Here is a 144,179-nt window from a genome sequence, read left to right as displayed (position 1 = left end):
TAGCCATGGTTCTCGGGTAGGAAGTAGTAGGCAGGGCAGGAATTCTCCAGGAGATTGCGCTTCCACATCAGATTTCAGTGAGGGATGGTTTGATGGATTTTATTTAACAGTTGTCTTTGACACATGGTTTGTATATTTGTTTTTTCTTAAATGTAAAAGTTTTTTCCACAATAAATAAAACTAAAAGAAAATAAGCTTTCTGAATATAACAGTTATTAGAATTTCAAATGCCCTCTAGAACAAAATCCTGTCTATTTCTGGTCACCATCACTTTCTGGTTACTCAAACTCCAGGGATATATTCCCACCCTGTCTGAATCATTGCTTTGATTTAACTGCTTTACAGTTCTCATTCTGGGAGCTGCGAAGTGTTCTTTTTTTCGATATTTCTCCTAACCAGAAGGGTTATCTCACACAGCTGAGCAACCGGTGGCACAGTGGTTAGCACTGCTGCCTCACAGCACCAGGGACCTGGGTTCAATTCCCACCTCAGGCGACTGACTGTGTGGAGTTTGCAAGTTCTCCCCGTGTCTGCGTGGGTTTCCTCCGGGTGCTCCGGTTTCCTCCCACAGTCCAAGGATGTGCGGGTCAGGTGAATTGGCCATGCTAAATTGCCCATAGTGTTAGGTAAGGGGTATATGTAGGGGTATGGGTGGGTTGCGCTTCGGCGGGTCGGTGTGGACTGGTTGGGCCGAAGGGCCTGTTTCCACACTGTAAGTAATCTAATCTAATCTAAAACCTTCCTACCATGAGAATGGATTATTCCTTTATTTTGCTTTTTGTTAATGTATAATCCCCAGCAGTAACATACCTGTGTAACCAATTGAATATTTTTAAACAAAGCCCATTATGGGCAAAGCAAACCATTACAAGTGACAAAGTGAGAAGGGACTAATTCAAAGTAGAGTTAGGGGTGAGGGGGCAGCGCTGGAGATAAAGCACCCTATCCCCTGCGGAGGCCACCTCTATCTAAAGGCATCGAGAGCATTGATAAACACCACATGTTCCTTCTCCAAGTACACCCTGAAGTGTCGCCTTTATCCTCAATCATAGAATAGAATCCCTACAGTATGGAAGGAGAGCATTGGCCCATCAAATCCCACTAACCATCTGAAATGCATCACTCCCAGAGTATTCCGTCCCTGTAACACTGCATTTCCCATGGCTGATCCACCTCGTCTGCACATTCCTGGAAACTGTGGACAATTTAGTACGATTGATCTACCTAACCTGCACATATTTGGACTGTGGGAGGAAACCATAGCACCAGGAGGGGACCCACACTATCATGGGAAGAATGTGGGATCTCCACATTGACCAAGGCTGGACTCCAACCTTGTATGTGCTGCTGTGAAGCAGCAGCGCTACAATCACAATTTAAATTAAAACAGATGATCATTGCTTATTGTCTCATTGTTTATTGTCACATTGCTGTTTGTGGAGACTTACTGCCCAGAGAGACATCTTGAGGTTCAGAAAATGGCAATGTAAATTCTGTCAACTCCAGCCCAGTTAATGTGGTTAACAACCACAACATCAATAATCCAACAGTGTCATCATGTACAAGGTCCAATCCTGACTCTGATGGACAGTTATTGCAGAATCAGAGTCCTGCAGTGATGTGTGAACTCTACCCCACACGGAGCAGGTGGATGACCACTTCCCTGTGTGCACTCACTGTCTCTCAGTCGTTTTGAAGACTCAAAAAATCCCTTGTCACACAGAGGGGTAAACAATTCCTACCCGGTGTGAACCCGCTGGAGTCTCAGCAGGTGGGATGAATAACTGAATCCCTCCTCTCTCACTGAGCATCTAAATGGCCTCTCACCTGTGTGGGCTCACTGGCGTCTCAGTGGGTGGGATGAATCACTGAATCCCTTCTCACACATAGCATCTGAATGGCCTCACCCCTGCGTGGGCTCCCTTCCCTGCCATCCAGGTTTAATTGTCATCATGAAATGCTGTCTAGTATTACTGCGGGAATGCCCACAAGGACACATGCTGGAGTCTGTATCCCCTGGGATCCAAAAACCCTATTTATATTCTTCATTTTGTTTCGCTCTGGCTATTGAATTCACGGTTTCAATCCAATCTCCTGTCATGCTCTTCAACATACCCATGTAGGTGGACTAGAGGCAGCTGGGATTTAATGAAGAGAAGTGGGGATTAGGCAGAAGCACGAGGAGTGGTGACAGCAAATAAAGCCCGCATTGTAACGGCAGAGTTTCTCCATGACTCAGTGAGTGGTGAGGCACCTGAGATTGTGGGGAGAGGCAGATTCAATCAGGTATTTGGGAAAACACTCAGGCACTGACCTGTCCATCTGATTGTTCACTCAGATAAAAAAGACAGAAATAAAGAGGGACATTTAGATAGCACTTTTGATGACCTGGGGCAATGAAACATGCTTCAAACCCAATGATTTCAACCTCAACTCTCTGAAAACAGAGACACAAAGCTTCTGACTTGTACCAGGTTGTCTCTCAGCCTCCTTTTTTCTTGAGAAAAGAGTTTTAAGCTGTTTCGCCATTCCTGGTGATTTTAACCTATGTGTTCTTGTAAGATGCATGACTAAACATTTATTTTCCTGTTCCCTGTGAGTGATGTCAGCAGCAGAAACAGGTCCTGAGCTGTGAGGGGTTTCAGTTGGAGTATTTGTGTTTAAAAATTCATTCTCACCCTCACGCACAGTGTGAAATTGCTGTAAAACAGAAGGAAAATAGTGAGTGAGCACCCACAGAAACACCAAGGCAACCTGTGTACCTCAGCTGAATGAACCTGGCATGAGGAAAATGTGACAGCAATCGCAACTAGTTAGTATCACAGAATCCCTTAGGCTCACAAAGAGACTATTCGGTCCATTGAGTCTGCAATGGCCTGCTGTTCCACCCTACCTCCATAACCCCACATTTACCATGGTTAACCCAACCCACCTATACTACACACTAAAGGCCATGTTAGCACGGCCAATCCAGCAAACCTGCACATCTGTGGATGGATCATAGATTATGTCTAAGTGCTTTGAACTGTGGATGAAGGCTCACAAATACTTGACTCTGACGCAAATGATCTGTTTTTTTTTAAATACAATCTGGGGGAAACTGCAGCCAGAAAGATCTCCGATTCTCTCATAAGGAAGAGAATTCAAATCTCGTGCCACTGACCCAGGAGGCGCAGTGAAGTCACAGAGGTCTGGGAACCGTCAGACATGTAACAACTTCTGAGCAAGGTGGGGCGAGACAAGGACAAAAAGACAGTCTGTCACACGGGTGAAGGCAAGAGAGATTAAAACAGCAGAAATGGTAGTCCCTCAAGGCCATGGGGAATGGAGTTAGGGCTGAGAAAGAAACCAGGAAACAAGGTGTGCAGCTGTCAAAGAAATGCATTGAAAAAAACAGGTTATAACAACATAGAGGACAGAGTTCATAGTCTGGAACTGTTGCTGTCATTGGTGAGAACAGAACGCTGTAAAGCGTGGGTCGTTCTATTACAGCCAACACCAAGTAGCCTCGATCTGTGCTGTAACTTACTGACAAATTTATTCTGACATTTGGAATTCAGGTCGCATGATATTCATAAATTCTCAAATTGGACTTGAGTTTAATATTCTGGACAAATGTCAAATAAAGTGCAATTATCCCATTCTGCAGATTTTAGTCCATAGCCCTGCATGTTCCAGCATTTCAGTTACATCCATGTCCTTTTATTCAAATATGATGCTGGCTACTGCCTCTATCACCCCATCAGTGAGTTCCTGCTCCCCACCATCATTGCGTGAAATGAATTCGCCCCTTCTTTTTAAGAATTAGTTTCAATATAAAACCTCCATTTTATGACGTCTCTGTTATGATTAGCTCCTTCCTATCCACTCGATCTGGATTCCTCAGCATCTTATCACTTCAATTAAATCGCAAAACATCCTCGGAAAACATCCCAAACCTATCCAACCTGTCCTCAGAGCAGACATTCTCCAATCATGGAAACATTCTGATCAATCTCCTCTGTACCCTCTCTGGTGAGAACACATAAATGTGGCCATGAGGAATGAGTGCAGTACTTTAACCTTGGATTAACTAATGTTCCTGACATTTCCAGTGTCACCTCCATGTTCTTGTGATTGTCGCTCACACAAGAAGTGTCCTGGTTTTCCCACAAGGAACTGGATGTGCACTCCATGGGGCTGGGATACCCTACAATGTGTTTATTTGTTAAATAATGCCAAATTAACTTCAGATTAAAACAAGATTATCAGCTACCCACCAATTAACCTCTTCCATTATTCTCAAGTCGCCTTACTTGTTAAAACCTGTTTAAAATTATTATTATCTAAACACAACAGTTTTTAATTTGCTTAACAAGTATTCAGATGTCTTCTCTGTTACAATTACATGAAGATTAACATTACCTTCAGCTACATCTGGTGAATTGAACACTGATTGTAAATACATTAATATCAAATTGATTTGAGTTTGATGATAATTAATCTAGTCTGACATTCGTGTTGATGAAAATCAAAATAAACAGCAATGGGGTTTATTCATACCTGCTTTCTGGGCAATTAGAGATGAGCAGTAAATGCTGACGGGCCAGCGATACCCTTATCCTGTGAATGAAAAAAGGAAAATAAAAGTCTCTACAAATTGTGAATCTGTAAATGCTCAACGATGTTGTGAACATTTCCAAAACGAAGTTCTCTATATGCAACACTGTAACAACTGCCAATACCATTGTTTATTACTTGGCGTGAAGAAGAGAGAGAAAAAATAATCACTCAATTGTGGTTATGAATAAAATCACTGGTGTCTAAGCAGGATGGATGCCTAAGTGAATGCCTTCCCCCCTATACAGTAGGTGAACAGCTTCTCCCCAGTCTGAGCTGGTTCGGCCCGTTTCCAACTGGGAATGGGTAAAGAATTCCCTTCTGGCATTCCCCACATTTCCAGCATATGTCCATTGTGTGACTGCACTAGTCTTTAGCCATTTCAGATAAATGCTGGCAGACTGTTAAACACACTGTTACCCCCCCCCCCCCCCTCCCCCATAGCCCAGTATAAAGCAGTAAATATTATCTCCTGCTGTGGAAGGACAGCCTGTATTGGTCAGTGTAGGAACAAAGAGCAGATTGATCTCAAAGACAATTTAATCGGTGACCAGAGCAAGTTAAGCAAGTCCAAATAAAATGCATTAAAGCACAGAAAGATGCCCATCAAATCCAAGCTGGCACTCTGTAGCAGAATCCCTTATTCTCATTCCCCATACGTCCCCCAAACTCTACACTTTTATTTCCCTCAGATCTGATATAATTTTTTTTATCAATCATTTATCTTCTCTGCTTGCACCACCATAATAGGCAGCATGTTCTGCATATTTCCAGCCATTAGTCAGCAGAAGCACTTGCTCATCTTTTGCTTTCTCTAAACCTTACATCTGATCTTAATTCTTGTGCCATCACCTATCGAATACAGATATTTTTGTCTGTTACATCTAGGTCTGTTATAATCTTATACAGCTCTATCAAAAATATATTCAACTTGTTTACTTCAAAAAAAATACAAATTTCTTCAAATCAATTCAGTGACTACATTTTCTTCATCAGTGAACCACTCCAGTAAGTCTGTACTCCACATTCTGAAGATCACTCATATCCTTCATTGTGAATGTCCATTTTGTTCCACAAATCCAGACGACGCAAGTTTTCTGCACAACAGCAGTAGCTTCATTATTGGACAGCCAGCGAGAGTTTCAAAGCGTCTCTAATATAGCAGAGTGTCTACTTGCAGACACTCTTCTTCACGAACTCTGCCTTACCCACAGAGATAGTATATTTAATAGGAATTAGACAAAGGCATATTAGGCACATGGGCGATTGTCATTACATAGTTTAAAATAGGTAATTATGACCTTACAAAGCTTGATGAATGGCGATGTCCTGTGATAATGTGTGAATGGGAGCGCGAGGCAGTTTAACAGGGTTGTGCCCAGGACTCTCAGTTTTGTCTGGACAGGGCAAATTGCTTTGTCTGGGGTTACCCACATGTGTGGCTCCAAGAGGTATTATTTCTAAGCTCCAATCAGCCTCTCTCCTACTGTGGTGTTCTGTTTGTACTGTAAGAGTACAGGCCTTTAGTTGATACTGCATTTTGGCAGGGGAATGATTAGATTACTTATAGTGAGGAAACTGGCCTTTCGGCCCAACAAGTCCACACCAACACTCCGAAGAGCAACCCACCCAAACCCATTCCCCTACATTTACTCCTTCACCTAACATACGGGCAACTTAGCATGGCCAAATTCACCAACGCTGCACATTTTTGGACTGTGGGAGGAAACCGGAGCACCCGAAGGAAACCCACGCAGATATGGGGAGAATGCGCAAACTCCACACAGACAGTTGCCTGAGGCGGGTCTCTGGCTCTGTGAGGCAGCCGTGCTAACCACTGTGCTACCATGCCGCCCATAAACCTTGAGTCCCCGATGTGTTGTGAAAGAGAAGCAAAGCATGGAACTGGCCCATCTGTGGTATTTTAACTCCCTCATCCTGATCAGGAATCTGTTGACCAGAATTGGATGAATGATTGAATGTGACCTAACTAGAGCTTTGTCAAGGGTCAGCATCTTTTTCATGAATTTGTTATCATTCCCCCTATTAATGAAGTCCAGCATCCCATGTTTTCCTCAAAGCACTTTATGTTCTCTCTCCTTTAATGATTTGTACACATTTACCCCCATTCCCGCTGTCCTGTTCTTTGTGTCTGTGCCATTCAAATGTATATTGCCTTTCTACATTTCTTCTCTCAAAATGCATCGACTTATTGTGTGTTATAAAGAAGAGACACATTTCACTCAAAATATTATCTCTCGACCCACACATTCTACTCCCTGGAAAACAGAACAGGACAGCACCGGAATAATCGGCCCACCATGTCCATGTGGATCATGATGCTATTCCAAAGTAATTCCATCTGCCTGTACATGATCCATATCCCTGCCACCCTATGCCTGCTTATGTGTCTGCTCAAATGCCTCAAGAACATCGTGATTGTTTCTGCTTTTACATCTCCCAGGACAATACCTTCTAGTCACTGACCACCTTCATCATAGGAAACTTGCCTGATACAACGTCCTTTAAACTTGCACAGATGTTGTTGGAAATGCTCAGCAGATCATGCAGCATCTGTCAAAAAAAATCAGTTAATATTTCGGGTGTGGTCACCCTTCCTCAGAAGCGTTAACTCTGATTTCTCTTCACAGATGCTGCTAGACCAGCTGAGGTTTTCCAAAAACATCTGTTTTTCTTCCTAGTTTACAGTATCGGCAGTTGTTTTGGTTTTCATTTCCTCTAAATTTGCCTCATCTCCCCTCAAATCTGGAATTTGTCATTTCCACCTTGAAACAAGATTCAGATTATTCACTCTGTCTGGCCTCTCGGGTCACCCCGCAGCCACTGACCTTCCAGTGACAACAATCCAAGTCTTTCCAACCTCTCACAATCCGGGAAACATCCTGGTAAACCTGTTTTCACCCTCTCAAAAGCCAACACATCCTCCTTTTTATTTGCTGATAAAATACTCCAAAAGAGGCCTAATTACTGTTTTATAATCAGTCCCCTGACAGAAGAGGGCTAGCCTGCCATTCACCTCCTTCACAACTTTCAGGGAGCTGCGAACTTGCATCTGAAGATCCCTCTGTATATCAATGCTGCTAAGGGCCCTTACATTTAGTGGATACGTTACTCTTGCAATGTGCCTCCCAAAATGCATCACCACACATTTATCCAAATCATGTTTATCTGTAATTTCTCCGCATATCCTTCTGACTGATCTTTCTTGCTGTGTCCTTTGACAACATTCTTCACAATTCACAATTTCATCAATTGTATCATTGACAAACTTGCTAATTAAATCTTTGCATTTTCATGCAATCCTTGTGGAACAGCACTGGCCACAGACCTCCAGCCAGCAACATGCCCCTGCACAACTGTTGCTGGGAGGAATATTAAAGAGGAGCCTGTGTTTAGCAGCACGCGTGACCTTTATTCAACGCTCCTTGCTTAATCATGATCGAAGGGTTCCATCTCGAAAACTCTGTGGCTCCCCCAGCCAAGTACAGCTGGGTTTCCTTCATGCGTTCCGGAAATATTTTCTCTAGACCCGATCTCCTGAGTATGGAATGTCAGCTCGGATGTTTATGTGCTCCCTTTCCCAGTTTCTGATTCTCTGTCCCTCTGCAATTTCCCCTCTCAGCACATGCAGTTGCTTTGCCAGTTCTTTCAAGAATTATTTAACCATATCCTTGCCATTGCACATCTCGAACATTCCCAAAACCACATCCTGTGGTATCTGCATAATCCGTCCGGTCACTAATTCGAAGAGGGACGGCCCTGTTCCCTTTGCTAGGGTTGACGTCAGTTTCATTAGGATGGTGGAGAATAATCTAACCCATCCATGCCTGTCTCCGTCAGGGGCTTAGTCAGACTAGCTTTCAGTGTCTGCTTCATTTCTTCTGCTTAACCTGAGATCTGGGGATGGTATGGGAGATGGGATTTCTGTTCAGTACCAAACAGGCCACAGAGCTGTTTAAACAACGTTCCCTGTAACATCTGTCCTTTGGTCAGAATCTGCAGGGGAATGCTTTTACCCACTGCGAAAAACTTTTTATTAAGACCAGCAGGATTGGGATGGGGGTGTATGTAAAATCTGTAATTGTTCCCATGCGCCTCAGGGTCCCTGCTGCACCCTCCATTTTGTCCTGATTGCTTTCCCTGGCTCACACTGTGTACAGACTACACCACTTCGGCAAAAATTGCTGTATCTCTCCCTGTTCCAGGCCACACCGGTAGTGGATCTTCTGATATTGCAATGTATCCTGCCCCATATGGGCCGGTCCATGGTATGACTTTAATAATATTTGCCTCATACAGTGTGGCAGCACTGCTGAGTCATCCAGACTCTGTTTTGTCCTATTACTGTCCCACCCTTTTCCCATTCCTGTTTCTCCTGTTGTGGGACTGTTTTTGGGAATATCTTTAAACCTTCCTCTCTCATTTCTGTAGCTACGGCCACTACCATCTCCTCAAATGTCTGCACTGTTTCAGTCAGTATTTCACGTATAAGATTATTAAAGGATTTGACACTCGAGGCAGGAAACATGTTTGCACTGATGGGTGAGTCCCGAAGCAGAGGACACAGTTTTAAAATATAGAGTAGGCCACTTAGAACAGAGTTAAGGAGAAACTACTTCACTCAGAGAGTGGGTGGAATGCTCTGGCCCAGAAAGCTGTGGAGGCCAAGTCTCTGGATACTTTCAAGAAAGAGTTGGATAGAGCTATTAAGGATAGTGGGATCAAGGATTACGGGGATAAGGCAGGAACAGGATACTGATTGAGGATGATCAGCCATGATCATAATGAATGGTGGGGCTGGCTCGAAGGGCAGAATGGCCTATTCCTGCACCTATTGTCTATTGTCTATTCACCTGCCTTACACACATATTACTGCCCTATTTGTGTGGGGCTTCTACTTTCCTGTGAGCCCTAATCTTCATTATTGCTGCTTCCCTGGGAAAGTTAGCTGCTTCCAAAACTCTCTGAAATGTCCTTCATGCTCTATGTATCCTCACCGATCCCAGGCCATCACATGGTCATGAACTATACCAAAGGCATGCTGTCTGTCTGTGTACATGTTGACTCCCTGACTACTGCCTAAGGTCAGTTCTTCTGTTAGGGCCTGTGATGGTTCTGCCATTTCTGGATAATTCTCCATAAAATTCCCACAGTAATTAAACAATCCTCAAGTTTGCCTTACCCCCTTTATGGTGTGCGGGTGGATAGTTTTAAATCATGGTTTTTCGTTCCACTGGGACTGTCCCCTCTCCCTTCCTGATTTGATCTCCCTGATGTGATGTCTCAGGTACGTCACTCCCTACCTTCCCACTCTCTGTGGGTTAATTTTAAGTCCAGCCTGCCTGACCTGACCCAATACTCTGTGTAATATCCAGATATGGTCTTTCTCACCAACTGAGGTAATGAGTTGTTGCTAAGATTAAATCGACGAATTCCATTAGCCATGTATCAGTGAGATATACTGGAATATTATGGGATCGCTGAGATACCTGGATCCAGGTCTATTGCTTTCCACAAACAGTAAATACTTGCTTATTCTGCTGTCCCAGGTCCACAGGTATGGACCAGAATCCATTCATAATATCAAGGGCAGAGTTTGTATCCAGTTGCAATTTTAATCCATTAAATATAATGGCGGGGTTCGCTACTGTAGGATACTCTTTAGTGGCAGATTTACTGTGGGAGGTATACTCAATAGTGAGGTGGGATGAGCCACCTGGCTTCCGGGATACTGTCGGTCTGACTATTCCCTGCTTCTATCAATTTTCCACTGTCACAATTACTGCCTCCTCAGCCCCAGCTTTAATGGGGTCCGGTTTGTGTGGGGCGTCGGAAGGCCCTGATCTTTACAGGATCTACAGATAATAACCCACATCTGTGGTTTGAGTTACCCACACTACTGTTTAGGCCCTAGCTATAACTCCCTGGATTCTGTGACTGTTCCAGTCTCCCTGCAAGGTAACTATCCTGGAGATGTCGCTTCTCCTTTGCTTCCTGTCCTGGGCCTGTCCAGGTTGTTCCCATATAAGAGTTTGTGTCTCGACATCAATAGTTGCTCAGAACTGTTCTAAAATGGCAACTCCCAGAATGGTCCCTTTCTCAGTTTCACACTCCCATATCTGAATATATTTTACCATATCCATGATCTGCATTGGGACAGATTTATTTCATTCTGCTTCATCGATTCCCTCTCCAACTGCTCTCATTTTAGTAATTCAGAGTTGAGGGGCAAATCTGTATCGGTAACTGATATAGAAGCTCCTGTATTATTATTATATTCTGCTGGTTCCCAAACACAGCATCAATGAATATTCATGTGCCTACGTGAACACAGACACACACACAATGTGAACTTCTATCTCTCTCTCTCTGCCTACGTTCCTTGGCTATGTGCCCTTTCCTGCTTCACTTGTAATAATGTGGATCTGGTTCCCCTCCCTGTACTACAGATATTACCCTGTGTTTCTGAGTTTGCCTCAGCTCTCATGACCCAATTCAGAGTGTAGTTAGAAGTATCTCCCACTGGGAATCCCATGTTTATAATTACAGTTAAGTAGGGTCCCATGTCACCTTTAAAATGCATCAAACCTATTTCATCATCACAGATTATAGTTTGGTAATCCGACTTGGTCCTTACACACCTCAGGCTTCCTCTTTGTATGATCCTCGATATTACCCTTGTGTCCCTGAGTCACCAAGGTTATTTTAGCCCATACGGCTGTCTCGTCCCCAGTGTGTCCGTGTGATATCTGTAAATGCCTGGAGACACTTATCGGCTGTGCACTGGGGGGAACTGGCTTACACTCTCACTCTCTCATTGCAGGGACAGGTTCTGCTTTACACGTCGGGGCATCTTGGCCTGAAAGATCTTAGCTTGACACCATCTTCGGTGAGACTGTGTACCTCAACTAATTCATCCATATTCTCCCAATAAGGCCCATTATTATCATTTTCCTATCAGGCTGGGTATTCATACACCTACATTTGTCGTTCAGCCGGGTAAACAGTTCATGTTTGGTTTCTGTCAGTTCCCTTTGTTGCTCCAGACTGTCTGTCCAAGTTGAGATTTAATGCCCAGTGGTGCCATGGACACTGCCTTCTGGGTCTTACAGTGTGATCCCTCTGTCCATACGTGGGCGCTTTGTCATCTAACCCGTTCCAGTCAGTGTTACCATCCTCACTGCATTCTGAGGAGAGCGGGCCACTAGGTACCTCCACCACTGTAACTACCATCCGGCCCTTTGGCTTTAAGACCTAACGTCTGAGAGCCACCACCTTCACTTGTTCCTGTTTCCCATAATAATGTAACACATTCCGTCATTCCTGGAATAAAACAGAACAAAATGTGAATTTGTTACCTGTTGGACAGGATTTCAGGAGCCAGGAGTTGAATTACTCTTGAAACATTAATAAATTGGCATTTACTTTACATATATATAGAGGTGAGAATTTTACTGTGATTATTTAAGTGAATTTAACGTGATCATACAGTGAAAATAACTGATAAGCAACCACAATGAATGAACTAAATAATTTGTGATTATTTGTACCAGTTCTTGCATTGAAAATTCAATTTTATTTAATGCTTCTCACCCATTACACCATGCATTGTTATTAGGGAATAAAGTAATGGAAGGATGTCAGAGAAAATAAATAGACTTTAATTTTAGCTTCACTGCAATAATGAACCAAAACAATATTTGGACATATGGTAAAACTACATAACACAGTTTCCAGTGTCATTATTGACATGAAAACTATTTTAGTTTGCAAGTTGTTTTGCACTAAGAATAGTTGGAAATGAATTGTGAGCTGCCGTCTTGAACCGCTGCAGTCTACCTGCTGTGGGTTGACCCACGATACCATTGGGATGAGGATTCAGGATTTTGACCCAGCAACAGTGAAAGAACGGCAATATATTTCCAAGTCAGAATGGTTAGTACCTTGGAGGGGACCTTACAGTTAGTTGTATTTCCAGAAAGCTGCTGCCCTAGTCCTTATAGATGGAAGTGGTCATGGGTTTGGAAGGTGCTGGTTGGTGAATTCCTGCAGTTCATCTTGCAGATATTACATACTGCTGCTACTGAGCATCAGTGCTGATGGAGATGGATGCTTGTGGATGCAGTGTCAATCAAGCGGGCTGCTTTATTCCGGATGGTATCAATTCCTTGAGTGTTGTTAGGGCTGCACTCATCCAGGCAAGTGGGGAATATTCCATCATACTCCTGAATTGTGTCTGGTACCTGTTGGACAGGATTTCAGGAGCCAGGAGTTGAATTACTCTTGTAGACATTGTGTTTATGTGGTGAGACCAATTCAGTTTCTGATCAATGATAATCCACAGGATAATGTTGATAGTGGGTGTTCAGTGATGGTAAAACCACCGAATGTCAAAAGATGGTGGTTAGGTTTTTTTCTTATACGTGATGGTCATAGCCTGCATTTGTGTGGCATGTATGTTACTTGCCTCTTGTAAGCCCAAATGTGGATATTGTCCATGTCATGTTGTACTTGGACTTGGACAGCTTCAGTACCTGGGGAGTTAATTATTTATTAACATTAAATAATCATGAAATTTGCAAATTCCTTTCTCTCTCAAATGTCATGGACTGTATCTTGTGGTCACTCTGACGTTCGCTTTCATTACCTTCTTATTTTCTTCCTAATTCAGACACAAATGTTTGAACGTCGATCAGAATAAAATTACATAAATTAAAAACGCATGTTTCTACAAGTAAACTAATTGAATGAAATACATTACTTCTGTATTGTCCGCATTTTGAGGAAAAAAAAATTTTCAATAACTACTGAATGGCACATTTATTGTCCTCAACCCATCAATCTAGGTATTATATTTCAGTCTTCAGTTTACCGATCTTAATGTACGTCTAATCAACATCAGAGTGAAGTGCTTTTAAAATATTGAGACAATGTTCAGAATGCAGCATTTATTAAGAATTCATTATCCTTCTAATAGTTGCAGAATAATTTGTTTGTCTTTCTAACGTGTATAGTCAGATCCATATTTTAATTTAATCCATATTTTAATTTAATCCATTGCAACAATGCTATTGTTTTCAGGTGAACGATCCTACAGTGGAACCAATCACTTTGCATCCAACACGCTTTGAAAACTGACTTTTCCTCATTTGAATAATCACAGAAATCTCAGCCTTATAAATTCAGAGAACTGTAATTACTTTTCACTGCAATAGTTCCTGTTCATGTCTGCACATTGCACAGTCACATAGCAAAATTAAATTTCTCCTTCTAAGTAGATTTTCGCAAATCTAAGTGTTGCTAATATCTAATTATTGTTCAGTTCAGGAGGGCGTATGAATGTGTAATAATGGCTCAGTACATGAAGTAATGTGAAGGTATTGCAATGTACAAACTCACAATCATTGTGAATATCAATTTTTGTTTTAACCTTGGAAACACAGTTAAATTGATTTAATAACATTTCACTTCAATGCTCACATTCATTGTATTTCTAATCACAATAAAAGCGAATTATTTAACGTGAAAAAAGTATTTAACATTCATGTCACATTTTTAAGGACACAAAATAGAACTAACACCAGTTTGTTCTTTCCTTTATCATTCAGTCAAGTTTAATTATGGAATGCTAGATCAACACAACATGGAAACAGGCCATTCTGCCTAACTTGGGATTCCGGCCAGGTTTCCGAAACTAAACTCGTCCCATTTCCCTGTGTTAGTCCCATATTCCTCTGGACATTTTCTACCCAATAAACTGTCCAAACGTCTTTTAGATGTTGTAATTGTACGAGCCACTGCCCTTCCTCTCACAGCTCATCCCAATATGTGAAACACACTGTGTGGAAAAGTTGCACCTCAGATCCCTTTTAAATCTTGCCCCCTCATCTTAAATATTATTTGCACTGTAGAATCTTTAAGCCTGCAAAGTTATTAAAAGTTGAGAAGTATTTAGAAGTAGCGTAATAACATTCATACCTTAATCAGTGACGTGATGCAAATAAATTCAAGATGTTGCGATCATTATAATGAACAACAGGTACAGGTTGAGACATTGTTGGTTGAAAAGCAATTGAATGGACACTTAGATATTTCTAATCAACTCTTAGGTGCTTTGACACATCTATGTTGAAGGTGAGAATTGAAGCCATTGCTCCTGGTCTACTAGTACAGACATTACCAGACCCCTCCATAATATTCCGATGCAAGAAGGGCAGGACTATAATCACATACTTATTGTGTTTATTCACAGGGAAAACTGCTCAGATATTTATTACAGTAATTGGACTAGAACTGTATTGGACAGTTCCAGTTTGTAATAGACAGATAAAAAGAATTAGTAATTTCTAATAATGATTGAACGAAGCAATAATGAGACATATAAGATTATGAAAGGATTGGACACTCTGGCAGCAGGAAACATGTTTCCACTGATGGGTGAGTGGGAAACAGAGGACACAGCTTCAAAATACGGGGTAGACCATTTAGGACAGCGATGAGGAGAAACTTCTTCACCCAGAGAGTGGTGGCTGTGTGGATTGCTCTGCCCCAGAGGAGAGTGGAGGCCCAGTCTCTGGATTCATTTAAGAAAGAGTTGGATAGAGCTCTCAAAGATAGTGGAATCAAGAGTTATGGAGATAAGGCAGGGAGCGGATACTGATAAGGAATGATCAGCCATGATCATATTGAATGGCGGTGCAGGCTCGAAGGGCTGAATGGCCTACTCCTGCACCTATTGTCTATTGTCTATTAAAGAAATATAAATCTCATGATAATCAAGTAAGTCAATATGTTTGAAGCAGTTATTCATCTGCATAAATTAAAATTAACCTGCGTTGTAATGCATATGAATTGGAAATAAAGCATTAGTCATTCTATGTGACTACTCAGCAAAAGACAACTTCCCTCATTTTCAGAAAATTGGGATTTCTAAGAATTCAAGATTTATTGAAAAAGCATAGAACAAGCATTTGTTAATTCTGGTTTATTTTCACAAGAAACACGAGAAATTTAAATTTAAAATTAAAAGTAAATTAAATTAAATTAAAAAATAAATGATAATAAATAAGGGATCTGAGGGGCAACTTTTCCACACAGTGTGTTTCACATATTGGGATGAGATGTGAGAGGAAGGGCAGTGGCTCGTACAATTATTGTAATAATCAGAAATATAGAAGTGTTAGAACTGAAGTGAAATACAATCAATACAAGAATGTAAAAAAAAACTATGGATGCTGGAAATCACAAACAAAATCAGTAATTGCTGGAAAATAACTCAGCAGATATGGCAGCATCTGTGGAGAGAAAACAGTATAAATATTTGTGCCCAATGACCTTTCTTCAGACTGCATTTTTGCTCCCAACCAATTTAATCCAGCTAAGCTTCCACACTTAAAATTATTTTTGCTAAGATTAAGAGATTGTAGAGTGCAATATTGTTTGCATCAGTTGATGTACTGAGCCATAGTTCCACACCTACAGCTGGACATATTGGATTTCAACAATGATTTTCGGTTAGATTTTGGCAATAATTAGTTTTAAAATGGCTGATAAATTTAAGAATGATGAGAAAACCCTTATTGCATGTAGATTAGATTACTTAAAGTGTGGAAACAGGCCCTTCGCCCCAACGAGTCCACACGGACCCGCCAAAGCGCAACCCACCCATATCCCTACATTTACCACTTACCTAACACTACAGGCAACTTAGCATGGCCAATTCAACTTAAACGCACATCTTTGGACTGTGGGAGGAAACCGGAGCACCTTGGAGGAAACCCACGCAGACATGGGGAGAACGTGCGAACTCCACACAGTCAGTCGCCTGAAGAGGGGAATTGAACCCGGGTCTCTGGTGCTGTGAGGCAGCTGTACTAGCCATGTGCTATAAATTGCTAATTTATAGTTGATATAACTTTTACTGTGTCCAGCATTTCGAGATTTGTATCAGATTTAAGAAGAAAACGAGGAACAATTAACATGAGAAATTCAGTGAATAGAAAGCACAGTAAATTTAATATTTTATTAAATTTATTTTATTGAGCCCAGAATTTTGAGATTTTTATCATAGTTACGAAGAAAACGAGGAGCAAATAATATGAGGACTTGAGTGAATAGAAAGCACAGTAAATTTAAATTACAGAGGAACTTTCAGTATTTGCTCGGAATAAGCAGACAGATATTTTTAATGTCGAGAGTGAGGTTCTGGAAAAGCACAGCAGGTCAGGCAGCATCCATAAAGCCGGACATCGACATTTTGGGAACAAGCCCTTCATCAGGAAAGATTCCCAATGAAGGCTTATGCCCGAAACGTTGATTCTCAGATGCTTCCTGGCCTGCTGTGCTATTCCAGCGCCACTCTCCCGACTCTGATCTACAGCTTCTGCTTTCTTCACTTTCTCAAAATATTTTTCATGGACATGAACCGAACATGTTAACATTGGCAATTGAACGAGACCAAATTTACACGTTTTTTTTTGCAATATTTGGAATGAAAACCTGTTTCTGACCATGCAATACATCAGGACATATGAACATCTCTTCCGTTAGAATCCTTGGCTGTTCATAATAAAGAATAACCACAGCTTTGACCAACCAGTATCGTGTGCAATTACTGAACTGAAATGCCAGAGGACAACTATTGCATTTATTGGAGGGAATGATAAACATATCCTAACTGTGTAGTGGGGATTGATCTCAAGAACAATCAGATAGTTACTCTGATTATTCCACTGATCGTAATTAGATGGGCATGAAGACCTTTGTGTGGCCTCATATGTAGTGTTTTATATGAGCATTAATATCAATATCATATTTTACAAGATTTAGGAACACATTGATAATCGAATGTTAAAGATCTTAATTAAAGTCAACAGTTAAAAATTTGACAATTGCTTAGAGAAACGCAATTAAACGATTGTAGAATCCCTGTTACATCTATGTGGTAACAAGGCATTTGGTTGAAAAAAATGACCCTCTCAAGAGTAAACCACCCAAACACTTTTCCCGATCATATTTCTTCACATTTACTGCTGACTAATACACACATCCCTGAACACAATGTGCAATTTAGCATGGCCAGCTCACCGAACCTGCACATCTTTGGATTGTGGGAGGACACCACAGCAAATTCACATAGACTTGGGGAGAATGTGCAAAGTCCACACAGACAGTCATCCGAAGAGGGAATCAAACCGAGGTCCCTGGCGCTGTGAGGCAGCATTGCTAACCATTGAGGTACCATGTACTCTTATGGAATAAGTAAAATCAGTGAAGATACGAAAAGACAAATTTCAAATGAACACTCCAATATTGTCAAAGCATGTCAATCTTACATTCAATACGAATAGATATATAGAAAACAAAACATAACAAAAAAAATTCCCAGCAATTCATGAATGAACAATAATTAGAAATTTAATTTGATCAATAGTCATAACAATAGTTAGACGAATTGCAATTTTTATAACAAATGTAGACAATTAGCTGACTAATGAATAGTTGGAATATATTTATTTTAAACCAAAAAAGCGACTTGTTTTTTCCCCTTGTAATACAAAAGAATAACAATGTGTGTGTGTGTGTGTGTGTGTTTGTGCGTGTGTATGTGTGTGTGTGTTTGTGTGTTCCAAATGTTTGAATCAAGCTCTTCTAACAAAATAACTGATGACTTACGATCACTTAGCCTTTTCGCCTTTAAAACCACAACATTCTCGAATATTTTCCAGGAATTTGCAAACGCAGACCTAGTTAATTTCTTTTCATAGGAACCCAAAACGAATAAGTAGCAGATACTGTGAGTCAATGCAAGCATTCAACTGAAGACAACATCCGTTCTTTGCAATAATGTTCAAAATTTAAAAAAATCAAAATTTATTGCCATTGTTGAATGAAAGAACAAAGAGATGCGAATTCATTTTCATTTGATTTTGTTGCATGAAACATTTGTAAGTAGTATTACGATTACAAACACAATAAATGTGAGCATTGAAGTCAAATAAAATTAAATTAATTCAACTATGTTTCAACAGGTAAAATAAAAATTGATATTTGCAATGATTGAGAGATTGTGCACTGCTATATCTTTACTGTAATTCATGTACTGTGCTGTAATTCCACATTTTCACAACCTCCTGGATTTAATAATTATTATATATTATTATAAATCAGCAACAATTGGATTATCAAAGTCTGTCAATGCATTAAGGAATAATGAAAAATCTCTTTTTGCAAGTGATTGAGCAATGTCTGGAAATGAACTGGAATTAATTCAGTGAAAAGTAATTACATTTTCCTGAATTTTAAGGCTGAGATTACCGTAATCATTCAAATGAGCAAACATCAGATATTTGCAATGACGTTGGATGGGAAGTCATTGGTTCCTTTGTGGGTTAGGTAACCTGAAAAAATAAATGCATTTTCATACTGTACTATTAGTACTCAGAAATAATGGTTAAATCTAAATGTGAATCTCACTATACTTGTTCAAAAGGCTTTCTTAAATAATTGGGCCATTATTATATTGATAATGACTTGATAACGGATGCTGTCAGATGAAGAATTAAAATGATTCACTATTTCAAAAGAACTTTTCTGTGATGTTGATTGGATATTTATTAAGATCAGTAAACTGAGGAATAAAACATAGTACCTAGCTTTATGGATTGAAGAAAAATGAGCCATTCAGTGATTATTGAGCAAAATTCTTCTTTTTATTAAAATCAAACATATATGTAATACAAGAATTGTGAGTTTCCATCCACTGGATTTCTTGTACAGATATGTTACATCGATTTATCTGATTAATATTATGATCAATGTTTAAATATTTGCATCAGAATTAGGAAGAGAATTAGTAGATCATGAAAATGTGCTTGAAACTGAACAAACAATGTCGTGACGGCTGTGTGGTATATAAAGTGCTTGTAATAATTGTGACATTATTGTACAATGATGTATAATGTTGGAATAGAAATGACAAAAAAAATCAACATGGTCAAAGCAGTTCTTTTCTTACAATGAAATGAAAACAATAATCATTTTGTAGCATGCATGATTTGAAATAGCAGTTTTTTAATGTGACATATGCAGTGAAGACTAACCTTTTTTGCAAAAATGTAGGAATTTCACGAATTAAAATGCAGCGTTTGTTCAATTTGTAGTAAAAATGGTTATAATTTGAATTGTCTCTTGTACACACACAACACAAAAGGAGCTTAAAGATTGTTAGAATGACAAAAAAATACTTCCCAATGTTATTGTAGTACAGTCAATATCCGTGATAAAGTAGAATTATTGGTTTAAACAATATAAATCAACATTAACGACTGAACTGAAGCATAACACATCAATTGCATTAACTGCATAGAATCATAAATAAATGCTTACTGCTGTTATTTGTCCTAGGAACAATAAGATACTTATTCGGGTTATTCCACTGAATAGTAATCAGCTGATGATGAATATGTTTGTGTAGCTTTATGTGCACTGTTTTGTGTGAACATTGAATAAATTTAGATATTTACACGAATTAGGAACAGGCTGATAACTGGGTGTGAAAGATCTTATTTAAGATTAGCCAATTTTTAGTATTCACTAGATTTGCTGAACAAAACACACTTAAGACATCATGCAATAAGTGAGATTAGAGAGAAATATGCAAATTTAATTTTCAAATGAATGCTCTCGGATATTTTCACGGCATTTCAATCTTACATTCAATATAAATAGGTGGGTGGAAAACTAACAACAAATTTCACACAGTTCATAAACAGATCAATAACTAAAATTGATATATAGTAGGAAGTGGCATTTGTTTATTTTACTGAAAGAGAAATTCATTTTTTTTCTCACATTCATACCTTTGAAACATCACGTTCTACGTGCAGTCTGAACTCAGCTCTTCAGAACAAAAGAAAATCAAGGAATATCTTTACTTTGCAAATTTCATCTTTGTGAGTGCAACATTCTCAAATATTTTGCAAATAATATTGATTGAGTGGAATTCGATACATTCTGTTATTAGCGAACTGAAGAAATTATATAGCAGATACTGTGATTATTGGAATGAACAACAAATGGAAGCATATCTAATGTTGAATTGAAAGGCAGTTCATTCGATTCTTAGATGTTTTCTAATCAACATTCAGAGCTGCCTGGCACAGCTATGTGCAAGGCGGGAATTAAAATTGTACCCTCTGGTCTGGTAACAGAGACACCACCAGAGTTGCACAAGATTCCTTCATAACATTCCCAACCAGGCTGGGCAGGGCTGAAAACTTATCAGATGTCTATTGTGATAATTGGATTGGAATTAAATGGTTGGATACTGTGTGTAATCTACTGAAAATTCAGTGGTAATTTACAACAATGATGGGAGTTAACAAACGTCTTAATTAAGCATGATTTCTATGATCACTTGTGGAATGACAACTTGACAGAATTGTGTGATTACTGTGCATTATAAATAAAAATGAATACAATTATTCTATATGTTCATCAGTTTCTCATTTTCTGAAATGCAAATTAAAATGTTTTTGATCTACACGTAAATTGGAACAAGATAATGAATTGGTCAGTCAATGTGCCTATTCAGCTGAGACAACTTTCATTCTTTCTGAAAATGTACGATTTCTAAGAAGTCACAATTTCCTGTGATTGTTTAAGGAAATAAAAGGGATGTCAACCCTTTTTTTGTGTACTTCAAAAAATTCATGGGAATTTAAATGATCTTGTACATGAAAAATATTCAACTATTATTGTAATTAGAAACTCAATAAATGTTAACATTGAAGTGATTGCCAATCAAATCAATTCAAAAGTGTTTCCAAGTTTAAAATGAAAAGCAATATTCAGAATGATTGAGAGATTGTACATTCAATGTCCTTGCATTAGTTATTATATGAAAACATAGTTCCACATGTACACCCCTGACCGAATTGGACAATTATTAGGTATTGGCAACAAATCAATTTGAAATCTTTTATTAATGAATTTAAGAATAATGAGGTATCTCCTCTTACTATTCGACTGAGTAATGTTCAGAAATGAAGAGAAGTATTGCAATGTAAAGTAACTGTTGTTCTCTGAATTTGAATGGCTAAGAAGATCTTTCAAATGAGCAAAAGTCAGATATTAACAAATGATGTTGTAATGGCAATGATTGGTTCTTTCTGGGTGTATTGGCCTTAGCAAACAGGTTTTAATATTGTAGCACTCACATTAAGAAATATAGAAGATATTAAAAGCACATTATGCTTGTTATAAAGCCTCAGTTAAAGTATTGCATAATTATTGTAATTGACAATTGTTTCTAAAATCTTGATAGATAAATTGACTTAATATTTTGAATGCACTTTGCTCTGATGTCGATTGCATATTCATTAAGATTAATAAACTGAAAATTAAAATATAAAACGTGGCTTTAATAATTTAAAAAATCGCAGCAACAATTGAACATATTTCAACTTTTTTTTTGGTCGGTTCATGTTATTAATGTAACTTTTATCATGATAAATGTTCAGACAAATGTCAGAACTGGGAAGTAAATAATTAGGCCTGGAAAGTGAGTATTATTATGAACAAAACATCGAGTTAATGACATTTAGTACAGGAAGTCATTTTTGTAGCAAAAGACTTATAATTGTGTCAATATTGTTCATTGAAAAGTAATGTTGGAAGAAAATGAAACTATCTCAAAATGAAATTAAAAAAATATCATTTTGGAGGTCACATGATTTGAAAAACGGAAACTGTCACTTAATGTGACATTTGAGCTGAAGGATCGTTCTTTCCCATCCACCCCCCAGTGTAGTCTTTTCAATGATTTAAAATTCAGTATTAGTTGAACGAAATAACAAATGGACGCACCTACATTGTTTTGCAGCACAAAAAAGTAAAAAAAAATTAACATGAAAATGATATCGCTCTGCAAGTAATAATTTCACAGGTAAAAGTGTTTGTATTGAATTTAAGTGTCACCATAGCTGTAGGAGTGATTTTCCTGACAGGGAATGAAGACTCAGGAGATAGGCAGAACTTGGGCAAGTGGAAGATGTTTACTCATGCTGCAATCAGTTAATGCAGGGATCATCCCCCATGGCCAATCTCGGAAGGGAGGTCCATGACACACTGTAACGTGTACAGTAAAAAGCATTATTTTTACACACTCTCTATATTACAATGGTCACATGCAACGCGGTTTCAGTCCTTCCCTCCTTATACAGACACCTGATCCTGTAGAACACCTAAGCTCTGATGGACATCGCTATGGGTAGCCCCAGCTTCCTATTGCTTCATGGTGTTTTACAGGTGCTATAAACGAGTTTGCAGTGATATTGATTACATAATAATTAGTATCAGTGAACTCAGCATTAGAATGCTAGTATGATGTTTTGGAAAATACATTCGATATGCAGTCATTCAACTTTCTCAGATACTCCTCCAATCTGTACTTCCTGTCTCAGCTTTTCTTCTGTCGAAATACAATATATAATCCATGCAACTTTTCATGTCATCAGTACTCAAACATTTGTGTCAGCATTACAAAGAAAATAAATCGAGAAGGAACATGTGTATCATCGCAAAAAAAACACAGTCAACAGCATTTATAGAGGAAATTTTTAAACATTATCTCTGAATAAATACATGAAAAAGTTTAATGGAGATCTGTTACAATGTACTGAGCGGCAGTTACATTTTTACCATGTTGACTGGGGGCGAACCTATCAGAAAGCTCGCCTAAATTGAGGAATTCCTTTATCTCAATGCTTGTTATTATCAGCATCTTTAGTTGTAAATAATGAAGTGTGATTATTGGTGTGGGAAAGATGTAGTGTGTGAATTATAAGAAGGTATTTCTTGCATATTTTTGGGATGATGTGAAAGCGTGATGTTTCCTGTGATTTTTCATCTTGACAACAATACAACATTGCCAAAAGGGTTTGCACTGAATCGTAATTAGGTAGCCTTGAATACCATCGTGTGGCTTTATGTGCAGTGATTACTTTTATTTCAAGAGCTTTGAAATATTTTCCTTGATTTTTAAAATGATTGTTTTGTGACAAACGTCCACATGTGGTCATGAGCTGGATTTAAAGAATCCAATGTGTTGGTGTGAAAACCCTTCATTGTTGACATTTGCAAGCGAGGTGTATAATGCTCAGGCACTGGCTGGAAGTCAAGGTGTAAGAAAATCTGATTTGTCCTGGAGCTGATTGATTCCAGCTGCTGTTTGGCTTAGTTTGATTAATTTTGTGTTTGTCCCGATTTCTATGTCTATCAGTGAATTTAGAACGTCCAATTTCTGTCCAAGGGTCAATTCACATCACTGGAGAGTACAAATATAATTCACATATTGTGATAACAATGAACTTTCAAATATATTTTGTTTTTTTAACAAACAAAACGATCTTCTGTTTTTCAGAAATTTACACTGACATTGATTAGATATTTATTAAGCTAGATAAACTGAGAATCATAATCTAGTTGCAGGATTGTTGAATTGTTAAACCACAGACTTAAGAGTTTTTTTAAAAAATGATTTGGAGGCGCCAGTGTTGGACTGGGCTGTACAAAGTTGAAAATCAAACACCACCAGGTTATTAATCAACATGTTTATTTTGAAGAACTAGCTTTCAGAGCGCTGCTCCGTCATCAGGTGATTGAAGGAGCAGCACTCCAAAACCCAATGCTTCCGAATAAACGTGTTGGACCATAGACTGGTGTTGTGTGATTTTTAACTTTGTTTTTTGGAAGGCATACTTTCTTTTATTCAAATATACAGGCTGTTTAAGAATTCTATCTTGCCTTCTGTGATTTTCTTTTAGAGACCACTCATGTATAATTAATGCAATTTTCACTGTAAACACTATTTCCAATTTTCAGCAGTTTTAAGATGAAAATGAGGAACAATTAATGAGTACTTCCATGAATGGAAAACACAATAAATTCAATTTTCAGAGGCAAGATTCAAGTTTGATCTGAATAATCAAATTAACACTTTGAATGGAAAATATCTGAAAATGTTTACGTTTAAATTTGCAACAAGTGAAATTACATTTTCTTTAAATACATGGCCTGAAAACCTGTTTGATAAAATGAACAAATCAGGACTATCAATACGTCTTGCTGTCAGTGTCGTCGGCCAATTGCCATAAAGAATAAATACCACTTTCAGCAGCAAGTGTCATGTGTAATTACTGAATTGAAAAGTAAGAGGATAGCTCTTGTATTTATTGGCAAGAATGATAACCAGATGTTTACTCTGGTTTATTGCACTCAGTAACAGTAAGGTCAAGATCAATAGCTGTTAGAATCATTGGCCATTCGTAATGAAGAATAAACACTGCTTTGAGCAACAAGTATCATGGATAATTACTGAACAGAAATTTCAGACGACACCCGTTGTATTTATTGGAGGGAATGATGACCAGATGCTTACTGTGGTGATTAATCTCAGGAACAATAAGACAATTACTCAGATTATTTCCTGAACAGGAATTAGATGGTCATGAAGGCCATTGTGTGGCTTTATGTATTGTGCTTTGTGTGAGCATTTATTTCAATAACATTGTGATAGTATACAAGTGTACAGCTGAGGTGAGTTGGCCATGCTAAATTGCCCATAATATTCATGGACGTTTAGGTTAGGTGCATTAGGTTTTGTTATAGTGGTGCTAGAAAAGCACAGCAATTAATGCAGCATCCGAGGAGCAGTAAAATCGACGTTTTGGGCAAAAGCCCTTCATTAGGAATATAGCCTGTATTCCTGATGAAGGGCTGTTGTCCAAAACATCGATTTTACTGCTCCTCGGATGTTGCCTGAATTGCTCTGCTTTACCAACACCACTCTAATCTGAACTCTGGTTTCCAGTAACTGCAGTCATTATTTTTACTTAGGTTAGGTGCGTTAGTCAGGGGAAATGTCGAGTAATAGAGCAAGGGAGTGTCTGGGTGGGTTACTCTTTGGAGGTTCAGTGTGGACTATTGTGCCAAATGGCCTGTTTCAACACTGTAGGGATTCTATGACTCTATGATTCTAAGATTTTGGAATAAATTGATAAGTGAGTGCTAAAGATACTACTTAAAGTCAACAAAATCTTTAAGCTTAGCAAAGTGCATTGAAGCCATCATACATGAAGTGAGATAAGTGAGAGAGAGATACAAATTAAATGCTCAAATGAAAACAAGCCAATACTTTCACAGTATATCAATCTTATATCCAATATGAATAGGTGAATGGAAAATAAAAACAAATTCCTGACAATTCATGAATGACCAAAAATTAGAAATTTAATTTGATCAAAGCACATACAAGTATTTAGATGATTTGCAATTTTTAGTTACAAATGTAGGTGATCAGCTGACCAATGAATAACATGAAGTTGCATTTGGTTATTTTGCTGAAGAGGTATTTCAACTATTAATATTTTCATCTTTATAATACCAGAGAAAAAGGATTTATGTGCATGAAATGTTTGAACTGCACAAGGATACTTCATAATGTTGCGATCCGGGAAGGGCAGGACCATAACATGCTTACGGTGGCAACTCAAATGAAAATTAATCAAATGTTACTTGTAATTATTTGAATGGGAATTAATTACGTATTTTCTGCCTGTAATGAACTGACAAAACGAATTAGTAATTTACAGTAATGATGTAACAAAACAATAATGAATTTAATTAAATATGACTCTCGTGATTATTCATGATATGAAAAGCCTAATCATTTGACCAGTGTACATTGATGAACGAAATTCTGGAGCAGTGGTGCTGGAAGGGCACAGCAGTTCAGGCAGCATCCAACGATCAGTGAAGTCGACGTTTCGGGCAAAAGCCCTTCATCAGGAATAAAGGCAGTAAGCTGGAAGCATGGAGAGATAAGCTAAGGGAAACGTGGGGGTGGGGAGAGAGTAGCATCGAGTACAATGGTTGAATGGGGGAGGAGATGAAGGTGATAGGTCAGGGAGGAGAGGGTGGAGTGGATAGGTGGAAAAGGAGCTAGGCAGGTCGGACAAGTCCGGACAAGTCATGGGGACAGTGCTGAGCTGGCAGTTTGAAACTAGGATGGGGTGGGAGAAGGGGAAATGAGGAAGCTGTTGAAGTCCACATTAATGCCCTGGGGTAGAAGTGTTCCGAGGTGGAAGATGAGGCGTTCTTCCTCCAGGCATCTGTTGATGAGGGAGCGGCGGTGAAGGAGGCCCAGGACCTCCATGTCCTCAGCAGAGTGGGAGGGGGAGTTGAAATGTTAGGCCATGGGGCAGAGTGGTTGATTGGCGCGGGTGTCTCAGAGATGTTACCTAAAGCGCTCTGCTAGGAGGCGCCCAGTCCCCCAATGTAGAGGAGACCGCATCGGGAACAACGGATACAATAAATGATAGTAGATGTGCAGGTAAAACATTGATGGATGTGGAAGGCTCCTTTAGGGCCTTGGATAGAGGTGAGGGAGGAGGTGTGGGCACAGATTTTACAGTTTTTGCGGTGGCAGGGGAAAGTGCCAGGAGTGGAGGGTGGGTCCTAGAGGGGCATGGACCTGACCAGGTAGTCATGGAGGGAACGGTCTTTGCAGAAGGCGGAAAGGAGTGGGGAGGGAAATATATCCCTGGTGGTGGGGTCTTTTTGGAGGTGGTGGAAATGTCAGCGGATGATTTAGTTCATGTCAAGGTTTGTAGAGTGGAAGGTGAGCACCAGGGGCGTTCTGTCCTTGTTACGGTTGGAGGGGTGTGGTCTGGGGGCGTAGGTGCGGGATGTGGACGAGATGCATTGGAGGGCATCTTTAACCACGTGGGAAGGGAAATTGCGGTCTCTAAAGAAGGAGGCCATCTGGTGTGTTCTCTGGTGGAACTGGTCCTCCTGGGAGCAGATATGGTGGAGGCGGAGGAATTGGGAATACGGGATGGCATTTTTGCAAGAGATAGGGTGGGAAGAGGTGTAATCCAGGTAGATGTGGGAGTTGGTGGGTTGTAAAAAATGCCAGTGTCATGTCGGTCGTCATTAATGGAGATGGAGAGGGCCAGGAAGGGGAGGGAAGTGTCAGAGATGGTCCAGGTAAATTTAAGGTCAGGGTGGAATGTGTTAGTGAAGTTGATGAATTGCTCAACCTCCTCGCAGGAGCACGAGGTGGCGCCAATGCAGTCATCAATGTAGCGGACGAAGAGGTGGGGAGTGGTGCCGGTGTAATTATGGAAGATCATCTGTTCTACGTAGCCAACGAAGAGATAGGCATAGCTGGGGCCCATACGTGTGCCCATGGCTACCCCTTTGGTCTGGAGGAAGTGGGAGAATTCAAAGGAGAAATTGTTAAGGGTGAGGACCAGTTGGGCCAGACGAATGAGTGTGTCGGTGGAAGAGTACTTTTGGGGACGTCTGGAGAGGAAAAAAACGGAGGTCTTGGAGGCCCTGGTCATGGCGTATGGAGGTGTAGACGGATTAGATATCCATGATGAAGATGAGGCGTTGGGGGGCGGGGAATACCAGCAAACATCACGCTTTCCCCAAATCCAAAGAAATTCAAGAGACACCTTCTTATAAATTATGAATTATATTTTCCCAGACCAATAATCATAATAAGCTACTTATGACTGAGGATGCTAATAGCAGCATGTATCGAGATGAAGAAAGTCCTGAATATTGGCAAGTTTCTTCCAGGTTTCCAGTCTAATAAGCATGCCAAAAGTGTAATCACAGCTCAGTACATCAGTAGCTGCAAACATTTCAATCAGATCCCTGTTAAATTTATTCATCTGCTTTTTGAGAGATAATATTGAAAACAACATGCTCTGAACATTCTGTTGACTGCATTTTTCGATTAGTTCTATGTTCTTTGTCAATTTATTTTCTTCATAATTCTGACTGAAATGTGTAAATATGGATAACATGAAAATGACATGATTTATAAATTGTATTTCTCCACAGGATAAGCAGGTGCAGGAAGTACAGAAATCTTGAATATCCGAGAATTTCGAATGATAATACAATTCTAATCAATAATCAGTGATGTTTCATATTTTTCCAACTTATCATGCTAGCATTTTAATTCTCAATTCACTGATGTTAATAAATATCTTATCAAAAACAGAGTAAGCTTGTTCGGAAATATTGAATCATTTACTTTGCCAGAGTTCTAAACTTAATTATCAATTCATTGCCATTCCAACACTTGTACACTCAGTCAGTTTATGTTTTGTAACCAAAACAGTGAGATTCACAATGTAATTTAATCCATTATTTCTTCGTGCCAATATAACAATTAAAACTCATCTTTTATTCAAGATCAACGTATCCACAAACCAACCAATGATTTTCCATCCTACGTTCTATAAAACTTTGGTTAGACCGCATTTGGAATACTGCATCCAGTTCTGGTCGCCCTATTTTATGAAAGATGTGGATGCTTTGGAGAGGGTTCAGACGAGGTTTACCAGGATGCTGCCTGGACTGGAGGGCTTATCTTATGAGGAGAGTTTGACTGAGCTCGGACATTTTTCATTGGAGAAAAGGAGGAGAAGAGGGAACCTAATTGAGGTATAGAAGACAATGAGAGGCATAGATTGAGTCGACAGCCAGAGTCTATTTCCCAGGGAAGAAATGACTAACACGAGGGGTCATAGTTTGAAGCTGGTTGGAGGAAAGTATAGCGGGGATGTCAGAGGCAGGTTCTTTACACAGAGAGTTGTGAGAGCATGGAATGCGTTACCAGTAGCAGTTCTGGAGGCAGGGTCACTGGGGACACTTAAGAGACTCCTGAACATGCATATGGTCAGAAATATTTCAAATACAGAAATTTGAGGGTGCATACATGAGGATCAGCGGGCTGAAGGGCCTGTTCTGTGCTGTACTGTTCTATGTTCTATGTTCATTTCACAGTATAAATCTATTCCTTTCTCATTTGATTGTTCACAGAAATCATTGGATTAATATTCGGCCTGATAAACTAAGACACTTTGGATTGCTTTGCATTCCAATAATTACTGTTCATTTCTGTAAATTACGTGCAGGAATATGATCCATCTAATCACTTTTTAAGATTGCTATGAACTGTTTTAGAGACTAATAGCTACTTATATCTAATATTTGCTCATTGTCTAAATCCGATATATCCATCTAATGCGTGGTATTATGGCTCAGTGATGTAACCATTTTGCACTGTATCATTTGCCAAAGCGAGCAATTACTGATTTATATCCTACTTGATATGTTTTGATTAAATTTCACTTCAAGACAAATACTTATCGTGATTCAAATTATCACATTAAAAGCGAAGTGTTTTCCATGTGAAAACTGTTTGAAATTTGCTTTTTGTCATTTGCAATGAAAACTGGAGGTATATCAATTTGATGTTGAGTTAAACTAACACAAATTTTTGAATGTTTCGTGATGCTACAAAGTGGGAAAAAGTTATATTCAATGTTGCTTTGACTTTCCATATGATGTGCTGTCTAAAATGATTTTTATTTTCATTTCATTACATGAAAAATTGTTTTGAATATTAGAATTTTTTTCATTTTTATTCCAACATTAGTTGACAATGAACAATAATCACACAATTATCCAAATTCCCTTTTCTATCAAATGCCATTGACCTCATCTTTTATTAACTGTAATCCTCATTTTCACTTTCTTATTTTCTTCCCAATGCTGACAGAAATGTCTAAACATTGATAATAATAAAAAATACATAAATTAAGTATATATATCTCTCTCAGCGGAGCAGGTAAGGGTATTTGGCGGTAGTCATGGTTAAGTTTTTTTTAATAGTTTAAACTTAAAAGATTTTTTTAAAATGCGGAGCGGACCCAGAAGCTAGTGTAGCGCAAGCTTACCTGGGTAGGTTACCCCAATAAAGGCGCGCAGGAGAGGAACCCGAGGCACGACAGGGGTAGTGCCTCTCACCTGTCCTCCTCCTCTAACCTAACAATAAGACCTGTTGTGGTAAGCAGGTAAGTGCTGCATTTTGCTTGTTTTATTCTTTTGACCTAGTTTTTTTTAAAGGTTACTTTTAGAGGGATGGCAGTGAAGGCAGTGCAATGTTCCTCTTGCAACATGATTGAGGTGAGGGATGTCATATTCATCCCTGCTGATTCCACTTGCAGGAAATGCACCCATCTGCAGCTCCTCCAAGACCGTGTTAGGGAACTGGAGCTGGAGTTGAATGAACTTAGGATCATTTGGGAGGCAGAGGGGGGTCATAGATCGGAGTTTTAGGGAAGGAGTAACTCCCAAGATTGCAGTCAGATGGGTGACAGTGAGGGGGATTGGGAGGAAGCAGCCAGTGCAGGGACCCCCTGTGGTCGTTTTCCTCAAGAACGAGTATACCGTTTTGTATACTTATGGGGGGAGGGGACGACTTACCAGGGGTAAGCAATGGGGTTCAGGCTTCTGGCACGGAGCCTGTCCCTGTTGCTCATAAGGGAAGGGTGGAGAAGAGCAGAGCAATAGTTATTGGGAACTCAATAGTTCGGGGCACAGATAGGCGGTTTTTCGGAGGCGAGAGAGACTTCCGATTGGCATGTTGCCTCCCAGGTGCAAGCGTATGTGACGTCTCTGATCGTGTTTTCCGGGTCCTTAAGGGGGAGGGGGAGCAGCCCGAAGTCGTGGCCCACATTGGCACCAACGAGATAGGTAGGAAGAGGGATGAGGATGTTAGGCAGGCTTTCATGGAGCTAGGTTGAAAGCTCAGAGCCAGAACAAACAGAGTTGTTGTCTCTGGTTTGTTATGCATGCTACATAATGGAGAGTTGGGGAAGAGGGAGAGAGAACAGTTAAATGCGTGGCAACAGGGATGGTGTAGGAGGGAGGGATACTGGTATCTGGATAACTGGAGTTCTTTCTTGGGAAGGTGGGACCTCTATAAACAGAATTGTCTACACCTGAACCTGAGGGGCACCAGTATCCTTGGGGGGAGGTTTGCTGGTGCTCTTTGGGGGGTTTAATCAAACTCTGCAGGGGCATGGGAACCTGGACTGTAGCTTTAAGGTGCAGGACTTGAGTGTAGGGAGGTTAGGAACATGGCATCAATCTGGAAGGAGGGTGCCTGTAAACAGGAATGTGGCTTGAAGTGTGTATCCTTCAATGCGAGAAGTATGCGAAATAAGGTAGGTGAACTTGCAGCGTGGGTTGGTACCTGGGATTTCGATGTTGTGGCTATTAGGAGACATGGGTAGAACAGGGAATGGAATGGCTGTTGCAGTTTCCAGGGTTTAAATGTTTTACTAGGGTCAGAGGTGGAGCTAAAAGAAGGGGAGGTGTGGCATTAATTGTCAAGGATAGTATTACGGTGGTGAAAAGGACGATGGATGAAGACTCGCCATCTAAGGTAGTTTGGGCTGAGCTTAGAAATAGGAAAGGTGAGGTCACCCTGTTAGGAGTTTTCTACAGGCCTCCTAATAGTCCTAGAGACGTCGAAGAAAGGATTGCGACGATGATTCAGGAGAGGAGTGAAAGTAATAGGGTGGTTGTTATGTGGGACTTTAACTTTCCAGATATTGACTGGGAAAGCTATAGCTCGAGTACATTAGATGGGTCGGTGTTTGTCCAATGTGTGCAGGAAGGTTTCCTGACACAATATGTAGACAGCCCAACAAGAGGTGAGGCCATACTGTATTTGGTTCTGAGTAACGAACCAGGCCAGGTGTTTGAATTGGAGGTAGGTGAGCAGTTTGGGGACAGTGACCACAATTCGGTGACTTTTACTCTCGTGATGGAGAGGGATAAGTGTGCACTGCAGGGCAAGAGTTATAGCTGGGGGCAGGGAAATTACGATGCGGTGAGGCATGACTTAGGATGCGTGGCTTGGAAAAGTGGGCTTCAAGGGAAGGGCACAATCGAATAGTGGAGCTTGTTCAAAGAGCAGCTGTTGAGTGTTCTTGACAAGTATGTACCTGTCAGGCAGGGAGAAAAGGGTAGTGTGAGGGAACCGTGGTTTAACAAGGAATTGGAATCCCTTGTTAAAGGGAAGAGGGCGGCCTATGTAAAGATGACGCGTGAAGGTTCAGTTGGGGCGATTCAAAGTTATAAGGTAGCGAGGAAAGATCTAAAGAGAGAGCTAAGAGCAGCAAGGAAGGGACATGAAAAGTCCTTGGTTGGTAGGCTTAGGGAAAACCCACAGGCTTTCTATAGTTCTGTCAGGAATAAAAGAATGACTAGGGTATGAAAGGTCCAGTCAAGGATAGTAGTGGGAAGTTGTGCGTGGAGGCTGAAGAGATTGGAGAGACATTGAATGAATACTTTTCGTCAGTATTCACTCAGGAACAGGACATTGTTGCTGATGGGAATATTGAGTCACAATTAATTAGAATGTTTGGCTTTGAGGTATGTAGAGAAGAGGTGTTGGAAATTCCAGAAAGGGTGAAAATAGATAAGTCATCTGGGCCTGATGGCATTGTTCCTAGGATTCTCTGGGAAGCGAAGGAGGAGATTGCAGAGCCATTGGCCTTGATTTTTTTGTCCTCGTTGTCTCCAGGAATAGTGCCAGAAGATTGAAGGATAGCAAATGTGGTTCCCTTGTTCAAGAAAGGGAGTAGGGATAACCCTAGCAACTATAGGCCAGTGAGTCTCACTTCTGTTGTGGGCAAAGTCTTAGAGAGAACAGTAAGGAATAAGACTTATGAACATCTGGATAGGAAGAATGCAATCAAGGATAGTCAGCATGGTTTTGTGAAGGGCAGTTCGTGCCTCACAAATCTTATAGAATTCTTTGAGAAGGTGACTAAGGAGGTGGGCGAGGGCAAAGCGGTGTATATGGTGGTGTATATGGATTTTAGTAAGGCGTTTGATAAGGTTCCTCATGGTAGGCTACTGCAAAAAAAAAAGAGAGGTATGGCATTGAGGGTGCGTTAGAGGTTTGGATTAGGAATTGGCTGGCTGGAAGAGGACAGAGGGTAGGAATTGATGGTAAAAGTTCATCTTGGAGTGCAGTTACGAGCGCAAGGATCTGTTTTGGGATCATTGCTGTTTGTCATTTTTATAAAAGATCTGGAGGAGGGGCTAGAAGGTTGGGTGAGCAAGTTTGCGGATGATACGAGAGTCAGTGGAGTTGTTGACAGTGAGGAAGGATGTGCCAGGTTACAGCGAGGTATAGATCAGCTGCAGAGCTGGACAGAAAGGTGGCAAATGGAGTTCAATGTAGGTAAGTGTGAAATGATTCGCTTTGTTAAGAGTAACAAGAAGATGGAGTACTGAGCTAATGGTCGGATACTTGGTATTGTGGATGAGCAGAGGGATCTTGCTGTCCATGTACACAGATCTCTGAAAGTTGTTAACCAGGTAAATAGTGCTGTGAAGAAGGCAGATGGCGTACTGGCTTTTATTGGTCGAGGAACTGAGTTCCAGAGTCCTGAGGTCATGTTGCAGTTGTATAAGACGCTGGTGCGGCCGCATCTTGAGTATTGTGTGCAGTTTGGTCGCCATACTATAGGCAGTATGTGGACACACTGGAATGGGTGCAGAGGAGGTTAACTAGATTGTTGCCTGGTATGGAAGGAAGATTGTATGAGGAAAGGCAGAGGCATTTGGGGCTGTTTTCATTGGAGAAAAGAAGGTTTAGGGGTGACTGGATAGAGGTGTACAAGATGATTAGGGGTTTAGATAGGGTTGACAAAGAGAACCTTTTTCCACGTATGCAGTCAGTTATTACGAGGGGGCATAGCTTTAAATTAAGGGGAGGTAGGTATAGGATAGATGTTAGGGGTAGATTCTTTACTCAACAGTCGTGAGTTCATGGAATGCCCTGCCAGTAGCAGTGGTGGACTTTCCCTCTTTATGGGCATTTAAACGGGCATTGGATAGGCATATGGAAGATAGTGGGCTAGTGTAGGTTACGGGGCTTCAGTCAGCGCAACATCGACGGCCAAAGGGCCTGTACTGTGCTGGATTTTTCTATGTTCTACGTTCTATGTTCTATGTCTCTACATGAAATCCAGAGCAAGGAAATATATGACTGCTCTGCTGCCTGCCTTTTTGAGCAGAAACAATTTTGTTCAATTATCACTGAATGGATTTTTTTCAATTCATCAAGCTACCTTTTTTTTATCAGCTTCTCAATCTGAATGAATGTCCTATCAACATCAGAGCAAAGTGCATTCAATATGTTGAATCGATTTATCCATCAGGATTCCAGCCTCAATTACAAATTTATCAGCATTACCGTAATTACAAAACTTTAACTTATTCTTTGTAATAAGTGAACATTTTTTTCCTTATTCCATTAATTCTTGGAGTCAATGCCGCAATATAAATATTCATTTTTTTCATGCCAGCATAACAACAAAAGAGCCAATGAATTTTGTTCCAAACCTCAATACAAATATATTATTTTTATTCATTTGAAAGGTCACCGTAATCTCAGCCTAATGCATTCAGAGAAAGATATTCTTCATTTCTACATGTTGCTCAATCAGGAAGCTCCCTCATGCGTCTTGTTTTCACGAATATATTTGTTGCTAATATCTAATTTATAATAATTGTTCAATCCAGTGAGGTGCATAAATGTGGAATTATGGCTCCGTACAATAATTAATATAAAGAATATGCAGTGTACAATCTATCAATCATTGTGAATATCGATTTTTATTTTAACCGTGGAATTATTGTTGAATTGAATTGTTTATATTTTACTTCAAAGCGAACTTCTATTGCATATTTAGTCACAATAGGATATAAATTTATCTCGTGATATACTATTTAAATTAATGCCATTTTTTAAATATGCAAAAATAATGTACATCTCAATTGTTTCAAGTAACAATGACAGTAAATTTTGAATTATTGGAAATCTTGGAATTTTTGGAAAGAACCAAATTTGTCTTCAGCTGAAGAGTCACAGTGAATGGCTACTTCATTATTTGTTTCCAGTTCACATGCATTTCAAAGCGTTTAATTTTCATGTCACCAAATGACAAACTGCTTGGAACATATAGAAGTATTTCATTGATTATTATTTATCAGTGTACAGTAATAACAGAACTATGTCAAATTGTCTTTCTACAAATTATCTTGGCTTTCATAAGTAATCATTACCTTCATTGATTCATTCTAACATTGTGGTAAATTACTGATTCATTTTCAGTCTAATCCATACAGAAGTTATTTAATTAATTCCCAACGCAATTATCATGCCAAACATCAGATTATCTATTACATGAGCAATCACAGTAAACATTTGATCATTGTCCTGCTCTTTCTGGGTGAGAACATTATAAAGGATTCATGTGGAGCTCTGGCAGTGTTTCTACTACTCGGCCAGGAGGCATGTTTTCAATTCACATCTTCAACACAGGTTTTTCAGAGCAGCTCTGAATGTAGACTGGAAAATATCTAAGAATTGCGTGAACTGCTTTCCAATTCAACACGGGATATGCTCCCATCTATTGTTCATTCCAATAATCACAATATGTACTGTATATTGTCGTCAGGTCTCTAATTAATGTATGCATTCATTTCCACTCATTCTGAATTGCTTGGGAAATATTTGAGAAGGTTGCTTTCTTGAAGATGAAAGAGTCGAAGTAATGCTATTGTTGGGGAGAATCTGCTATCGGGGTACCTACATTGGGGCTAGGGAGGGGAGCACCATTATTAAAGCAGACACTGTCAAGTACCAGCTAAAACACAGCCATGTAAAGTAAACCCAGCCACTGCAGGACTGACTGCCTGAGGCCACATTCCTGGGGGATTGGAACATGTCCGTCAGTTTCAGACCATCCTGTTACACTCTCATTGTTAATAAAGGAAACTGGTAACTATCGGATAGTGTAAATCGCACCGATACTACACTTGATTGATAAAGTACTTGCTAATGCCTCCACTGACGTCAAACTCATTCGGGTCCTGTGTTAAATGATAATACCTGTATATTCAACTATGGAGAACTATTGTGAACGCCCAGACAGCCAGACGCATGGCAATGAGGAAACCCTTCCAAACAATAAACTTTTAATTTACAAGATCGGAAACTGCCGAACCCAGGATGTCTACCCATTGTTCAGCACAGCAGGAGTTGGACAGGTATCTCGGGGCAGCCAATAGAGACACTAATCCATTCACAGACAGGTGAACCGACCAATGAAAGAGCCGAACAAGGGGAACCTGACCGGGAACTCGAGGAAGCGCGAAGTATAACTGCACCAGATCCGAAGGGAGAGACAGAACACCTTCTCCAACGAATTTGCATGCTTTTGAATTCGTTGTATAGTTTGCCAGTCTTGATTCTGTAATAAACGGTGTTTTTGCTCCAAACTCTAGCCGGTTTGATCTCTCCTTCCAACGAACACGTAGAGGCGAGACCATTCGGTTTCCGTCTCAACAGATGGTGAGCCTGACCGTGGGAAGGGGAAGAGACGACCGCAAGCTGGCCACGTTGGCGGACCGGAGGGCAGACAAACTTTCGGCCGAACTTTTAAAAGGTGAGGAAGCGCCTGTTAAAGCAAAGACTTCAGTTAGTCAGTCTTTGTCTGCTCCCTGATCCTCACCAACACAAACAGTACTTTTAAATCAGTTTGGCAGCAACGTTGCAGAGTCCATACTGGTAAGCTATTTTCTCACTTCTTCACTAATACCTGCCTGTTTTCGCGGTACTGAAGTGACTAATTGATCCATGGCTAGCCTTAAGTTAATGCGCAGTTTTTGAGTTGAGTTTACGCGTGGATTTCGGATCCTGGACACGGTTTTTGAGTTAAGTTTATGCGTGGATTTCGGATCCTGGACGCAGCTTTTTGAGTTTGAGTTTTACGCGTGGATTTCGGATCCTGGACGCGGTTTTTGAGTTAAGTTAATGCGTGGATTTCGGATCCTGGACGCAGCTTTTTGAGTTTGAGTTTTACGCGTGGATTTCGGATCCTGGACGCGGTTTTTGAGTTAAGTTAATGCGTGGATTTCGGATCCTGGACGCAGCTTTTTGAGTTTGAGTTTTACGCGTGGATTTCGGATCCTGGACGCGATTTTTGAGTTATGTTAATGAATGGATTTCCGATCCTGGACGCAGCTTTTTGAGTTTGAGTTTTACGCGTGGATTTCGGATCCTGGACGCGGTTTTTGAGTTACGTTAATGCGTGGATTTCGGATCCTGGACGCAGCTTTTTGAGTTTGAGTTTTACGCGTGGATTTCGGATCCTGGACGCGGTTTTTGAGTTAAGTTAATGCGTGGATTTCGGATCCTGGACGCAGCTTTTTGAGTTTGAGTTTTACGCGTGGATTTCGGATCCTGGACGCGGTTTTTGAGTTAAGCTAATGCGTGGATTTTGGATCCTGGACGCAGCTTTCTGAGTTAAGGTAAAAGCGTGGCTTACGGAGCCTGGACGCTTTCTGAAATTAATTAATATAGCGCTGACCGCACTTGACTGATTGGATCCTTTCTTTTTTAATAAGCACTTTAGCTCTGACAACTATCGATAGACACACTTGCTGCTAGCATCCTAAGGGGACAGAGGGCGGATCTCATCTCCTGGATAGGGTTTACCTGCACAGGCGTTTGCCTTAGACCGGTTGTTAAGAGCAGAAATCTGCCACGCGAAGGTCAGGCTTTTGAAAAACGCACTGGTTTTAAAGCGGTACCCACCAGGTGAGATCCGTCATGGGGGACTTGAACTTTGGACCACCAAAAATGACCCAATTTCGACCATTACGCCCCGGAGTGCCCTGGTGGCACCTCACGGTTGGCACAGACGTAACTTGGCATGCCCAATTATTACTGGACAGTGTAGCAGTGCACAAGACAGCACTGGATCAAGTGTTTAACCAAGCGCCCGCCCAAAAAGACCTGATATTGATGAGACTAAAAGAGACCTTCACAGATACGGCGCTAATGACCAAAATTTTAAACGGTCTCCTACTCTCGCCGCAATGTTCAGTGCGGCAAACAATAGCCCTAGGGCAACCCCCTACTGATTGGGCACCACCGACCGCCGATAAATCCCTGGGGTGGAAGACAAAACTGTTAGTAACATTCAACCTGCAGTGGCAAGGGGGCCACTGCACCTCCACCACAGCCCCAGCCATTTCGGACGCCCCCGATCGACATTTGCTACGATTTCACACAGATTGTCGCTTTCTGCGGGGATATAATGCCTCGAAACATGTCACTAAAAGTAGGGACAAGGGACGGCGACAGGCTGAGACAAGAGTACGGACACACCGACAGTATGCGTGGATTGGCATGTATGTGGATGAAAACCAGTGTGGGGCCGGCCCAGTGAGAGAGGGAGTGAGTGAGTGAGTGCAGTGATTTTTAACAGACGTGGCGAACGGAGGTGTCGCAGCAAATGTTTCATCCCAGGTCTCGGTGTACAGTGGACCAGCGCCGACAGCCTGAGTGACGGAGAGGGACCGTGGGAAGCCGCCCAGCAGCCGAAAGCAGTTTTACTGCTGTCGGAGTACGTGAGTGTTGTTCCCTACACTTAGCGGTTTGGGATTGATCACTTAATGGTCTGGGATTTTTCTCCATAGTCTCGTCTTGATTTTTAGGATTAAATACCGCTTGTTCCCCCACTATCACTTTTAATTACTCTTATACTTGGAAAGGAATACCTGGATGTAGGGAAGGGGCGCAGGAAGGGATGGTGGAGTTTTTATTTTAATAACACTACGGTTGTGGAATCCTAAGACGGAAAATCCCGGGGTGTCCCGTGCTCACCCTAGTTTTGGCGGGTCACCCTTCTCTGGGCGGGTCACCTCAGTTCTTGGCGGGCTTTCTTGCTTTTGGCGCGAAGGCTCAGGTTGGGCGTGGCCAGCTGACTTGTGGCGCGAACGCTCAGTTGGCGCGGTGCCCGTTCGCTTTTGCCGCGTATGCTCACTCTTGGCAGGATTGCACAGTCTAGAAGGGGCTGCTCGCCGGCGGACGTTCCGCCACCCTATTAGCTCAACTACCGCGCCACCACTACACCGATGGGTCTCTCAAGCGTCATTGCCCTACTCCTTGGCATTACTCGATGAACAGGTCCTCTTCAGTTACTGGGATGTCGATATGAATCATGCCTCTAACCACATCTTGTTTGACAGGTTGTACCTTTTACTTTTAACTATAACGTCCCGACCAACAACATGCGCATTGCCGTATCGCCATACTGTGCGTTTTCATTTACAATGTTTTGTATGCCCAGTGTTTGGCCGTCCCACTGCCCAAATATCCCCAACCCACTTATTTTTGTCTCTCTCTCTTTTTCCCCCGCTGGTCACAGGCCTCAGGCCTCCAACTAGGACGTGCTACTCAGCACACAGCAGGGTGCTTGGTCCATCTCTTTTCCTCGCGGCCGCTCACTCATCTTTTTGTCCGCCGACATGGGTGTTTAGGCCATCCCTTTCCCCTTCTGTTCACAAAGTGCCAACAACGAGGGCACTCCACCCACTCCTTCTTCCGTCTATGCCCTCCAAATTTTAATGCCCCTTCTCACGCACCCATTTTTATCTTTTCTCCCAAGTCCACAGATTTTTTCTTTCGCTAAAGCATTATGGACGCTCATTTTAAAGCAATTTCCTCCTGCTACTTGTCCCCCCCTCCCTCAAGTTTGCGGCTAGGGAGGGTTGAGCTACTGCTGCCACAGACACTGCCATTTCCAGTCCCTAAAGCGGGTATTGGCAACCATGCGGGGTGAAGATGCCAGCCAGTCTACCTGTCTGAGGCTACACTCTCCAATGCTTTGAACATGCAACCTGTAACTGCCAGTCAGTACCAAACCTTCCCATTGAAATCTCGTACAGACTCTTCTTGCCGATTGTACTGCCCTATCCTACAACCCCGCTCCCCATTCCCCACGCCATAGTCACGCCCCTTTATCGTTTTCTCCCAAACCCACACACTTTATGTTCACCGCCGGATCTGAGGTCGTCTTAGTTCTGTCTTTCATTCAGCTTGCATGAATTCAACTGGGTCTTGCTGAATAGAAGATCCGCGGATCCTTACGCTCCATCTCTTTTAAGGTTTTCAGCTCCCTGAGGTTTTCTACCAGGACACAGTAACTCATCTTCTGGCCTCATCTCTCCATTAGGGCATTTCACTCACTATGCCTCCACTGCCGTGCTCTGCGCCCCATCTTCTTTCCAAAGTCTTATGCTCCCTGAGGTTTGCTACCAGGATTCGTCACGTCATCTCCAAATAATAAATGGGGCCACCGCCACTGCAAACTTAACGGTTCCCGACCCCTCTGTTGCACTGTGGGCGCTCACGCCTGCCTTTCATTTTTCTCTGTTACACTCCTGACCAACGCTCTCTTTTGTCCTCCACCGCACCTACAGTATCGGCAGCACTTTGCCGTCGCCTTTTGCTTGAAGGCATTATGCATACAATCGCCTCCCACAGGGATCAATACTCAGCTCCTGCCCAAATCCTTCAGTCTCTTCAACTGCGAGTAGTCCTCTCCAACTCATCTGTTCGTATCTTTTGCAAGGCGTTGGTTCGCACTGAGAACAGCAGGGTCACCAGGTTCCTTTATGATTCTTTTCCCGGGGTATCTTTTAAAGGCTGTTACTTCCCTCAAACTGATCAAATCCTCAAGTCTCAAACGGAGGAAAGTGCTACACAGACAATTTCTGTCCTGACCTGTCTGACCATCCTTTTATGATTCTCTCTCTCTCCATCTCCTTTACACAGGGATGAAGTCCGATATGCCCGCAACACCTGCGCATTCTCTTTTGTCTATGCCACACGGCCCTTCATACACACAGATTCTTGCATACACAAGGATTATACTTGCACCTCTCGTTCTGTATCTCGTTTGGGGGGACACGTCCCCTCAGGCAAACAGTCCAATTTCGTCCCACCGCAAATCTCCTAATTGCCCAGAGTTTTACATTGTCCCCCTCTCCATAATCATCATCATCATATCTTATACTGAGCTGGCTGGAAACACATAGGCCACCGCACGCACCACTTCTCTCATTGCTCCAGGTCAGCAGAACCTAATATATCTCTAAAATCACTCGATGAGACACGACCGGATGGGGAAGTGCAGTCTGACCTACGGCCCGACATGGGTCCATTTCACTAATATCCTTACTCTTCATGTACTTTATTCCGCTCTCTAAACTCTTCATTCAGCCTTATCTTAAGAGATCCACCTTGTTTATCATGGACTCCGCTTCGAGCGGGCAAATAGCCGCCAGGATAAGGTTGTGCCCTTTAGCAGGTGGCTCAACCCCTTTTTGTCTACATCGGTCTTTCTCCATTGCATAGGCGCCTTTCCTGATGTTACCAATACTTTCTGCCTCACAGTCGCGGATCGCTCCAATATCCTACCCAAGTGTCTAGGGGCGACAATCCTGCCCTGCCTGCTAAAGGGGGTTCCCGGCTACCTTGCCGCTTATTCTGCGCGCCCTGTGAGGCTAGGGGCATCTCCTTCTCTTCCCTAACCACACACTGGAATTTCACCTGCTCTATTATCCTATTACCACAGAGCTGATGGGGATCCTCATCATTTCCACATTAATGACCCTTATCCTAAACGGTCTCCATGGGTGGCTCATCAAACGATTGTCCTACGACAGCCCCACTGGTTGTGCACCCCGAACACGGGCAGTTCCCCGGGGTACAAATCGATACTACTTTTGCCCCTTACCGTTCATTATCAAAGTGTACCGTTTGCCTTCCCCTATGCAGTCTACTGTGGTCCCCTTCTCACTATCACCAATCCCACTTCCCTCTCGAGGGACTTACTCTATTTTTTCGACACAACTCTTGGCCAAATGTTTGTTACTCTTCAAACATTGCGTTTTTAATACATACAGGCGTCTGGGCTATCTCTCCGGTGCGTGTCGGCTCCCTCAATGGCTTTCTTTCGAATCCGTCTGATCCTGTTGTACTCATGACTAACTTTTCATCTTCATGTACGCTAAATGAAGCCTGGTTGTCCAAAGGGCCCCCACTTATTTATTTTGCCCGTTTAAATTGGGGATATGTGAATTGATCCTTCCATAACAGCGGGTGGGTGAGATGTACTGTGTGCCTTGGCAATCGAGACACTGCTGCTCTCGCAAGCGGCCTTTGCGGACTGTCCAGTATTCCTGACTGGCCTCAGCCACCCTCGGAGGCCACTGACCATGCTACTGAGCTGCCCACGCCTGTCCTTGGGGTGGTGAAACGGATGTCGGCATCGATTACTCAATGCAGCACGACTGGTTAGCCAATGACGGGTAAGATCCCTCGGGCGAGGGACAACTAAGACAGGCACAGTCGCGCATTGACATCGGAATGCGTGGCCTCCGTTCGTCTCCATTTGATGAGATTTCTGCCTGCTTGCATCCGTGTTGGACGGTTGGACAGCACTGCTGCTCTCTGGAGCATACTGATCTACGGGACCACCGGGGCACAGTACAGTTTCACACTGGGTTTCAGATCTCTAGCGGGTACCTAACTGCTGGTACCAGGCTGTTCCTACTCCCTTTCCAAACTTACAACGCCTATTTACATTTGCCGGCTCTTTGGACTACAGACTTGCGTTTACTAAACGGCTTACTCATTCTAACGCACTCGCGTACATTTCACCAGCTCTGAATGACTTATTGCAATGCTTGTCTAATCCTGTGCTTTTCGTTATTTCTGCAGACACTGCCTCAATTACTTCAACTATTAGTTTAGCTTAGCATGCAGCTGTGACTATCTATTGCTTAATTGTGTAGCGGCGCGTTTTTCAGGGCACCCTTCATCCCCATATGACTCTCTCCCTAGAACCGGTGAGTCTGGTCGATACAATACCGGACACCGGTCGCCTCGTGGGGTTGCGTTCCTTACGAGATAAGGGGGTGTGGCCTCTTTCGAGGCCAAGGGAGGGAATGTTGGGGAGAATCTGCTATCGGGGTACCTACATTGGGGCTAGGGAGGGGAGCACCATTATTAAAGCAGACACTGTCAGGTACCAGCTAAAACACAGCCATGTAAAGTAAACCCAGCCACTGCAGGACTGACTGCCTGAGGCCACATTCCTGGGGGATTAGAACATGTCCGTCAGTTTCAGACCATCCTGTTACACTCTCATTGTTAATAAAGGAAACCGGTAACTATCGGATAGTGTAAATCGCACCGATACTACACTTGATTGATAAAATACTTGCTAATGCCTCCGCTGACGTCAAACTCATTCGGGTCCTGTGTTAAATGATAATACCTGTATATTCAACTATGGAGAACTATTGTGAACGCCCAGACAGCCAGACGCATGGCAATGAGGAAACCCTTCCAAACAATAAACTTTTAATTTACAAGATCGGAAACTGCCGAACCCAGGATGTCTACCCATTGTTCAGCACAGCAGGAGTTGGACAGGTATCTCGGGGCAGCCAATAGAGACACTAATCCATTCACAGACAGGTGAACCGACCAATGAAAGAGCCGAACAAGGGGAACCTGACCGGGAACTCGAGGAAGCGCGAAGTATAACTGCACCAGATCCGAAGGGAGAGACAGAACGCCTTCTCCAACGAATTTGCATGCTTTTGAATTCGTTGTATAGTTTGCCAGTCTTGATTCTGTAATAAACGGTGTTTTTGCTCCAAACTCTAGCCGGTTTGATCTCTCCTTCCAACGAACACGTAGAGGCGAGACCATTCGGTTTCCGTCTCAACAATATTCATGATTTTATTTGACCCAAAGAGCATAGTTGAAACAATTTCAACACATAAGATCTTATGCTGCAGTGTTATAAACCTGAAAAATGAAATCCGTTTCTTTTTCATGAAATAACCATATGCCCCTTCCTATTATTCATTAAATATCTGATATCCTATATTTATAACTAAATTTTGTTATTTGTCTAATATTTTATACCGTTTGATCAAAGAGAGTAATTAATTAATAATCAGTTTACGAATTGTCTGAAATGTGTTTTGAATTTTCTGTTCACCTATTGATATTGAATTTGAGTTTGAAACGCTTTCAAAATACTGGAGTGTGCTCATTTACATACCATTCACCAATCTCACTTATTGCATGATGAGTTTCACACAGAAATACTGGTAAATGTCAAGAATTGGTTAAGCTTAAATCAGATCTTTGATACGCAACTATCAGTCTGTTCCTAATTCACATAAAATATCTAAATATGATTGAAATAAGTGCTCTCACAAAACACAGCATCAAAGAGCTTCATGAACATCTAATGACTGTTCAGTAGAATGGCCTCAGGTTCTTATTGTTCTTGAGCGAAATCACCACTGATCTTTGCATATCTCTCACCAATCTAAATTATTACATGATGGTTAACGTGCATTTCACATAACAATCCGTTCCTAAAATGTTATTGAAATCAATGTTTGCAAAAGAATACTGCATGTAAAGTGTCACAACGATATTCATGACCATCTAATTACTGCTCAGTAGAAAACTTTTATTGTTCCTGAGAGCAACCACGGCATTAAGAACTTGGATGTCACCCCGCCACCCCCCCACCCCCACCTGATAACTGTGGTAACTAGCCTCTTATATTTAATTTCAGGAATTACACACGATGGTTGTTGCTCAAAGCAATATTTATTCTTTAGTAAGAATGACCCAGGATGCTAACAGCAAGAGCTGTTCATAGTCCTGATATGTTGCATATTTTCAAACAGGTTTTCAAATCAAATACCAAAAAGGAAGGGATAAATTTGGCTTATTTCCACTATGGATGCAAACCTTTTCAGCTCATGTTCATTAACAATATTTATCTGCTTATTCAGAACAAATACTGAAAGTTGCCTCTGTAAATTTAATACACTGTGCTTTCCATTCACTGAAGTTCTGATGCTAATTGATCGTCGTTTTCTTCTGAAATCTCTAAACACTGATTACAATACAGTCAGATAAATATTCTCGACAAGAAAACCAATGGAATTCTAAAACAGCCTATATATTTGTATGAAAAATGAATTCCTTTCAAAAATGCTGTGATCTATAACTTCTTATAATTCACAATCTTGCAACAAGATTGTTGTGGTTCTGTTCACCGAGCTGGGAGTTTTTGTTGCAAACGTTTCGTCTCCTTTCTAGGTGATATCTTCAGTGCTTGGGAGCCTCCTGTGAAGCGCTTCTGTGCTGATTCCTCCAGCATTCATACTGGTTTAAATCTGCCGCTTCCGGTTGTCAGTTGCTGTGTGCTGCAGTGGCTGGTATATAGGGTCTAGGTCGATGTGTCTGTTGATAGAATTCGTGGATGAGTGCCATGCTTCTAGGAATTCCCTGGCTGTTCTCTGTTTGGCCTGCCCTATAATAGTAGTGTTGTCCTAATCGAATTCATGTTGTTTGTCATCTGAATGTATGGCTACTCGGGATAGCTGGTCGCGTCGTTTCGTGGCTAGTTGATGTTCGTGGATGCGGATTGTTAGCTGCCTTCCTGTTTACCCTATGTAATGTTTTGTGCAGTCCTTGCATGGGATTTTGTACACTACGTTGGTTTTGCTCATGCTGGGTATCGGGTCCTTTGTCCTGGTGAGTTGTTGTCTGAGGGTGGCTGTTGGTTTGTGTGCTGTTATGAGTCCTAGTGGTCGCAGCAGTCTAGTTGTCAGTTCAGAAATGCTGCTGATATGTGGGAGTGTGACCAATCCTTTGGGATGTGGCATGTCCTCATTTCGTTGTCTTTCCCTGAGGCATCTGTTGATGAAATTGCGCGGGTATCCATTTTTGTTGAATACCTTGTATAGGTGTTCATCTTCCTCTTTTTGTAGTTCAGGTGTGCTACAGTGTGTTGTGGCCCTTTGGAATAATGTCCTGATGCAACTTCGTTTGTGTGTTGGGGTGGTTGCTTTCATAGTTGAGGACTTGGTCTGTGTGTGTGGCTTTTCTGTATACCTTCGTGGTGAATTCTCCGTTTGGTGTTCTTTGTACGTCCAGGAATGGGAGCTGGTTGTCCTTTTCTTCCTCTCTCGTGAATCAGATTCCTGTGAGTGTGGCTTTGTTGATCCGGTGTGTGTTCTCTATTTCTGTGTTTTTAATGATTACAAAGATGTCGTCCACGAATCTGACCCATAGTTTGGGTTGTAATTGCGTTAAAACTGTTTTTCCTAAACTTTGCATTACTGCTTCTGCTATGAGTCTGGAAATCGGTGAGCCCATGGGTGTTCCGTTGATTTGTTCATATATCTGGTTGTTGAATGTGAAGTGTGTTGTGAGGCACAGGTCCAGTAGTTTAAGTATGCCGTCTTTGTTAATAGGTTCAGCGTCCTGTTGTCTGTTCTGTATGTCCAGCAGGTTGGATATTGTTTCTCTGGCTTGGGTTTTGTCAATAGAAGTGAACAGTGCCGTTACATCGAATGAATAACAGAATCCAAAATGTCCCCACAGATAAGTCAGCCTGTGAGTTCCGAAGGAGTGTCACAGTTGTCTGTGAAACTCAAATAAACATGATGTGTGGAAAGATCCAATGACCTGGATATTATAGCAACTGTTAAACAACATGAGACGACAGGAAACTGGGACCACCCATTAGGATGCCTACCTGAGATTAGGTGTTTTACAGGATTGGGTGTCTGTATGAAGATTGACAGGCTGTATCCACATTGCATGTGACTGATGTAATGCAGAAAGTTTGCAAAAATGCTGTTTTTTACTGTACACGTCACAGTGTGTCATCGATCTCCCTTCCTAGGTTGGCCTCAGGGTCGGGGGGGGGGGGGGGTGGTTGGATGGAAGATCCCTGCAATAAGCGTTTGCAGTATGACTAAACATCTTCTACTTGCGTGAGACCATCCTGCCTCCTGAGTTTTCATCTCCTGTCAGGGAAAACACTTCCACACCTGCCATGAAATTTCACTTCAATACAAACAATTATCATGTGCCAAAAGATTACATGCAGAGCAATGTAATTTTCATAATTAAATTGTTTTACATTTGCGTTTTTGAGAACAAAAAGACACAAGTGGTACGTCCAATGGAGTGGAAACAAAACGAGTTTTCCGCTCAAATGTCACATTAAATTTTTTGCTTTGTTTCAAACCGTGTGCCATCTGAAATGACTTTTATTTAAATTACAAAATAAGAAAAAAAATTGCTTTGGAAATGTTGACAGTTTTCCTTTTTCCTTCAATATTAGTTGTCAATGGACAATAATCACAAATTTATGAGAATACCTTTCTGTACTAAATGTCACTGACTCTATGTTTTGTGCATAATAATAGTCACTTTCATGGTCTAATTATTTTCTTCGTAATTCTTTCTAAATATTAAAATCTAAACATTTATCCTGACATAAAATACATACATAAAATTGTCAGGACTCTGCATGAAAACTATTAGAAGAAAGCATACCCCTCTTGTATTGCCTGCATTTTTGAACAAAAACAATTTTGTTCCATTATTGCTGAATTCCTTTTTAGTTCATAAAGCGATCTTTAATATTTTAATTTTCAGTGCGTCAATCAACATCAGATCTAATTGTTTGCAAAATATTAAATCAGTTTGTCAGTCAGGATTCTGGAATAAATTAGTAATTGCAGTAACTACACAGCACTTTTACTTAGACTTTGTAACAAGCACAACTTTGTTTTAAATTTCAGTCATTATTTCTTGGTGCCAATGTTACAGTGTAAAAACCTCCTTGTTTAGGGCAATACATGTTCAAAATACCAACAATTTCCCTTTTAACTTCCTTTGCAAATATCTGATTTTTGCACGTTTGAAAGATCACGGTAATCTCAACCTATGAAATTCAGAGGAGTCCAAATATTTTTCATTCAATATTACTCTTCATTTCTACACATTGCTCAATTCAATAGCAAAATGATATATATCATTATCCATAAATTCACTAATAGTAGTGTTAAAATCAATTTGTTGCTCATATCTAATATCTAATAGCTGTTCAATCCAGTAAGAGGTGTATATGTGGAATTATGGTTGGATACAATAACTAATGCATGGATAGTGAGTACAATGCCTCAAACATTGTGAATATTTTAAACTTCGAAACATTATGGAATTGATTTGATTATAATTCATTTCAATGTTAACACTTATTCTTTTTCTAATCAAAATAACAATTGAATATTTTGCATGTGCAAAATGATTTAACTTCACTTGTATTTTTGGAAGTACACAAAAATGAATTGACATCTCTCTTGTTTCATTAAACAATCACAGTCAATGGTTACTTAATAGAAATTGTAAATTTTTGGAAGAATGAAAGTTTTCTTTAGCTGATTAGTTAGATTGACTGATTAATTCATCATTCTGCTCCACATTACGTGTGGTGCAAAACATTTTAATTTGTATTTTATAAAATGAGAAACTTGTGAAAATATGAATGATTGCATTGATTTATATTTATTGTTGTATGGTAATCACACAATAGTGTCAATTTGTCTTTCTACAATTTTCATGGATTTCATATTTGGTTAAGATATCTGTTGAAATATTCCACCATTGCTGTAACTTGTGTCATTTTCTTTCAAATACATGCATTAATAATCTCATTAATTTCAATCCAATTATCACATTAAACACCTGTTTAGTTTTCACTTGGGTAACGGCAGTGAGCATGTGATTATAGCCCTGCCCCTCCTGGGTGGGCATATTATGCAACGCTGGCAGTGGTTCTGCTGCAAGTCAAGGAGCCACGGGTTCAAATACCACCTTGCACAGAGTTGTGCCAGAGCAACTCTGGATTACAAAATATCGAATAATCGTTTTAATTTCCTTTCAATTCAAAATAAATATGTTTCCACCTGTTGTTCGTTCCAATAATCACAGTATCTGATACATAGATTTTTTTCAGATCACTAATAGCAACATGCGTCTAATTTCTTTCAATCAATATTCCTTGGAAAATATTTGAGAATTTGTAGTCATAAAGCTGGAATATAGGAAGTAATGATAGCCATTTTTCTTTTTGTTCTGAAGAGATGAGTTCAAACAGTGCATACAACTTTATGCTCCGGTGTTATAGATATGAGAAAAATCAATTATTTCTTCAGTAAAATAAAAATGCCACTTGCTATTATTAATCAAATTATAATTATTATATCCAGGAGACCGGGGATTTGCAACAGGAGCTGTTGCGGGAATTGCCGTGCGGGTAACGGCCGAATTGACACAACCAGATAACTCTGTGCACAGACCAAGGTAAGAAAAGGACCTTTAAGTATTGCCTTGGTGCTTGGGGATGTACGAGAAGTATGTGGAATTAACGATGTCTAAAAAAACATATAATTGGCCAGATTGATCGGACGGGAAAGGGTGTCAACCTGATTCTAGCAGCCAGCCTTAACTGGTTGTTAAGAAGGGAAATCCCCCACGTGATGGTCAGGAACCTGAAGTAGATGTGGAAGAAAGTGACACCGGACCTCAAAAAGATCAATTAAATTCGAAAAAAAATGGGAGGCAAGGGAAGCTGTCTTCATAAAGATCGATCTACAGATAATGTTAAACTTGAAGAAATTCTGTCCGACAGTCCCTTGGGGAAAATGTTTGGAAATTAGAAACACAATGTGAGCGGCATGGCGGCACAGTAGTTAGCACTGCTGCCTTACAGCACCTGAGACCCGGGTTCAATTCCTGACTCAGGCGACAGACTGTGTGGAGTTTGCACGTTCTCACCGTGTTTGTGTGGGTTTTCTCCGGGTGCTCCGGTTTCCTCCCACAGTCCAAAGATGTGCGGGTAAGGTGAATTGGCCATACTAAATTGCCCGTAGTGTTAGGTAAGGAGTAGATGTAGGGGTATGGGTGGGTTGCGGGTCGGTGTGGACTTGTTGGCTGAAGGGCCTGTTTCCACACTGTAAGTCTAATCTAATCTAAACAACTCCCGGACGCGGGGGAAAGATAAAGTTATAATGATAAGGTATTGTTGTTTTGTCTGGACACAAGAAAGTATTAAGAAATTTGATATCTTTTGGCCTAAATATTGGTCCGATGAAGATTGTCTGTGCCAAGAAGTAAAAATATATGTTAATAGCAAAGAGAAATAAAGCCGAAAAGAGGCTGATTATGCAGTCTGTTGGATAGGAAGCTAAAATATGTCCATCTTAAAAAAGAAAGGAAGGGAGGAAAAGGATGAAAAATTCAAAACTACACGTTGGGACCCTTTGTCAAATTTACCTCCCCCTTATTACAATCGACATGATGGTCCACCATCCCCCGGCGACATTCAACCATCGTCCCAGCCCTCTGCACCCCAGCAGAGGAATCCCCGGAAGAGGAATCTGAAAAAGGCCCAGAAGAGGAGTCCAATGTGAGTCAGGTTAAGACTAAATCAGCAGTAAGGAGAGAGGAAAGGGAACAAGGCAGGGCAACACAGGTATATCGTCTCAGAGAGGCCCCCATTGGAAACGGCGAAATTGGATATGTTAATGCGCCGCTGACCAGTGGGAAGCTCAGAACCTTTAAAAAGGAAATGAAAAATATAATTGAGGATCCTGTGGGATTGGCGGAGCAGTTAGAACAGTTTTCGGGGCCAAATTGGTATACCTGGGAGGAAACGACAGCAGTATTGGAGACTTTATTCTCAGGAGAAGAAAGGGGTATGATCAGAAGGGCCGCTCTGAGGGAATGGGACAAGAGATACCCTCCGGGTGAAGAAGTAACTCCGGCTCAACAAAAATTCCCTAATACAGATCCCTGATCGGGGGGCATGAATGCACATGATAAGGGAAATATGACAGACTTGCGGGAAATTGTGATCTTGGGAATTAAAGAAGCAGCACCAAGATCACAAAACTTTGTTAAGGCTTTTGCAGTAGGGCAGGAGAAAGAGGAGACCCCGTCAGCATTTCTTTGAAGGCTCAAAGAAGCCACAAGGAAATATTCGGGAATCAATATTGATGACCCGGTGGCGCAAGGATTTTTGAAGGTCCAGTTTGTGACAAAGTAATGGCCAGACATACAAAAGAAATTGCAGAAAATAGATGGATGGAGTGAAAAACAGATGGAAGAGTTGTTATGTGAGGCACAGAAAGTGTATGTCAAGAGAGAGAACGAGAAGCAGAAGCAGAACGCTAAATTGATGGCGACGGCAGTAGATGAAATAACAAAGAGATTAGGATCGGGAGGTAATAGAAAGGATAAGAATAGAGGAGGATACGAAAGACAATGGCCGGACGTCCGGGGAAGGAAGTAACAGGTGGAATATTACCATTGTGGAAAAGTGGGGCATTTTAAACGAGAATGCCCTGGACGAACGTGGGAAAGGGAAACTGTTTCCCTAATGACATTTGGTGAGGAATAGGAGAGTCGGGGATTCCTTCCTCCTGAAACCCACCGGGAACCCTTGATAAATCTAAAGATGGTTCCTGAAAGGGAGGAAGAAGTGTATTTAGTGGACATGGGAGCGGCACAGATATCCCTAAGTTTTAGATCTACCGGTGTTAAATTGACCAATAAGAATCTCAGGGTTTCTGGAGTAAAAGGTGAAAAAGTCTTAGTGTGTATTTTTGAGCCAACACTAACTAGAGTAAATAATGAGGACGTGACAGGACAATTAATGTATATTTCCGACATTGGAAGTAATCTATTAGCTAGGGATTTGACTATCTTGTTAGGCTTAAAAATTGGGGTGGAAAATAGTGCATTGACAGTAAAGATAGCCATGTTAACACCTAGCGATGAAAACAAATCAGCCCTGATGTATGGGCAAGACCGGGTAATACAGGGCATCGAACTATTACTCTCATGGTTATTACGTTGATTCAGGAGAATAAGACAGTTCTGATTAGACAATGCCCATATGGCTGGAAGGTCGTTAAGGACTGCAACCAGTTACAGATTCTTTGTTAAAAACCTGATTGTTAGAACCTTGTATGTCACCCTTTAATACCACAACACTGCCTGTCCGCAAACCAGATGGAACCTATCGATTAGTGCAGGATCTCAGAGCATTGAACTGATTGGTTCGAACAGGACACCTGGTGGTCCCCAATCTGTACAATTTGTTAGGCAAGACACCATGTGACCACCACTGGTTTATTGTAATAGATTTAAAGGATACATTTGGGGCTTGCCCTCTGGCTCCAGAAAGCAGTGACATGTTTGCGTTTGAGTGGGAAAACACATACACTGGTAGAAAGCAACAATTCAGATGGATGGTACTTCCCCAGGAATTCATGGAATCACCTAATCTATTCGGGCAAGTACTGGAGCGGGTCCTGGAACAACTTGAGATTCCTAAAGGGCATGTTACAATATGTGGACGACCTACTCGTGTCAGGACGATAAAGTGATGACGTGAAATTGGCCACCAATAGGCTGTTAAATTTCCTCGGGCAGCAAGGTTTAAGAGTATCTAGGAGTAAATTGCAACATGTAGAGAAAGAAGTGAAATGTTTAGGGCACCTTGTTAGTGAAGGTACTATCCGAATTAAATCCCTAGAGAATTAAAGGAATAGTAGAACTACCACTCCCGAACACCAAACGAGAATTATGGAAGTTCTTGAGGCTCGTGGGCTATTGTAGATTATGGATGCAAGCATACGCCCAGAAAACGAAGGGGTTATATTATACATTGACAGAATCTGGAATAGTTGAAACTATAGATTCAGACCAAGATACCCATTTTACTTCTAAGATCTTACAAGGGGTAATAGCAGGATTAGAAATTTCATGGGAATTTCATACTCATTGGCACCCATACTCCTCTGGACGGGTGGAAAGAATGAATCAAACCTTAAAGAAGCAATTATCAAAGTTAGTCCTAGAGACTCGATTCCCACGGACTAAATGCTTACCTATTGCCCTATTACGCATTCGGACGGTCCCAAGGCATGATATAGGACTTTCTCCTTATGAAATGATGTTTGGGCTGCCATTCCTGGGAGGGAAGGGAGAGGTACCCACGGCTGAGTTTAAGGACAAGTTATTGAAAAACTATATTGTGGCACTTGGCTCTTCATTATCTGATCTTAGGAATAAAGGCCTTTTGGTACAGACACCGCCACTTTGCAGTACATCGGCTATGACCAGGTGATTGGGCCCTGATAAAGACCTGGAAGGATACCAAATTACACCGGAGCTGGAGGAACTATTCTTAACTCTCCTGACTATCAAACCACCATCCGAACTGCAGAAAAATGGTGTAGTCATCACACTCGTGGTAAGGGCCCCATGTACGTTCCTTCCCCTTCGGCAGAGTGGCAAGCTCATCCTACAGAAAACCCTCTGAAAGTCAAGCTGAGCAGGAAGACTGGACTGAAATAAGAGACTTTTAATAGTTGCTGCCATTGATTTTAAACGTTGCTGCTATTTATTGTAAGGGTTGCAAGGACTTGCTTCTTCCAGACGACTACAGGGAAAAGATAGGCAGGAAGGCGGACAGAGGTAAAAGATGGGTGGGTATTGGTATAGTGTTGTAATGATAGTCATACTGACGGTTGAAAGAGACGGGAAAAGTCATTTTACTTCCCTATGCCAATGTTATGCTGAACAAAAGGGCCTTTTCGACTGTTGGGTCTGTGCAGAGATCCCTCACCATGGCGAATTGGGGATCCCCATCTCCGTACTTTCCATAAACGAAGTTTATGATGCCCAACAATTTGACTGGGACTCAACTAATACAAGGTGGAGATCTGAAAGGGATAACTATAACTTTGAGGGATGGTTCCCTCGACCCGCCCCTAAAACTCTGGGTCCTATTAATGGACTTAGCATTCATCTGCCAACAGGAACAGTAAACGCCACTTGTTTCTGTAATCAGAATGATACTGCCCCCTTCCAATTAGGAAAATCATCTTGCATCTACACCAACCGAGCCACGGCCATGAACATTCCCCCATTATTAAACAGGACCTATTGGATATGCGGGTCCAAGGCATATCCCTATATGCCGGGCGAAAAGTACGTATGGAGTGGCAGTTGCATCAGCAGTAAATGTTGGGATAATCCAGTAAAAACTCGGACTTTAACACAGAAACAAAAAAGCTGGAGAGGGTGCTGTTACTCCTCTTATATATTCCCCCCACCTCTGGATAGAAACACATGACACCCTGAAAAAGGAAAAGGCAATAAGCCGTAAAATCCGACAGGTCTCTGAATAGGACCGTTTCTGGTGGACATTATTCCCAAATTAAGGCACTGCAAGAGTGGGAGAGAAGTACCAAAACTGGCGGCTGTCCTTGATAAATTGGATAATGATACCGCTGATTCATTTAGAGAAACTGAGTCCCAAATAGTGGCCATAACCACCGAAATGAGGGCCACGAGCCCAACAGCTTTACAGAATCGAATGGCTTTAGACGACATCTTGGCCAAAAAAGGCGGAACCTGTGCTTTAAGCGGTAAAGAATGCTGCACTTTCATCCCAGACACCTCTTCCACGGTGGAAGAAAAGGCAGAGATAATAAGGCAAAAGATAAAATATATAAGAAAAATTGGGGATGAACTTCGGAAAGATAAAGGAACAGGATGGGGATGGAGAGACTGGGGACTCATGGGTTGGGAGAAGTGGTTAGTCAATCTAGCTATCCATGGATTATTGATATTAGTGGGTCTGGTAGTAGCGTTCAATGTCCTCAGGAGGATAATGAGCCGATTGATGACATCCATTGGGGAGGGAACTCAAATACATCATCTGATGCTTTTATAATCAACAGGTGATGTGCAACCGCCGCAAAGTCAAAGAATGCTCCTAGAATTCGAGAGACGAAAGGGGTAACATGATACCATGTATAAGATTGTGAACCTCTGCACCTTAGGGTGTAAAGAGGGCAGAAATTGCGAAAACAACAAGATGCAAAAGAAAACAAAAGGGGGAGTAGTGAGAAATGGGGAAGGGTGTTGCTTTCGCAGATGTAGCAAAAAAGGGTAATGATAATAAGCTTAAGCATAGCGCTGACAAACAAGTATAGAGGACACCTGCAGGCAAAGATCAGATTAGCAAACTTCTGGGAAAAACAAGTTTGTGCAGGCAGAAATGCAGAACAATAGAAAACACTAGTACAGCAAGTGTTAATATAGTTACAAAACGGTTGTTGAAAACGGCTCAAGGAATAGAAGTAGAATTTAATCAAGATAAGGAGAAGTCACGTAGGGGAAGTCAGGTCACAAGTTAGGCAGAGAACTAGGGTGATTGGGTAATGTAGGCGTCAGGAGGGGTGATCTCACTCAGTTCAAAGGTATAACTGTGTACGTGTTTCAATTCTCATTGCTCTTTTGCTTCTGCGTTTGATGCCCTTTCTTACAAGATCGGAAAATAAATTGCCTTGTTTCCAGCTTTGGTGGTCTTGGTTAATTTTGTTAAGTTTATTTCTAACACTAACAAAAATGTGACATTACCAACAAGAAACACTCCCTTCCCGAACACACAGACACACATCCATAAAGATAGATGGTTTCTAGAACATTCCCATGCACTCGATCACTCTAGAGCAGACAAAGGTCACTCCTTTCCAGATCCTAATACGGAAGGTGGAAACGTTACTGTCCTAAAGGATTCTCTCCCAGTTTCCTGAAGACAGACGGAGTTTGGGAATTTTCATATTTTGGTCTAAATTGAGGTCGATCCTGTGTCGTGAAGAAATGTAAACACAGGGAAAACGTATTCACCCCTTCAACCGCCTGAGGGGCCTTCAGAACAGTGCCTCCTTCTCCCTGGAACGGGATCTCTCCCCTTGGGATCTTATCGTTTGTTCAATTCATTGATGTCCGGCCGTTCACAAGCAATGTCAGGAACCGAAAGTTCCAGGGAATGTCAGTTATCGAATGTTGGGGACAGAACGTTCTGGGGAATGCCAGTTACAGAATGTTGGGGACAGAACGTTCCGAGGAATGACAGTTATAGAACGTTGGGTACAGACCGTTCCGGGGAATGACAGTTGTAGGATGTTGGAGACAGAACGTTCCGGTGAACTAATTGACCTGTCCATCACCTTTCCCCCATACTGACCCCAGCAACATGATGTACTGTGCCTAGGTACACTGTAATATTAATGGGGTGAGAGACAAAAGGTCCAATCACAGGAATGGGAACTAAAGGCATTGCCAGATCAGCTGGAATGGCTAGATATACAACATTCTCAATCCATCTAGCAGAACCAGCAGACACCCTAAACCCAGAGGAGAAATCTCTTCATCGTGGAACACTGTGCAGACCAGGCCTGTGTACTGCTCAGTACAACGTGGAAATCTGTCCAGATTCATCCATTACACTGGTAAATACAATCCAGCAATCTGTCCAGAGTGGAACACTGTGCAGACCACAGCAGTGCATTGATCTATAAACCAGAACTAGATATCTGTCCAATTGGTGGAGCTGTGCAGGCCACAGCTGTGCATTGATCTATAAACCCAGAATAGACATATGTGCAGGAACGTGAGCTGTGCAAACCACAGCAGTGCATTGATCTATAAACTTGGTCTAGATATCTGTCCAGCACGGGGATCTGTGCAGACCGCACCAGTGCATTGATCTATAAACCCAGTCGAGATATCGGTCCAGCACGGGGAGCTGTGCAGACCACAGCAGTGCATTGATCTATAAACCCAGTCGAGATATCAGTCCAGCATGGGGAGCTGTGCAGACCACAGCAGCGCATTTATCAATAATCCAGGACCACATATCTGTCCATTTCGAGGAGCTGAGCAGAATCCAGCAGTGCATTGATCTATAATCCTAGACTAGATATCTGTCCAGAACAGGGGAGCTGTGCAGACCACAGCAGTGCACTGATCTCTTAACCCGGTCTAGATATCTGTCCAGCTCGGGGAGCTGTGCAGACCACAGCAGTGCACTTATCTCTTAACACGGTCTAGATATCTGTCCAGCTCGGGGAGCTGTGCAGACCACAGCAGTGCATTGATCTATAAACCCAGTCGAGATATCGGTCCAGCATGGGGAGTTGTGCAAACCACAGCAGTGCATTGATCTATAAACCCAGTCGAGATATCGGTCCAGCATGGGGAGCTGTGCAAACCACAGCAGTGCATTTATCTATAATCCAGGACTAGATATCTGTCCATCTCGGGGAGTTAAGCAGAACACAGCAGTGAATTGATCTATAATCACAGTCTAGATATCTGTCCAGAACAGGGAACTGTGCAGGCCACAGCAGTGCATTATCTATAAACACGGACTAGATATCTGTCCAGCACGGGGAGCTGTGCAGACCACAGCAGTGCATTGATCTATAAACCAGAACTAGATATCTGTCCAATTGGTGGAGGTGTGCAGGCCACAGCTGTGCATTGATCTATAAACCCAGAATAGACATATGTGCAGGAACGTGAGCTGTGCAAACCACAGCAGTGCATTGATCTATAAACTTGGTCTAGATATCTGTCCAGCACGGGGAGCTGTGCAGACCGCACCAGTGCATTGATCTATAAACCCAGTCGAGATATCGGTCCAGCACGGGGAGCTGTGCAGACCACAGCAGTGCATTGATCTATAAACCCATTCGAGATATCAGTCCAGCATGGGGAGCTGTGCAGACCACAGCAGTTCATTTATCAATAATCCAGGACCACATATCTGTCCATTTCGAGGAGCTGAGCAGAATCCAGCAGTGCATTGATCTATAATCCTAGACTAGATATCTGTCCAGAACAGGGGAGCTGTGCAGACCACAGCAGTGCACTGATCTCTTAACCCGGTCTAGATATCTGTCCAGCTCGGGGAGCTGTGCAGACCACAGCAGTGCACTTATCTCTTAACCCGGTCTAGATATCTGTCCAGCACGGGGATCTGTGCAGACCGCAACAGTGCATTGATCTATAAACACAGTCGAGATATCGGTCCAGCACGGGGAGCTGTGCAGACCACAGCAGTGCATTGATCTATAAACCCAGTCGAGATATCAGTCCAGCATGGGGAGCTGTGCAGACCACAGCAGTGCATTGATCTATAAACCCAGTCGAGATATCGGTCCAGCATGGGGAGCTGTGCAAACCACAGCAGTGCATTTATCTATAATCCAGGACTAGATATCTGTCCATCTCGGGGAGTTAAGCAGAACACAGCAGTGAATTGATCTATAATCACAGTCTAGATATCTGTCCAGAACAGGGGACTGTGCAGGCCACAGCAGTGCATTATCTATAAACACGGACTAGATATCTGTCCAGCACGGGGAGCTGTGCAGACCACAGCAGTGCATTGATCTATAAACCAGAACTAGATATCTGTCCAATTGGTGGAGCTGTGCAGGCCACAGCTGTGCATTGATCTATTAACCCAGAATAGACATGTGTGCAGGAACGTGAGCTGTGCAAACCACAGCAGTGCATTGATCTATAAACTTGGTCGAGATATCTGTCCAGCACGGGGAGCTGTGCAGACCGCACCAGTGCATTGATCTATAAACCCAGTCGAGATATCGGTCCAGCACGGGGAGCTGTGCAGACCACAGCAGTTCATTGATCTATAAACCCAGTCGAGATATCAGTCCAGCATGGGGAGCTGTGCAGACAACAGCAGTTCATTTATCAATAATCCAGGACCACATATCTGTCCATTGCGAGGAGCTGAGCAGAATCCAGCAGTGCATTGATCTATAATCCTAGACTAGATATCTGTCCAGAACAGGGGAGCTGTGCAGACCACAGCAGTGCACTGATCTCTTAACCCGGTCTAGATATCTGTCCAGCTCGGGGAGCTGTGCAGACCACAGCAGTGCACTTATCTCTTAACCCGGTCTAGATATCTGTCCAGCTCGGGGAGCTGTGCAGACCACAGCAGTGCATTTATCTATAAACCCAGTCGAGATATCAGTCCAGCATGGGGAGCTGTGCAAACCACAGCAGTGCATTGATCTATAAACTCAGTCGAGATATCGGTCCAGCATGGGGAGTTGTGCAAACCACAGCAGTGCATTGATCTATAAACCCAGTCGAGATATCGGTCCAGCATGGGGATCTGTGCAAACCACAGCAGTGCATTTATCTATAATCCAGGACTAGATATCTGTCCATCTCGGGGAGTTAAGCAGAACACAGCAGTGAATTGATCTATAATCACAGTCTAGATATCTGTCCAGAACAGGGGACTGTGCAGGCCACAGCAGTGCATTATCTATAAACACGGACTAGATATCTGTCCAGCACGGGGAGCTGTGCAGACCACAGCAGTGCATTGATCTATAAACCAGAACTAGATATCTGTCCAATTGGTGGAGCTGTGCAGGCCACAGCTGTGCATTGATCTATAAACCCAGAATAGACATATGTGCAGGAACGTGAGCTGTGCAAACCACAGCAGTGCATTGATCTATAAACTTGGTCTAGATATCTGTCCAGCACGGGGAGCTGTGCAGACCGCACCAGTGCATTGATCTATAAACCCAGTCGAGATATCGGTCCAGCACGGGGAGCTGTGCAGACCACAGCAGTTCATTGATCTATAAACCCAGTCGAGATATCAGTCCAGCATGGGGAGCTGTGCAGACAACAGCAGTTCATTTATCAATAATCCAGGACCACATATCTGTCCATTGCGAGGAGCTGAGCAGAATCCAGCAGTGCATTGATCTATAATCCTAGACTAGATATCTGTCCAGAACAGGGGAGCTGTGCAGACCACAGCAGTGCACTGATCTCTTAACCCGGTCTAGATATCTGTCCAGCTCGGGGAGCTGTGCAGACCACAGCAGTGCACTTATCTCTTAACCCGGTCTAGATATCTGTCCAGCTCGGGGAGCTGTGCAGACCACAGCAGTGCATTTATCTATAAACCCAGTCGAGATATCAGTCCAGCATGGGGAGCTGTGCAAACCACAGCAGTGCATTGATCTATAAACCCAGTCGAGATATCGGTCCAGCATGGGGAGTTGTGCAAACCACAGCAGTGCATTTATCTATAAACCCAGTCGAGATATCGGTCCAGCATGGGGATCTGTGCAAACCACAGCAGTGCATTTATCTATAATCCAGGACTAGATATCTGTCCATCTCGGGGAGTTAAGCAGAACACAGCAGTGAATTGATCTATAATCACAGTCTAGATATCTGTCCAGAACAGGGACTGTGCAGGCCACAGCAGTGCATTATCTATAAACACGGACTAGATATCTGTCCAGCACGGGGAGCTGTGCAGACCACAGCAGAGCATTGATCTATAAACCTAGACTAGATATCTGTCCAGCATGGGGAGCTATGCAGAACACATCCGTGCATTGATCTATAAACACGGAATAGATATCTGTGCAGCACGGGGAGCTGTACTGACCACAGCAGTACATTGATGTATAATCCCGGACTAGATATCTGTTCAGCACGGGGAGTTGTGCGGACCACAGCAGTGCATTGATCTATAAACCCGGACTAGATATCTGTCCAGCATCGGGAGCTCTGCAGACCACAGCAGGGCACTAATATGTGAACGTGCAACAAATAACCATACAGCATGTGGAGCTGAACAGACCACTTCATTGCATTATCTATAATTTGCAACCAGATATTCGTACCAGCACAGAGACCTGTGCGGTGATCACCTGTGAATTATACTGTAAACCAGGAGCAGTGACTCTCCCAGCATGTAGGACTGTGTTCACCACCCCAGTGCATTGATCTGTAAACCAGGAGTAATGACCCTGCTAGCCTGTTGGACTGTGTACACCACCGCAGCGCATTCATCTGTAAACCAGAAGCAGTTACGCACCACGCATTTAAGAAAGTGTTCACCACCCCAGTGCATTGATCTGTAAAGCAAAAGCAGTTACCCTCTCAGCACGTAGAGCTGTGCATACCACCATAGTGCATCGATCTGTAAACCAAGAACAGTTCCCATCCCAGCATGTCGGACTGTGTGCTCGACACAATGCATTGATCTGTAAACCAGGAACAGTTACCATCCCAGCATGTAGGACTGTGCACACCACCCCAGTGCATTCATCTATGAACCTGGTCGAGATATCTGTCCAGCACAGGGAGCTGTGCAGACTACAGCACTGCATTGATCTATAAATCCGGTCTAAATTTCTGTCCAGCACCGGGAGTGTGCGGAAAACAGCAGTACAATGATCTATAAACCAGTCTAGATATCTGTCCAGCACGGGGAGCTGTGCAGAACACAGCAGTGCATTGATCTATAAACGTGGACTAGATGTCTGTCCAGCTCGGGGAGCTGTGCAGACCACTGCAGTGCATTGATATATAAACCCGGTGTATATATTTGTCCAGCACTGGGAGCTATGCAGACCAGAGCAGTGCATTGATCTATAACCCCGGACTAGATATCGGTTCAGCACCGGGAGCTATCCAGACCACAGCAGTGCATTGATGTAGAACCCGGTCTAGATATCTGTCCAGGACGGGGAGCTATGCAGGCCACAGCAGTACATTAATCTATAACCCGGGATTAGATATTTATGCAGCAACGGCGAGCTGTTTGGAACACAGCAGTGCATTGATCTATAATCACAGACTAGATATCTGTGCAGAACACAGCAGTGCATTGATCGATAAACCCGGCCTAGATATCTGTCCAGCTCAGGGAACACTGCAGACCAGAGCAGTGCATTGATCTATAAACACGGACGAGATATCTGTCCAGAACGGGGAGCTGTGCAAACCACAGCAGTGCATTGATCTATAAACGCGGACTAGATAGCTGTCCAGCACTGGGAGCTATGCAGACCACAGCAGTGCATTGATCTATAACCCTGGACTAGGTATCTGTCCAGCACCGCTGGCTGTGCAGACCACAGCAGTGCATTGATCTATAAACCCGGTCTAGATATCTGTCCAGTACCGGGAGCTGTGAAGACCACAGCAGAGCATTGATCTATAATCCCGGACTAGATATCTGTCCAGTATGGGGGTCTGTGCAGACCACAGCAGTGCATTGATCTATAACCCCGGACGAGATATCTGTGCAGAAACGGCGAGCTGTGTAGAACACAGCAGTGCATTGATCTATAAACCCAGTCTAGATATCTGTTCAGCTCCGGGGGCTGTGCAGACCACAGGAGGGCATTGACGTATAAACCCGGACTAGGTATCTGTCCAGCACGGGGAGCTGTGCAGGCCACAACAATGCATTGATCTAGAAAACCCGGTCTAGATATCTGTCCAGCTCCGGGAGCTGTGCAGACCACAGCAGGGCACTAATATGTGAACGTGCAACAAATAACCATACGGCATGTGGAGTTGAACAGACCACATGATTGCATTATCTATAATTCTCAAACATATATCGGACCAGCACGGAGACCTGTGCAGTGATCACCCGTGTATTAATCTGTAAACCAGGAGCAGTCACCCTCCCAGCATGTAGGACTGTGTTCACCACCCCAGTGCATGGATCTGTAAACCAGGAGCCGTGAGCCTCCCAGCATGTAGGACTGTGTACACCACCCTTGTGCATTGATCTGTAAACCAGGAGTAGTTACCCTCTCAGCATGTAGAGCTGTGTATACCACCCCAGTGCATTGATCAGTAAACCAAGACCAGTTCCCCTGCCAACATGTTGGACTGTTTACACGACCCCAGTGCATTGATTTGCAAATCAGGAGCATTTACCTTCCAGGCATGTAGAGTTGAGTACAACGCCCCAGTGCATTGATCTGTAAAACCGGTTTAGATATCTGCACAGTGGGCTGTGCAGACCACAGCAGTACATTGATAAATAATCCCGGACTAGATATCTGTCCAGCACGGGTAGCTGTGCAGACCACAGCAGTGCATTTATCTATAAACCCGGACTAGATATCTGTCCAGCACCAGGACGTGTGTAGACTACAGTAGTGCATTGATCTATAAATACAGACTAGAAATCTGTCCTGTTCGGGGAGCTGTGCAACCCACAGCAGTGCATTGATTAGATTAGATTAGATTCAATTACTTACAGTGTGGAAACAGGCTCTTCGGCCCAACAATTCCACACCGACCCGCCGAAGTGCAACCCACCCATTCCCATACATTTTCCCCTTTACCTAACACTACAGGCAATTTAGCATGGCCAAATCGCCTAACCTGCACATCCCTGGAATGTGAGAGGAAACGGGAATACCCGGAGGAAACCCACGCAGACATTGGAGAATGTGCAAACTCCACACAGTCAGTCGCCTGAGTCAGTCGCCTGATCTATATACCCGGTCTAGATCTCTGTCCAGCAAAGGGAGCTGTGCGGACCACAGCAGTGCAGTGATTTATAAACACAGGCGAGATATCTGTCCTGCTCGGGGAGGTGTGCAGACCACAGCAGTGCATTAATCTATAATTCCCGACTAGATATCTGTCCAGCACCGGGAGCTGTGCAGACCACAGCAGCTCACTAATATGTGAAAGTTCAACAAATAACCATACGGCATGTGGAGCTGAACAGACCACATAATTGCATTATCTATAATTCTCAACCAGATATTCGGACCAGCACAGAGACCTGTGCAGTGATCACCCGTGAATTAATCTGTAAACCAGGAACCATGACCCTCCCACCATGTAGGACTGTGGTCACCACCCCAGTGCATTGATCAGTAAACCAGGAGCAGTGACCCACCCAGAATGTAGGGCTGTGTACAACACCCCAGTACATTCATCTGTAAACCAGGAGCAGTTACCCACCCAGCATGTAAGACTGTATACACCACCCCAGTGCATTGAAATATAAACCAGCAGCAGTTACCTTCCAGGCACGTAGAGTTGTGTACACCACCCCAGGGCATTGATCTGTAAACCAGGAACAATTACCAACCCAGCATGTAGGACTGTGTACACCACTCCACTGCATTGATCTGTAAACCAGGAGCACTTACACTCCCAGCATGTAGGACCATGTTCACTACCCAGTGGATTTATCTGTAAATCAGGAGCAGATACGCACCCAGCATTTAGGACTCTGTAAACCACCACAGTACAATGAACGATAAACGAGGAGCAGTTATCCTTCCAGCATGTACGACTATGAACCCCACCCCAGTGCATTGATCTGTAAACCAGGAGCACTTACCAGCCCAGCATTGGGGACTGTGTAAACCACCACAGTATATTGAATTGTAAACCAGTTATCCTCCCAGCATGTAGGACTACGAACCCCACCCCAGTGCACTGATGTGTAAGCCAGGAGCAGTTACCCTCCCAGAATGTAGGAATACGCACACATCCGCAGTGCACTGATGTGTAAACCAGGAGCAGTGACGCTCGCAGCATTTAGGACTATGTGGACGACAGCAGTGCATTGATCTGTAAACCGAAGAATTTAATCTTCCAGCTTGTAGGATAGTGTACGCCAACCCAATGCACTTATCTGTAAACCAAGAGCAGTTACTCTTCCGGCTTGTTGGACAGTGTGCACGAACCTAGTGCATTGATCTGTAAACCAGGAACAGTTACCCTCCCAGCATGTAGGACTGTGTAGACCACGACACTGCATTGATCTTAAATCAGGAGCAGTTGCCCTCCCAGCATGTAGGACTGTGTACACCACCACAGTGCATAGATCTGTATACCAGGAGTAGTTACCCTTCCAGAATGTAGGACTGTGTGCACGACCCCAGTGCACTGATGTGTAAGCCAGGAGCAGTTACCCTCCCAGAATGTAGGAATACGCACACATCCGCAGTGCACTGATGTGTAAACCAGGAGCAGTGACGCTCGCAGCATTTAGGACTATGTGGACGACAGCAGTGCATTGATCTGTAAACCGAAGAATTTAATCTTCCAGCTTGTAGGATAGTGTACGCCAACCCAATGCACTTATCTGTAAACCAAGAGCAGTTACTCTTCCAGCTTGTTGGACAGTGTGCACGAACCTAGTGCATTGATCTGTAAACCAGGAACAGTTACCCTCCCAGCATGTAGGACTGTGTAGACCACGACACTGCATTGATCTTAAATCAGGAGCAGTTGCCCTCCCAGCATGTAGGACTGTGTACACCACCACAGTGCATAGATCTGTATACCAGGAGTAGTTACCCTTCCAGCATGTAGGACTGTGTGCACGACCCCAGTGCACTGATCTGTAAACCAGGAACAGTTACCCTCCCAGCATGTAGGACTGTGTACACTACCTCAATGCATTGATCTGTATACCAGGAGCATTTAACCTCACAGCATGTAGGACTGTGTTCACCACCCCAGTGCATTGATCTGTCAACCAGGAGCATTTATCCTCCCAGCTTCTAGCACAGTCTTCACCATCCTCGTGCATTGATTTGTAAACCAGGAGCAGTTAATCTCCCAACATGTTGGACTGTATGCACTACCCCAGTGCATTGATCTGTAAACCAGGAGCAGTTTCCCTCCCAGCATGTAGGACTGTGTACACCACCCCAGCACATTGATCAGTAAACCAGGAGCTGTCCCTCACAGGATGTAGGACTGTGCACAGCACCACAGTGTATTGATCTGTAAACCAGGAGCTGTTACGCTCCCAGCATGTAGGACTGTGCACACCACCCAAATGCATTGATCTGTAAACCAGGGGTAATTACTTACGCACCATGAGGGAGTGTGTGCACCACCTCAGTGCATTGATGTGTAAACCAGGAGCATTTACTCTCCCAGCACGTAGGACTGTGTACACCACCTCAGTGCATTCCTTGTAAATCAGGATCTGTTACCCTCCCAGCATTTAGGACAGTGTACAGCACCGCCGTACATTGATTAGTAAACCAGGAGCTGTTCTCCTCACAGCATGTAGGTTTGTGTACCCCACCCCACTGTATTGATCTGTCAAACAGGAGCATTTACCCGCCCAGCTTGTAGGACAGTGCACACCACCTCACTGCATTTATCTGTAAATCAGGATCAGTTACGCACCCAGCATGTAGGACGGTGTGCACGACCTCAGTGCATTGGTCTGTAAACCAGGAGCAGTTACCCTCCCAGCATGTAGGACTGTGTAAGCCACCACAGTACATTGATCTGTAAAAAAGGAGAATTTACCCGCCCAGCTTATATGACAGTGTACACCATCCCAGTGCATTGATCTGTAAACCAGGAGCAGTTATCCTCCCACCATTTAGGACTGTGTACACCACCCCAGTACATTGATCAGTAAACCAGTAGCTGTTCCCCTCCAAGCATGTAGGACTGTGTACACCGCGTCAGTGCATTGATCTGTAAACCAGTGGTATTTACCCACCCAGGATGTAGGACTGTGTGCACCACCCCAGCACATTGATCAGTAATCCAGGAGCAGTAACCCTCCCAGCATGTAGGTCTGTGCACACCACCCCTGTGCATTGATCTGTAATCCAGGGATAGTTACACACCTAGCATGTAGGACTGTGTGCAACACCCCAGTACATTGATCAGTAAAGCAGGAGTAGTTACCCTCCCGGCATGTCGGGCTCGTGAGCGGCACGGTGGCACAGTGGTTAGCCCTGCTGCCTCACAGCGCCTGAGACCCGGGTTCAATTCCCGACTCAGGCGACTGACTGTTTGGAGTTTGCACGTTCTCCCCGTGTCTGCGTGGGTTTCCTCCGGGTGCTCCGGTTTCCTCCCACAGTCCAAAGATGTGCGGGTCAGGTGAATTGGCCATGCTAAATTGCCCGTAGTGTTAGGTAAGGGGTGTATGTAGGGGTATGGGTGGGTTGCGCTTCGGCGGGTCGGTGTGGACTTGTTGGGCCGAAGGGCCTGTTTCCACACTGTAAGTAATCTAATCTAATCTAAAACGCCCCAGTGCATTGACCTGGAAACCACGAGCAATTACTCTCTCAGCATGTAGGAATGTGTCCCAAACGAGTGCATTGATCTTTAACCCAGGGGCCGTTACTCTCCCAGCATTTTGTACTCTGCACACCATCCCAATGCATTGATCTGTAAACCAGGGGTAGTTACCCACCAAGCATTCAGGACTGTGTGCACCACCTCCGTGCATGGATCTGTAAACCAGGAGCAGTTACTCTCCCAGCATTTAGGACAGTGTACAGCACCCCAGTACATTGATCAGTAAAGCAGGAGCTGTTCCCCTCACAGCAGGTAGGATTTTGTACACCACCGCAGTGCATTGTTCTGTAAAACAGGAGCTGTTACCCTCCCAGCATGTAGGTTTGTGTACACCACCCCACTGTATTGATCTGTAAAAAAAGGAGACTTTACCCGCTCAGCTTGTAGGACAGTGTACACCACCTCACTGCATTTATCTGTAAATCAGGAGCAGTTACGCACCCAGCATGTAGGACTGTGTAAACCACCACAGTATATTGAATTGTAAACCAGGAGCAGTTATCCTCCCAGCATGTAGGACTACGAACCCCACCCCAGTGCACTGATGTGAAAACCAGGAGCAGTTGCCCTCCCAGAATGTAGCAATGCGCACACATCTGCATTGCACTGATGTGTAAATCAGGAGCGGTAACGCTCGCAGCGTTTAGGACTGTGCAGCACGGGGAGATGTGCAGACCTGAGCAGTGCATAGATCGATAAACCCGGACTAAATATCTGTCCAGCATCCGGAGCTGTGGAGACCACAGCAGAGCATTGATCCATAACCCCGGGCGAGATGCCTGCTCAGCACGGCAGCTGCGCAGACCATAGCAGTGCGTTGGTCTATAAACTAGATATCTGTCAATCGTGGTGAAAAGTGCAGACAACAGCAGTGCATTGATCTGTAAACCTGGACTAGATGTCTGTCCAGCACCGGGAGCTGTGCAGACCACAGCAGTGCATTGCTGTATTAGCCAGGACTGGATACCTGCTCAGCACAGGGAGCTATTGACACCACAGCAGTGCATTGATTTATAGACCCGGTTTAGATATCTGTCTGGCACGGGCAACTGTGCAGACCACAGCAGTGCACTGATCTATAAACCTGGACCATATATCTGTTCAGCACACGGAGCTGTTCAGACCACAGCAGTGCATTGATCTATAACCCCGGACCAGATATCTGTCCAGCACAGGGTGCTGTGCAGACGACAGCAGTGCATTGATCTATAAACCGAGACTAGATATCTGTCCAGCACCGGAAGCTGTGCAGACCATAGCAGTGCATTGATCTGTAAACCCAGACAAGATATCTGTCCAGCACAGGGAGATGAGCAGACCGCAACAGTTCATTGAGTTATAAACCCAGACTGGATACCTGTCCAGCACGGGGACTTATTGACATCACAGCAGTGCATTGATTTATAAACCCGGTTTAGATATCTGTCTGGCACGGGGAGCTGTGCAGACCTATAAACACGGACTAGATATCAGTCCAGCACCGGGAGCTGTGCAGACCACAGCAGTGCATTGATCTATTAGCCCGGAATAGATACCTGCTCAGCACAGGGAGCTATTGACAACACAGCAGTGCATTGATTTATAGACTTGGTTCAGATATCTGTCTGGCACGGGGAGCTGTGCAGACCACAGCAGTGCATTGATCTATTAACCTGGACTATATATCTGTTCAGCACGCGGATCTGTGCAGACCACAGCAGTGCATTGATCTCTAAACCGAGACTAGATATCTGTCCAGCACCGGGAGCTGTGCAGACCACAGCAGTGCATTGATCTATTAGCCAGGACTAGATACCTGCTCAGCACGGGGAGTTGCGCAGACCATAACAGTGCATTGGTCTATAAACATGGACTAGACATCTGTCCAGCACGGGGAGCTATTGACACCACAGCAGTGCATTGATTTATAAACCCGGTTTAGATATCTGTCTGGCACGGGGAGCTGTGAAGACCACAGCAGTGCATTGATCTATAACCCCGGACCAGATATCTGTCCAGCATAGGGTGCTGTGCAGACCACAGCAGTGCATTGATCTGTAAACCCGGACGAGATATCTGTCCAGCACAGGGAGATGAGCAGACCGCAACAGTTCATTGAGTTATAAACCCAGACTGGATACCAGTCTAGCACGGGGACTTATTGACACCACAGCAGTGCATTGATTTATAAACCCGGTTTAGATATCTGTCTGGCACGGGGAGCTGTGCAGACCACAGCATTGCATTGATCTATAAACACGGACTAGATATCAGTCCAGCACAGGGAGATGAGCAGACCACAGCAGTGCATTGATCTATAAACTCAGACGAGATATCTGTCCAGCACTGGGAGCTATGCAGACCACAGCAGTGCACCTATAACACCGGACAAGATATCTGCCCAGCACCGAGAGGTATGAAGATTACAGCAGTGCATTGATCTATAAACGCGCACGAAATATCTGTCCAGCACCTGGAGGTATGCGGATTACAGCAGTGCATTGATCTATAAACATAGACGAGATATCTGTCCTGATAGGGGCGTTGTGCAGACCACAGCACTGCATTGATCTATAACCTCGGACTAGATATCTGAACAGCATCGGGAGTTGTGCAGAGCACAGCAGGGCACTTAGATTTTAACGTGCAACAAATAACCATACAGCAAGTGGAGCTGAACACACCACGTCATTGCATTATCTAGAAATCACAACCAGATATTCTGACTAGCACAGAGACCTGTGCAGTGATCACCCATGAATTACTCAGTAAACCGGGAGCAGTGACCCTCCCAGCATGCAGGACTGCGTTCACCACCCCAGTGCATTGATCTGTAAACCAGGAGCAGTGACTGTCCCAGCATGTAGGACTGCGTGCATTACCCCAGTGCATTGATCTGTAAACCAGGAGCAGTTACCCACGCAGCATGTAGGACTGTGTGCACGACTACACTGCATTGATCTGTAAACCAGGAGCTGTTACACTCCCAGCATGCAGGACAGTGCACAGCACCCCACTGCTTAGATCTCTAAACCAGGAGCAGTTACGCTCCCAGCATTTAGGACGGTGTGCACTTCCACAGTGCATTGATCTGTAAACCAGAAAAAGTTAGCTCCTATCTTGGAGGGCAGTGTAAACCAAGAGAGTGCATTGAGCTGTTAACCTGGAACAGTTACCCTCCCAGCATGTAGGAGTGTGAACATCAGCCCAATGCACTGACCTGTAAACCACGAGTAGTTGCCTTCCAGGCAGACAAAGACGTGTACACATACCCAGAGAATTGATCTGTAAACCAGGAGCTGTTACCTGTTCAGCATGTAGGATAGTGTACACCAACCGAGTGCAATAATCTGTAAACCTGGAGCAGTCACCCTCCCAGCATGTAGGACTGTGTACACCACCCCTCCCAGCATGTAGGACTATGTGCACTATCCCAGTACATTGATCTGAAAACCAGGAACAGTTACCCTCCCAGCATGTAGAACTGTGAAGACCGCCCCAGTGCATTGATCTGTAAACAAGGAGCATTTACCCTCCCAGCATGTAGAGCTGTGTACATCAACCCCAGAGCATTGATCTGGAAGCCATAAGCTGTTACCTTCCAGGCATGCAGAGCAGTGTTTAACTCCCCTGAGAATTGATCTGTAAACCAGGAGCAGTTACCCTCCAAGCATGTAGGACAGTGTACACCAACCGAGTGCATTGATCTGTAAACTTGGAGCAGTTACCCTCCCAGCATGTAGGACTGTGTCCACCACCCCTCTGCATTGATCTGTAAACCACAAGCAGTTACCATCCCAGCATGTAGGATTATGTGCACAACCCCAGTGCACTGATCTGAAAACCAGGAGCACTTACCGTCCCAGCAAATACGACTCTGTACACCAACCCAGTGCTTTGATCTGTAAACCAGGAGCTGTTACCCACGCAGCATGTAGAACTGTGTCCACGACCCCTGTGTTTTGATCTGTAAAAAAGTAGCGTTTACCTGCCCAGCGTGTAGGACAGTGTACACCACCCCAATGCACTGATCTGTAAAACTGAAGTAGTTTCCCTCGCAACTGTAAACCAGGAGCTGTTATCCTTCAAGCATGCAGGACTGTGTACACCACCGAGTGCATTAATCTGAAAACCTAGAGAAGTTACCCTTCCTGCATGTAGGAGTGTGTTCATCAGCCCAGTGCATTAATCTGTAAACCTGGAGCAGTGAGCCACCCAGCATGTAAACCACGAATAGTTATATTCCCGGCATGCAGAGCTGTGTACTGCCCCCCCCCCCCACCCCCCAGCGCATTGATCTGTAAACCAGGAAGTGTTACCCTCCCAACATGTAGGACTATGTGCACTACCCCATTGCATTGATCTGGAAACCAAGAGCAGTTACCCTCCCAGCATATAGGACACTGTACACCGCTCCAGGAGCTGTTACCTTCCTGGCATGCAGAGCTGTGTACAACTCCCCAGAGAATTGATCTGTAAACCAGGAGCTGTTACCCTCCAAGCATGTAGGACAGTGTACACCAACCGAGTGCATTGATCTGTAAACCTGGAGCAGTTACCCTACCAGCATGTCGGACTGTGTACATCACACCTCTGCATTGATCTGTAAACCACGAGCAGTTACCCTCCCAGCAAATACGACTCTGTACACCGCCCCAGTGCATTGATCTGTAAACCAGGAGCTGTTACCCACCTAGCATGTAGGACTGTGGATACCACCACATTATATTGAACTGTAATCCAGGAGCAGATATCCCACCAGCATGTAGCACTTAAGAATCCGACACCAGTGCATTGATCTGTAAACCAGGAGCTGTTACCCTCGCAGCATGTAGAGTTGTGTACACCAACCCAGTGCATTGATTTGTAAACCAGGAGCTGTTACCCACGCAGCATGTAGAACTGTGTGCACGACCCCTGTGCACTGATCTGTAAAACTGAAGTAGTTTCCCACGCAACTGTAAACCAGGAGCTGTTATCCTTCAAGCATGTAGGACTGTGTACACCACCTAGTGCATTAATCATAAAACCTGGAGAAGTTATCCTCCCTGCATGTAGGAGCCCAGTGCATTAATCTGTAAACCTGGAGCAGTGAGCCACCCAGCATGTAAACCACGAGCAGGCATGCAGAGCTGTGTATTCCTCCCCAGCGCATTGATCTGTAAACCAGGAGGTGTTACCCTCCCAACATGTAGGACTATGTGTACTACCCAGTGCATTGATCTGGAAACCAAGAGCACTTACCCTCCCAGCATATAGGACTCTGTACACCGCTCCAGTGCATTGATCTTTAAATCAGGAGCTGTTACCCTCCCAGCATGTAGGACTATGTACACCACCCCAGTACATTGATCTGTAAATCAGGAGCTGTTACCCACCAAGCATGGAGGACTGGGTACACCAATCCAATGCATTGATCTGTAAACCAGGAACTGTTACCCTCCCAGCATGTAGGACTGTGTATACCACCCCACTGCATTGATCTGTAAACCAAGGGCAGTTAGGTAAAAACAATGACTGCAGATGCCGGAAACCAGATTCTGGATCAGTGGTACAGGAAGAGCACAGCAATTCAGGCAGCATCCAACGAACAGCGAAATCGACGTTTCAGGCAAAATCCCTTCATCAGCACTGCCCCAGTGCATTGATCTGTAAACCAGTAGCAGTTACCTTCCGAGTATGTAGGACTGTGTACACCATCCCAGTGCATTCATCTGTCAACAAGGAGCTGTTACCCACCCAGCTTGTGTAAACCATCCCACTGAATTGATCTGTAAAAATGGAGCATTTATCCACCCAGCTTGCAGGACAGTGTACACCACCCCAGTGAACACTGAGTGATCTGTAAACCCTGAGCAGTTATCCTCACAGCATGCAGGACTTACGAATCCCACCCCAGTGCATTGATATGTAAACTAAGAGCTGTTACCCACCCAGCATGTAGTACTGTGTGCACGACCCCAGAGCATTGATCTGTAAAAAATTAGCATTTACACGCCCAGCTTGTAGGACAGTGTACACCAGCCCTGTGCATTGATCTGTAAACCAGGAGCTGTTATCCTCCAAGCATGTAGGACTGTGTATACCACCCATTGTCGATCACCCCAGTGCATTGATCTGGAAACCAGGAGCAGTAACCATACCAGCATGTAGGACTGTGTACACCTCCCCACTGTTTTGATCTCTAACCCAGGAACAGTGACACTCGCAGCATTTAGGACTGTGTGCACTGCCCCAGTGCATTGATCTGGAAACCAGAAGAATTTACCCTCCTTGAATGTAGAGCTGTGTACATCTCCCCAGTGCACTGATCTGTATACCAGGAGCTGTTACCCTCTCAGCATGTAGACCTGTGCACACCATCCCACTACATTGAACTCTAAAGCAGGAGCAGTGACACTCCCAGCATTTAGGACTGTGTGCACGACCCCAGTGCATTGATGTGTAATCCAGAAGAATTTACCCTCCTAGAATGTAGGGCAGTGTACACCAACTAAGTGCATTGATCTGTAAACCGGGCGCAGTTACACTCCCAACATGGAGGACTGTGAATATCAGCTCAGTGCATGGATCTGTAAACCAGGAGCATTTACCCACCCAGCATGTAGGACTGTGTGCATGACCCCAGAGCATTGATCAGTAAAAAAGTAGCATTTGCCCGCCCAGCTTGTAGGGCAGTGGAAACCACCCAGGAAAATTGATCTGTGAAACTGGAGTAGTTACCCATGCAGCATGTAGGACTGTGTGCATTACCCCAGTGAATTGATCTCTAAACCAGGAGCTGTTACCCTCCCAGCATGTAGGATAATGCACACCACCCCAGTGCATTAATCTGTAAATCTGGAGCAGTGAGCCACACAGCATGTAGGACAGTGCACAACACCCCAGTGCAATGATGTCTAAACCAGGAGCAGTTACGCCCAGCTTGTAGGATAGTGCACACCACCCCAGTGCATTGATCTGTAAACCTGGAGTACTTACCCTCCCAGCATGTAGGACTGTGTGCACCACTCCAGTGCATTAATCTGTAAACCTGGAGCAGTGAGCCACACAGCATGTAGGACAGTGCACAACACCCCAGTGCAATGATGTCTAAACCAGGAGCAGTTACGCTCCCAGTATTTAGGACTCTGTGCACTACCCCAGCGCATTGATCTGTAAACCAGACGAATTTACTCTCCCAGCTTGTAGGACAGTGTACACCAACCCAGTGCATTGATCTGTTAACATAGAGCAGTTACCCTCCCAGCATATCGGACTGTGTACACTAGCCCAATGCATTGATCTGAAAACCAGGGGCAGTTATCCTCACAGCATATAGGACTTACGAACCCCAACACAGTGCATTGATCTGTATACCAGGAGCTGTTACCCACCCAGCAGGTAGTACTGTATGAACGTCCTCAGTGCATTGATCTATAAAAATGTCGCATTTACCCGCCCAGCTTGTAGAATAATGCACACCACCCCAGTGCATTGATCAGTAAACCTGGAGTAGTTACCCTCGTAGCATGTAGGACTGTGTGCACCACCCCAGTGCATTGATCTGTAAACCAGACGAATTTACCCTCCCAGCTTGTAGGACTGTGTACACCAATCCAATGCATTGATCTGTAAACCAGGAGCTGTTACCGTCCAAACATGTAGGACTGTGTGCACTACGCCACTGAATTGATCTGTGAAAAAGGAGCATTTATCCACCCAGCTTGTAGGACAGTGTACACCAACCCAGTGAATTCATCTGTAAACCAGCAGCAGTTATCCTCACCGCATGTAGGACTGTGTGCACCACCTCACTGCATTGATCTGTAAACCTAACGAATTTACCCTCTCAGGTTGTAGGACAGTGTACACCAACCCATTGCATTGATCTGTAAACCTGGAGCTGTTAACCTCCCTGCATGTCGGACAGTGTGCACTATCCCAGTGCATTGACCTGTAAATTGGGAGCATTGACTCTCCCAGCATGTAGGATGTGTACACCACCCCAGTGCATTAATCTGTAAACCTGGAGCAGTGAGCCACCCAGCATGTAGGACTGTGGCACACCACCCCACTGCATTGATGTCTAAACCAGGAGCAGTTACACTCCCAGTATTTAGGACTGTGTGCACTACCACAGCGCATTGATCGGTCAAGCAGAAAAAATTACCCTCCCAGCCTGAAGGACAGTGTACACCAACCCAGTGCATTGATCTGTTAACCCGGAGCAGCTACCCTCCCAGCATGTAGGAGAGTGTACACCACCCCACTGCATTGATCTGTAAACCTGGAGTAGCTACCCCCCCAGCATGTCGGACTGTGTGCATTACCCCAGTGCATTGATCTGTAAACCAGGAGCAGTTACACCCGCAGCAGATAGGACCCTGCACACCGACCCAGTGCATTGATCTGTAAACCAGTAGCTGTTACACTCCCAGCATGTAGAGATGTGTACACCTCCCCCGCGCATTGATCTGTAAACCAGGAGCTGTTACTCTCCCAGCATGTAGGACTGTGTACAACACCATAGTGCAGTTATCTGTAAACCAGGAGCAGTTACCCTCATAGCATGTAGAACAGTGCACCGCACCCCACTGCATAGATCTCTAAACCAGGAGCAGTTACGCTCACCGAATTTAGGACTGCATGCACTACCACAGTGCATTGATGTGTAAACCAGAAAAAAAGTAGCTCCCATCTTGGAGGGCAGTGTACAACAAAAGAGTGCATTGATCTCTTAACCTGGAATAGTTACCCTCCCAGCATGTATGAGTGTGTACATCAGCCCAGTGCGTTGACCTGTAAACCACAAGCAGTTACCTTACAGGCATGCGGAGCTGTGTACACATTCCCAGAGAATTGATCTGTAAATCAGGAGCTGTTACCCGCCCAGCATGTAGGACAGTGTACACCAACCGAGTGCATTGATCTGGAAACCAAGAGAAGTTACCCTCCCAGCATATAGGACTCTGTACACCGCGCCAGTGCATTGATCTGTAAACCAGGAGCTGTTGCCCTCGCAGCATGTAGAGCTGTGTACACCACCCCAGGGCATTGATCTGTAAACCAGGAGCTGTTACCCTCCCAGCATGTAGGACTGTGTACACCACCCCAGTGCATTCATCTGTCAACCAGGAGCTGTTACCCTCCCACCATGTGTAAACCACCTCACTGAATTGATCTGTAAAAATGGAGAATTTATCCACCCAGCTTGCAGGACAGTGTACATCACCCCAGTGAATTGATCTGTAAACCAGGAGCAGTTATCCTCACAGCATGCAGGACTTATGTACCCCACCCCAGTGCATTGATCTGTAAACCAAGAGCTGTTACCCACCCAGCATGTAGTACTGTGTGCACGATCCCAGTGCATTGATCTGAAAAAAAGTAGCATTTACCCGCCCAAGTTTGTAGGACTGTGTACACCACCCCAGTGCATTGCTCTGTAAACCAGGAGCTGTTATCCTCCAAGCAGGTAGGTCTGTGTACACCACCCAGTGTCGATCACCCCAGTGCATTGATCTGGAAACCAGGAGCAGTTACCATATCAGCATGTAGGACTGTGCACACCTCCCCACTGCATTGATCTCTAACCCAGGAGCAATGACGCTCGCAGCATTTAGGACTGTGTGCACTGCCCCAATGCATTGATCTGGAAACCAGAAGAATTTGCCCTCCTAGAATGTAGAGCTGTGTACATCTCCCCAGGGCATTGATCTGTATACCAGGAATGTTACCCTCTCAACATGTAGAACTGTGCACAACACCTCATTGCATTGATTTCTAAACCAGGAGCAGTTACGCTCCTAGTATTTAGGACTGTGTGCATGACCCCAGTGCATTGATGTGTAAACCAGTAGCGGTTACCTTCCCAACATGTAGGACTGTGTACACCACCCAGTGCATTGATCTGTCAACCAGGAGCTGTTACCCTCCCAGCATGTAGGGCTGTGTAAACCACCCCACTGAATTGATCTGTAAAAAGGGAGCATTTATCTACCCAGCTTGTTGGTCAATGTTCAACACTCCAGTGAATTGATCTGTACACCAGAACAGTTACCCTCCCAGCATGTGGATCTGTGTAGACCACCCCAGTGCATTGATCTGGAAACCAGGAGCAGTTACCCTCCCAGCATATAGGACTCTGGACACCGCCTCAGTGCATTGATCTGTAAACCAGGAGCCGTTAACCTCCCAGCATGGAGAGAGTTGCAGACTACCCCATGCATTGATCTGTAAATCAGGAGCAGTTACCCTCCCAGCATATAGGACTGTGTACACCAACACACTGTATTGATCTGTAAACCAGGAGCAGTCACCCTCCCAGCAAGTACGTCTGTGTTCATAACCACAGTATATTGAACTGGAAACCAGGATCAATTAACCTCACAGCATATAGGACTTCAGAATCCCACCCCAGTGCATTGATCTGTAAAGTAGGAGCTGTTACACTCCAAGCATGAAGAACTGGGGACACCACACCATAGTGCATTGATCTGTAAAAAAGAAGCATTCAACCGCCCAGCTTGTAGGACAGGGTACACCACCCCAGTGCATTGATCTGCAAACCAGGATCAGCTACACTCCCAACATGTAGGACTGTGTACACCACCCAACTGGTTTGATCTGTAAAGCAGGAGCTGTTACCCGCCAAGTATGTAGGACTGTGTACACAACCCCAGTGAATTAAACTGTAAACCTGGAGCAGTTACCCTCCCAGCATGCACGAGTGTGTACACCATCCCATTGCATTGCTCTGTAAACCAAGAGCATTTAACTTCCCAGCTTGTAGGACAGTGTACACCACACCAGTGCATTGATCTGTAAAACAGGAGCATTTACCCTCCTAGCTTGTAGGACTGTGAACACCGCATCAGTGCATTGATCTGTAAACCAGGAGCTGTAACCCTTCCAGTATTTCGGACTGTGTACACCACCCTAGTACTTTGATCTGTAAACCAGGAGCAGTTACCCTCCCAGCAAGTAGGTCTGTGTTCACCACCACAGTATATTGAACTGTAAACCAGGCGCAGTTATCCACCCAGCATGTAGGGCTTCTGAACCCCACCCCTGTGCATTGATCTGTAAACCAGGAGCTGTTACCCGCGCAGCATGTAAGAGTGTGTACACCACACCAGTGCATTGATCTGTAAACCTGGTGCAGTTTCCCTCCGAGGATGTAGGACTGTGTACACCACACCAATGAATTGATCTACAAACCAGGATCAGTTATCCTGCCAAAATGTAGGACTGTGTGCACCGCCCCAGTTTTTTGATCTGTAAATCAGAAGCTTTGACCCTACAAGAATGTAAGACTGTGTACACAACCCCAGTGTATTAATCCGTAAACCTGGAGCAGTGACCCACGCAGCTTGCAGGACAGTGTACACCACCCCAGTGCATTGATCTGTAAACCAGGAGCAGTTACTCTCCCAGAAATTAGGACTGTGTTCACCACCACAGCATATTGAACAGTAAACCAGGAGAAGTTATCCTCCCAGCATGTAGGACTTATGGACCCCACCCCATGGCATTGATCTGTAAACCAGGAGGTGTTATCCTCCCAGTATGTTGGCCTGTGTACCCCACACCAGTGCGCTGATCTTTTGAAAAGGAGAATTTACCAGCCCAGCATGAAGGACGCGTATTGATCTGTAAACCAGGAGCAGTTTCCCTCACAGCATTTACAGCTCTGTGCACCACCCCAGTGTATTGATCTGTAAACCAGGGCTGTTACCCTCGCAGCATGTTCGAGGAATTAAACTGTAAATCTGGAGCAGTTACCCTCCCAGCATGCACGAGTGTGTACACCACGCCAGTGCATTGATCTGTAAACCAGGAGCATTTAACTTCCCAGCTTGTGGGACAGGGTAAACCACCTAAGTGCATTGATCTGTAAAACAGGAGCAGTTACCCTCCTAGCATGTAGGACTGTGTACACAACCGCAATGCATGGATCTGTAAACCAGGAGCATTTACACTCCCAGCTTGTACGAGAGTGTACGCCACCCCAGTGCATTGAGCTGTAAAACAGGAGCTGTTACCCTCCTAGCTTGTAGGACTGCGTACACCATCCCACTGCATTGATCTGTAAACCAGGAGCAGTTGCCCTTACAGCATATAGGACTGTGAACACCGCACCAGTGCATTGATCTGTAAACCAGGAGCTGTAACCCTCTCAGTATTTCGGACTGTGTACACCACCCTAGTACTTTGATCTGTAAACAAGGAGCAGTTACCCTCCAAGCAAGTAGGTCTCTGTTCACCACCACAGTATATTGAACTGTAAACCAGGAGCAGTTATCCACCTAGCATGTAGGGCTTCTGAACCCCACCCCTGTGCATTGATCTGTAAACCAGGAGCTGTTACCTGCACAGCATGTAAGACTGTGTACACCACACCAGTGCATTGATCTGTAAACCTGGTGCAGTTTCCCTCCCAGAATGTAGGACTGTGTACACCAGCCCAGTGCATTGATCTGCAAACCAGGATCAGTTACCCTGCCAACATGTAGGACTGTGTACACCACCCCAGTGCACTGATCTGTAAACCAGGAGCTGTTACCCTCCAAGAATGTAGGACTGTGTACACAACCCCAGTGTATTAATCTGTAAACCTGGAGCAGTTACCCTGCCAACATGTAGGCCAGTGTACACCACCCTAGTGCATTGATCGATAAAACAAGAGCAGTTACCCTACAGGCATGTAAGACTCTATACACCACCCCAGTGCATTGATCTGTAAACCAGGAGCTGTTACCCTCCCAGTATTTAGGACTGTGTGCACTACCCCAGTGCACTGATCTGGAGTCCAGGAGCAGTTTCCCTCCCAGTATGTAGGACTGTGTACACCAGCCCAGTGCATTGATCTACAAACCAGGATCAGTTATCCTGCCAAAACGTAGGACTGTGTGCACCACCCCAGTTTTTTGATCTGTAAATCAGAAGCTTTAACCCTCCAAGAATGTAGGACTGTGTACACAACTCCAGTGTATTAATCCGTAAACCTGAAGCAGTGAACCACCCAGCTTGCAGGGCAGTATACACCATCCCAGTGTATTGATCGGTAAACCAGGAGCAGTTACTCTCCCAGCAAGTAGGACTGTGTTCACCATCACAGCATATTGAACAGTAAACCAGGAGGTGTTATCCTCCAGCATGTAGGACTGTGTACCCCACACCAGTGCATTGATCTTTAAAAAAGGAGCATTCACCCGCCCAGCTTGAAGGACGTGTGCACCACCCCATTGCACTAATCTGTAAACCAGGAGCAGTTTCCCTCCCAGCATGTAAAACTCTGTGCATTACCCCACTGCATTGATCTGTAAACTAGGAGTTGTTACCCTCCCAGCATGGAGAGATGTGCATACCACCCCAGTGCATTGATGTGTAAAACAGGATCTGTTACCCTGCCAGAATGTAGTAATGTGTACACCAACCCACTGCATTGATCTGTAAACCAGGAGCACTTGCACACCCAGCATGTAGGTCGATGAGCACGACCAAAAAGGGCATTGATCTGTAAACCAGGAGCAGTTACCCTCCCAGCAAATAGGTCTGTGTTCCCCACCACAGCATATTGAACTGTAAAGCAGGATCAGTTAACCTCACAGCATGTAGGACTTCAGAATCCCACCCCAGTGCATTGATCTGTCAAGCAGGAGCTGTTACCATCCCAGCATGTAGGACTGGGTACACCACACCAGTGCATTGATCTGTAAAAAAGAAGCATTCAACCGCCCAGCTTGTAAGACAGCGTACACCACCACAATGCATTGATCTGTAAACCTGGAGCAGTTTCCATCCCAGCATGCACGATTGTGCACACCACCCCAGGGCATTGATCAGCAAACCAGGATCAGTTACCATACCAACATGTAGGACTGTGTACACCACCCCAGTGGTTTGATCTGTAAACCAGGAGCTGTTACCCGCCAAGCATGTAGGACTGTGTACACAACCCAAGTGAATTAATCTGTGAACCTGGAGCAGTTACCCTCCCAGCATGCACGAGTGTGTACACCACCCCAGTGCATTGATCTGTAAACCAGGAGCATTTAACCTCCCAGCTTGTAGGACAGTTTACACCACCCCAGTGCATTGATCTGTAAACCAGGAGCAGTTATCCTCCTAGTATGTAGGACGGCGTGCACTACACCAGTGGAGTAGCCTGTAAAGCAGGAGCAGTTACCCACTCAACATGTAGGACTGTGTGCACGACCCCCGGGCAATGATCTGTAACGCAGGAGAGGCTACCCTCACAGCAAGTAGGTCTGTGTTCACCACCACAGTATATTGAAGTGTAAACCAGGACTATTTAACCTCACACCCTTTAGGAGTTAAGAATTCCAACCCAGTGCATTGATCTGTATAGCTGGAGCAGTTTCTGTCCCAACTTGTTCGACTGTGTACGCCACCCCAGTGCATTGATCTGCAAACCAGGATCAGTTACACTCCCAACATGGAGGACTGTGTACACCATCCCACTGCATTGATCTGTAAACCAGGAGCAGTTACACACCCAGCATGTAGGACTTTGCGCACGAGCCCAGGGCATTGATCTGTAAACCAGGAGCAGTTACTCACTTTGCAAGTAGGTCTGTGATTACCACCACAGTACATTGAACTGCAAAAAAAAGGTGCAGTTTCCTCCCAGCATATAGGACATTTGAAACCCACCCCAGTGCATTTAGCTGTAAACCAGGAGTTGTTACCCTCACAGCATGTCGGACTGTGTACACCACATCAGTGCATTGATCTATAAACCTGGTGCAGTTTCCCTCCAAGGATGTAGGACTGTGTACACCACACCAGTGCATTGATCAACAAACCAGGATCAGTTACCCTGCCAACATGTAGGACTGTGTACACCAGCCCAGTGCATTGATCTGCAAATCAGGATCAGTTACCCTACCAACATATAGGACTGTGTGCACTACCCCAGTGCACTGATCTGGAGTCCAGGAGCAGTTTCCCTCCTAGAATGTAGGACTGTGTACACCAGCCCAGTGCATTGATCTACAAACCAGGATCAGTTATCCTGCCAAAATGTAGGACTGTGTGCACCACCCCAGTTTTTTGATCTGTAAATCAGAAGCTTTGACCCTCCAAGAATGTAGGACTGTGTACGCAACCCCTGTGTTTTAATCCGTAAACCTGGAGCAGTGACCCACCCAGCTTGCAGGGCAGTATACACCATCCCAGTGCATTGATCTGTAAACCAGGAGCAGTTACTTTCCCAGCAAGTAGGACTGTGTTCACCACCACAGCATATTGAACAGTAAACCAGGAGCAGTTATCCGCCCAGCATGTAGGATTTATGGACCTCACCCCATGGCATTGATCTGTAAACCAGGAGGTGTTATCCTCCCAGCATGTAGGACTGTGTACCCCACACCAGTGCATTGATCTTTAAAAAAGGAGCATTCACCCCCCCAGCTTGAAGGACGTGTACACCACCCAATTACACTAATCTGTAAACCAGGAGCAGTTTCCCTCCCAGCATGTAAAACTGTGCATTACCCCACTGCATTGATCTGTAAACTAGGAGTTGTTACCCTCCCAGCATGGAGAGATGTGCAAACCACCCCAGTGCATTGATGTGTAAAACAGGAGCTGTTACCCTCCCAGAATGTAGTAATGTGTACACCAACCCACTGCATTGATCTGTAAACCAGGAGCATTTAACCTCCCAGCTTGTAGGACAGTTTACACCACCCCAGTGCATTGATCTGTAAACCAGGAGCAGTTATCCTCCTAGTATGTAGGACGGTGTGCACTACACCAGTGGAGTAGCCTGTAAAGCCGGAGCAGTTACCCACTCAGCATGTAGGACTGTGAGCACGACCCCCGGGCAATGATCTGGGACGCAGGAGAAGTTACCCTCACAGCAAGTAGGTCTGTGTTTACCACCACAGTATATTGAAGTGTAAACCAGGACTATTTAACCTCACACCCTTTAGGAGTTAAGAATTCCAACCCAGTGCATTGATCTGTCAACCTGAAGCAGTTTCCGTCCCAACTTGTTCGACTGTGTACGCCACCCCAGTGCATTGAACTGCAAACCAGGATCAGTTACACTCCCAACATGGAGGACTGTGTACACCACCCTAGTGGTTGGTTCTGTAAACATGGAGCAATTACCCTCCCAGCATGTAGGACTGTGTACACCATCCCACTGCATTGATCTGTAAACCAGGAGCAGTTACACACCCAGCATGTAGGACTGGGTACACCACACCAGTGCATTGATCTGTAAAAAATAAGCATTCAAACGTAAGGCTTGTAGGAAAGGGTACACCACCATAGTGCATTGATCTGTAAAGCAGGAGTTGTTACACTCCAAGCATGTAAGACTGGGTACACCACACCAGTGCATTGATCTATAAAAAAGAAGCATTCAACCGCAAGGCTTGTAGAAAAGGGTACAGCACCCCTGTGCATTGATCTGTAAACCTGGAGCATTTTCCATCTCAGCATGTACGAGTGTGTACACCACCCCAGTGCATTGTTCTGCAAACCAGGATCAGTTACACTCCCAACATGTAGGACTGTGTACACCACCCAAGTGCTTTGATCTGTAAACCAGGAGCTGTTACCCGCCAAGCATGTAGGACTGTGTACACAACCCCAGTGAATTAATCTGTAAACCCTGAGCAGTTACCTCCCAGCATGTAGGACTGTGTACACCACCACAGTGCATTGATCTGTAAATCAGCTGCATTTAACCTCCCAGCTTGTAGGACAGTGTACACCACCCCAGTGCATTGATTTAAAAACCAGGCGCAGTTACCCTCCTAGCATGTAGGATGGTGTGCACTAGACCAGTGCAGTAGCCTGTAAACCAGGACCAGTTACCTACCCAGCATATAGGACTATATGCAAGACCCTAGGGCAATGTGCTGTAACGCAGGAGAAGTTACCCTACCAGCATGTAGGTCTGTGTTCACCACCACTGTATATTGAACTGTAAACCAGGACCATTTAACCTCACAGCCGGTAGGACTTAAGAATCCCAACCCAGTGCATTGATTTGTAAACCTGGAGCAGTTACCGTCCCAGCATGTACGACTGTGTACACCACCCCAGTGCATTGGTCTGCAAATCAGGATCAGTTACCCTTCCAACTTGTAGGACTGTGTACACCACTCCAGTGTTTGGATCTGTAATCCAGGAGCTGTTACCCGTCAAGATTGTAGGACTGTGTACACAACCCCAGTGAATCAATCTGTAAACCTGGAGCAGTTACCCTGCCAGCATGTAGGACGTATGGACCCCACCCCATTGCATTTATCTGTAAACCAGGAGGAGTTATCCTCCCAGCATGTAGGACTGCGTACCCCATACCATTGTGGTGATCTTTAAAAAAGGAGCATTCACCCGCCCAGCTTGAAGGACAGTGTACACCACCCCACTGCATTGATCTGTAAACCGGGAGCAGTTTCCCTCCCAGCATGCAAAACTCTGTGCACTAATCCAGTGCATTGATCTTGAAACCAAGAGCAGTTACCCTCATAGCATATAGGACTCTGTACACCGCTCCAGTCCATTGATATGTAAACCAGGAGCATTTAGGACTGTGTGCACTGCCCCAGTGCATTGATCTGGAAACCAGAAGAATTTACCCTCGCAGCATGTACAGCTGTGTACACCACCCCAGTGCATTGATATGTAAACCAGGAGCTGTTACCCACCAAGCATGGAGGACTGTGTCTGCCAACCCAGTGCATTGATCTGTAAACCAGGAGCTGTTACCCTCCCAGCATGTAGGACTGTGTATACCACCCAACTGCATTGATCTGTAAACCAAGAGCAGTTAGGTAAAAACAATGACTGCAGATGCTGGAAACCAGATTCTGGATCAGTGGTGCTGGAAGAGCACAGCAGTTCAGCCAGGATCCAACGAGCAGCAAAATCGATGTTCCGGGCAAAATCCCGTCATCAGCACGACCCTAGTGGATTGATCTGTAAAACAGGGGCAGTTGCCTTCCCAGCATGTAGGACTGTGTACACCACCCCAGTGCATTCATCTGTCAACCAGGAGCTGTTACCCTCCCACCATGTGTAAACCACCTCACTGAATTGATCTGTAAAAATGGAGAATTTATCCCCCAGCTTGCAGAACAGTGTACACCAACCCAGTGAATTGATCTGTAAACCAGGAGCAGTTATCCTCACAGCATGCAGGACTTATGTACCCCACCCCAGTGCATTGATCTGTAAACCAAGAGCTGTTACCCACCCAGCATGTAGTACTGTGTGCACGATCCCAGTGCATTGGTCTGTAAAAAAGTAACATTTACCCGCACAGCTTGCGGGACAGTGTACACCACCCCAGTGCATTGCTCTGTAAACCAGGAGCTGTTATCCTCCAAGCCTGTAGGACTGTGTGCACCACCCAGTGTCGATCACCCCAGTGTAATGATCAGGAAACCAGGAGCAGTTACCATACCAGCATATAGGACTGTGCACACCTCCCCACTGCATTGATCTCTAACCCAGGAGCAGTAACGCTCGCAGCATTTAGGACTGTGTGCACTGCCCCAGTGCATTGATCTGGAAACCAGAAGAATTTACCCTCCTAGAATGTACAGCTGTGTACATCACCTCAGTGCATTGATCTGTATACCAGGAGCTGTTACCCTCTCAACACGTAGAACTGTGCACAACGCCCCATTGCATTGATGTCTAAACCAGGAGCAGTTATGCTCCTAGTATTTAGGACTGCGTGCACGATCCCAGTGCATTGATGTGTAAACCCGTAGCAGTCACCTTCCCAGCATGTAGGACTGTGTACACCACCCCAGTGCATTGAATTGTCAACCAGGAGCTGTTACCCTCCCAGCATGTAGGGCTGTGTAAACCAGCCCACTGAATTGATCTGTAAAAAGGGAGCATTTATCCACCCAGCTTGTTGGACAGTGTACACCACCCTAGTGAATTGATCTGTACACCAGAACAGTTACCCTCCCAGCATGTGGATCTGTGTAGATCACCCCAGTGCATTGATCTGGAAGCCAGGAGCAGTTACCCTCCCAGCATATAGGACTCTGGACACCGCCTCAGTGCATTGATCTGTAAACCAGGAGCCGTTACCCTCCCAGCATGGAAAGATGTGCAGACCACCCCAGTGCATTGACATGTAAACCACGAGCAGTTACCTTCCCAGCAAGTACGTCTGTGTTCACCACCACAGTATATTGAACTGGAAATCAGGATCGGTTAACCTCACAGCATGTAGGACTTCAGAATACCACCCCAGTGCATTGATCTGTAAAGCAGGAGTTGTTACACTCCAAGCATGTAAAACTGGGTACACCACACCAGTGCATTGATCTATAAAAAAGAAGCATTCAACCGTAAGGCTTGTAGAAAAGGGTACAGCACCCCAGTGCATTGATCTGTAAACCTGGAGCATTTCCATCCCAGCATGTACGAGTGTGTACACCACCCCAGTGCATTGATCTGCAAACCAGGATCAGTTACACTCCCAACATGAAGGACTGTGTAAACCACCCAAGTGCTTTGATCTTTATACCAGGAGCTGTTACCCGCCAAGCATATAGGACTGTGTACACAACCCCAGTGAATTAAACTGTAAACCTGGAGCAGTTACCCTCCCAGCATGCACGAGTGTGTACACCACCCCATTGCATTGATCTGTAAACCAGCAGCATTTGACTTCCCAGCTTGTAGGACAGTGTACACCACACCAGTGCATTGATCTGTAAAACAGGAGCAGTTACCCTCCTAGCATGTAGGACTGTGTACACCACCCCAATGCATTGATTTGTAAACCAGGAGCATTTACACTCCCAGCTTGTACGAGACTGTACACGACTCCAGTGCATCGAGCTGTAAAACAGGAGCTGTTACACTACTAGCTTGTAGGACTGTGTACACCACCCCAGTGCATTGATCTGTAAACCAGAAGCAGTTACCCTTCCAGCATATAGGACTGTGAACACCGCACCAGTGCGTTGATCTGTAAACCAGGAGCTGTTACCCACCCAGTATTTCGGACTGTGTACACCACCCAAGTATTTTGATCTGTAAACCAGAAGCAGTTACCCACCCAGCATGTAGGACTTTGTGCATGACCCCTGGGCATTGATCTGTAAACCAGGAGCAGTTACCCTCCCAGCAAGTAGGTCTGTGTTCCCCACCGCAGTATATTGAACTGTAAACCAGGAGCAGTTATCTACCCAGCATGTAGTAATTCTGGATCCCAACACTGTGCATTGAGCTGTAACCCAGGAGCTGTTACCCTCACAGCATGTGAGACTGTGCACAACACAACAGTCCATTGATCTGAAAACCTGGTGCAGTTTCCCTCCCAGGATGTAGGTCTGTTTACACCACCACAATGCATTGATCTGCAAAACCAGGATCAGTTATCCTGCCAACACGTAGGACTGTGTGCACCACCCCAGTTTTTTGATCTGTAAATCAGAAGCTTTGACTCTCCAAGAATGTTGGACTGTGTACACAACCCCAGTGTATTAATCCGTAAACCTGGAGCAGTGACCTACCCAGCTTGCAGGACAGTGTACACCACCCCAGTGCATTGATCTGTAAACCAGGAGCAGTTACTCTCCCAGCAAGTAGGACTGTGTTCACCACCACAGCATATTGAACAGTAAACCAGGAGCAGTTATCCTCCCAGCTTGTAGGATTTATGGACCCCACCCCATGGCATTGATCTGTAAACCTGAAAGTGTTATCCTCCCAGCATGTAGGACTGTGTACCCCACACCAGTGCGTTGATCTTCAAAAAAGGAGCATTCCCCCGCCCAGCGTGAAGGACACGTACACCACCCCATTGCATTTAACTGTAAACTAGGAGCAGTTTCCCTCCCAGCATGTAAAACTCTGTGCACTACCCCAGTGCATTGATCTGTAAACCAGGAGCTGTTACCCTACCAGCATGGAGAGATGTGCATACCACGCACGTGCATTGATGTGTAAAGCAGTAGCTGCTACCCTCCCAGCATGTAGGAATGTGTACACCACTCCACTGCATTGATCTGTAAACCAGGAGCAGTTATCCACGCAGCATGTAGGACTATGTGCACGACCCTAGGGCTATGTGCTGTAACGCAGGAGAAGTTACCCCCCTCACAGCAAGTAGGTCTGTGTTCACCACCACTGTATATTGAACTGTAAACCAGAACCATTTAACCTCACAGCCGGTAGGACTTAAGAATCCCAACCCAGTGCATTGATCTGTAAACCTGGAGCAGTTACCGTCCCAGCATGTATGACTGTGTACATCACCCCAGTGCATTGATCTGCAAATCAGGATCAATTACCCTCCCAACATGTAGGACTGTGTACACAACCCCAGTGAATTAATCTGTAAACCTGGAGCAGTTACCCTGCCAGCATGTAGGACTTATGGACCCCACCCTATTGCATTGATCTGTAAACCAGGAGGAGTTATCCTCCCAGCATGTAGGACTGTGTACCCCATAGCAGTGTGTTGGTCTTTAAAAAAAGAGCATTCACCCGCCCAGCTTGTAGGACAGTGTAAACCACCCCAGTTCATTGATCTGTATTCCTGGTGCAGTTCCCCTCCCAGGAGGTAGGACTGTGTACAGCACCCCAGTGCATTGATCTGCAAAACCAGGATCAGTTACCCTGTCAACATGTAGGACTGTGTTCACCACCCCAGTGGTTTGATCTGTAAACCAGAACTGTTACCCGCCAAGAATGTAGGACTGTGTACAAAATCCCATTGTATTAATTCGTAAACCTGGAGCAGTTACGCTCCCAGCATGTAGGACAGTGTACACCTCCCCAGTGCATTGATCTGTAAGCCAGGAGCCGTTACCCTCCCAGCAAGTAGGACTGTGTTCACCATCACAGCATATTGAACAGTAAACCAGGAGCACTTATCCTCCCAGCATGTAAGACTTATGGACCCCACCCCATTGCATTGATCTGTAAACCAACAGGTGTTATCCTCCCAGCATGTAGGACTGTGTACCCCACAACAGTACATTGATTTTTTAAAAAGGAGCATTCACCCGCCCAGCTTGAAGGATAGTGTACACCACCCCACTGCACTGAGCTGTAAACCATGTTCAGTTACCCTCCCAGCATGCAAAACTCTGTGCACTGCCCCAGTGCATTGATCTGTAAATCAGGAGCAGTTACCATCCAGCATGTAGGACTGTGTGCATGACCCTATTGCATTCATTGGTACACCAGGAACAGTTACCCTCCCAGCATGTGGAATTATGTAGATCACACATGTGCACTGATCTGTAAACCAGGAGCTGTTACCCTCCCAGCATATAGGACTCTGGACACCACCCCAGTGCATTGATCTGTAAACCAGGAGCTGTTACCCTCCCAGAATGTAGAGATGTGCATACCACCCCACTGCATTGATTTGTAAACCAGGAGCAGTTACCCACCCAGCATGTAGAACTATGTCCACGACCCCAGGACATTGATCTGTAAACCAGGAGCAGTTACTCTCCCAGCAAGTAGGTCTGTGTTCACCAGCACAGTATATTGAACTGGAAACCAGGATCAGTTAACCTCACAGCATGGAGGACTTCAATATCCCACCCCAGTGCATTGATCAGTAAACCAGGAGCTGTTACCCTCTCAGCATGTAGGACTGGGTACACCACACCAGTGCATTAATTTGTAATAAAGAAGCATTCAACCGCCCAGCTTATAGAACAGGGTACACCACCCCAGTGCATTGATCTGCAAACCAGGATCAGTTACCCTCCCAACATGTAGGACTGTGTACACCACCCCAGTGGTTTGATCTGTAAAGCAGCAGCTGTTGCCCACCAAACATAGGACTGTGTACACATACCCAGTGAATTAATCTGCCAACGTGGAGCAGTTACACTCCCAGCATGTAGAACTGTGTACACCACCCCAGTGCATTTATCTGTAAACCAGGAGGAGTTACCCTCCCAGAATGTACGACTGTGTACACCACCACAGTGCATTGATCTGCAAACTCGGATCAGTTACCCTCCTAACATGTAGGACTGCGTACTCCACCCCAATGGTTTGATCTGTAAACCAGGAGCTGTTACCCACCAAGCATGTAGGACTGTGTACACCACCCCAGTGCATTGATCTGTAAACCAGGAGCATTTCCATACCAGTTTGTAGGACTGTGTACATCACCCCAGTGCATTGATCTGTAAACCAGGAGCATTTACCCTCTCAGTTCGTAGGACAGTGTACACCACCACAGTGCGTTGATGTGTAAAACAGGAGCAGTTACCCTCCTAGCATGTAGGACTGTGTACACCACCAGTGCATTGAACTGTAAACCAGGAGCAGTTACCCTTCCAGCATATAGGACTGTGTACACCGCCACCAATTCGTTGATCTGTAAACCAGGAGCTGTTACCCTCCCAGTATTTTGGACTGTGTACTCAACCTCCGGACTTTGAGATGTAAACCAGGATCAATTACCCACCCAGCATGTAGGATTTTGTGCACGACCCCAGGGCATTGATCTGTAAACCAGGATCAGTTACCCTCCCAGCAAGTAGGTCTGCGTTCACCACCACAGTATATTGAACTGTATATCGGGAGCAGTTATCCTCCCAGCATATAGGACTTCTGAACCCCACCCCAGTGCATTGCGTTGTAAACCAGGAGCTGCTACCCTCTCTGCATGTAGGACTGTGTACACCACACCAGTGCATCGATCTGTAAAAAAGGAACATTCACCCGCCCAGCTTGTAGGAGAGTGTACACCACCCCAGTGCATTGATCATTATTCCTGGAGCAGTTTCTCTCCCAGCATGTAGGACCGTGTACACCACCCCAGCACATAAATCTGCAAACCCGGATCAGTTACCCTGCCAACATGTAGGACTGTGTGCTCCACCCCAGTGGTTTGATCTGTAAACCAGAAGCTGTTACCCGCCAAGAATGTAGGACTGTGAACAAAACTCCAGTGTATTAATTTGTAAATCTGGAGCAGTTACCCTCCCAGCATGTAGGACAGTGTACACCACCCCAGTGCATTGATCTGTAAACCAGGAGCAGTTACCCTCCCAGCAAGTAGGACTGTGCTCACCACCACAGCATATTGAACAGTAAACTAATAGCACTTTCCCTCCCAGCATGTCGGACTCATGGACCCCACCCCATTGCATTGATCTGGAAACCAAGAGGTGTTATCCTCCCAGCATGTAGGACTGCGTACCCCACACCAGTGAGTTGATTTTTTAAAAAAGGAGTATTCACCCGCCCAGCTTGAAGGACAGTGTACACCAGCCTACTGCACTGATCTGTAAACCATGAGCAGTTACCCTTCCAGCATGTAAAACACTGTGCATTGATCTACCCCAGTGCATTGACATGTAAATCAGGAGCAGTTGCCCACCCAGCATGTCAGACTGCACAACACCCCACTGCATTGATCTCTAAACCAGGAGCAGTTTTGCTCCCAGCATTTAGGACTGTGCGCACTACCCCAGTGCATTGATCTGGAAACCAGACAAATTTACCCTCCCAGCTTGTAGGACAGTATACACTAACCCAGTGCATTGATCTGTAAACCTGGAGCAGTTACGCTCCCAGCATTTTGGACTGTTTAGACCTCCCCAGTGCATTGATCTGTAATCCAGGATCATTTACCACCCAGCATGTAGCACTGTGTTCAGCACCCAACTGCATTGATCAGTAAACCAGGAGCAGTTACCCTCCCAGCATGTCGATCTGTATAGATCACCCTAGTGCATTGATCTGGAAACTAGGAGCAGTTACCCTCCCAGAATATAGGACACTGTAAACCGCCCCAGTGCATTGTCCTGTAAAACACGAGCTGTTACCCTCCCAGATTGTAGAGCAGTGTACACCACCCCAGTGCAATGATCTGTATACCAGGAGCAGTTACCCACTCAGCATGTAAGTCTTTGTACACCACCCCAGTGCATTGAACTGTAAACCAGGTGTTGTTACCCTCCCAGCATGTCGGACTCTGTGCATTACCTCAGTGCATTGATCTGTAAACCAGGAGTTGTTACCTTCCAGTCATGAAGAGATGTGTACACCACCCCAGTGCATTCATCTGAAAACCAGAGCAGTTCTCCTCCCAGCATGTAGGACTGTGAACACCATCCCAGTGCATTGAACTGTAAACCAGGATCAGATACCCTCCCAGCATGTCGATCTGTGTGCACTACTTGAGTGCATTGATCTATAAACCAGGAGCAGTTACCCACAAAGCATGCAGGTCCGTATGCATGAACTCATTGCATTGATCTCTAAACCAGGAACAGTTACCCACCCAGCATGTAGGCCTGTATAGGCCACCCCAGTGCATTGATCTGTAAACCAGGAGCAGTTACCCTCCCAACATGTCGGACTGTGTGCACGACCTCAGTGAATTGATCTGTAAACCAGGAGCTGTTACCCACGCGGTATGTAGGACTGCGTGCACAACCACAGTGCATTGATCTGTAAATCAGGAACAGTTCCCCTCTCGGCACGTAGGACTTTTTAGACCACGCCAGGGCATTGATCTGTAAACCAGGAGCTTTTACACTCCCAGAATGTAGAGCTGTGTACACCTCCTCAGTGCATTGATCTGTAAACCAGGAGCAGTTACCCTCCCAGCATGCAGGGCTCTGTACAACGCCCCAGTGCATTGATCTGTAAACCAGGAGCAGTTACCCTCCCACCATGTAGGGCTCTGTACAACACCTCAGTGCATTGATCTATAAGCCAGACGCGGTTACTCTCCCAGCATGAAGGAATGTGTGCCCTACCCCAGTGCATTGATCTTTAACCCAGGGCAGTTACCCTCCCAGCATTTTGGACTGTGTACACTACCCCAGTACATTTATCTGTAAACCAGTTATCCTCCCAGCATGTAGGGCTCTATTCAACGCCCCAGTGCATTTATCTGTTAACCAGGAGCAGTTACCCTCTCAGCATGTAGGAATGTGTGCCCCAACCCAGTGCATTGATCAATAACCCAGAGGCAGTTACCTTCCGAGTATTTTGGAATGTGTACACCAACCCAATACATTGATCTGTAAGCCAGGAGCAGTTACCCTCCCAGCATGTAGGACTGTGGCCAACACCCCAGTGCATAGATCTGCAAACCAGGAGCTGTTACCCTCCCAGCATGTAGGTCCGTGTACACAACCCCATTGCATTGATCTGTAAACCAGGAGCTGTTGACCTCCCAGTATGTAGGGCAATGTATCCCACACCAGTGCATTGATCTGTAAACCAGGAGCAGTTACCCTCCCAGCATGTAGAACTGTCTACAACACCCTAGTACCTTGTTCATTAACACTGTGTTAGATCCGTGCCTAGTGTGGGGAATTTGCTGCCCACGCTGAAAGTGACAGAATGTACAGCTACCATTCATTTACAGCTCCATATCTCTATTGTGCCATGACAATGGGGAGCTGTTGGTGCGAACATCACTGCTAAGAGTTATGGCGGGGGAAGCAGTTTAAATCTCACCATATGGGAGAGATTTGCTGTATAGACAGAGAGGGGGCGAGTGAGGGACAGTATCATGGAAGGATGTGTTTCCAGGTTGCAGAATGCTGAAATGTAGACACTTCGACAACATCCTGCAACATCAGCCTGTCTTCCCAGGAAAGATGGGAAAAAGGGAGATTGGTGTGAGGTCAGGTGAGCATTTGTTTTGCAGCTTTTTAACTGGGAGCGGGGTCACCAGAGCCTCTGACACAATGAGCTGAATCTAACAATAATTTGTCTCTGTGCCATTTTCATTGAGTGTGACAGAGAGATTGCCCTCATGAGGCTGAGGTAATTTCCTGGACTTATCTCATTCAACTCACCTCATTAACTATGTATAAACAATGACTGCAGATACTAGAAAGCAGATTCTGGATTAGTGGTGCTGGAAGAGCACAGCAGTTCAGGCAGCATCCGAGGAGCAGCAAAATCGACGTTAGGGCAAAAGCCCTTCATTAGGAATACAGGCAGATTGCCCGAAGGATGGAGAGATAAATGACAGGAGGGTGGGGTGAGGAGAATGTAGCATCGAGTACACTAGATGGGTTGGGGAGGGGATAAAAGTGATAGTCAAGGCGGTGGGTTGAGTGGATAGATGGAAATGGCGAGAGGCAGGTAGGATAGGTCATGTTGACAGTGCTGAAGTGGAAGTTTGGAACTGGGGTGAGGTATTGGGAGGGGAAATGACGGAATTGTTGAAGTCCACATTGATGCCCTCGGGTTGAAGTGTTCCGAGGTGGAAGATTAGGTGTTCTTCCTCCAGGCGTCGGGTGTGGTGAGGGAGCGTCGGTGAAGGAGGCCTAGGACCTCCATGTCCTCGGCAGAGTGGGAGTGGGTGTTGAAATGTTGGACAAGAGGCTTGTGTGGTTGATTGATGCCAGTGTCCCAGAGATGTACCCTAAAGCGCTCTGTTAGGAGGCATCCATTCTCCCCATCGGGGAGATCGCATCAGGAGCAACGGATACAATAAATGATATCGGTGGATGTGCAGGTAAAACTTTGATGGATGTGAAAGGCTCCTATAGGACCTTGGATAGTGGTGAGGGTGGAGGTGTGTGCGCAGGTTTTGCAATTACTGCGGTGGAAGGGGAAGACATCAGGGTGGGATGGTGGGTGGTCACGGAGGGAACAGTCTTTGCGGAAGACTGAAAGAGATGGGGAGGGAAATATATCCCTGGTGGTGGGGTCTTTTTGGAGGTGGCGGAAATGTCAGTGGATGATTTCGTTCATGCGATGGTTGACAAGATGGAAGGTGAGGACCAGGGGCGTTCTGTCCTTGTTATGGTTAGAGGGGTGGGGTCTGAGGGCGGGGTGCAGGATGTGGACGAGATGCGTTGGAAGGCATCTTTAACCATATGGGAAGGGAAATTGCGGTCTCTAAAGAAGGAGGCCATCTGGTGTGTTCTGTGGTGGAACTGGTCCTCCTGGGAGCAGATACCGTGGAGGCGGAGGATTTGGGAATACGGGATGGCATTTTTGCAAGAGGTCGGGTGGGAAGGGGTGTAATCCAGTGCAAGAGGTATCTCTCTCGTCCACTTTCTCTCTCCTTGTCCCTCTCTCTCTAAGTCTTTCCCCCTTTCTGTCTCGCCCCCTCCCTCGCACCTCTCTGACTCTCTCTCTCGTATCTGTCTCTCATTATCTCATCCCCTTTCTCTCTCTCCCTCCCTCACACTATCTCTCTGTTGTCCCCTGCTCTCTCTTCCTGCTCCTTCACTCTCTCTCCCCGTTCTCTCACTCTCGATCACCCTCCCTCGGTGTCTCTCCCTCCCCACTTCCCTCCGTTTCTTTTTGACTGAATCTCTCTCCCTCCTGTCTCTCCCTCCCTCTGTCTCTCTGGCACATTCTGTCTCCCTGGTACTTCCCTCTCCCTCTGACCCAGAGACTGGGGGTTGTTGGTGAGGCGCCGTGTGGGGGTTGGGGGTGTGATGATAGAGAGATGTGGGTGGAGGGGCAAATGGGGTAGAGATGTAATAGATACCGTTACGGCAGGAGAGACAGAGAAAGATTGAGGGTGAGGGGGAGAGGGGAGAGTGGAGGCAGGTGGAGAAACTGGGGTTGAGGGGTGTCTGAGAGGGTACGAGAGAGAGTGAAAGGGAGAGATGGTGAGAAAGAGACAGTGTACAGAAAGAGAAAGAGAGATGGATAGAAGTGATGACAAAATATAGGGAGAGGAAATGGGGAGGCCAAGTTGTAGTGAGGAAGGACAAAGGGAGTTAAACCCAGCTCCTGAGCTCAGGGCGCAGTGCTCTGTCCTTCCCTGTGGACCAGGACTTGGGACTGAGTCTGTCTCTCTCCAGCTCAGCTTCTCCAACACTAAGACACCCAACAACATCAGTCACTCTGCTGCTCGGCACGCTTTAATGAACATTTTTATTGTTTACAAATGGAAGTGATGGATACAGTCAGTGGGAAGGAGGCTTTTCTCACTGGCCCCTGAGTTGTGAGAAACATTGAAATGTTTCCTGTAACCCTTCCTGTGGGATAAGGATGGACAAACCAGCGCTACCCTCAGTCTGTTACAATAAAGATAGGTTGATCTATTGCTGAAACACTGAACTGAAATGAGTAAATCCCGGATGGATTGATTAATGAGGGAATTTGATTGATGGATGGATTTGGGTGAAGGGATATTTCAGCACATCCTTCAGTTGCTGCCTGAACTTAGTCTGTGTCACGGCATAAATCACAGTGTTTGTGCAACAACTGAGCAGCTGTAGCATGAAGCCCAATTCCCGCATAAATTCATCTGGATACACAGCCACATGCACAGTAAAATACATCCGGAACCATATGGAATATGACATTAATGTTGACCATAACAAGATGAAATTGGCCGAGAGCACAAGCACTAAAATGATAGATTTTTTTTGGTTTCTCATTTCTGTGTCAGACTGAGTATCCCGATTGTTGTGAGCGCGGAGTCTCCTGCGGGCTCCGCTGGTCACTAAAATGTGTCTGACGGTGAGAACATTGAGCAGCAGAATCAGGAGAAATGGGAGCCCTGGAGTTAGAATGTAATGGAGAAACTCGATTGTGATCCAGACACTGGAAAATCGAACAGTGAGTGTTATATTACATTGCCAGGGTAGGTTCTTCAGCCAATACTGAGGTAAGAGCATAAAATACCAGAAAATGTTCTTTAAACAGCTCAGCACAGTCACTGCTCCCAGAACCACAGCCGCCATTTTCTCACTGCAATATTTAATTTTCAGCTTCTGGCAACAAATGGCCACAAACCGATCAAAGGTGAAGGTGACAGTGAACCAGACAGAGCAGTCAGTGGCTGCATAAAGCAGGACGGCATGGATATTACACACGGGGACGGAGTCCTTCAGGAAATAAAACTGTTCCTCATAAACAATGGGGATGTGTCTCAGGATCAAGTCGATGATGATGACCAGGAGATCCGCCGCAGCCATGGCCCCCAGGTAATGTCTGACACATGGAGACAATCCACAATCTTTATAAAGCAGGACATAGATGGTCACTGCGTTAACTGCGAGGAAGGAAAACAAACCCATTATCCATCAGCCTGGAGGCAAAGGGAACAGTTTGATTGGGGACCTAGTGAGATATTCAAATGTGTCCCTGTATTCAGGGATTTATTATAATAATTGGAGCTGAAATAACAAATAGGAAGGTCTGAATTACTGACAAAAATGAGACATTAACCACAAGAAACACTCCCTCCCCAAACACACAGACGCAACCATAAGGACAGATGGTTTGTAGAACATCCCCACACATTCGATTCCTTCTCAGTTCTTGAAGACAAATTGAGTTCGATCCTTTGTTGTGAAGAAATGTAAATGCAAGGAAAACATCCGGCCGTTCACAAACAAGGTCAGGGATAGAATGTTCCGGGGAATGTCAGTTACAGAATGTTTGGTACAGAATATTCCGGGGGACTCCTTGACCTGTCCAAAATCTTTGCCCATATCCATCCACCCTCCTCTCTGACCTAGCGCCTCTCCCCCAACTCTATCTACCAATCACATTCTCAGCTACCATCCCCCCAGCCCCAACCTCAGTACCAGCCCGAGCCACAGCCCCAGCCTTTGCCCCCTCCCATTTATCTGTCACCACCCCAGCCAACAAGCCTCATTCCCAATGACGTTCTTATGTCTGAAACGTTGATTCTCCTGCTCCTCAGATGCTGCCTGACCTGCTGTGCTTTTCCAACACCACACTCACTGTCAGGAAAGAGACCAACACCGTCATAATCCCAGGATCAGGCCTGATGGGTCATGTTTCATGAAGCCTCGTCATCATCTCTGGGTATAGCCTGTCCCACCGGCAGAACAGACCCACCAGTGGTGGGGACACCCTGCAATTCCCCAATATTGATTCCACAACCCGGGAAATCTCATGGAAACAGATCACAGATAGCCAAGGCAATATTTATAAAGCAGGACATCTCCTGCTCCCTCACACTACCTGCCGATAATAATTCAGTTTCCCTCGATGGTGAAAGCAAATCAGATGCAGCACTGAGGGTGACAAGGACACAGGACGTCCTCTGGGTGTGGGACTTCAATGTCCATCACCAAGCGTGTCTCCTAGGGCCCACCCCTGACTGAGCAGGGAGAGACCTCACATACACAGCAGCCGGACTGTAGGAGGAATGGGGGAACCAACAAGAGGGAAACATTCTCACAAAACTCCTTCGCCAAGATGGATTTGGAACTAAAATGAGCCATCAGCACACAATCTGGGTGGAAGGAATGTCTCAGCCTCATATTGAAGATCCTGCCCCCTGCGTTATTTGGTGCTCCCTCCTGTGAAATAGGACATACTTCTAAAGGAAAGCGCAAGTGGAGACTGGACATCCATAAGGCACTGTGGGCTAGCAGCAGCCACAGCATCAATGGCCTTCCCTCCACCATAAATTCAGAAGCGGGCTGCTCACTGATGGTTCCAAAATGTTCTGCAACATTCTCAATTACACGTAAACTGAAGCAGGCTAGTCAGCCCATCAAGAGTTTTAAACAGGAACAGAATGAGGTCATTCAGCTATTGGAGGCTGTTACTCAGCAATTGGAGCAGATCTTTTAATCTCTCATACCTGTTACACAGGAAAAGGAAGGGACCATTCAGCCTTTCAAAACTGGAATACGGGGAGGACGGGTTACTGAGCCAGGAGCAGGGATAAATTTGGAATAAATCAGTCTATATCGGTTTAACACAAATTAACGACTGCACTGATACAATGAGCAGTGTTGGGGCCTCAGCTATTTGCAATGAATATCAACAGTTTCCATAAATGGAACAAACGTGTTCTAACTAAATTTAAACTGACTCGAAGATAGACAGGAACTGAAGTAATCAAGGGGAGTGAGAGAACCTGTAAATGGATAAGAAATGGACAACAACCTGGTAGCCGGAATATAACGTGGGCAACTGTGTACCTGTGATTTTTCAGGCAGAATAAAAGTCTTTATATTTCATAATTCGAGAGAGATTACAGAACTTAGTTATACCGTGTGTACTGGAGGGTTCACTCTGAACCATTTAGACGTGGGAAGTGTTCCTCCATCTCCCAGGTGGTCTGCTCCCTGATATTCCCAGTGGGTCCATTGCTCTCAGTACACACGGGATATTTTAATGTGGTTAGTTGACCGTGCGGAGTGGTGAACGAGATGGTGTTTTGAGCCTTGGATCAAGGGGAAGCCTTTTCCCAAGGGCCATCCTTTCATCATGCATGGAGACATGACTACGATGGAAATGGTTGCCTGCTTCCGGATGAAGAGGCTGTGACTGCTGCCAGGACATTGGGTATTAACCAACATGATGCACCGATCCTGGGTGCACTTCAACATTAATGGGGTGAGAGACAGACGGACAATTAACAAGAATGAGATCAAATTGCATTACCAGATTAACTGAAATGCTGACTTCTTTCAATTTCACAATCCACCAAAGAGAGTCAATAGCCCGTCATTATGCATTGATCTATAAACCCGGGCCAGATATATGTCCAGCACTGGGAGCTGTGCAGACCACTGCAGTGCATTGATCTATAACACCGGACTAGATATCTGTCCAACACGGGGAGCTGTGCAGACCACAGCTGTGCATTGATCTGTAACCCCGGACTAGATATCTGTCCAGCACGGGGAGCTGTGCAACCCACAGCAGCTCATTGGTGTATTAACACGGACTAGATATCTGTCCAACACAGACCACAGCAGTGCATTGATCTAGGAACCCGGACTAGAGATCTGCACAACACAGGGACAAGTGCAAAGCACAGCAGTGCATTGATCTATAAATCCGGGCCAGATATCTGTCCAGCACGGGGACCTGTGCAGATCACAGCAGTGCATAATGTATAAACACGGACTAGATATCTGTCTGGTGTGGTTCTGCTCGCCGAGCTGGAAGTTTTTGCTGCAAACGTTTCGTTCCCTGGCTAGGGAACATCATCAGTGCTGTTGGAGCCTCGTGTGAAGCGCTGCTTTGATGTTTCTTCCGGTATTTATATTGGTTTGTTCTTGCCGCTTCCGGGTGTCAGTTTCAGCTGCAGTGATTTGTATGTGGGGTCCAGGTCGATGTGTCTGTTGATGGATGTTCTTGCCGTTTCCGGGTGTCAGTTTCAGCTGTAGTGGTTTGTATATGGTGTCCAGGTCAATGTGTCTGTTGATGGAGTTTGGGGATGAATGCCATGCTTCTAGGAAGTCTCTGGCTGTTCTCTGTCTGGCTTGTCCTATGATAGTGGTGTTTTCCGGGTCAAATTCATGTTGCTGGTTGTCTGAGTGTGTGGGTACTAGAGATAGCTGGTCGTGTCGTTTTGTGGCTGGCTGATGCTCATGGATGCGGATTGTTAGCTATCTTCCTGTTTGTCCTATATAGTGTTTTGTGCAGTCCTTGCATGGTATTTTGTAAACTACGTTAGTTTGGCTCATGCTGGGAATTGGGTCCTTTGTTCTAGTGAGTTGTTGTCTGAGCGTGGAAGTTGGCTTGTGTGCTGTTCCTCTTCTGGTGTACTGCAGTGTGTTGTGGAAAGTAACAACCCCAACACACACAAACGAAGCTGCATCAGGACACTATTCAAAAGGGCCACAACACACTGCAGTACACCAGAACTGAGAAAAGAGGAAGAGGAACATCTATACAAAGTATTCGCCAAAAACGGATACCCACGCAACTTTATCACCAGATGCCTAAGAGATAGACCGAGGAACGAGGACATGCCACAACCAAAAGGACTAGCCACTCTACCATACGTCAGGAGCATCTCAGAACTGACAGCCAGACTACTGCGACCCTTAGGACTCATAACAGCACACAAGCCAACTTCCACGCTCAGACAACAACTCACTAGAACAAAGGACCCAATACCCAGCATGAGCCAAACTAACGTAGTTTACAAAATACCATGCAAGGACTGCACAAAACACTATATAGGACAAACAGGAAGACAGCTAACAATCCGCATCCATGAACATCAGCTAGCCACAAAACGACACGACCAGCTATCTCTAGTAGCCATACACTCAGACAACCAGCAACATGAATTTGACCCGGAAAACACCACTATCATAGGACAAGCCAGACAGAGAACAGCCAGAGACTTCCTAGAAGCATGGCATTCATCCCCAAACTCCATCAACAGACACATTGACCTGGACACCATATACAAACCACTACAGCTGAAACTGACACCCGGAAACGGCAAGAACATCCATCAACAGACACATCGACCTGGACCCCACATACAAATCACTGCAGCTGAAACTGACACCCGGAAGCGGCAAGAACAAACCAATATAAATACCGGAAGAAATCCAGCTCCTCCAAGCCCGTGTTAGGGAACTGGAGCTGGATTTGGATGAACTGCGGATCATTCGGGAGGCAGACAGGGTCATAGATCAATGCTTTAGGGAAGTAGTTACTCCGAAAGTTCAAGATAGATGGGTGACAGTGAGGGGGAGTGGGAGGAGGAAGCCAGGGCAGGGACCCCCTGCGGTCATTCCCCTCAAGAACAAGTATACCGTTTTGGATACTTGTGGTGGGGATGACTTACCAGGGGCAAGCAGCGAGGTTCAGGCCTCTGGCACGGAGCCTGGCTCCGTTGCTCAGAAGGGAAGGGTGGAGAAAGGTAGAGCGATAGTTCTTGCAGACTCGATAGTGAGGGGTACAGACAGACGGTTTTGTGGGGGCGACAGTGACTCACGTTTGGTATGTTGCCTCCCAGGTGCAAGTGTACGTGATGTCGCTGATCGTGTTTTCCGGGTCCTTAAGGGGGAGGGGGAGCAGCCCCAGATCGTGGTCCACGTTGGCACCAACGATATAGGTAGGAAGAGGGGTGAGGATGTCAGACAGGCTTTCAGGGAGCTAGGTTGGAAGCTCAGAATTAGAACAAACAGAGTTGCAGTCTCTGGTTTGTTACCCGTGCCACGTGATAGAGAGTCGAGGAATAGGGAGAGAGAGCAGTTAAATGCGTGGCTACAGGGATGGTGCAGGAGGGAGGGATTCCGGTTTCTGGACAACTGGGGTTCTTTCTGGGGAAGGTGGGACCTCTATAAAAACGATGGTCTACACCTGAACCTGAGGGGCACCAGTATCCTTGGGGGGAGGTTTGCTAGTGCTCTTTGGGAGGGTTTAAACTAACTCCGCCGGGGCATGTGTATACTTCAATGCCAGAAGTATAAGAAATAAGGTAGGTGAACTTGCAGCGTGGGTTGGTACCTGGGACTTCGATGTTGTGGCCATTACAGAGACGTGGGTAGAACAGGGACAAGAATGGCTGTTGCAGGTTTCAGGGTTTAAATGTTTTAGTAGGATCAGACATGGGGTTAAAAAAGGGGGAGATGTGGCATTACTTGTCAAAATAGTATTACAGCAGTGGAATGGACGATGGAAGAGGACTTACCATCTGAGGTAGTTTGGGCTGAGGTTAGAAATAGGAAAGATGAGGTCACCCTGTTAGGTGTTTTCTACAGGCCTCCTAATAGTCCTAGAGAAGTAGATGATAATATTGCGAGGATGATTCAGGAAAAGAGTGAAGGTAGCAGGGTGGTTGTTATGGGGGACTTTAACTTCCCAGATATTGACTGGGAGAGCTATAGCTCGAGTTCATTAGATGGGTTGGTGTTTGTCCAATGTGGGCAGGAGGGTTTCCTGACACAATATGTAGACAGGCCAACAAGAGGTGAGGCTATACTGGATTTGGTTCTAGGTAATGAACCAGGCCAGGTGTTAGACTTGGTGGTAGGTGAGCACTTCGGGGACAGTGACCACAACTCGGTGACTTTTACTTTAGTGATGGAGAGGGATAAGTGTGCGCCACAGGGCAAGAGTTATAGCTGGGGGCAGGGAAATTATGATGCAGTGAGGCATGACTTAGGATGTGTGGATTGGAAAAACAGGCTTCAAGAGAAGAACACGAATGAGGTGTGGGGATTGTTCAAGGAGCAGCTACTACATGTCCTCGATAAGTATGTACCAGTCAGGCATGGTGTAAAGGGCCTTGTGAGGCAACCGTGGTTTAGTAAGGAATTGGAATCCCTTGTGAAAGGGAAGAAGGCGGCATATGTAAAGATGAGGCGTGAAGGTTCAGTTGGGGCGATAGAGAGTTATAAGGTAGCCAGGAAGGATCTAAAGAGAGAGCTAAGAGAAGCGAGAAGGGGACATGAAAAGTCTTTAGCTGGTAGGATTAGGGAAAACCCAAAGGCTTTCTATAGGTATGTCAGGAATAAAAGGATGACTAGGGTAGGTATCGGTCCAGTCAAGGATAGTAGTGGGAAGTTGTGTGTGGAGGCGGAGGAGATTGGAGAGACACTAAATCAATACTTTTCATCAGTATTCACTCAGGAACAGGACACTGTTGCTGATGTGAATATGGAGTCACAAATGATTAGAATGGATGGCCTGGAAATATGCAGGGAAGAGGTTCTGGGAATATTGGAGAGGATGAAAATAGATAAGTCTCCTGGGCCTGATGGCATTTACCCTAGGATCCTATGGGAAGCTAGGGAGGAGATAGCAGAGCCATTGGCCTGGATTTTTATGTCGTCATTGTCAACAGGAATAGTACCAGAGGACTGGAGGATAGCGAATGTGGTCCCCTTGTTCAAGAAAGGGAGTAGGGATAGCCCTAGTAACTATAGGCCAGTGAGTCTGACTTCAGTGGTGGGCAAAGTCTTAGAGAGAATGGTAAGGGATAAGATTTATGAACATCTGGATAGGAATAACGTGATCAAGGATAGCCAGCATGGTTTTGTGAAGGGCAGGTCGTGCCTCACAAACCTTATTGAGTTCTTCGAGAAGGTGACTAAGGAAGTGGACGAGGGTAAAGCAGTAGATGTTGCGTATATGGATTTTAGTAAGGCGTTCGATAAGGTTCCCCATGGTAGGCTAATGCTAAAACTGCGGAGGTATGGCATTGAGGATACATTAGAGGTTTGGATTAGGAATTGGCTGGCTGGAAGGAGACAGAGGGTAGTAGTTGATGGACTATGTTCATCTTGGAGTGCAGTTACTAGCGGTGTACCACAAGGATCTGTTTTGGGACCATTGCTTTTTGTTATCTTTATAAATGATCTAGAGGAAGGGCTTGAAAGCTGGGTAAGCAAGTTTGCGGATGACACAAAAGTCGGTGGAGTTGTGGATAGTGAGGAAGGAAGTGGTAGGTTACAGCGGGATATAGATAAGTTGCAGAGCTGGGCAGAAATGTGGCAAATGGAATTCAATGTAGCTTAGTGTGAAGTCATTCACTTTGGTAGGAGTAACAAGAAGATGGATTACTGGGCTAATGGTAGGCTACTTGGTAGTGTGGATGAGCAGAGGGATCTTGGTGTCCATGTACACAGATCTCTGAAAGTTGCCACCCAGGTAAATAGTGCTGTGAGGAAGGCATATGGGGTACTGGGCTTTATTGGTAGAGGAATTGAGTTCCGGAGTCCTGAGGTCATGTTGCAACTGTATAAGACTCTGGTGCGGCCTTATCTGGAGTATTGTGTGCAGTTTTGGTCGCCATACTATAGGAAGGATGTGGAGGCATTGGAACGAGTGCAGAGGAGGTTTACCAGGATGTTGCCTGGAATGGTAGGAAAATCTTATGAGGAAAGGCTGAGGCACTTGGGGCTGTTCTCATTGGAGAAGAGAAGGTTTAGGGGAGATTTGATAGAGGTGTATAAGATGATTAGGGGTTTAGATAGGGTCGACACTGAGAACCTTTTACCGCTAATGGAGTCAGGTGTTACTAGGGGACACAGCTTTAAATTAAGGGGTGGTAGGTATAGGACAGATGTTAGGGGTAGATTCTTTACACAGCGGGTTGTGAGTTCATGGAATGCCCTGCCAGTAGCAGTGGTGAACTCTCCTTCTTTATGGTCATTTAAGCGGGCATTGGATAGGCATTTGGAAGTTATTGGGCTAGTGTAGGATAGGTAGGATTCGGTCGGCGCAACATCGAGGGCCGAAGCGCCTGTACTGCGCTGCATCTTTCTATGTTCTATGTTCACACGAGGCTCCAACAGCACTGATGATGTTCCCTAGCCAGGGAACGAAACGTTTGCAGCAAAAACTTCCAGCTCGGCGAGCAGAACCACGACAACGGATACCCGAGCTCCAAATCTTCAATCAGATTTTAAAGATATCTGTCTAGCACGGGTAGCTGTGCAGACTAAGCAGTACATTGATCTATAAATACGGACTAGATGTCTGTCCAGCACGGGGAGCAGTGCAAACCAAAGCAGTGCATATAACTTTCAACTCTGGAGTAGATATCTGTCCTGCACGGGGAGCTGTGCAGACCACAGCAGTTCTTTGTTCTATAAGCCTGGACTAGATATCTGTCCAGCACAGGGAGCTATGCAGACCACAGTAGTGCATTGATCCATAAGCCCGGACTAGATATATGTCCAGCACAGGGAGCTGTGCAGACCACTGCTGTGCATTTATCTATAATCCCAGACTAGATATCTGTCCAGCTGGCGGAGCTGTGCAGACCACAGCAGTGCATTGACATATAAAGAAGGACTGGATATCTATCCAGCACCGAGAGCAGTGCACACCACAGCAGTGCATTGATTTATAAACCCGGTGTAGATGTCTGACCAGTACAGGGAGCTATGCGGACCACACTGTTGCATTGATCTATAAACCCGGACTGGATATATGTCCAGCATGGGGAGTGGTGCAGACCACAGCAGCGCATTGATCTTTAATCCCAGACTAGATATCTGTCCAGAACGCGGAGATGTGCAGACCACAGCAGTGTATTGATCTATAACCCCAGACAAGTTACCTGCTCAGCACGGGGAACTGCGCAGACCATAGCAGTGCATTGGTCTATAAGCATGGACTAGATATCTGTCAAGTGCAGTGAGCTGTTGCAGACCACAGCAGTGCATTGATCTGTAAACCCGGGCTAGATGTCTGTCCAGCATCGGGAGTTTTGCAGACCACAGCCGTGCATTGATCTCTAACCCAGAGCTAGATACCTGCTCAGCAGGACGAGCTGCGCAGACCATAGCAGTGCATTGGTCTATAAACATGGATTAGATATCTGTCAAGCGCGGTGAGCAGTGCAGTCCAGAGCAGTGCATTGATCTGTAAACCCGGACTAGCTACCTGTCCAGCACAGCGAGCTGTGCACACCACAGCAATGCATTGATGTATAAACACGGACTAGAAATATATCCAGCGCGGGGAGCTGTGCAGACCACAGCAGTGCATTGATTCATAAACCGGGACGCGATGTGATTCCAGCACGGGGAGCAGTGCAGGCCACAGCAGTGCATATATTTTTCAACCCCAGACTCGATATCTGTCCATCTCGGGGCGCTGTGCAGACTACAACATTTCATTGATATATAAACCCAGACTAGAGATCTGTCCAGTCGGGGATCTGTACAGATCACAGCATTGCATTGATCTATAAACCTGGACTGAATATCTGTCCAGCACGGGGAGCTGTGCAGACCACAGCAGTGCATTGATCGATAAACTTGGACTAGATATATGTCTAGCACGGGGAGGTGTGCGGACCAGAGCAGTACACTGATCTGTAAACCCGGTCTAGATATCTGTCCAGCACGGGGAGCTGTGCAGACCACAGCAGTGCATTGATCTATAACCCCAGACTAGATATCTGTCCAGCACAGGGAGCTGTGCAGACCACAGCAGTGCATTGATCTGTAAACCCGGACTAGATCTCAGTCCAGCCCTGGTAGATGTGCAGACCACAACAATTCATTGATCTATATACCCAGACTCGATATCTGTCCAGCACCGAGATCTGTTCACACCACAGCAGTTCATTGGTGTATTAACACTCGATGTCCGCCCAGCACGGGGAGATGTACAGACCACAACGGTTCATTGATCTGAAAACACGGACTAGATATCGGTCCAGCACGGAGAGTTCTTCAGACCTCAAGAGTTCATTGATCTGTGAACCCGGACTAGATACCTGTCCTCCACCGGGATCTGTGCAAACCACAGCAGTGTATTGATCTGTTAACCCAGACAAGATATCAGTCCAGTACGGGGAGATGTGCAGATCACAACAGGTCATTGATCTGTAAACCCGGACTAGATATCAGTCCAGTACGGGAATTGTGCAGAACACAACTGTTCATTTATCGATAAACCTGGACTAGATATCTGTCCAACACCGGGATCAGTGCAGACCACAGCAGTGCATTGGTCTGTCAACCTGGACTAGATATCAATTTAGCACTGGGAGATGTGCAGACCACAACAGGTTCATTGATCTATAAACACGGACTAGATATCAGTCCAGCACGGTGAGCTGTGCAGACCACAGCAATGCATTAATGTATACCCCTAGACTAGATGGCTGTCCAGCACTGGAGCGGTGCAGACCAGAGCAATGCATTGCTGTATTAAAACGGACGAGATATCTGCCAAGGCCGGGGAGCTGTGCAGAACACAGCAGTGCATTGATGCATAAACCCCGATTGGATATCTGTCCAGCGTGGTCAGGTTTGCAGACCACAGCAGTGCATTGATCTGGACACTCGGACTAGATACCTGTCCAGCACCGGGAGCTGTGCAGATAACAGCAGTGCATTGATCTATAATCCCGGACTCAATATCTGTCCAGTACGGGGAGCTGTGCAGACCGCAGCACTGCACTGATCTATAAACGCAGACTAGATATCAGTCCAGCAAGGGGAGCTATGCATACCACAACTGTGCATTGATCAATAAACACGGACTAGATATCTGTCCAGCTCGGGTAGCTGTGCAGACCATAGCAGTGCATTGATCAATACCCATGGACTAGATATCTGTCCAGCACGGCAAGCTTTGCAGACCACAGCACTGTATTGATCTATAAACCCGGACTAGATATCTGTTCAGCGCTGGTGATGTGCAGACCATAGCAGCGCATTGATCAATACCCACGGACTGGATATCCGTCCAGCACCGGGAGATGTGCAGACCTCAACAGTTCATTGATCTATAAACCCGGATGTGATATCCATCCAGCACGGGGAGCTGTGCAGAGCAGTGTATTGGCCTATTAACCTGGACTAGATATCTGTCCATCACGGGGAGCGGTGTGGACCACAGCAGTGCATTGGTCTGTTAACACGGACTAGATATCTGTACAGCAAGGGGAGCTGTGCAGACCACTGCAGTGCATTGATCTATAATAAAGGACGAGATATATGTCCAGCAGGGGAAGTTATGCAAGACTACAGCAGTGCTTTGATCTATAAACACGGACTAGATATCTGTCCAGCATGGGGAGCTGTGCAGACCACAGTACTGCATTGATCTATGAACCCGGGGCAGATATCTGTCCAGTACGGCGTCCTGTAGAGACCACAGCAGTGCATTTATCTTTAATCCCAGACTAGATATCTATCCAGCTCGGGGAGCTGTGCTGACCACTACAGTGCATTGATCTACAATCAAGGATTCGATATCTGCGCAGCACGGGGAGCTCTGTAGACCACAGCACTACATTGATCTATAAATCGGGACTAGATGCCTGTCCATCGCGGGGAGCTGTGCCAACCACAGCAGTGCATTGATCTATAAACACAGGCTAGAGATCAGACCAGTGCGGGGAGCTGTGCAGACCACATTACTGTTTTGATCTATAAACCTGAACTGGATATCTGTCCAGCACGGGGAGGCGTGCAGACCACAGCAGTGCATTGATCTATAAACATGGACTTGATATCTGTCCAGCTCAGGGAGTTGTGCAGACCACAGCACTGCATTGATTTATAAACCTGGGGGAGATCTCTGTCCAATACGGGGTCCTGTGCAGACCACAGCAGTGCATTGATCTCTCATCTCAGACTAGATATCTGTCCAGCACCGGGTCCTGTGCAGACCATAGCAGTGCATTGATCTATAAACCCGGACTAGATGTCTGTCCAGCGCTGGGTGATGTGCAGACCACAGCAGTGCATTGTCAATAACTACGGACTGGATATCTGTCCAGTACAGGGAGCTATGCAGGCTACAGCAGTGCATTGATCTATTATCCCAGACTAGATATCTGTCCAACACGGGGAGCAGTGCAGACCACAGCTGTGCATTGATCTATAAACCTGATGAGATATCTTTTCCATAGCTGGGGGCTGTGAAGACCAAAGCAATACTTTAATCCATAACCCCGGACTAGATATCTGTCCAGTGCGGGGAGCTGAGCAGACCACATTAGTGCATTGATCTATAAACCTGGACTGGATATCTGACCAGCACGGGGAGGCGTGCAGACCACAGCAGTGCATTGATCTATAAACACGGACTTGATATTCGTCCAGCACGGGGAGCTGTGCAGACCACAGCAATACATTGATCTATAACCCCGGACTGGATACATTTTCAGCACGGGGAGTTATGCAGACCAGAGCAGTGCATTGGTCTGTAAGCACGGAAAGAATTGTGTACAGCACGGGGATCTGTGCTAACCACATCAGTGTATTGATCTGAAATCAAGGACTAGATATCAATCCAGCTAGAGGATTTGTGCAGACCACAGCAGTGCATTGGTCTGTTAACACGGACTAGATATCTGTACAGCAAGGGGAGTGTGCAGACCACAGCAGTGCATTGATATGTAAACCCAGAGCAGATATATGTCCAGCACGGGAAGCTATGCAAGACCACAGCAGTGCTTTGATCTATAAACACGGAGTAGATATCTGTCCAGCATGGGGACTGTGCAGACCACAGCAGTGCATTGATCTATAAACTCGGGGCAGATATATGTCCAGAACGGCGTCCTGTGGAGACCACAGCAGTGTATTGATCTATAATCCCAGACTAGATATCTATCCAGCTCGAGGAGCTGTGCAGACCACAGCACTGCATTGATCTATAAACCCGGACGAGATGTCTTTCCAGCGCTCGTGATGAGCAGACCACAGTAGTGCTTTGATCTATAACCCTGGATTAGTTATCTGTCCAGCATGGGGAGCTGTGCAGACCACAGCGGTGCATTGATCTATAATCCCGGACGAGATATCTGTCCAACATGAGGAGCTGTGCTGACCACAGCAGTGCATTGATCTACAATCAAGGACTAGATATCTGTCCAGCACGGGGAGCTCTGCAGACCACAGCACTACATTGATCAATAAACGCAGACGAGATATCTGTCCATCACGGGGAGCTGTGTGGACCACAGCAGTGCATTGGTCTATTAACACGGACTAGATATCTGCACAGCAAGGGGAGCTGTGATGACCACAGCAGTGTATTGATCAATAAACCTGGAATAGATATCTGTACAGCACTGCGACCTGTGCAGACCACAGCAGTGCACTGATGTATAAACACTGACTAGATATCTGTTCAGTACGGGGTGATCTGCAGACCACAGCACCACATTGATCTATAAACCCGGACTAGATGTCTGTCCCGCACGGGGTGCACCGCAGACCACAGCAGTGCATTGATCTATAAACCTAGACTAGATATCAGTCCAGCACGGGGAACTGTGCCGACCACAGCAGTGCATTGATCTATAAACCTGTGCTGGATATCTGTTCAGTACGGGGTGCTCTGCAGACCACAGCACCACATTGATCTATAAACCCGGACTAGATGTCTGTCCCGCACGGGGTGCACCGCAGACCACAGCAGTGCATTGATCTATAAACCTAGACTAGATATCAGTCCAGCACGGGGAACTGTGCCGACCACAGCAGTGCATTGATCTATAAACCTGTGCTGGATATCTGTTCAGCACGGGGAGCTATGCAGACCACAGCACTACACTGATCTTTTAACCCGGATTAAATATCTGTCCAGCACGGGGTTCAGCGCAGACCACAGCAGTGCATTGAACTGTTAACCCAGACTAGATATATGTCAAGAAGGAGAGATTATGCAGACCACAGCAGTGCATTGATCTATAAACCCGGACTCGATGTCTGCCCAGCGCTGGGTGATCTGCAGACGAGAGCAGTGTATTGATCGATAGCACCATTCTGGATATCTGTCCAGTGCAGGGAGCTATGCAGGGCACAACAGTGCATTGATCTATAATCCCAGACTAGATATTTGTTCAGCTAGGCGAGCTGTGCAGACCGCAGCAGCGCATTGATCAATAAACACTTACTAAATATCTGTCCAGCACTGGGGGATGTGCAGACCACAGCAGTGCACTGATCGATAAACGTGGACTATATATCTATTTAGCTCGGGAAAATGTGCTGACCACAGCAGTGCATTGATCTATAAACCTGGACTAGATATCAGTCCAGCACGGGGAGATATGTAGACCACAACAGTTCATTGATGTATAAACCCAGACTAAATATCTGTCCAGCATGGGGAGTTGTGCAGACCACGGCAGTTCATTGATCTATAAACCCGGACGAGATATCTGTCCAGCACAGGGAGTTGTGCAAACCACAGCAGTGCATCGATGAATAAACCTGGACTCGATACCTGTCCAGCACGGGGAGCTGTACAGACCACAGCAGGGCATTGAACAAGATATCTATCCAGCAAGAGGAGCAGTGCAGACCACAGCAGTGCATTGATATGTAAACCCAGAGCAGATCTATGTCCAGCACGGGGAGCTATGCAAGACCACAGCAGTGCTTTGATTTATAAACACGGACTAGATATCTGTCCAGCATGGGGAGCTGTGCAGACCACAGCACTGCATTGATCTATAAACCCGGGGCAGATATCTGTCCAGTACGGCGTCCTGTGGCGACCACAGCAGTGTATTGATCTATAATCCCAGACTAGATATCTATCCAGTTCGAGGAGCTGTTGCAGACCACAGCACTGCATTGATCTATAAACCCGGACGAGATGTCTTTCCAGCGCTGGTGATGAGCAGACCACAGCAGTGCATTGATCTATAACCCTGGACTAGATCTCTGTCCAGTGCGGGGAGCTATGCAGGCCATAGCAGTGCATTGATCTCTAACACTGGACTGGATATCTGCCCAGTACGGGGAGCTATGCAGACCACAGCATTGCATTGATCTATAATCTCGGATTAGATGCCTGTCCAGCTCGGGCAGCTGTGCAGAACAGAGCAGTGCGTTGGTCTATTAACACGGACTAGATATCTATCCAGCTCTCGGAGCTTTGCAGACCCAGCGGTGCATTGATCTATAAACCCAGAGTTGATATCTTTCCACACGGGATGCTGTGCAGACCCCAGCTCTGCATTGATGTATAACCCTGGACTAGATATCTGTCCAGCACGGGGAGCTGTGCGTACCACAGCAGTACATTGATCTATAAACCCGGACTTGATATCTGTCCAGCATGGGAGCTATGCAGACCCAAGCAGTGCATAGATCTATAAACCCGGACTAGATATTTGTCCAGGACGGGGAGCTGTGCAGACCAGAGCAGTGCTTTGGTCTATTAACATGGAATACCTATCTGTCCAGCACGGGGAGCTGTGCAGACCAGAACAGTGCATTGATGTATAAACACGTACTCGATATCTGTCCTGCACGGTCAGCGTTGAAGCCGCGCATTGATTTGTAAATCCTGACTCGATATCGGTCCAGCACGGGGAGATGTGAAGACCACAAAAGTTAATTGATCTGTAAACCAGGACGTGATATCAGTCCAGCACACGGAGATGTGCAGAAAACAAAAGTTCATTGATCTATGAACTCGGAGTAGATATCTGTCCAGCACGGGGAACTGTGCAGAACCCAGCAGTGCATCGATCTAGAATCCCGGCCGAGTTATCTGCCTAGCACGGAGAGCTAAGCATACCAGAGCAGTGCATTGCTGTATTAACACGGTCTAGCTATCCGTCCAGCACGGGGAGCTGTGCAAACTACAGCAATGTATTGATGTACAAACCTGGACGAGATATCTGTCCAGCACTGGGAGCTGTGCAGACCACTGCAATGCATTGATCTGTAAACCCAGACTAGATATCTGTCCAGCTCGGGGAGCTGTGCAGACCACAGCAGTGCATTGATCTATAAACCTGGACTGGATATCTGACCAGCACAAGGAGCCCTGCAAACCAGAGCAGTGCATTGATCTAAAAACCCGGACGAGATATCTGTTCAGCACGAGGTGCTGTGCAGGCCACAGCAGTGCATTGATCTGTAATCAGGGATTAGATATCTGTCCAGCACACGGAGCTATGCAGACCACAGCAGTGCATTGAATTATAAACCCCGACGAGATATCTGTCCAGCACGAGGTGCTGTGCAGGCCACAGCAGTGCACTGATCAATAATCAAGGACTAATATCTGTCCAGCACGGGGAGTTCTGTAAACCACAGCAGTGCATTGATCTATAAACCCAGACTAAATATCTGTCCAGCATGGGGAGATGTGCAGACCACGACAGTTCATTGATCTATAAACCCAGACTAGATATGTGTCCAGCACAGGGACCTGTGCAGACCAAAGCAGTACATTGATGTATAACCTTGGATTAGATGCCTGTCCAGCTCGTGGAGCTGTGCAAACCAGAGCAGTGCCTTAGTCTATTAACACAGCCTGGATATCTGTCCAGCTCTGGGAGCTTTGTTATAACCAAGGACGAGATATCTGGCCATACGGGGAGCTAAGCAGACCAGAGCAGTGCATTGGTCTATAAACAGGCACTCAATATCTGTCCTGTGCGGTCAGCTTTGAAAACCATAGCCGTGCAGTGATTTGTAAACCCGGCCTAGATATCAGTCCAGCACGGACAGATGTGCAGACCACAAAAGTTAATTGATCTGTAAAACCTAATGAAATATCAGTCCAGCGCGGGGAGTTGTGCAGACCACAACAGTTCATTGATGAATAAACCTGGATGAGATATCTGCCCAGCAGGGGGAGCTAAGCAGACCAGAGTAGTGCATTGGTCCGTAAACCCGGACGTGATATCAGTCCAGCACGGGCAGATGTGCAGACCTCAACAGTTCATTGATCTATAAACCCAGACTAGATATCTGTCCAGCACGGGGAGATGTGCAGACCACATCAGTGTATTGATGTATACCCCCAGACTAGATGCCTGTCCAGCACGTGAAGCCATGCAGACCAGAGCAGTGCATTGCTGTATTAACACAGACTAGATATCTGCCCAGCACGGGGAACTATGCAGAACACAGCAGTGCATTGATGTATAAACCCTGACTAGATATCTGTCCAGCGCAGTCAGGTTTGCAGACCACAGCAGGGCATTGATCTATAAACCTGGACTGGAAGTCTGTACAGCACGAGGGACTGTGTAGGCCACAGCAGTGAATTGATCGATCAACCCGGACTGGATATCTGGACAGAGTAGGGAGCTATGCAGACCAAAGCAATGCATTGGTCTATAACCCTGGACTAGACATCAGTCCAGCACGGGGAGTTGTGCAGACCACAACAGTTCATTGACCTATAACCGCGGACTAGATATCTGTCCAGCACAGGGAGCTGTGCAAACCATAGCAATGCATTGATGTACAAACCAGGACTAGATATCTGTCCAGCACGTGGCGCTATGCAGTCCAAAGCAGTACACTGATGTATTACAGCGGACTAGATATCAGGGAGCTGTGCAGACCACAACATTGCATTGATCTGGAATGAAGGACTGGATATCTGTCCAGCACCGGCAGCTGCGCATACCATATCAGTGCATCGATCTATAAACCCGGACTAGGTATCTGTCCTGCATAGGGAGATGTGCAGACAACAGCAGTTCATTGATCTGTAAACCCGGACTACATATCTGTCCAGCACTGGGATCTGTGCAGAGCAGAGCAGTGCAATGATCTGTAAACCCAGACTCGATATCAGTCCAGCACAGGGAGATGTGCAGACCACATCAGTACATTGATCTGTAAACCCGGACTAGATATCAGTCCAACACACGGAGTTGTGCAGATTACAACAGTTCATTGATCTATAAAACTGGAATAAATATCTGTCCAGCACCGGGATCTGTGCAGACCACAGCAGTGCATTGATCTGTAAACTCGGACATGATATCAGTCCCACACGGGCAGATGTGCATACCACAACAGTTCATTGATCTATGAACCCGGACTAGATATCTGTCCAGCACAGGGAGCTGCGCATACCACAGCAGTGCGTTGATCTATAACCCTCGATTAGTTATCTGTTCATCATGGGGAGCTGTGCAGACCAGAGCAGTGCATTGGCATATAAACACGGACAAGATATCTGTCCAGCATGGGCAGATGTACAGATAACAAATGTTAATTGATCTGTAAACCATAATAAAATAGCAGTCCAGCACGGGGAGTTGTGCAGACCACAACAGTTCATTGATCTATAAACCCAGACTAGATATCTGTCCAGCACCGGGACCTATGCAGACCATTGCAATGCATTGCTCTATAAACACCGACTAGATATCTGTCGAGCACGGGGAGTTGTGCGGACCACAGCAGTGCATTGATGTTTAAACATTGACTAGATATCTGTCCAGCACCGGTGGCTGTGTAGACCTCAGCAATTCATTGATCTATGAAAGCAGACTAGATATCTGTCCAGCACGTGGAGCTGTGCGGACCACAGCAGTGCATTGATCTTTAAACATTGACCAGATATCTGTCCAGCACCGGTAGCTGTGCAGACCTCAGCAATTCGTTGATCTATAAAAGCAGACTAGATATCTGTCCAGCACTGGGAGTTGTGCTGACCACAACAATGCATTGATCTATAAACACGGATCGGATATCTGTCGAGCAGGAGGAGCTGTGCAGACCACAGCAATGCATTGATCTATAAACGTGGACAGGATATCTGTCCAGCACGGGTAGCTGTGCAGACGACAGCAGTGCATTCATCTATAAACCCGGACGAGATATCTGTCCAGTACGCGGAGCTGTGCAGACCACAGCAGTGCATTGATCTATCACCCCAGACTAGATATCGGCCCAGCACGGGGAGCTGTGCAGACGACAGCCATGCATTGATCTGTAAATCCGGACTAGAAATTAGTTCAGCACGGGGAGATGTGCAAACCACAACAGTTCATTGATCTACAAAACTGGAATAAATATCTGTCCAGCACCGGGATCTGTGCAGACCACTGCAGTGCATTGATCTATCACCCCAGACTAGATATCTGTCCAGCACGGGGAGCTGTGCAGACGACAGCCGTGTATTGATCTGCAAACCCGGACTAGACATCAGTCCAGCACGGGGAGATGTGCAGACCACAAAAGTTCATTGAGGTATAAACCCAGACTAGATATCTGTCCAGCACAGGGAGCTGCGCATACTACAGCAACGCATTGATCTATAAACCCCGGACTATATATCTGTCCAGCTCGGGGAGCTGTGCAGCCCTCAGCAGTGCATTGTTCTATAAACCCAGACTAGATATCTGTCCAGCACGGGGATCTGTGCAGACCACAGCAGTGCATTGATCTATAAACACGGATTAGATATCTGTACAGCACCGCGAGCTATGCAGACCATTGCAAATCATTGCTCTATAAACACCGACTAGACATCTGTCGAGCACGGGGAGTTGTGTGGACCACAGCAGTGCATTGATCTTTAAACATTGCCTAGCTATCTGTCCAGCACGGGGATCTGTGCAGACCACAGCAGTGCATTGATCTATGAAAGCAGACTAGATACCTGTCCAGCACGGGTAGCTGTGCAGACCACAGCAGTGCATTGATCTATCACCCCGGACTAGATATCTGCCCAGCACGAGGAGCTGTGCAGACCACAGCAGTGCATTGATCTATAAACACGGAGTAGATAACTGTCCATCACCGGGAGCTAAGCAGACCACAGCAGTATAAGTGTTTCCATGCCTCTCTGAGTAAAGCCCTTTGGAATAGGCTGAGATGAATTATATTTCACTTGGTCTATCTTTCAATGATTTTTGATGTACTCTTCCAAATTTCAGTGAGAATGGATTGTAAAGTCCTGAACCAAGCTCAACTGCAGCTTACGGACCAGCAAAGTGTATGTCCCTGTCTGAGGGACATCACTCCAAGAAATCAGGCAAAACTGCTTAGTCTCCAAAAGAATTCTTTGAGAACAAAACAACATATGTGACATGTCCTAAAGATGGCGCCAGGGTAGAAATCTTCCAGCTGAAACTCTTCCGTTCCACTAGCTCGTTGTGTCTTTTTTCATTCTTCTGTTTATCGGAGGGCTGTTTTCTTCTCAAACTTTTGCAATTGTGAAGGGTAGAAGTGCCCTAGAATGGAAGAGGCTGATGTGGCGAAATGGGGCCTCAAAATTTAAAGCACAGTGTTGTTTGTGTACTGGGCATGGTGGCGCATCAAGACTGGGCCTGGTGTAACCTTGAGACTGGGCTCGGTGTGGCCTGGAGACTGAGGCTGGTGCGGCCTGGAGACTGGTCTGGTGTGGTCTGGCGAATAGACCCGGTGTGGTCATGAGACTGGGTAAGATGTGGCCTGGAGTCTAGGCCCAGTGTGGCTGTAGACTGGGTCCGGTTTGGCCTGGAGACTGAGCCTGGTGCAGCCTGGAGACAGGTTCCGGTGGTGTCTGGAAACACGGTCCGGTGTGGTCTGGAGACTGGGCACCGTGCGGTCTGGAGACTAGGCCAGGTGCGGTCTGGAAGCTGGGCCGAGTGTGGCCTGGAGACTGGGTCCGCTGTGGCCTGGAGACTAGCCTGGTGCGGCCTGGAGACAGGGTCCTGTGTGGTCTGGAACTAAGTCTGGTGCGGACTGGAAACTGGGACCGGTGCGGTCTGGAGACTTGGCCCGGTGTGTTCTGGTGACTGGGCCGGTGTGGTCTGGAGTCTGGGCCCGGTGTGCCCTGAATACTGGCCTCGGTGTGGCCTGGAGACTAGCCTGGTGCGGCTTGGAGACAGGTTCTGACGCAGTTTGGAAACTCGCTCCAGTACGTTCTGGAAACTGGGCACTGTACGGTCTGGAAACTAGGCCTAGTGCGGTCTGGAGACTGGGCCCAGTGTGGCCTGGAGACTTGGCCCGGTGTGGCCTGGAGACTAGCCTGGTGCGGCCTGGAGACAGGCATCGGTGGGGTCTGGAGATTGGGTCCGGTGCTGACTGGAAATTGGGCCTGATGCTGTCTGGAGACTTAGCCTGGTGAGGTCTGGTGCCTGGGCCGGTGTGGTCTGGAGAATGGGCCCAGTGTAGTCTGGAGACTGGGTCCGGTGTGGCCTGGAGACTGGCCCGGTGTGGTCTGGAGACTGAGCCAGGTCCGGTCTGGAAATTGGGCCCAGTGTGGTCTGGAGACTGAGCCAGGTCCGATCTGGAGACTGGGCCCAGTGTGGTCTGGAGACTGGCCCAGTGAGGTCTGGAGGCTGGGTCCGGTGCAGTCTGGAGACTGGGCCCGCTGTGGCCTGGAGACTGAGCCTGGTGCGGCCTGGAGACAGGGTCCTGTGTGGTCTGGAACTAAGTCTGGTGCGGACTGGAAACTGGGACCGGTGCGGTCTGGAGACTTGGCCCGGTGTGTTCTGGTGACTGGGCTGGTGTGGTCTGGAGACTAGCCTGGTGCGGCTTGGAGACAGGTTCTGATGCAGTTTGGAAACTCGTTCCAGTACGTTCTGGAGACTGGGCACTCTACGGTCTGGAGACTAGGCCTAGTGCGGTCTGGAGACTGGGCCCAGTGTGGCCTGGAGACTTGGCCCGGTGTGGCCTGGAGACTAGCCTGGTGCGGCCTGGAGACAGGCATCGGTGGGGTCTGGAGATTGGGTCCGGTGCTGACTGGAAATTGGGCCTGATGCTGTCTGGAGACTTGGCCTGGTGAGGTCTGGTGCCTGGGCCGGTGTGGTCTGGAGAATGGGCCCAGTGTAGTCTGGAGACTGGGTCCGGTGTGGTCTGGAGACTGAGCCAGGTCCGTTCTGGAAATTGGGCCCAGTGTGGTCTGGAGACTGAGCCAGGTCCGATCTGGAGACTGGGCCCAGTGTGGTCTGGAGACTGGCCCAGTGAGGTCTGGAGTCTGGGTCCGGTGCAGTCTGGAGACTGGGCCCGCTGTGGCCTAGAGACTGAGCCTGGACTGGTCTGAGACTGCGTCCGGAGTGGTCTGGAAACTGACCCCGGTGTGGTTTGGAGACTGAGCCAGGCCTGGTGCAGTCTGGAGACTTGGTCCAGTACAGTCTGGAGACTGTGTCCGGTGAGGCCTGGAGACTGGTTCTGGTGCAGTCTGGAGACTGGGCAGGGTGCGGCCTGGAGACTGTGCCCGGGGACCAGTATGGAGACTGGGCCGGTGAGGTCTGGAGACTGAGCCTGGTGTGGTCTGGAGACTTGGTCCAGTATGGTCTGGGGATTGGGCCCGGTGTGGCCTGGACACTGAGTCCGGTGCAGTCTGGAGACTGGGACAGTTGCGCCCTGGAGACAGGGTCCAGTTCAGTCTGCAGACCAGGCCCAATGTGTCCTGGAGACCGGGCTCGGTGCTGCCAGGAGGCTGGGCACAGTGCAGCCTGGAGGCTGGGCCTGGTGCATTCTGGAGACTGGGACCCGTACAGTCTGGAGATTGGGCTAGGTGCGGTCTGGAGACTGGGCCAGACCTGGAGTCTGGGCACCATATAGTCTAGAGAATTGTCCCAGTGTGTCCTCAATACTAAGCCCGGCGTAGCCTCAATATTGGGCCCGGTATGGCCTGGAGACTGGGCCGGGTGAGGCCTGGAGACTGACCCTGGTGCGATATGGAGACTGGGTCCGGTGTTCCCTGGAGACTGTGCCCTGACTGGAGACTGGACCCTTATCGTCTATAGAATGGGCCCGGTCTGGAGACGGGGCATGGTGCAGCCCGGAGACTGGGCCCAGTCGGGAGGCTGGGTATAATGAAGTCTGGGGACTGGGCCCAGTGCGGCCTGGAGACTGGGGTGGTTGCAGTCTGGAGACTGAGCCTGGTGCATTCTGGTGACTGGGCACCATGCAGTCTGGAGAATCGGCTCGGTGAGGTCTGGATAGTGGGCCCCATGTGGTGTGAAGACTGCGTCCGGTCTGGAGACTGAGCCCATTGCGGTCTGGAGACTGAGCCTGGTGTGGCCTGGAGACTGGGCCTGGTGTGGCCTGGAGAATGGGCCAGGTGTGGCCTGGAGAATGGGCCAGGTGTGGCCAGGTGACTGGGCCAGGTGTGACCAGGAGACTGGGCCCAGTGCGGCCTGGAGACTGGGTCCTGGGTGGCCCGGAGATGGGCCCGGTGCAACCTGGAGACTGGGCCCGGTATGGCCTGGAGACTGATCCTGATGCAGTCAGGAGACTGGGCCCGGTGTGGCCAGGAGACTGGGCCAGGTCTGGAAACTCGGTGCAGTCTAGAGAATGGGCCCGGTCTGGAGACTGGGCATGGTGCAATCTGGAGACAAGGGCCTGTGCAGTCTGGAGACTGGGCCCGGTACGGTTTGGACATTTTGCTCTGTATGGTCTGGAGTCTTCATCTGATGCAATCAGGCTACTGGGCCCGGTGCAGTATGGAGATTGGGTGCAGTGCAGCATGAAGACTGGGCATGGGGCGCTCTGGAGACAGGGCCCCGTGCAATCTGGAGATTGGGTCGTGGTATGGTCTACAGACTGGGATCAGACCAGTCTGGATACTGGGCACAGTACATCCTGGAGACTGAGCCCGGTGCAGTATGGAGACTGAGTGCAGAGCGGCATGAAGACTGGGCATGTGGCGGTCTGGAGACTGAGCCCGGACCGTCGGGAGACTGGGTCTGGAGTAGTCTTGAAACTGGATCTCATGCGATCTGGAGACTGGGGCCCGTGTAGTCTGGTGAATCGGCTCGGTGAAGTCTGGATAGTGGGCTCCAAGTGGTCTGGAGACTTGGTATGGTCTGGAGACTGAGCGCAGTGCGGTCTGGAGACTGGGTCTAGTGCAGTCTGGAGACTGGGCTCGGTGTGGGCTGAAGTCTGGGAGAGTTGCACCCTAGAGATAGGGTCAGGATCAGTCTGCAGACTGGGTCCAATGTGGCCTGGAGACTGGGCTCGGGGCTGTCAGGATGCTTGGCGCAGTGCACTCTGGAGGATGGGCTAGTTGCATTCTGGAAACTGGGCCCTGCCTGGACACTGAGCCCAGTACAGTCTGGAGACTGGGCCCCGTGTAGCCTGGAGACTGGGGCCGGTCTAGAGACTGGACCCTTGCAGTCTGGAAAATGGGCCCGGCCTGGAGACTGGACACAGTGTAGTCTGGAGACTGAGCCTGGTGCAGCCTGGACACTAGGCACTGTGCAGCCTGGAGATTCAGCCTGGTGCAGTCGTTAGACTGGTCCCAGTGTGATCTGGAAACTGGGCCCGGAGTAGTCTGGAGACTGGGTGCAGTGCGGCGTGAAGACTGGGCATGGGGCGGTCTGGAGACAGGGCCCGGTGTGGTCTGGAGACGGGGCCAAGTTAGTCTGGAGATTGGGCCAGAGCAGTCTGGACACTGGGCGTCTTACAGTCTGGAGATTCGGCCTGCTGCGGTCTGGAGCTTCTACTCAGTGTAGTCTAGAGACTGGACCCCTTGTGGTCTGGAGACTCGGCCCAGAGCATTCTAGAGACAGGGACTGGTGCGGTCTGGATCTTGACCCTGGTGTGTGTTGGAGACCGGTTTAGCTTCAGCCTGGAGACTGGGCGCAGTGCAGTCTGTAGACTGGGCCCGGTGTTATCTGGAGACTACGCCTTTTGCAGTCTCGAGATTTTGCTCAGTCTGTACTGGAGACTGAGCTCCATGCCATCTGGAGGCTCGGCGCATTGCGGCCTAGAGACGGGGCTCGATGTGTCTGGAAGCTGGCCCCAGTGCGGCCTGAAGACACAGCTGGATGTGATCTGGAGATTCGGTCTGGTGTATACTGGAGACTGGGCCCATTGCAGACAGGAAACTGGGGGCGGCACTGTCTGGAGACTGGGCGCAATGCAGTCTGTAAACTGGGCCTCATGTGATCTGGAGATTGGGCACAGTGCAGTCTGTAAACTGGGCCGGGTGCAGTCTGGAGACTGGGCACTGTGTTGCCTGGACACTGAGCCCATTGCAGACTGGAGACTAGAGCAAATGTGGTCTGGAGGATGAGCTCAGTGAAACTTGAAGACATAGCTAGACGCAGTCTAGAGACTCGGTCTAGTGCATTCTGGAGACTGGGCTCTGTGTGGCCTAGATACTTGGCCCGGTGCAGTCTGGAGACCGGGCCCAGTTAGGTCTCGAGACTGGGCACGTTGCCGTCTGAAGATTGGGCCCAGTGCCATTTGGAGACTAGGCCCAGTGCGGTCTGGAGACTGCACACGGGGCTTTCAGGAGACTGGGCACGGTGTGGTCTGGAGAATGTTCCGGTGCAGTTTGGAGTCTCGGCCTAGTGTGCTTTGTAGTCTGGCCTAGTGCAGATTGGGCCCTGTGCGGCCTGAAGATTGGGCTAGGTACGGTCAGAAAACAGGGTCTAGTGTGGACTAGAGACTGGACCCAGAGTGGTCTGGAGACTTGGTGCAGTGTTGCATGGAGATTGGGCCTGGCAAGCCTGGACACTGAGCCCTATGTGGTCTGGAGACTAGGCCAGGTGCGGTCAGAAGACTGGACCTGTGCAGTCTGAGGACTGGTCTATTTGCAGTCTGGAGACAAGGTCCAGTTTGGCCTGGAGACTGGACAGATTGCATTCCGGAGACTGACCAGGTGTGGTCTGGAGTTTATACAAAGTGCAGTCTGGAGTCTGTGCTCGGTGTGGTCTGGAGACTTGGCCCAGTGTAGTCTGGAGTCTGGACATGGTGTGGTCTGGAGACTGGGCCCGGTGCGGACTCGACACTGGGCCTGGTGCATCTTGGAGACAGGGCCCGTTCAGTCTGGAGACTGGGCCCAATGTGGCCTGGCGACTGGCCCCAGTACAGATTGTGAAAGCTCTCTGTGGTCTGGAGGCTGATTCCATTGCGGCCTGGACACAGGGCCCAGTGCCATCTGGAGACTGTGCCCAATGTGGCCTGAAGACTGATCCTGTTTTCTGTCTGGCCACTGGCCACTTTACAATCTGAAGACTGAGCCCAATGCGGTCTGGAGTCTCGATACAGTGTTGCCTGGAGACTGGGCGGCACAGCCTGAGGACTGAGCCCTGTGCGGTCTGAAAACCGGGCCCGGTGCAGCCTGGAGATTGGTCCCAGTGCAGTCTGGAGACTGATCCCGGTGTTATCTGGAGACTGGGTCGGGTGCAGTCGCTTGCAGTCTGGAGAGTTTGCTCAGTGTGGTCTGGAGACTGAGAATTATGCCATCTGGAGGCTCGGGGCATTGCGCCCTGGAGACCGGGCTTGATGCTATCTGGAAGCTGAGCACAGTGCGGCCTGATGATATCACTAAATATGGTCTGGAGACTCGGTCTGGTGCTTTCTGGAGATTGGGCCCAGTACTGTCTGGAGAATGGGCCTGTTCCAGTCTGGAGACTGTTCCCAGTGCTCTCTGGAGACTTGGGCCCGATGTGGTCCGGAGACTGGACCCAGTGTGATGTCGAGACTTTTCCAGTGCAGTCTGGAGACTGGGCCGGTATTCTCTGTAGTATGCACCGATGCAGTCTGCAGACTGAGCACATTTCAGTTTGGAGACTGGGTCCAGTGTTGCCGGGAGACTGGGCCTGGCACACACTGGAGACTGAGCCTGATGCGGACTGGAGACTGGGCTAGTTGCCTGGAGACTGGATACATGCTCTCTGGAGACTGAGCCCTAGGCGTTCTGGAGACTTGGCCCAGTGCAGCCAGGAGACTGGGCTAGTTGCGCTCTGGAGACAGGGTCCGGTGTGGCCTGGAGACTAGACACGTTGCTTTCTGGAAATTGGACCCGGTGTGGTCTGGAGACTGCACACAGTGCTTTCTGGTGACTGTTCCGGTGCAGTCTGGAGACTGTGCCCATTGTGCTCTGTAGTCTGCACTGGTGCAGTTTGGAGACTGGCACAGTCCAGTCTGGAGACTTGGTCCAGTTTTATCTGGGGACTGAGCTCTATGCGGTCTGGAGATTGGGCCGAGTGCAGCCAGGAGACTGGGCCCAGTGCAGCCTGGAGACTGGGCCCAGTACAGTCTGGAGACTGGGTCCAGTGTAGTCTCATGACTGGGCCCTGTCTAACCGGAGACTCAACTCACAGCAGTCTAGTGACTGAGCCCAGTGAGACCTGGAGACATAGCCCAATGTGGTCTGGAGACTGAGCCAGTTGTGGCTGGAGACTGGACCCCGTTCGATCTGGAGCCTGTGTATGGTGCAGTCTGCAGAATGGGCCCATTGCAGTCTGGAGATTGGACCCAGTGCAGTCTGGAACCTGGAGTCAGTGCAGACTGAAGACTGGCAGTTTTCAGCCTCGGGAAAGGATAAAGTGTGGTCTGGAAAAAGGGCCCCATGCGGTCTGTAGATTGGTCCCAGTGCAGTCTGGGTCTGGACATGTTGCAGTCTGGAGACTGAGCCCAGTGCAGCCAGGAGACTGGGCGTGGTGCGGTTGGGAGACTGGGCCCAGTGCAGCCAGGAGACTGGGTGCAGTGCGCTCTGGAGACTGAGCACATTGCGGTCTGGAGACTGGGCGTGGTGCAGTCTGGAGACTAGGTCTGGTGCGATCTGGAAACTGGGCCCCATGCGGTCTGGACATTGGTTTATTTGCCACCTGGAGACTTGGCCTGCTGTATTCTGGATACAGGGACCTGAGCAGACTGGAGACTAGGCCATGTGCAACTGAGAGATTGTGCCTGGTGCAGTTTGTAGACTGGGCCTGGTGAAGTATGGAGACTGAGTACAGTGTGGCCTGAAGACTTAGCATGGGGCGGTCTGGAGACAGGGCCCGGTGGAGTCTGGAGACTGGGCTTGGTGTAGTCTGGAGACTGGGCCCAGTGTGGTCTGGTGACTAGGCCAGGTGTAGTCTGGATTTTGGGCCTGGTGTGGTCTGGAGATTGGGCCCGTTGTGGTCTGGAGCCTGGGCCCGGTGTTATCTGGAGACTGAAACCTATGCAGACTGGAGGCTGGTGCTGGTGCAGTCTGGAGACTGGTCATCTGATAGTCTGAAGTCTGGGCCTGGTGCGTTCTGGAGATTCTGCTCAATGTCGTCTGGAGACTGGGCACTTTAGTGTCTGGAGACTAGACCCTAGTGCAGTCTGGAGTCTGGACCCAGTACAGGCTTTAGAATGGGCCTGTTGCGATCTGGAGACTGGGCCCGGTGTGCTCTGTAGTCTGGATCGGCGCAGTCTGGAGACTGGGCACAGTCAAATCTGGAGACTGGGTCCAGTTTTGCCTGTAGCCTGGTCCTGGCGCAACCTGGAGTCTGAGCCCTATGCAGAATGGAGACTGGGCCCAGGGCAGCCAGGAGACTGGGCCCAGCGCGGACTGGAGGCTGGGCTAGTGGTGGTCTGCAGACAAGGACCGGTGTAGCCTGCAGATTCGACACAGTAATTTCTGGAGACAGAGCCCTATACAGTCGGGAGATTGGGCCCAGTGCAACCAGGAGTCTGGGCTAGTTGCCGTCTGGAGACTGGGCCCAGTGTGGTCTGGAATAAGTGAGGACTGCAGATGCTGGAGATCAGAGCTGAAAATGTGTTGCTGGAAAAGTGCAGCAGGTCAGGTAGCATCCAAGGGACAGGAGAATCGACATTTTGGGCACGAGCCCTTCGTCAGGAATCAGGAGACTGGGCCCTGTGCGGACTGGAGACTGGGCTGATGGTGGTCTGGAGACAAGGACCAGTGTGGATTGGAGACTGGACACAAAGCTCTCTGGAGCCTGAGCCCTATGCAGTCTGGAGATTGGGCCCAGTGCAGCCAGAAGACTGGGCTAGTTGCGGTCTCGAGACAGGTTCCGGTGTGCCCTGGAGATTGGACATGGTGTGTTCTGGAAACTGGGCCCGGTAAGCTTTGTATTTTGGACCAGAGCAGTCTGGAGACTGGGTCCAGTGTTGCCTGGAGACTGGGCCCAGTGCGGTCTGGGGACTGGTCCCTGTGCGGTCTGGAGGATGTTGCCAGAGCGGACTGAAGACTGGGCTAGTTGCGATCTGGAGACAGGGTCCAGTGTGGCCTGGACACTGGACACAGTGATTTCTGGAGACTAGTCCTGCTTTGTTCTGGAGACTGGACATGGTATGTTCTGGGGACTGGGCGTGGTGTGCTCTATAGTCTGGACTGGTGCAGTCTGGAGAGTAGGCACAGTCCAGTCTGGACACTGAGTCCATTGTAACTAGGACAGTGGCCCCAGTGCGGACTGGAGACTGGGCTGGAGGCAATCTGGAGACAAGGTCCGGTGTGGCCTGGAGAATGGATACGTGCACTCTGGAGCCTGAGCCCTATGCGGTCTGGTGACTGGGCCCAGTGCAGTCAGGAGACTGGGCTAGTTGTGGTGTGGAGACAGGGTCCGGTGTGGCCTGGAGACTGGACATGGTGTGGTCTGGAGACAGGGCCCGGCGTTGTCAAGAGACTGGACATGATATGGTCTGGAGACTGGACATGGTGCTTTTTGGAGACTGGGCCAGTTGTGGTCTGGAGACTAGATACGGTGTGGTCTGTTCTCTGCACCGGTGGAATGTGGAGACTGGGCACAGTCCAGTCTGGATATTGGGTCCAGTGTTGCCTGGAGGCAGAGCCTGGCACAGCCTGGAGGTGGAACCCTACGTGGTCTGGAGACTTGTCCCGGTGCAGCCAGGAGACTGAGCACAGTGCGGTCTGGTGACTGGTCCCGGTGCCGTTTCGAGACTAGGCCCTGTGTGGACTGGAGACTGAGCCAAGTACAGTTCTGAGACTGGGCCCTATGTGGCCTGGAGATTGAGAACAGTAATGCCTGGAGAGTGGACCCGGGTCGATCTGGAGCTTGGGCTCTGTGCACTCTGGAGAATGGGCCAGTTGCATTCTTAGACTGGGCCCTGTGCAGTCTGGAGACTAGGTCTGGTGCGGTCTGGAACCTGGGCCTGGTGCAGTCTGGAGGCTGGTCGATTTGCTGTCTAGAGACTAGATGCGGTGCAGCATGAATACTGGGCATGGGGCGATATGGAGACAGAGCCCGGTGCAGTCTGGAGACTGGGCCTGGTGTGCTCTGAAGTCTGGACCAGTGTAGTCTGGAGAGTGGACACTGTCCAGTCTGGAGACTGGTTCCAGTGTTGTGCGGAGACTGGACCTGGTGCAGCCTGGAGACTGGACCCGTTTTAACCGGGACACTGGTCCTAGCGCGGACTGGAGACAGGGCTGGTGGCAGTCTGGAGACAAGGTCCGGAGTGGCCTGGCGGCGGATGCGTGCTATCGGGAGCCTAAGCCCTATGCGGTCTGGAGACTGGGCCCAGTGCAGCCAGGAGACTGGGCTAGTTGCAGCTGGTCACAGGGTCTGGTGTGGCCTGAAGACAGGGCCCGGTGTGGTCTGGAGACAGGGCCCGGTGTGGTCTGGAAACTGGACATGGTGCAGTCTGGAGACTTGGCTAATTGTGGTCTGGAGACAGGGTCCGGTGTAGTCTGGAGACTGGGCCCGATGGGGTCTGGAGACAGGGCTGGTGTGGCCTGGAGACTGGAAACAGTGCATTCTGGAAACTGGGCCCAATGTGGTCTGTAGACTGGACATGGTGCGGTCTGGATACTGGGCCTTTTGTGGTCTAGAGACTGGGCCCAGTGTGCTCTGGACACTGGACATGTGCGGTCTGGAGACTGGGCCCGGTGTGGTCTGAAGACTGGACACGCTAATTTCTGGAGACAGGACCCATTGTGGTCTTGAGACTGGACACGATGTGGTCTGGAGACTTGGCCCTCGTGAGCTCTGTAGTCTGCACCTGTGCAGTCTGGAGACTGGGCACAGTCCAGTCTGGAGATTGGGCCCAGTGTTGCCTGGAGATTGGAACTGGTACAGCCTGGAGTCAGATCCCTATGCGGTCTGCAGATGGGGCCCAGTGCAGCGAGGAGACTGGGGTCTGTGCGGTTGGATACTGAGCCCTCTGCAGTTTGGAGGCTGGGCCTAGTGCGGCCTGAAGACTAGGCTAGTTGCGGTCTGGAGATAAGGTCTGGTGTAGCCTGGAGTCTGGACACGATGATCTGGTCCACAAGTTAACGTTATAAATTGGGGCAAGGCCCTTTGTGCTGGTATTAGGCAGGAACATTCAAAAGATGATTTATGGGAAGCTGTTCACAGGTGAAGGGACATCTGGCAAATGGGAGTCTTTCAAATGCGAGATAGTGACATTTTAGAGACATGGTGTTCCTGTTAGTGTGAAAGGCAATGCTAGTAGGAGTAGGACATGACAGGGGATATTGAGGCTCTGGTCAATGAAGACAGAAGGAGGGATATGTCAGGAATTGACAGCTGGGAATAAGGGAATCCCTTGAGTATACTGGGGTGTAAGAGAACACTTACAAGAGAAATCAGGAGGGCAAAAAGAGGGCATGATATCACTTTGGCTGATAAGGTTAGGGAAAATGGAAAGAGATTCCACAAGGAAATTAAGGGCAAAAGAAAAAATGGGGAGTGAATGTGGCCCCTTAACAATCTGGCAGCCATCCATGTGTGATTCCACAGGAGATGAATTAGGTTTATTAGGTTTATTGTCACATGTACTCACATGAGGTCAGTGAAAAGTTTGCAAGTCGTTGCATGTGATGCAATCTTAGTTGCAAAGTTTCCCTCCTCTGCAAGGTGGAGAATCTTGGTACAAAGCAGAAAAAATAAAGAAAACAAAGTTAAAATATCAAACATTATAGCCCTTCCTATAAAGCTGGAAAAACACCGAACCACAGTTAACAGTTCAACAACACAGTCCATAAGGGCCTGGCCATGCTGGATTCACACTCCTTACATGGACTCGACCTCCCTCGTTCTGCTGCCTTCCAGCCTGTTCCTGCTCGATGGGTAAGGTTCTACATGAATATATCGCGTCAGTATTTACTGTGGAGAAAGACATGGAAGTGAGGGAACTCAGGGAAATAAATCCATGTCGTGATGGTTTGCAACGAGGCCACAGTACAGAAGAGGAAGTGCCGGAGGTCTGAAAGCGCATAACCATAAATAAATACCCAGGATCTGTTGAGGTTATTGTGGGAAGTTGGTGAAGAAATTGCGGGTCCGATTGCTGATATCATTGTATCATTCCTTAGAGTTCTGAGGATGGGTCACTGGATGCGAAATGCTAACTTTGGTTTCTCTGCACAGATGCTACCAGACATGCTGAGGTTTTTCAGTACCTTCTCATGGTTCCTGAATCACAGCATCCACAGTTCTTTCATATTTTAATTGCATGACTGACAACCACGGGTGAGGCACTGGGCGAAGGGAAGTTAGCTAGTGTTGTAACATTATTTTAAAAAGAAAATCTGCAAAGAAAAGCCAGGGAACTACAGACTGGTGAGCCTGATGTCAGGGATGGGCAATTTTTCGATAGAGATTCTGAGAGACAGAATATCCATGCATTTAGAAAGTCAACGACTGATCTTGGTTAGACAGCGCGACTTTGTGTGGGAAATAGTGTGTCACAAATTTGAGTAAAATGTTTAAAGACGTGGCCAGGATGATAGATGAAGGTAAAGCAGCATACATTGTCTACAGGACTTTAGTGAGGCCCAACAAGGTTACACATCGTGGACTGGTTAATAAGGCTATATCACAGGGGATCAGGGAGAGCTAGCCAATTAGATACCAAACAGGCTTGACAGTAGGAGGCAGAGGGCCCTGGGAGAGATTTTGTTGTGACCAGCAATGGGCCAGAAGGACGAGTGCTGGATACACTGTTGGTGGTTATTTTTATAAATGATTTGGGTGAGAATACACGAAGTTTGGACAGTAAGTTTGTATACTACGACAAAATTGTGGTATATTGGACAGTGGAGAAGGTCATTTAAAAGGTAAATGCGATGATGATCAACTGGGCCAGTGGGGCAGGAATTGGCAGATGTCGATACACGTGAGGTGTTGCATTTTGTTAAACAAACCAGGGCAGATTTACACAGTTAGCGGTTGGGCCTTGGGGAGTGTTGTCATTCGGAGAGACACAGGGGTGCAGGGAGTTAGTTCCTTGAAAGTGGAGTTGCATGTAGACAGGGTGACATACAAGCCATTAGGTACACTTACCTTTATTAGTCAGACCATTGAGTACTGGAATTAGACATCATGTTGTGGTTGTTCAAGAGAATGGTAAGGCCACAGTTGGACTACTGAGTACAATTTTTGTCGTCCTGCTATTGGAAGGATGTTATGAACTGGAAAAGGTGTCAAAAATATTTAAAATGATGTGAATGAAGCTGAGATATAAGGATAACATGAATAAGCTGGGAACTTATACCCATTTGCGTAGGGCACTGAGAATGTCCTTAGAGAGGGTTATAAAATCTTGAGTGGCACGGATAGGGTGAATAGCCAAGGTCTGTTCCCCAGGGAAGAGATGTCCAAAACCAAAGGGCACACATGTAAGATGACAGGAAAGAAAATTAAGAGAACTAAGAGGTAAATATTTCACACAGACTGCTTTGTGTGTGAAATGAGCTGTCAGAGAAAGTGGTACAGGGGAATACAACTCCAACATTGAATAAGATGGGAACATGATTAGGGAAGGTTTAGAGGGGTGTGGGCCAAACACATACAAATAGGATTAGGAAACCTGGTGAGCATGGACAAGTTGGGCAGAGGGTCTGTTGCATACTGTATGACTCTAAAACTCTGACCCTTTAAATCCTCTTTCCTCACCAATTCTTTGTTGCACTCAATTCATTTCTAGGTCAAAAATCCTCCTCAAAGATCGAGCTCTACTTACTTTGAAAAGAGAATTCCTAAAATTGCTGTAGCAATAAAAACCACAGCTGCAGCAGAAGTCTATTCAATCACAATCTGTACGTTTTGCCCGGGATAATTCCTCAGTCTACAATTACTATCAAGCCGACCTGTCGTTCAGTTACCAGTGTGGGTGAACATGCCAGGGTCAGAACTATATGTATCTAAAACCGATACAACAGAACAAGCTGCAAAGGCAGCATCTCAGGAATAGAGAATTCGACGTTTCCTGGCCTGCTGTGCTTTGACCAGCAACACATTTGCAGCTGTGATCTCCAGCATCTGCAGACCTCATTTTTTACAACAGAACAAGCACCTGTTTGAAAGTGTGAAATGATCCCAAGAATAACACATTAGAACGTAGCTCTGCAGTGCTGAGACATCCAGTCATAAATGATGACGGACGAATAAACAGCTTATTGGAGGAGAGGACTCCACAAATATCCCCATCATAAATAATGGAACAACCCTGCACATCAGTGTAAACGACAAGGATACAGTGTCTGCATTATACTCAGCAAGAAGTGTTCAGTCGATGATCCACCTCACGCTCGCCATGATGCCCAGAGAATCACAGATGCCAGTCTTCAACCAATTCGATTCGCTGCACATGACATGAAGAAACAGCTGAACACAGGAGATACGACAAATACAATGAGCCCTGACACCATTCCTGCAATAGGACTGGAAATATAAGCAGCACAACAAGCCATGTCCCTGGGGAAGCTGTGTCATTCCAGCTCCAACTCTGACATCTCCCTGGCAATGCGGAAAATTACTCAGCTATGCCCCATCCCCTAAGAGGAGAAAAATTACAATCTGCCCATTCACCATGCCCTCAGTCCAATCACGAAAATCAAATTGGTTTGAGTTCTTTTTAACAGATCTGTCGAGCAGCACAAAAATAACCAGCTCAGTTTGGGTTTTGCTATGTCCCCATTTGGAGATGGTGCTGTCTTGGAAAAGTCACTGGATTAATAATCCAGACGAAGATAATGTTCTGGCAGCTGGTGGAAGTTAAAAACAAATCATAACATATCGAGACCTACAATCTGATGTCAGTAATTTGGATTTTGCACCCAATGTTAATTGTAAACATCGATCTCCTGCTTTCCTGGTCTGGCCTAAACGTGACTCCAGACACACAGATACGTGGTAAACTCTTCAATGGTTTCTGAACTGCTCCGAGGTCTTAAAGGATAAAACCAGACAGAAAAAACCTGCTCCAGCCTCAGGATCGGAAAAAGGAACGGGAAACACAGTCGTGTCGTTCCTGCAGAAGCCTCCTTCCTAACATTTGAGAGCTTGTGACAAATTTACAGAGCTTTCTCACTGCTTGCACAGGTACATCGGGAAAGGAGTAGGTCATTCAAAACATTGAACCTCCTCTTCTCGATGTACTTTCCCCATTCACTGTACATAATCACTTGGGAAAATATGAAAAAAAGATCTGCAATAGTCACTTCAGTCATTCAATTTTGCTCCTCCATTCACTATACACGTAGTTCTACTATAACACGTGTTTATTGAAATAATTTGACTGCAACGCGATTGGTGAACTGTGGACCTTATTTTTATAAAGCGAGCTCCTGTTCGCAGTGACGTCATTCTATCCCCAGCACCAACCGAACATCCCCAGCATCAGCATGAGGATCATCTGTCTGCAAAATGTACACTCAATCTGTTCAGGGAGAACAGGAATTCAATCCAATCTGCAAGGCTTGAAACTCTGCCAGAAACTGTAATTTGTAGTCTATGTTTAGAAAGAACCTTATTTCAAACCGTGGGGTGTGGGGGGAGAACATTGGGAGAACTGGAATTCTACGTTCACATTATGTGATCAGCCATCTCGCATGCTTTCTGGTGAAGTGCTTCGTGAAAGGTAAAGTGATGTAGTCAGAGCTTTTAGTGTCGTGTTGCACTTGCTTTGCTACTTCATTACAATATAAGATTTAGAGATTTACTTCGACTGTGCTGCCGTTGTATTATATTGATTATTATCATTATTATTATTATTTTAGTTTTGATTTTGACTCATATTTTTGGCGTTTTGTCCCCAACGCTGTTTTTCCCGACAGGCCCCATTATTTATATTGCATGATTTTCTAATACACAAAGTCACACAGGAACACAGCTACTGTGATATCGGAGAGAAAAAAATTATTAATGCCTGATCCTCTACCTCTACAGTATACCCCCGATCTCCCCCATCCTTTTAGTGTCTAGAAATTGTTATTTATATTCAGCGCCTTGGCTTCCACAACCTGATGTAGGAAAGAATTCCACAGGTTCACTAGTCTCTGAGTCCAGACATTTAATCTCATCTCAATGCAGATTGGCCTGTCCTTAACAATACTGTGTTCCCTTTTATTTAGACATCAAAGTCATAGGAACTATCATCCCTGCTTCCAATCTGTCTCACCCTGTCAGACTTCTATATATTTCACTGAGATCTTCTCTCAATTTCCTAAATCTCATTGAATACAGGCCCAGTCGCCCCAAACTCAGCTCCCACAAAGAGCGTGTCATCCCAGAGATCAGTCTGGTCATCCTTCGCTGCTCTCCCCCACCCCGCTCCACATTCACATCTAAATCATGTATAATTACCACAAATAGTAAGGGACAGAGGACTGATCCCTGGGGTACACCAGGGGACACTGTTATCCAGTCACACGAACAGCCTTCTACCATCAACTACTGTCTCCTATCACACAAACAATTTTGGAAATAGCTTGCCAATTACACTTGATACACTGAGATTTTAACTTCATTATCAATTTTCCATTTCAGGGTTTGTCAAATGCCTGGCTACGAAACCATACAAATGAATTTCTTGAAAAATTTCAATATAATTCATTCGGAATGACTTCCCTCTGATAAAGTGATGCTGATGATCCCTCATCAAACACTATCTCTCAAATGTCGATCACTTTTCTCTTTCCCTATTTTGTCCAATGTTTTCCTTAACCCTGATCGAATGCTGACTGGTCTACAGTTTCCTGGTCTATTTCCAACGCCTTTCCTGTAAAGTGGAACCACATCGGTCCTCTGGCATCTCTCCTGTGACCAGATTCTAGGTAAACATTTGGGTCAGGTCCTTTCCTCCCTTGTCTCCAACAGCAGACTGGGATTAAACTCATCTGGTCCATTTTTCCAGTTTTATACCAGCCAAAACCATCAATCCCTGATCACACGTTTTGTTAATCTGCACAAGAGTTTCACACTCCTTCTTCTCAAATTCTGTCCCTACGCCCTCCTTCTCGCAAGAAAAAACAGATGTGACACTCTCATATATCTATCTATCAATGTTCTCCAGCTTCACATGCTGAACAACCTCTTGGTTTCTAAAGGGTTGTAATTGTTCACTGACAATATTATTCTGCTTGATGCCCTTGTGGGATATGTTGTGAGTCTCCCTCGTCTTGCCTGCTAACACTTCTCCATTCTCCTGCATGATTAAGACCCCTCTGTGTGAATTTCTCTGTTTCATTAAGATAATTTCTCATTCGCTGAAATTCTAGAGAACACAGACCAAGTTCCCACATCTAACAATCTTGCTATCTGAGGGATTAATCTGGAGAATGTCCATTCAGTATATGTTCTCAGTGTATTCTTCCTTCGTTTAGAACACCAAAAATGGGCGCAATACTCTAGGAACATTCTCACCAACACTCTGTGTAAACGATGTCAGACATATTGACTTTTTGTAGGAGTAAATGACTACAGGTACTGGGATCTGTACTGAAACCAACAAATGCTGGAGATCACAGCGGGTCAGACAGCATCTATGGAGAGAGACAGAGCAAGTTAACACTTCCTGTCTGGATGACTCTTCATCATCTACATTCTGATGCCTTTTAGACGAAGGCAATCCGAACATTTACCTCCCCATTTGCACATGTTCCTCCCAATTCTCATTGCATTACTTTTTTCTACTGACTTACTGTGTGAATTCTTTTTTAAAAATTCTCCTGAATGTTCAACTATATCACATCCATTTATTCTCCATTATTTAGGTCAACAAGAAATATCTTGAAGCAAAATGTTTAAAATTATAACTTCCTAAAGGCAGAACCATTCTCTTGAAGTTTGCCATGATTTGGAGATGCCGGTATTGGACTGGGGTGTACAAAGTTAAAAATCACACAACACCAGGTTATAGTACAACAGGTTTAATTGGAAGCACACGAGTTTTCGGGGCGACGCTCCTTCATCAGGCGATTGCAGAGGTCTCGATCGGAACACAGAATTTATAGTAAAAATTTGCAAATTTTTACTGTAAATTCTGTATTACGATCGAGCCCTCCACAATTGTGTATTGCTGATTTCTCTGGAAATTTCGGTATGAATTATATCCGGTCTGTCAGACTCATCAATCTGAATTGACTCATCATTCAGATTCCTGAAGAAGGGCTCATGCCTGAAACGTCGATTATCCTGCTCCTTGGATGCTGCCTGACCTGCTGCGCTTTTACAGCAACACACTTTCAGCTCAGACTCATCAATCCTCAACCCAGTTACGTTTTTAAACACTACCTCGTGACTGATATGAATTATTTTATTCTTTAGTTACACAAGTCCCTTGGTCATTTCGTATTTCTGGTAGATGTTCAGTACCTTACTCCATGAAGACAGATATTATATTACTGGTTAGGTTCTCTATCATTTCTCTGTTCTCTACAATAAGTTACCCCATCCACGTATTCACTGTTCCACATTTGACCTTGCTTTCATTTTCCTTTCCAATATCGACAGAGTGTTTTCGTCAGCCTTTATGTTTCTTGTTAGTTTGCATTCTTGATTTCTTTTTAATTTCCTTATCAGTTTGTTAGTTCTTCTTTGTTCCAAGGAATTTACAATATCTGACATTTTCCTGAGCCACTTTCCTTGATCTCATACAACTTTTAACTTATTTTGTAAAACATGGTTGAGTCACCTTAAGCTATTTCTATTTGTTGCTCGGAATACTTATGCATCCTGGAAACCTTACAGTGTTTCTGTAAATAACAGACATTGCCTATTTTCAAATTCGCTGAAGCCAACTTGTTACTCATATCTTTATGGCTTGCATGACTCTGGTATATACACGTAATTTAAGAAAAAAAAACACTGGTTCGTGTTCAGACGTTATGGAAAATTCAACGTACTAAGATCACTATTCCCAATAGATCCCTTACTGCAAAGTTTTCAATTCGCTCTTCTGATCATGTAACACCAATTCTAAAATTGCCTGATCTCTTGCTCAGTGATCTACATTTTATAAAGGAATAAAAAGCTCATACATACTCATAATATCCATATTCCCAGCATTATATTCACTTAGGTTAACACAATTTAGATGTAAATTGAATTTCTCCATTATTACTGAAGTACCCATAAACTTGAATTTCTAATTTCCTGTTGTGTGACATAGCCAACATTTGCATCACAATTTTTACTATGATATAGAACTCCCATCGATGTTTGCTTCTTCTTGCTGTTTCTAAACTCCACCTTACCAGATTCTGTGTAATCTGAGTGATGTGAGCTCTGGGAGATTACGGTAGATGCAGGCACGATGTTTGGTGGGCATATCACACCATTAGGGCGGCACGGTGGCACAGTGGTTAGCACTGCTGCCTCACAGCGCCTGTAGACCCGGGTTCAATTCCCGACTCAGGCGACTGACTGTGTGGAGTTTGCACGTTCTCCCCGTGTCTGCGTGGGTTTCCTCCGGGTGCTCCGGTTTCCTCCCACAGTCCAAAGATGTGCGGGTCAGGTGAATTGGCCAAGCTAAATTGCCCGTAGTGTTAGGTAAGGGGTAAATGTAGGGGTATGGGTGGGTTGCGCTTCGGCGGGTCGGTGTGGACTTGTTGGGCCGAAGGGCCTGTTTCCACACTGTAAGTCTAATCATATCTTACCGTTCTTCTGAAGTGTCATTGTAACATTTTCACCAGATCTCCCGTTTTGGTGGTGGAGTCGTGAAGAACAATGATCTTTCAATAATGCTGTGTATTCCCCCAGGCAGCCGAGACTGCTCTAACCTGCGTGCGAACCTTTAAGCAGGTGAGTATCTAAAATTTAAATTTGGCTGTTCTCGGAAGCAACAAGGAAATGTAGATTTTTATTAACCACAAAATGGCTTTTAAAGTAATGATTTGACTCTGCGAACTTGTACTGCTGCTTTGCTGAATTAAGCTAAATAGAAGATAAGAGAATACAATGTATTTTTCATAATATGAATTATAAGGTAGTGATTTGGTATTTGAACTAACCTTGAACTAATCAACGTGGGGTGGTTCTGTGCATATAACAATCTATTTCTTATGAACTATCACTTAATTAGCCTGTTGTCAATCATGTCACCATATTGCAGTTGATTGGACTTTCCTTGTAATTCAGGCTGCACTGTCTCTTAAAGAAACATATAAATAACATGTAATTTTCGAATGAAATTGTGCAGTTTCGCCACGGGGTATAGAAGCTTTAACCTTTGTGTTGCTCGTCAGAATTGCGTCAAGCTGCCTTTCTTTACTAAACTAAATCTTTGCTTCGTACAGACCACATTAACCGATCCTGAACCAAGGGTCCCCTCTGGAGGGGTTCATACATTCATAAGAGGTGCTAAATCTTCACAGGCTGGTAAAATGCTGTTGCTGCTGTAAAGGATCTTAGTGACATCACATCTGGAGTAGTGTGTACAGATTTAATCTCTTCACTGCGTAAAGGATATAGGCATTAACTCAGAGTTTAATCCCTCAACTGATTTCTGCAGTGAAGGCGTTAATCATAGACACCCTACAGTACGGAAGCAGGCCTTTTGACCCACCGACTACAAACTGATCCGCCGAAGACCATGCCACACATCGACCAAATTGCTGTAACCCTTTATTTTCCATGAATACTGCACCTAGGTTAACATAGCCAATCCACCTAACCTGCACATCTTGGGACTGTGGGAGGAAACTGGAGCACCCGACGGAAACCTTGCAGACACTGGGAGAATGTGCAAACTCCAGACAGTCACCTGGGGCTGGAATTCAACCTGGGTCCCTGGTGCTCTCAGTCAGCAGTGCTCACCACTGAGCTATTCAAAATGGGCAACACAACTTGCCTACACATTGAAATAGTAGCACAGCCTTGTTACTGCCCAGTAATGGATTGGAGACCTTTCACATGTGAAGTGAATGTAATAAACATTGCACTGTACAAACACAGCATGGCCACTGGCTCGCTGACATTTCTGTGCTCTCCCGCATCATATATTGCTTTGTGAGAAACAGATCACGGGTTGTTTTGCTCCCTGCACATTCTACCTGTGTCTGCATGGATTTCCTCTGGTTTCCTCCCACAAAACAAAGATGTGTAGGTCAGGTGTACGGGCCATGCTAAATTTCCAGGTCAGGGGTAAATATGGAGGAATGGGTCTGGTTGGGTTACTCTTCAGAGGGTCGGTGTGGACTTGTTGTGCCGAACGTTCTGTTTCCACACTACAGGGAATCTCATCTAAGTCTTTAATCTGTTAGAAAGCAGATGCAGGTTTTAATTGCTAAATGTGCAAATCCCAAAATTCTTTTCAAGACACTGCCTGGAGTTACCTTCAGATATTATCGATATGAAGGAGGTGATAATGCGTTTTAGGCGTGAGGTCTTGTTTGGAGTCTGTCTGTGTCTTTAGCTCGAGTCAGACTGGCTTTATTTCCGAAGTAGGTGTTCAAAAAGGGCCACGTGGACTGATGTCTTTTTTCTAAACAAACTAGAATGTATCCAAAAAGACAAAGCTGCAAATTCAAATTCACCTCACGGATATGTACGTGTGTGTGTATCTGTGTCTGTCTGTCTGTGTGTGTGCATGGGAGGTTGGCAAAGAGAGTGTGAGAGTGCCTGTAAGGGGGAGAGTGGGAATGTATGTATGCGTGTGTGTGTGTTCATGTATGTGTGTGTATGGGTGGGCGGGGGAGTGAACAAACAATTTTTAAAAATTAGAGCCCAGGAACAGACCGTTCGGCCCTCCAAGCATGAGCCGATTTAAATCTACAGTCTAAACTTGTCACACAATCCCTAAGCGTGTGTATCCCTCTGCTCAGATGCACCTTAAATGAATCTACCGTGCCTGCCTCTACTCCTTCTGCTGGCACCGTCTTCCAAGCACACACCACCCTCTGGTAGAGAAGAGAGAGAGAGAGAGAGAGAGAGACAGTGAGTGAGTGAGTGAGTGACTGAGAGTGAGTGTGTGTGTGTGTGTGTAAGGTGGAGAATGGGAATATGCATGTGTGTGTGTGAGTGTAAGGGTGAGGACAGTGTGTGTCCACGTAAAGATACAGATTTACTGAGAACATGATGTGGAAGTCTGGTTGAAGATTTGTAGTTCGGGTGTCCGTTGTTGTGGTTCTGTTCGCCGAGCTGGAAGTTTTTGCTGCAAGCGTTTCGTTCCCTGGCTAGGGAACATCATCAGTGCTATTGGAGCCTCCTGTGAAGCGCTGCTTTGATGTTTCTTCCGGTATTTATAGTGGTTTATTCTTGCCGCTTCCTGGTGTCAGTTTCAGCTGTAGTAGTTTGTATGTGGGGTCCAGGTTGATGTGTCTGTTGATGGATCCTCTTGCCGTTTCCGGGTGTCAGTTTCAGCTGTAGTAGTTTGTATATGGGGTCCAGGTCTATGTGTCTGTTAATGGAGTTTGTGGATGAATGCCATGCCTCTAGGAATTCCTTGGCTGTTCTCTGTTCTGGCTTGTCCTATGATGGTAGTGTTTTCCTAGTCAAATTCATGTTCCTGGTTGTCTGAGTGTATGGCTACTAGGGATAGCTGGTCGTGTCGTTTTGTGGCTAGCTGATGTTCATGGATGCAGATTGTTAGCTGTCTTCCTGTTTGTCCTATATAGTGTTTTGTGCAGTCCTTGCATGGTATTTTGTAAACTACGTTAGTTTGGCTCGTTCTGGGTATTGGGTCCGTTGTTCTAGTGAGCTCTTGTCTGAGTGTGGAAGTTGGCTTGTGTGCTGTTATGAGTCCTAAGGGTCGCAGTAGTCTGGCTGTCAGTTCTGAGACGCTCCTGACGTATGGTAGTGTGGCTAGTCCTTTTGGTTGTGGCATGTCCTCGTTCCGTGGTCTATCTCTTAGGCATCTGGTGATAAAGTTGCGTGGGTATCCGTTTTTGGCGAATACCTTGTGTTCCTCTTCCTCTTTTCGCAGTTCTGGTGTACTGCAGTGTGTTGTGGCTCTTTTGAATAGTGTCCTGATGCAGCTTCGTTTGTGTGTGTTGGGGTGGTTACTTTCATAGTTTAGGACTTGGTCTGTGTGTGTTGGTTTCCTCTGTACCCTTGTGGTGAATTCTCCGTTGGGTGTTCTCTCTACTAACACGTCTAGGAATGGGAGTTGGCTATCCTTTTCCTCTTCTCTCGTGAATCGTATTCCTGTGAGTGTGGCGTTGATGATTCGGTGTGTTTTTTCTATTTCTGTGTTTTTGATGATTACAAAGGTGTCATCGACGTATCTGATCGAGAGTTTTGGTTGGATTTGTGGTAGGGCTGTATGTTCTAACCTTTGCATAACTGCCTCTGCTATGAGTCCCGAGATTGGTGATCCCATGGGTGTTCCGTTGATTTGTTCGTATATCTGATTGTTGAATGTAAAGTGTGTGGTGAGGCACAGGTCTAGTAGTTTAAGTATGCCGTCCTTGTTGATAGGTTCGGCCTCCTGTGTTCTGTTATGTATGTCCAGTAGGTTGGCTATTGTTTCTCTGGCTAGGGTTTTGTCAATTGATGTGAACAGTGCCGTCACGTCGAATGATACCATGGTTTCTTCTTTGTCTATGTGTGTATTCCTGATGATATCCAAGAATTCCTGTGTTGATTGTATGGAGTGTTTGGATCCGCTGACTAGGTGTTTCAGTTTTTGTTGTAGTTCTTTGGTCAGTTTGTATGCTGGTGTCCCTGGTAGTGATACTATGGGTCTGAGTGGGATGTCTGGTTTGTGTACTTTGGGTAGTCCGTAGAATCTGGAGGTGTTGTTGCTTTCAGGTTTCATTCTTTGCTGGTCCGCTTTGGTTATCTGTCCGTTTTTTTTGTAGATTCCTTAGTGTGTTGATTATTCTATTGGTGAGTTGTGGTGTGGAGTCGGAATCCTTCATTTGGTAGGTGTTGGTGTCTGCGAGTAGTTGTTGTGCTTTATTGATGTAGTCTGATTTATCTAAGATGACCGTCATTCTGCCTTTATCTGCCGGTAGTATGATTATGTTCTTGTCATTTTTCAGTGCGTTCAGTGCTTCCCTCTCCTTGGTGTTGAGGTTATGTGTATGTCGTTTTCTTATCATCATAGGTACGACCGTTTGTCTCAATGTTTGTTGTGTCTCTTCTGTCAGTCCATTGTTCCTGAGTGTGCATTCTAGTGCTGCTAGGAAGTCTGCTGTGTTGGCATCCCTGTAGTTGTATTTGAGTCCCTTGGCCAGTATAGTTCTTTCCGTGTCTGTGAGCTGCCTGTGGGAGATGTTTTTAACCCAGGTGTGTGTTGTAGTGTCCTCCTGTTTGTGGGTTAGTTTGTCCATTTTTTCTTTTAGCGCCGTTTTTTTGCGAAGTGTTGTCCTGTTCTGTCCTATAGTGATAGCCTGTTCTATGGTCCGGGTCCATTCCTGATTAGTGGTTTTTAAAATTAACGACTTCTGGCGCGCAATTTCTTGCTTGTATTTGTGCAGTCGGTTGTGAGCGTCTGTGATCATTACCTGGACCATCCTGAATACGTTCTTCTTGGCTGTTTACTTGGCTTGTGGATTATTTACTGGAAGTCTGTACTTGACACATTGTGGAAGGATTTGATTTTTTCTGCATTCGTGGAGGAACCGGAGTTGTTCATGTGTTGCGCTTAGGCGGTTAGCGCAGGATTCCCATCTCCTGGCTTGTCTCAGCGTTTCTCACCCGTAAGTGTTTAAAGCCTGGTTGAAGATTTGTAGCTCGGACAACCAGGAACATGAATTTGACTGGGAAAACACTACCATCATAGGACAAGCCAGACAGAGAACAGCCAGGGAATTCCTAGAGGCATGGCATTCATCCACAAACTCCATTAACAGACACATAGACCTGGACCCCATATACAAACCACTACAGCTGAAACTGACACCCGGAAACGGCAAGAAGATCCATCAACAGACACATCAACCTGGACCCCACATACAAACTACTACATCTGAAACTGACATCCGGAAGCGGCAAGAATAAACCACTATAAATACCGGAAGAAACATCAAAGCAGCGCTTCACAGGAGGCTCCAATAGCACTGATGATGTTCCCTAGCCAGGGAACGAAACGTTTGCAGCAAAAACTTCCAGCTCGGCGAACAGAACCACAACATGATGTGGAAACACAGAGGAAATGAAAAGACAGGGGTGAGAGACGAACTGGAGGATTTACACCTTGGAAGGTCCACATCGCAAGAATAAAAACATTAAATAAAGACATTGCCAGATCAGCTGAAATGGGTCATTACATCAAATTCTGAATCTGCGTCACAGAACTAGCCCAGGCACCATAAACTTGGACAAGGGACCAGCCCAGCATGGAGAGCTGTGCAGACTATGCTATAGTATCGCTCAGTAAACCAGACTATCTGCCCAGCATGAGGAATATTGCAAACATTTGCCAGCATTTTGCTGCAACACTTGCACTTGATATCTGCCGAGCATGAGAAGGTTAGTAGCCTATACTTCAAGTGACAGTAAATGGGTCTCCCATAAATTAATGTCTCTTTATCTCCATGCTGCAGCTCAAGGCAAGTGTTTCTCTGTGTGTGTATCTGTGTCTGGAGCAGGGATCGATATGAAAATCATTGTTTGAGAGAGTATACACATGGGGGAAATCAGTTCAAACATGAACAACTGGTAGAGGGTTGGGTAATATACGAGGGATAAATATGATGGTGTGTTAAAGAATATTAAAGTAAAGACATTGCCAGACCCAATAACAATATAGATCAGTGCACACAGGAATGACAGATGGATGGGATTTTGGTGTAATCTCAGATCCTAGCCATGGAGAATCGACTCAGTTATTTTCTGCAGGATTGAATTTGGAGGGGTCAGCAGCAGATTATTACCATCGTTAAGACTGTATTTCATAGCGCAACGTTCAAATATTAGATGGGATGAGCCAGTGAAGTACATCGTAGAGATGTCAGTAGTTACAATTAGGAGTTGGCAAGGTATGGTGTCAGAAATCAGTTCATGGCCAAAGCAATAACCACAGTTGAGATTTCTCTGTTTCATCCTCAGATATTTACCAGGAATGAGATGGAAGCAAAGGAAAGAAATGGAGTTTATAACTAAAACAGAAGACAGTGACACCTCCCCCCCCCCCCAAGCTCCTAATATATAAGTAACAAAGCCAGTTATACAGTGAGTCGTGGGAACATGAGTAGGTCAACATTGACACTCATAAGTTACACTGCCAGAGGCAAAAAGGGAGAGAGTGAATCATCGAGTTCACTGACACAGTTAGTAGCGGTTTGTAAAGTGACTAAATTGATTCACAGTCTCATCAAACAACAATAACAGTAACAAAGTCAATGAAAAGAACAGTACTACAGTCAAATACGATTTATGGAATTAATTACTGAACAGTGAGACTTACAAGGGACACCAACAAAAGCCAGGACTGGATAATAAAAATATTGAATAATGTAAAGAGCACATTCGATCAGCAGTGATAATGAACGTTGATCATAATATGCAGAAAGAAAATAAATATCCCAGTCCAATCTCCTGCCCATCCTTGGAACATTCCATTCTATTGTTCTCAGATTCTGATTCGTTCTTGGAGCATTCCAGTCTAATATTCTCAGATTTTGATCCATTGTTGGAACATTCCAGTATAATGTTCTCAGTTTCTGATCCACTGTTGGAATGTTCCAATCTAATGTTCTCAGATTCTGATCTCTTCCCGCTCTCTCTCAAGCTGCTGATCCGGGTTAGTACTGGTAGTGATGCTCCCACTCATACTATGGGAGAACACATTGAACGGAGCTCATTTATCTTTAAAAGTTGGAAACCCTCCACTGGGATAATTACAATCCATGGAGACTGACATTAATCACAGCCACCAAACAAACAGGCTCAGTTAATCCTTCCCTACATCACTTTAAACATCACAATAAAGTGGAACATTTACTCGGTCTGAATGGATTGTTTGATGTTTGATGAGGAATGGACCATAATTCTTTCACTATTTTAAAATCTTTCTTCACTTTATGTGAGAGTATTGCCAGAACACTGCAGGATTGTATATATTCCACCCAGTTTATAGTAGGATACAAAGATAAAATAACAGATTAGCCGCTTAAAAAGTCTGATTGCGACATTTCTAGAGATCTTAAACCAGAGTAACAATACTTATTGCCCCTTGACTTTAAAGCTGTTTCTGGGTTTATGTGCACTTTTGTCAAATCATTCCATAACCTTCGGACATCATTCAGTGCATCGAGACTGCTGCTCAAGAACAAGGAGGAAGTAATTCTGTCCCCATATGCCTGTTACAGAGGGACCAGAAGGAGGCCATTCAACCTCTCAAGACTGTTATACACGGATATAAGAAGGCCATTCAGGCTCTCGTATCTGTTAGAT

Source organism: Hemiscyllium ocellatum, chromosome 42 (assembly GCF_020745735.1).
Source record: "Hemiscyllium ocellatum isolate sHemOce1 chromosome 42, sHemOce1.pat.X.cur, whole genome shotgun sequence".
Classification (NCBI taxonomy): domain Eukaryota; kingdom Metazoa; phylum Chordata; class Chondrichthyes; order Orectolobiformes; family Hemiscylliidae; genus Hemiscyllium; species Hemiscyllium ocellatum.
This window is presented reverse-complemented; position numbering follows the sequence as displayed.